General features: G+C 43.8%; 1 protein-coding gene across 16 annotated transcripts; it reads right to left on the bottom strand.

The window, feature by feature from the left end:
* Positions 1-6394: 6394 nt before the first annotated feature.
* C2cd5 (C2 calcium dependent domain containing 5) lies at positions 6395-88335 on the bottom strand. Of its 16 annotated transcripts, XM_051173396.1 has the most exons (30): positions 88229-88335; positions 87962-88084; positions 81167-81253; positions 77355-77526; positions 74755-74850; positions 73343-73498; positions 71250-71448; positions 66115-66266; positions 62356-62541; positions 60609-60694; positions 59969-60001; positions 53915-54023; positions 51593-51658; positions 42206-42320; positions 39596-39691; positions 35916-36107; positions 35031-35217; positions 30678-30842; positions 26979-27119; positions 25775-25838; positions 25510-25571; positions 25203-25301; positions 24556-24645; positions 24005-24092; positions 23800-23886; positions 15532-15582; positions 14560-14661; positions 13093-13283; positions 10405-10551; positions 6395-7584 (listed from the first exon to the last, which is right to left on the bottom strand). In XM_051173396.1, exons 2-30 carry the CDS (start codon positions 88049-88051, stop codon positions 7456-7458), a joined length of 3438 nt encoding a protein of 1145 aa, XP_051029353.1. In that variant the 5' UTR covers positions 88052-88084; positions 88229-88335; the 3' UTR covers positions 6395-7455. The 16 variants fall into 16 exon arrangements, with proteins under 16 accessions (XP_051029353.1, XP_051029358.1, XP_051029354.1 ...); XM_051173401.1 differs by lacking the exon at positions 62356-62541 and having other exon boundaries at positions 88229-88311; XM_051173397.1 differs by lacking the exon at positions 59969-60001 and having other exon boundaries at positions 88229-88311.
* Positions 88336-143663: the final 55328 nt, after the last annotated feature.

The following is a 143663-nucleotide window of genomic DNA, read 5'->3' on the forward strand; positions in this document are numbered from 1 at the left end:
ACAGTGGTCATCTAGGTCAAGCTAGTCACACCATTCCTTCCCTTCCTTCAACCACAGCCCAAGCACAGCAGAGCACCCCCTCTTCAGCTCTTAGGGAGAGGAGAGGCAGGAGACAGGGAAGACGTGGAAGGTGTTTACAGGATTAAGGAAAGAAGCCATCCCATCGATGCCCGCTTCCCCCTTTGATGGAGTCCAGAATCTCAGCCCATAGGCGAGTCCTTCTACAAGTAATGGTTTATATTGATGGCCAACTTGACACTCTGGAATAACCTTGAAGAAAAATCTCTGGGTGTGTCTGTGAATGATCTTTCTAGATCGTCGTCACGGAGTTGAACCGCATCACTCCATTCCCTGGGTCCTGGCCTGAGAGGCAGCGAGTGAGCAGGCTGAGTGTTGTCACTGTTCATGTTTCCTGAGTTCCTACCTCAAGCTTGTGATGCCAGGGTTTCCCCACCATTGTGGATTACATCCTCAGGCATGCGCCAGAGCAAACCTCTCACCTGTAAGCTGATTCTTCTGGTGTGTTTTATTGTAGCAACAAGAAAGATAATATACCCCACCAATGAACTGAATTAGAACATTCCTCACAGACACTTGTCCCTTTCAGTGACTCCAGAGCCAGTCATGTTCACAGGTAACACCAAGCAGATTCAGCGATATAACGACACTCTGGATTTTATAGATACGTGAAAAAAAAATAAAGAAAGAAAGATAGAAAGAGGGCATAGGGAGAGGGGATGTGGCACATGGCAAACGAACAATCCATTTCCCCACACACACTTGAATAGTTACACTGAATAAGCAACCAGGAAATAAATCTTCAACAATTTCCAAATAACTTGTCATTTATATCAAAGTATTCTATCATTATGCAAATTAATCAGATAAAAGAAAACAAAGTGAATGAAAAATAAAAGTATCTTTGAAGGCTATAAATATGTTTCTAAATAATTACTAAGTTCAGAAGTCAAAATGGTCATTTGTAATGTTCAGGATTAAAGGAAATAAGAGCACTATATAAAACTTGTGGGATTTTTAAGAAAACCACAGGGGAGTTATAAGTATACAAACACAGTAAAAGCTAGAAAGAGTGACAATACATCATCTGCGCACTGAACTTAGGAAATCAGAATTAGAGGCAGTGAGAACAGCCAGAGGAAGAACAGGAAAAATAGTAAGGTTGACTGAAATCATCCAGGATATTTCAGAGATAATTCCTCTCACGCATTTGATCTATTTTGTAGTGTAATCTATAAGAAAGTGGATTATACACACTAAAAAGCCTACAGCGACTATGAAAACTCTCTTAAGAGGGCTCATAACTTATATGCCAATAGTGGAGGGAAAATAAGATAGAAAATGTATGTATATGTGTATGTATATGTGCTCCCAATATATCTGAGATATAAACGAGATATATTGAGAACACATGGAACAAATAGAAAAAAGGCAAGATGGTAGATTTTACTAGAATTGTATCAATAATTACATTGAAATGGCCTTAATACTCACTTTAAAAAGCAAAGACTATCCAATTAGACAAACCAAACAGATTAAGTACATAGGATTTACATAAAACTCAAATTAAAGTGTAATTAAAAGAAGAAAGATGCAAAGGTATCAACCACCCAAAGCCAACTCAAGTAAGAAAACAGCTGTTGGGGCTGAGGTACAAATCGGCAGTCGTGTGCGGAAAGACCTGGGCATACGACTGCTTAGTTCCGTAGGTCTGAAACAGCTGTTCAACTCTCAGACAGAGTAGGCTTCAGAAAAAGGACACGACCAGACACAAAGTGGACACTGAGCCATAATAAATGTCTCAGTAATGTACATGGCCCTTGAAATGAAACTTCGAAAATCAACGAAGCAAAATAAATAAATAAACAAACAAACAAACAAATAAATAAATAAATAAAACCCATCAGAGTGAAATGTGAAAGCAGAGCCAGGATGACCCTTTAACTTTTGACCCTTTAACTTTTGACTCTCCTGTCAATAACCAATAGAACACAAGTCAAATTAGTGAAGCCAGCGAAGACTTTAAACACGCATGGCTGGGGCTGGAGAGATGCTCAGAGGCTAAGAGCATGGCCTGCTCTTGCTGAGGACCCAGGCTCAACTTCCAGCGCCCACTTGGTGGCTTTGGGCCACGTGTAACTCCAGTTCCGGGGAATCTGATGCCCTCTTCAGGCCTCCCTCCATCAGCTCCATAGACACATGGTCCACAGGCAAAATAAGTGACCTAACACATAGAATAATATTTATTAACTAAGTAATAAACAGCTCCAGATTGTTGATCTAATTATCACTGACATAACAGGCCATCACCCAACAGAAGGAGGTATAAACATCTTAACAACGCATATAGAAAGTGTAATATAAAGGGTCACATTCTGACATAAACCATCGACTGCAGGTATAGCTCAGTGGCAATGCACTTATCAAGGAAGTGTAAGGGCCTGGGTTCAGTATCGGCACTGAAAGAAAAAGCCTCAGTAAATGGCAGGAATCATCCCCCATCATTACTCATTGAGGCTAGATCTCTCAGTCAAGCCCATAGCTCACCGATACATCCAGTCTTGTTAGCTAACTTGACCTGGGGGAATCCTGGCCTACAGGCTAAGGAGGTTGGGAGTACAGGCAGGCAGCCATTCATAACAGGCGTTTGCGTGGGTTCCAGGGGTCCAAACTCTAGTCATCCAGCTTGCAGGGCAAATGCTTGATCCACTGATCCATCTCCCTAGGCAGGGCAGCACTATTTCTAATAGTGAAAAACTAAATGATGCCTTCCTCTATGGCTGTACTCTACTCAGGGTAGCCAATAGTTCAATAAAGCAATAATGAGTAAGAAACAGGAGGGAAATATAAATACAAACCATACATATTGAGACAAAGAAATAAAACCGCAGGCAGGAAGCGGCAGTGCACACCTTTAATCCCAGCACTTGGGAAGCAGAGGCAGGCAGATCTCTGAGTTTGGTCTACAGAGTTCCCAGATGGCCAGGGCTACACAAAGACACTCTGTCCTGAAAAACGAACAAACGAACGAACGAACGAATGAATGAATGAAGCTATCATTGTTATGACACTGATATCTGCATAGGAAATTCCTATGGATGAAGAATACATATTGGTATTAAATCAATTATAGCTAGCAAGATGAACAACTTTTGAATATTAGAATGCAAACAAAAACAATACTGTTTACCATAGGACTCCCCTCTCCCCATTTCTGAAAACTTAGGCTCTTATACTAGCAAAACTGTGCAGCCCTTGTGTACTGAAAACTACAAAATACTGCAAAGGGAATTAAGTTCTCAATAGTCAGAGAACATTGTGACTTGGAAGCCTAGATATTATTAAGCTGTCAATGCTCTTCAAAATTGTCTATAGAGTCTGTACAAGCCAAATCTAATCCCCTCATGTGATTAGAGTCCAGAATCCGCCCAGATTATTTCTCCATATTAAGGTTAACTTGATCATATGCACAAAGTCCTTTCTGCCTTGTCATTTAATGCAATTCACAGGGAAATGAGCCTTGAACATTTTTGAGGTAATTTTTTTCCCACCAAGGATACTTTGACAGTCTTTAACATTTAAAAAAAATTTTTTTTAACTTTAGTGAATAAATACCTGCTAAAAATGACATGTACAGGCCTAATACTCCTACTTCAAAGAGAAGCAGAATCAGTTTATATTTTAATTAATTTTTAAATATAGGTTTGGTTGGAAAGGATGGGAGGGGGGAAGAGCCTTGCACACTGTTGGTAGGAATGTAAATTAACTCAGCCATTATGGAAAACAGTAGAGATTCCTCAAAGAATTAAAAATAAAACTTCCATATGATCCAGCAATCTCACTAGTGTATACATCCAAGGAAAGAAAATCATCATGTTGGGCCCGGGCAATGGTGGCTCACACCTTTAATTCTGGCGCTCGGGAGGCAGAGGCAAGAGGGTCTCTGGGAGTTCGAGGCCAGCCTGGTCTACACAGTGAGTTCCAGGACAGCCAGGGTCACACACACACACACACACACACACACACACACACACACACACACACACACACACACAAAACCGTTAAAAAAAAATTCAGCATGTTGAAGAGATAGCTGAAACTCTGAAAGTCTCGTGTTCAATCTGGTATTATTCACCATAGCCAATAGCCAAGACAGTGAATCAGATAGTGTCCATCAGGGACTGAGTGAATAAAGTATTGTCTATTTATACAGAGTAATATTATCCAGGCTTGTAAAGGAATATCCTGACAATATGCATGTCTCAGGACAGAATCACATATACCTTAAACATAGAGTATTTATATTAACTCATTTTCAAATTCCAAATACATAATTTTAAGACATCCATTCATTACATATAATACAGTTTTTAATGTCTTGGAATTAACTTGTTAGGCTAGCATTTTTCTGGTCATTCCTGCCATTTTCTTCAGCCCAACTTCTTCATTCAAATGATAGTCAATTGAAATGGTTTTAATAAACCTCTTGAGACAGAATACAAAATGTCATGTATACAGTTAATTTTACAATAGTGAAAAGGTCAGGTCTAGAGCTTGAATTAGTAAAGATAACCAGATACCGCATAATATTCTGGTCACTGACAAAGCTCACAGATAATGGTGGTCCCATAGGTTGTGATTGGATCCCCAAAGTCCTCTTGTAGCCATCCTAAAGTCACAGATGAACATGTTACTCAAGTGTCCTTGACAATGATGATGTATGATACCTATTGCACTGGCAAATGTGTAAAAATATAGCACCAAACCACATATGGTACAGAGTCACAGATGATAAATGTATTGGTCATTTTCTTATTGCCCAGACAGAACACCCAACAAAACAACTTAGGTGATGATGGATTAGCCCAGGCTCATGGTTTGAGGACACATCCGCTGTGGCAGAGAAGGAAGGCTGGCTGGGCTCCCTATGTGGTAGTGGTAGCCTGCTTCACAGCTTGCTACTCACTGCTGAGACTGGTTGGAATGGGCCTAGCCTACAACCCTCAAGCTGTGTCTCTACAGCCCTGCCTCTGCCATGTCCTGAAGGTCCCACAACCTCCCGAAGAGCACCACTGGCGGCGGACCATGCGAGGAAACACGTGCACCTGTGAGGTCATCTCACATTCAAACCATAACAGCTACATGCCTGGTGTAAGAGCTCGGTACACCATTCTCTGTATTTTAGAGGGTTCTCTTCCTAACGGCTCAGTCTACAGTGAAACAGCATGGCGTGGCTGGCTGTGGCACCCTCGAACATCTCTTCACTGCCTGCCTTGCTTGGCCTACACCGCACAGGGCCAGAGTCTGACAGGTTAGGTGGCAGAAGGAAGACACTGGGGCAGACTGACAGGGAGCCACGCACACCTGACGGGACGCGGTTGTGTGCCTGCATAGGAGCAGTTTTGGCAAAGTGAAGGAACTTCACAATCCGCACTCAGAAACCAGGTTTCTTCCTCTGTGGACTGCAGACACTGAAATCAAGGGAAGGCAAGGGCAGCTGGCCTGCTCAGCTACTGTGAGGGTGGTGACCCTGATCTGACTAGCACCCCTTGGATGCCCTGAAGGGCAAGGAAAAAAGACCAGACCTTTCAAAATACAGAATCTGGGCCCAGAAGCACACTATGACTCCATTTACACAAATGTTCAGAATGAAAAGTCATAGCAACACAAAGGTTAGTGTCAGAAAGACCTGTACGGGTTTGGGGTTGAGAAATGGAAACTGCTCCTAGGTGCAGTGCTGATCTGTGTGAAGAGAATGATCTGTGACAACGCACGGTGGTGGCCATGCAATCTGCCACACCCATCAGCAAGGAACTGCACAAAAGGGTTGCAGAACTTATGGCATGAGAATTCTATTTCAACCAAGCTGTGATAGGTTAAAAAAGGGTTAAACCAAACTGTTTATCAGAGTGCCTGGTATAGAGTATTAAGGCACTACACAGCATGTTTCACAGATGCTCCGCTGTACAGGCCACTGAACTGCAAGCCTGATGCACTCGAGGACTTACATGGGTTTGTTCACGACCTACAGCTGTGCCTGTAACCTAAGAGACATTCGGTAGCTGGTGTTGAAGATCTAACTGCTAACTGAAGATCTAAGGACAGCAGGAGAGCCATGAACACACACACACACACACACACACACACACACACACACACACACACACACCACAAACACACACACACCACAAACACACACACACCACAAACACACACACACCACAAACACACAACACACACAGACAATGAAGATGAGGATACACCATACAGTAGGTACTCACAGATACTCACTGACTTCAGAAATGAGTGGGTGGAGATTAAATGATGGTAATGACTCATAAATATGTATCACATCAAAAGGGCAAAGAATTAGGACTACTGTTTATAAATTTTTTATTTAAAAAATAAAATTATAAACAAAATACAGAAAAATATTGACACCTGTGTAACAATAAGATGACTTTTTTCATCTTTAGGATAATTTGTTGTTCTGAGAGAATAAAATCCTAAGTTTAATAAGTAAATTTTCTTGGTCTAAGAAGGAATTTGATATTTTATTAGCAGTGGGTACTTGGCATATGTAAGACTTAATACATACATTCCATACTTTACAGCATATTCAAGTCTCATCTCCAAGTTCTATACCAAACAATGTACCTCACCAACGTCCCTAAGATTAGTAAGAATGCAATATAGTATTATTAGAAAATAATCTCGCTCTTCCTAGGTCACCTGTATTTCCACTACTTGAATACATTTCACAATGGTCTCTCCCCAGTTGAAGCCAAGACTCTTCTAGACTTAAATAGAAAACAGCAGCCAGTCGTGAGGCAACCCTCCTTCCCTGATGTGACAGCCAGCTGTGAGGAGTCTTCTCCCCATTCCTTGATGTGGATCCCTCCCTACAAAGCTCCTCAGAGCAGGTGGTCAACACTGCAGATGTACACCATGGAATCTCCCTTTGAAAAGACGGCTGAAACACATTACCTGTCTGACTAACAAATTCTTCATTTCAAGCAAAAGATATGAGAACCCCACATGACAACTTTCTGAAAATACATAGTAGTTTCCTCCATTTTTCAAATCAATCATAGACTCATTAGCAATCTGGATTCCCTCTTACTTTCTAAGTTATAGAAGCTACTTATCCTAGCTTCTTGATAATCTTCCCATCTCATCTTTAATTATAATTTTATTAAAATCAACATAAATTACAAATAACTTCCATAACTGAAGTTTCTAGATTCCATGGGGCCTGTCTATGTAAACAGGGCAAAATGAAATGTCTACAAAGTCTTAGATCTCAAAGAGGTCCACACAAACCAAACCGACTCATACCCATTGCTCCTACTTATCCCAGGCTGAGGTTTTTGGTTTGTGAAGACGATGAAAAATAATGGAGACAGGTGAATTTCATTCAGTTGAGCTCCTCTGTCTTCAGGTTGTAACTTCTCCAGTACAAGTTGGCTGGCAGTTGACAGCCGGCTGCTGAGTTGACATGACCTCTAAGTCAGATTCGCGAACAAAAACCACCGCATCACCACTGACATTTATGAGACACTGCGCCTGTAAAAACAGCAGACAGATACCCAGGTGTGTGCAGCCACAGTGGTCATATGCCTACTGTGCAAGGGCTCTGGTAGAAAACCAAAGCCAGCACAGGCCAATCAACCACTAGACAAAACAATCCAGCAGAAGATGAAGAAAGAATAAGTTCACAAGAAAAGAAATCCAGAAAGCGTGGGCACGATGGACAAACTATTCAAGCCTGCTATAAATCAGGATTTATAAAATAACAGTAAAGACAATGTCACACATACTGAGGAGATGGTGAAAGCTGGGTTACTAGGTACTAACAAATGCACAGGGCAAACACACACAGGGACTGGACAAGCAACCACTCCGTCAGTCCCTCACAGGGCAGAAAAAGTGTGCACTCTGCAATCACCATTATCACCATTCCAGACTTTTCCTTGTATTTTCCTCTAGAGAAAAATCTTGATGGAACTTTTTACTGTAACATGTTTATAAGAGGAAAGTATTAAAAATAATGTAAATAGTGAAAATACAGACCAGTTATGCCAGACATACCAACATAAGTGAAAATTACATAAAACTTTCAATATAGCTAAGTGTCTAAATATGATAAATTAGTGAAAGTAATTAGAATGTGTGAAATAGTCTCAATGGAGGCAAATTCTGCCACTGTATGAAAACTACAAAAGTGAGGGGCCTTCCCTAGCTCGCTTGCTAGCCCCTTATGTCCAGGTTAGTTCCTACAGCACTGGAAACGTCAGAGACCTAGTCAACAGATACTATTACCTCCTCCCTTCAGCCGGAACAGCTGAGGATTCTGAGTGACCTACACTATGGAGTGTTGAGTGGCTGAAGGCACAATGAACACAATCTTTTGGCCCAGAACTGAGAAAGTCACCAAGAAAAATAAGGCGAAAAAAGCTACAAAACCATGTGCATGGCAGCACTGTCAAAAGTGTGCCGAAACGGAGTGAAATGTGTGCTTGCTGTGTGCAGCTAAGGCTCTCTCTGGGACAGAAGTATCCTCAGGGACAGAAGTGACATTAAAATACAGAAGAAGAGAAAGGCACTAATGACTTTAGCTGTATATAGTAAAGAAACATTGGTTTCAACACAGAACAGGGAGAAACCTTTCTACAAGTTATTTTTAATGTTTTGAAACAGGTTCTCACTACGTAACCCTGGTGTGGTGGTTTGGAAGATAATGGCCCCCCAAAGGGAGGGGCAACATTAGGAGGTGTGACCTTGCTGGATTAAGTGTGGTCTTATTGGAGGCAGGCTTTGAGGTCTCATATATGCTCAAGCCACGTCCTGTGAGTCCAGACCACTTCCTGTTGCCTGTGTCAAGATGTAGGACACTCAGCTACTTCACGGCACCATGTTGCATCATGATGATAATGGACTAAACCTCTGGAAACACAAGTCACCGCAATTAAATGTTCTTTCTTTATAAAATCTGTCATGGTCATAGTGTTTCTTCACAGCAACAGAAACCCTGAGACACCTGGGTAGTTTGGAGCTGTGGGGACCAGGCTGGCCTCAAAGACAGCTCTGCCTGCTTCATCTGCCTCCATTTATTTTTTAATGGAATTTTTGAAGTTTGAATCAGGTACAACTCCTCCAAAACATGTATTAAAAATTCATATTATAAAAAAGACTACATATATGTACATGAAGATATAAAAAGCAACAAGGTGAGGATGGTTCCCTCAGTGGGAAGAACATATAGGCCCACAAAGGCTTCCAGAGTGTGGGGTCGGGGTGGGGCCGCAGGCACTCTAAGCTGCTGCATGTGTAGAGACCAGAGGCCAACGGGGGTGTCTGCCTCAACTGTCCAGCTGACTACCAGGTCCCTTCGGGGTGTGTGACAAGAGTCACACTTCAACCTGCTTCACCAAACATCAGAAAACGGTCTTCTCGTTTCAGAATAAGACTATTCTTTAACTCTATTAATGTAGTAGAACAAACTAGTGAAAATTTTTAGGTTAAGAGAAGAGCAGAAAGGACTGAGAATCAGTAAATCGGGCCTGAAATGGGGCTAACACTGTGCCCAAGCTGACTCTCTTCTCACACTGCTGACACATTTATGTCATGGCAGAGGCTCACTGTGAAGTCCATGCCCACATAGACACACACCTACCCTTCTCACCCCTGCGGAATGTACACCAGGTCTCCTGAACGCAGTATCTGCCTGCATATCTGCCGTGCTCAGGGCACAAGTACGTCTATCCATTTATCATGCATGCCACACAAAAATATGATTTCTGATGTGTGCCAAGTGCAGTAGGATGGAGCATGCTGCCTTTAAGACACTTTGTTTCTTATATAATTATTTAATTTTAGAAGAAACCTTAAAACTTTTGAGCTATTTAGTTAAATTAATAAAAGAATGATATTCTAAGGTTTAGTCTAGTGAGACCTTTTCTTAGTCTATACCCCATTTACAAAGTGACATTTAGAGTCTGTCCCCATTGTATGATCTTCACCATCAAGGCAGGTAAAACTAGATACCCCAGTACACAGGGTGAGGGGGCCTCAGATCTGAGAGGAGGTACAGCCACATCCAAATTCCAAAAGAGCACCGGAACAGAAACTTGGTGCAATTCCTTGGCGGGCAGTAACTTGGTGCAGAAGTTTCAGCAATGATTAATTAAGGGTGACAGCTCGTCATGTGACATGTGGGACAGAGCCTGAGTGATGATGACTTCGTGATCAATAAAGACATTCAAGTACACTTTAAGCATCTAGAATCAAAATTCTAAAGAGCAATTCTTCTAGAAGGAACAGATGTGGACAGGCCAGAGGGGCATTCTCAGATGTCCTGACATCATAGATGTTTAGTCATCTCACCTGGTTCTTACTTGGATTCTCCATGAAGACGCACTGCTTCATAATGTAGGAAACAACAGCATTCCCGCCCAGAGCAGCGACGTGAGCTCTCACCATGGCAAACACTTCAGCAATGAAAGTATGGAGGAAACCGCTGACTCCTCCTTCCTGCAGACAACATATGACACCACGCAACCCATACAGGGTCAGAACACACGTAAGCATCAAAAGCACACAGTACACATTCCAAACTGCCTTAATGTAAATGACAATCATTACATTTTCCTCATCACAAGGGGATTTTTTTTTGTGTGTGTTAATAAACACACTTTTAATAAAGGCACATCTGATTAAAGATTTTAAAGTACTTTCGTTAAAGCTCAGATAAATTGTAATTTGCCCATGACCAGCTATTATTATATACATTGTATGCTTTATGAACATACTTGCTGGGGAACAATCCTAGGCTTTGTGCTGCCTGGCAAGTACTCTGCTCTCCTCATCTAACCCTATTATCAGCACCAGCACCATCACTTTACAGACACTCAGACTCCCAAACTTCTGGCCTCTGCCTGGCTGAGTCTACACCTGTGCACTCCGATGCAGCTCACAGGCAGTTCCTCTACACCTGTTTCCTACATCCTGTGCTAATACACAATGCAGCAGGACAAGAATGGCATTCCACACACATTGCTAGGGAAAGCAAAGAGTAGTATGGTCAACCTTTTCTTTAAAGCCAAACAAAACAGGAATTAAGAGACAGTCAATAGCTTAAACGCCTTTCAACTTATGTTTCCCATCAACTCCACTGGAGAAGAGGTTAAGGACAATCAAGGAAATTTCTGAATTAAACTGGAGTTAAGGAACAGCAGTGTCTACTATTAGGAATTATATTATTTTCTTAAGTTCATCTTTTTTTAAAAAAAAGTTTAGATGTGTAGGCGCTTTACCTGCATGTATGCCTATGAACCAGGAATATGACTGGCATCCAGAGAGGACAGAAAGGGGCACTGGATACCCTGGAACTGGGGTTACAGATGGTAGTGAGCCCCCATATAGGCACTAGAAACTGAACCTGGGTCCTCTAGTAGAACAGCCAGTGTTCTATCCCTGAGCCATCTCTGTAGCCCTGAGCACACCTTTTTAAAAGCTAAGGAGATCACCCAGATTGTAAGCGTGTGAAGAGATCTCCTTTTAAAATTCTGAAATGAAATCAGCTATTTCAGCCTCCACTCAGGTCTTTACCAGTTGCCTCTGCTTGTGAAGTCAGGACATTATGTAGCAGAATATGTGCGTAACTGTAAGGAGGGTCTCACCAGGTACATGAGGGATGCTGTACTCAGGTGAATGGTGCAGGCATGATGCAGGTCTCTACTGCAGTGATGCTGACCAGGTAATGACACTTGAGGGATGCTGTGCTCGGGTTAACGGTGCAGGTCTCCGCTGCAGTGAGACTGACCACGCAGGGATGCTATACTGCAGCGGGGAAAGCTTCCACAACAGCAAAGACTAAGGAAATGAAAACATGTGGACTAGTGTGGCCAGCAGCTTGTGCGAAAGCTGCTATCTAGGAGGCTGAGACAACAGGATCCTGAGTGCCAAGGGTTCAAGACAACCTGGGCAATACAACTTACAGGCTCAAAGCTGTATAACCATATACTACTAGGAGCAACGAGAAAAAAAAAAAAAATTGAAACAAATCTATTTTGTCAAACTTAAGTGGACTTGAATTCTCTATTAAGAGGTTCTGAGACTACACATGGTTTCTTCTCCACATAAACATAATTAGAGTATAATTAGGATAACCTGTCAGACATTATTCATTCACTTGCACAAAGACACACTGTCCTTGCTCTATGCCAGGCAGGCCCCATGCTGGGAGGAGTGTGGCCTATGGCATCCAGACAGCTGTTCCAAGAGCACAGGCACACAGCACTTCCCGCCACACAGGGAAAGCTCAGCTCTTTCCACAGCATAAACTGCCGTGACAGCCACAGATGATGGGGTTTAGCACCTCAATAACTTAAAGGGTTCCTAATTCATAATACTAATTTGTTCAGTAGCCCGGACTCATATATAAGATACAATATAATTTCATTTTCTATTAGGTTAAATTTCTGTGTTACAAATGACACAACAGAGTAACCCTGACTTTGAATTGTGATCATATCACAGAACATTTTATGAGCGCTATATAACAGTTCCCCATGTGTACTGAGAATGGGGAGAAACAGCATTCATATACACTGTCAAGACAGAGAACCGGCAGGCTCTCTCCTTTTCAGAGGGAAGGAAGCATGAAGGTAAAGTAAATTTCCTCTGCAATAAAGTTCCTCTGTACACACGTCTACTACAAGACCCACCATTCCTAAATGTGGCTCCTTAAAAACTGCCACTTAAACATATCTAAGGAAAATACCTATAGAAAACTTAGAATGTCCTGTCAGGGCAGTTTTAAATCTTGAATCAAATATAAGAGGAAGTTATTTACAATAAGGGTCTAGAACTTCTGCAAACAACTGAGCTTCAAGCAGATACAACTCTTATAAAATGGGTTACTGTACGAAATGTAAGTCTTATACAAAAATCCGTCTGGATAGCTGACAAATAAGTAAAATATAAGTGTCTGTGTTATTTAGAAGAAAACATAACATAAAGCTTGGTTTTATTACTTTCAAGAGAAAACAATTGAAAGTTTTGTTACTTTACCTCCCGCAGAGAAGTAGTTTCTCTAATAAAAAACATGTTAATGATGCCGAGATACTTTGTTATCTTTGCTCCAGGGATGAAAGAAAGAGGTGTCATCTTAACAACCCCAACTGTGGAACCTGCACAAGGTGGAGCAGAGCGGTTCCGGAAATTTCCATCACCCATGGGACTTGCTTTCTCAACCGTCACAGCTAAAATTGGAGAAATAATGGAAACATTAAGAACAGAAACTGGAAACTGGATAATCCCCTCAGGTTTCCAAATAAGTGGTGACAACATTCAGCAGTCTGTGAGACTAAGCCATGTCATGAAAGAAAAGAAATTATCATGCACCACATGCAATTTAGAGAGAGAGAGAGAGAGAGAGAGAGAGAGAGAGAGAGAGAGGAAGAAAGTGAGAGAGAGAAGAACATGAGGAGATGCTGGAATGGAATTCTTTGGGAAGGAAAATGGCATTCCTGCAAAGGAAAATGTTGATGCAGTGTAGCTAGACACACAATGATCGTTACACAGTGGAGAAAGGAAAGCGCCAGAGGTAAGGCAGCTGCTGTAGAAACAAAATTATCCAAGGAGAGTGTGAAAGTTGTTACATCCCCAGCGCATTTCCCACCTGTTTCCACTACTCCATCACTGGTGGCTTGTAGGCAGCCTATGTAACACTAGGTGTGATACATTTGTACAATTCTTTCCCAGACTTTTTTGATTAAACAGCCATGTAGCTTTAAGCTTTAACAAGCAATCTTGGCTGTCTAAAAGACTTCTGGGAAATAACAGGTAAAATAGTTACCACCACTTATGCAGTAAGTGCAATTAGCCAGTCCTCTTAGTAGTCACCACTTTCTAAAACTGCAACAAACACACGTCCCTGTGGTTTTCTAACCTCACACAGCCACAGGGTCACCGTCATGCCCGTTTCCACAGGAGGAAACCAAGGTCGCCTAGTTGTTAACTTAGCACCTCTAGGGCTAAAAATATGATTCTCACTGATCTATTTCTTCTATCGTCCTCTTTAAAATGTAGTTCTTTCCCTTTAAATGTAAATTCACTCAAGTACTGTTTTCTCAAAATCTGCTGAAAGCCAGGATGTAAAACTGTCTCTCTCAAGTGTAGCAGTAAGACAAGCTGTCTGCTTTGTGGACACACTTGATCCTTGCAGGGCCTGTCACTCACACAGGGTCGTGGAGGAAAGCTGGCCACACTCTCCCGGACAGCAATGGAATATGCATCCACATACTTGCAGAAAGTTTCACAAATAGTAAAACTTAAAAGACAGTTATACAGCTACAAGTAACCACTGAGAGGCTCCGTAATAACTTCTCACAAATGACCACTCGTCTGCAGCTTTCACACTCAAATACATGACTGATTGGCAATGTTGTTGCTAGGCAGTAAGGTCTAGCCTTCACCACTGGGAAATCAGGGATATGCTTCTCAGGTCATCAGAACGTGGTAGAAACATCCGCCTACTTGTCTTAATTGATCCGCGCCTTATGGTCTGAGCTTTCAGTTTAATGAGCTCTATCCAGCTGCTGCATCTGTCTGCAAAGGAACTGTAATCAACTGACGTTGCTGAAAACACAGACAGAAAACAAAAGAAAACACAAAGAAAAAATATGGATGACGTGTCTTACTCGCCATAATCCTCCTCGATGGTGTAACTTAACTTCGCTGTGGCTTAGGGAAAGAGTGACCCTGTCAGGTCAGACAGCAGAGGGAGCGGAGCTTAGACATCCAAGTGTCCAAACCCAGGGAGGCTGGCGATGGGCTGTGTGCATGACTGTGTGGTCTCAGGGGGACAAGCGCAGTCCACCTGACGCATGAGCAGAGGACAGACTGCTTAGTTGTCCCACTCTCCTCCTTGTAAGAGGTCAGTTGCTTCTATTTGACTTTGATTTATAATCCAATTTATAATCAACCCATTATGGACAATCCCCTTCCCCACTTTAGCAAAATTCAAACCTAAAAAAGAATTGAGTGCTGAAAATACTTTCAGGGGAAAACAAAACAAACAACAACAAAAGCCCGCCACCTCATTAGCTGACCTGCTCCTTACTGAAACATCTTCTTCCCACCATCAGTAGCACAGCTAGGAAACCGGCAAGAAAACCAAAGGGATGTTGCTGCCAATGTTCTATCTCCAGGTCTGATTTCTGGCTGCAGGGCCTCTGGCAGGATTGGGGGTAGGGAACAGCTAGCATCCCTTCTACGAACAGTAACGTTTACACTGCTACCATTTATAAAAGCTTACAGAGCTAAAACTTTAGAAACTAGAAAAACTATTAAAAAACTAAAAAATAATAACGACAAAGTAAATAACCAATGAATTTTTGAAACATTCTAAATCCAATGAAGCTATATCTGGGGTCTGTCCACTGTCCAGCGCACTCCTATGCCTGTGATTTGCGTGGTGGGTGACTGTGCTTAGTTAGGAGAACTCACCTCTCTGTGCAGCTGGTGTACCTGAGTTAGAACTCGCACTCTCCGGGTGTTCTAGTAAGACAATACGAACAGCATTAGCTTGAATGCCAAGCTCAGCCAGCACTCCTTCCCTGCTGATACTCAATGTCTTCTGTGAGCCCAAACAACAGAATAAGTAAATCCTCACGGCTTCATTACAAAGGCAAAAACCAAACACAAGTATTCGGATTTAAAATGCAGTTCCTTTATGTGAGAAGTAGCCCCATTAATAAACACCATGCTAAGACGGTTGCTTGCTGTGACAGAGGGAGTTTCTGGAGAAAATACAAACAGTAGCATGCTAGTAGAATGATGGCACAAGGTAAGAAGATTGGACAGAAGAAAGGGTCAGCATGCTGGGGAGGGCTCAGAAGAGGGAAACTGAAGGCAATGATGCTTTAGGGGAGGGTGAGAGCCAGTACCATGAAAATCCACACACCACGTAACCAACCACTCATGCCCCACACATCAACCCCAGCCATGGCCCTCCTCACCTCCAACCTCCCATCTGACTTTGTCCACAACCCCTCTGGTGCTAGTGAGACTTTGTGGTACTAAAGGGGGACTGACAGACCTCCAGAGATGGCTAGGAATCCCACAATCTCCCAAACAGAATCACACCCTTCCTAGCAGCCTGGGGGTAGCATCCAGACAGGTACTTGTGTACATGTAAGATACTGTGCAAATGTAAAAGGACTATATATAAAATGTATACATATATAAATATATTTAAAGTCAATATATTTTTGCTATTCATGCTATCTCTGTACTAGAATATTTACATTTTTGTTTCAAGGAATTATAAAGCTGAAAAAATAGCTCATTAAGAATTATTTGGGACATCAATTTTTTTGACGTTATCAACTAAGTAAATACATTTTCTATCTCTAATGTATTGATCTTTTGGTAATATTTCAAATTAGCAAAATTTAACTACTCAAAATATGATTTGTACAGAATGTTCTCCTAAATGGAGTAGCCCTCTCATCTGGTAAATACTGAAGAGCATGTAGAAGCTGGCAGTCCTTTGAATGTGGAGTTGATTGACAAATGGGACCGCTGGTGCAGGCCACAGATGACTGAGAAGGTACCATGCTGCAGACATGTCTGAACATCAACCATCACGTCCACAGGCTGCACACCTAACTGGTACAGTCCTCCTGATTCAGGACACTGAGGAACTCAGCAAGTCCAGAAGGATGGGGTTACAGATAGAGGCAGGAAGGCCCCAACATGTACCCAGAGGCTTAACGGTCTCTGGAGACCACAGAACGGGAAGGGCTCCCGGTGTATATGGAGAACAACCAGGCTGCCCCAGGCTTAGAGGCTTCCAGGGTTCTCTGAGGGTCACAACTGGGCAGGATAGACTCCGTGAGTATACTTTACAGAAAGCACAGTTGAGCTGGGTGTGGTGACAAACACCTTCCTACCAACTTGAGGGGTAGAGGGAGGAGTTCAAGGCTGCCTAAAAAACCAAAAGTTAGAGTACTATAGCTTCATGGCAGACTGCCTGCCTAGCATGTGCAGGCTCTGGAACTTGATCTCTACCAACTGACAAAAGAAAGAGAGAGAGAGAGAGAGAGAGAGAGAGAGAGAGAGAGAGAGAGAGAGAGAGAGAGAATGTAGTTCAGGTTAGGCATTCTATGAATTTTTTTTCCAGGAGCAAGAAGGAATAACTAAAATCATTTCAGAACCTATTAAAATGAATAAATTCTCTTCTGTAATTCAGTATTGCTATATATGATCTAATGGCAACACTGAACTGTGCCAAGTGGAGAGGACATGGTATAAAGCAATATGAAAATGGTTCTTGTATAAAATGCAATACTGAGCCAAGCATTTGGGTGCAACTTGTAAACCAGGATTTTTGGAAGAGGGGTGAGCAGATCAGTTTGAAGTCATCCTCAGCTATGCAGTGAGTACAATCAGTCTGGGCTACATGAAATCCTATCTCAAAAAAATATAAATAAAAATTATATGTTTTCTACAGAGAATAAGCTAATAAGAAGAGTACAAGCTTTTGGGAAGGGAAATAAAAGAAATCTTTATTTTAGACTACATGGTTTTATAGTGTATACATTTCTCTCTGAAATTAATAGTCTTCCCCTAAACACTTACAACGGGGGTCTTTATTCCTTAACTTCAATAGTTTTGAATCACAGACATTTTTCAATGTTCATGGAGCTTTTTTAGCACACTTGGAAGAAAACAGTAATCACTAACATACTTGCTGTGATCTTAACTCTTCTGTTGCACAAATGCTCAAGGCCAGCGGGTTTGGGGACAAATGCACTTGGGCACCTCAGTCCAATTTGCACATCTTAGACACTTGGCCCCTTCTAAATACAGTCTGGCTTCCCAGGTAACAGATTCCCAAACAAGAAGGCACTACAACTGTGTGTAGTCCGGCTCAGCGACACACTAGTACTCTAGTTAACAATCAGCACGCAATCTCCAGGCCATTTCTAGATGAAGGACAGCAGACTCTATTCCTTCTCGTTGAGCATCATTCAGATGAGCTGGGGAGCTAGCACTAAATTCTACACGGAGGAGTGAGAGAAGCAGTTCTCATGTGACAGCCCAAGTCCATCTGCAAAGAGCTGCTATCCAACACACGGCGGCACTCCATGCTTTCACACTTTCTCCCCACCTCACCCCCCCCGTGTGTGTGTGTGTGTGTGTGTGTGTGTGTGTGTGTGTGTGTGTGTGTGTGCATCGTGCACATGCCCATGTGAACAGTTAAGGGACAGCCTGCAGAGGGCATGCTTCCTCCTTCAATCATGAGAACTGGGGGGTGGTAAGCACCCTGCTTCCGATTCTTTAAAAGAGTCATCAACACTGGGCATGGTGCTGCATGCCTATTATCCCAGGAGTCTGGGTCAGGACTACTGGGGATTTACAGCCTGTCTGAGCCATATAAAAAGTACCAGATCAGCCAGGCCTACACAGCACAGCGAGATCGTGTTAGCAAATAAATCTAACCAGGCAAAGCAAACAAGGTTACAGATTATTACTCTTAGCTTATTCTAACAGCATTTAGCAAGCCCTATGTCCACAAATTTGGAGACTAAAACAAACACAGGGTAAAGAATGGGCTAGCTAGCAGAAATAAATATATTAATGACCAAACTAACAGCAGAAATGGCAAAGATTCTTCTGTCCTTTCCTATGCTTCTAAAGTTCTTCTCAGCAGTCTGTCATAGCCAGTGACAAAAGCTTCTGTCAACTGTGTTCCTCCGAAGTGCATGCTGACATTCTTGTTACCATGAGAACAGCGTCACAGCTGGCTATGCCAGACGGCTCCATCCTCCAGTGAAATTGGTACCACTGAAAAGGGTCAGTTTTGTCTTTCCTCCATACTCCAATGCAGCGAGAAAATCCTTCTAAGTTGCCAGAACCCGATGTAGGCCTTCTCAGCCTCCAGAGCCCACAGTCAGTAAGTGTCTAGTCTTTCTAAATCACCTTGTGTTCCGGGAGCAACACACACTGGACTGATGTGGGATAATAGACTGTACACTGTAAAGATTTGTCACTCATTAGTTTAATAAAATGCTGATTGTCCAGTAGCCAGGCAGGAAATACAGGCGGGGCTACAGACCAGGAGAATCCTGGGAAGGGGAGAGGAGAGACAGCCACCAGCCAGATGCACAGGAAGCGAGATGAGAACGCCTCACTGAGAAAAGGGACCAAGCCATGTAGCTACACATAGAGAACTATGGGTTAATTTAAGTTGTAAGAGTTTGCTAGTAATAAGCCTGAGCAACAGGCCAAATAGCTTACAATTACTATAAGTCCCTATTGTGTTTATTCAGGACTGAACGGCTCTAGGACCAGGCAGGACAGAAACTTCTGTCAATATGTGGCACCCAAACATTTGTCAAGGATTTTTCATGTAAAACCTGGCAAAAGCTTAAAAGAGATTCTAAACACAAAGGAACAGAATCAAGCACAGCTTCTTGGCAGCAGCATTTATTCAGGTGGACTCTGTTTGCTAGAGGCAAGCAGAGGCTTGGCTCCTTTAAGAGAGGCTTCCTGATAGTGTTAGCGGCAAAAACTGCAAGGCTCTTTTAAGAGGCCCTGCTACCAAACAATTAAATGGTGTTTATGAGCAGCCAGTGGCATGCTTCTTGGTGGTGGTATGGACCTAGAAACTCTGCAGAGTTAGCAATAAACATATCTCCCACCAGTATCTCTGCCACAAAGCTAGACTCTTAGGAAGCCAAGGAATGGAGCAGGGCCAGCAGCTACTTTAATCTTATAGATGCAATTTAGCAGATTAAAGACTCACGTGGTCAGAAAAAGATATATACAGTAAAGACTGATTCAGAGGAAAACAACCCCTAAATGGTATACAGTGTGCTTACAAATATACATAGGCTTGGAAGAGAAAAGAAAAGGGGTAGAGAAAGTCCTTAAAGAAGAAACAGAGTAGCTGGGTGTGGTGGCACAAGCCTTTAATCCCAGCACTCCAGAAGCACTCCCACCATCCCACCATTTCAAGGCCAGCCTGCTCTACAGACTGACTTTCAGGATAGCCAAAGACACACAGAGAAAGCCTGTCTCAAGAAACGAAGGGGAGGGAAAGGAAGGAGAGAGGGAGGGGAGGTGGGAGGGAGGGAGGAATAGAGTAATAAAAGCCACATAAAGATAAAAATACAGAATCTGTTATTATGTTGTCCTTACATTGTCTGACTGCTGAGGAAGGAGCAAGAGCTGCCAACAGATGTTTGATTATAAATGCTGCTGGATTCATTCAACATACATACTTTCAAAATGTCTTTACTGCAAAATCTAAGTCAAAAGGTATGTTACTTTGGAGAAGAAGAGGGTTTGCTTTTGTTTCCACAGGAAATGAGAGGCTGTGGATTCATTCTGCATTAAGAAAAATAAGGTTTTATTGACGAAGACCGCTGAAAAATCTCCAATGGGAACAGATGGCCCAGATGATCCAACATTTGTCACTCATATTGGTTTATTAAAACACTGATTGTCCAGTAGCCAGGCAGGAAGAATAGGCTGGGCTACTAGACTAGGAGAATTCTGGGAAGAGGAGAGGAGAGACACAGCCAACAGAGGAAGCAGGATGAGCCCGCCTCACTGAGAAAAGGGACCAAGCCACGTGGCTAAACACAGATATGAATCATGGGCTAATTTAAGTTGTAAGAGTTTGCTAGTAATAAGCCTGAGCAATAGGCCAAATACTTTATAATTAATATTAAGCCTTAGAGTGGTTATTTGGGAACTGGTAGGTGGGATGCAAAACTTCCATCTACAGTGGACAAAGTCCACTATAACACAAATCACTAACTCTAGTGACTGTTTACTTCTCATCATTACAATTCATCAATCATCCTTGCTATAAATATTTTCAGAGTGAACACTTTAAAAATTATTGTCTTAAAATTTCCCACAAATAATATTCTCTTGTAGAGTAAAAGGTATGCAGCCTAAAGTCTTTAATTTTTCCTATTTTCCCATTTAAACATTCAAAGTTTTAAGTTACTATGATCACAACTGAGATTTTAGTCTTTCAGGCATTTTTAATCAATATAATAAATGACTGATTATAGTTTATACATTAAAAAGTTGGCTTGATGACTACGTTAACGATGAATATAAAGGTAGATAGAAACTTAATCCATAATGCTACTTAGATCTGATAAACTGCCATGTAACAGTTGTAAATTATTAAAGCATAAAGATAGAAATAACAGCTTCAATTTGAATAGTTTACAATGGGAAACCAAAAGTATTACTATACACAAATTCGATATCATCAATGAACTGCCATGCGGGCCACACACCGCAACTAAAGACAAACACCCTACCCTAGTTTCTTCCTTCTGGATTCCCTGTCACAGTCCTGCACCCACTTGTGGGTGTCCATTCCTCTTAGGACTATGCGTTACGGCTTCCTTCTCTCCTTAGCTTAAGTCGAGGTCTTTGTCTTGCTCTGCACCCCCTGCCTCTTCTGCATCCCTCTGACCCCACCCTGCCTGAAGACAGCTAGAGGGAGGGAAAGCTACCCCATCCCCACTCTCACTGGTTAACCTACACACTTGGACCTACCTTTAGACTGTGTTCCATCCACTTACTCGTCTGTTTTTGAGAAAGGGTCTCACACTCTAACATCCCAGGCGGGCCTGCCTCAGCCCCAAGCGCTGGGGTTCCTCCTGGTTTTCCTATTCCTCGTTCTCTGCCCCAATAGCATCACTCTCCTGCCCCTGCTTTGGCCATTCAACTATATGAAGATTATTTATAGATTCTTTTTTATTGTGATCTCCATTTTGATCATAATGTCAAATATACAGTTTTTTAAAGCAGGCACAGCAGATATGCAAAAGACTATCTATATAAAGGTATTTGTAGTAGTATAAAGACCTCACTGCACAGCCTCTTGTCAGCACCCCATCCCAAGGCTGCTCTGGAAGACCAGAGAACTTGCTGGCTGCAGTTTCTTGGAAACACTGATAATTATGGGAGCTCTCTGGCCTTGGGCATGAATTCAGCATTTGATTTACTCCCCCTGCCCCCACTGGGCAGGGTTTCTCTGTGTAGCCCTGGTTGTCCTGTAGACCAGGCTTGACTCAGACTCAAGAGATTAAAGACGTGTGCCACTCCAATACAAACATGGTAACAATTATAGAACCACAAAATACTGAATCTAAAGGAATTTTAAAAACTTAATTTCAAGGCTAAAAGGAAGTAGAAAACTTTTCAGATTTCCAACACGAGAAGCCAAGGCTGACGGAAGCCTGTAGTCAGTTGACTTGCACACCTGCTCGGTGGCAGCACTGAGCACAGGCATCCCTGCCTCTTTCCTTCACCTCAGGCCCTCATGCAGCCTTTCCAAAGGAGCTGTAAAGACTTGGGGCAGTTCACAAAAGAGACATTCTATTCAAACGTTTCTTCCTTTTTTCTTTAGTTCAGAAAATATCATTTCATAATACCAACCACATAAGCAGTAATTGTAACTGACCCTACAACACTCTGGAAGACATCAGTATGGATAAGGCAAACTTACAGACTCACCCTAATCTTCTGCAGCATCCAGTCAGCAATGACAACATGCTAGATTAGCAACAGAGTAAGTAAGCCTTTACTAAGTAGGTTTTAGGGGTGGTTCCTCATTGCAGAAGTTTCTCTTTCCATCCCCGAAAAGAGTGCCACCTAAGGAGCTCACCATTTTTTTTTAAGACTCTTAACCTCTGAGCCATTTCATCCCGTCCCTCAAAAAGATTGTTAACAATATTCTTCTCCAGAAACCATGTTTACTCAGAAATCTGAACTCAGACACCACTGAACTGGTTCTTTATTCTCCTAAGGAAATTAAGGGAAATGCGAAGACTTTCTGTACAAGTCCTAAATTAAATTGGAATTTAGCTAGTGATACAAGAAAGGTAACCAAAGTTACCAGGTGAGGGAGTTTGGAATCTGAACATAGCTTATCTCTTCAAGTCTATGGACAATGAGGTAAACATATATTCCTACATAGAGAGACAGTCCTTGCACTGACTGATTTAGTGAACACACACACACACACACAGAGAGAGTTTTATACGCTTTGTTACTGAATAAAAGTATTCATAGATGGAAACAATTTCAAATATTGTGATTACAGTAACTAAATCAATCATTTCTCAATTAAAAACTGTAAGAAAAAAATATAACCTATGTTTACTGAATATGTGCTATAAGATTAGATACAACTGTTTTGAGAAGTTAAAATAAAAAGTATACTAAAGCCAAAAGAGAAACAAAGGAAGAAGCAATGCTCCCATTATTTTTCTACAGATTGTAGAAATCAAAAGAGTTTTCCCTCTACAGGGAATTATTTTGTATTTGAAAAACTGTCAGTTCCTTATAACAACAATGTTATTCATTACATTGTTCAATTACAGACATTGTGTAAAAGATGGAAACATTCATGATTAATCAAGAGTATCCCCTGGAGAGTACAGGAAAATCCAGAAATGTTTAAAAATTTGATTAGAAGAAAACTTACCAGATAAAATACCAAATACACTATATGTAAATATTTACACTGGGAAATTCAAATCTTCACAAATAAAACTTTAGGAGAACTGAGGTAGAAGATTGGAGCAGAACATAAATGACCTTCCCAGTTTACGATCTCTCCACAAAGTAAAGAAAGAGCACTATTTCCCCCAAGTATGCGTATGGAAAACACACAGAGATAGACGCGGGCCAGACTCCTCGGCTGACTACAGCGTCTGCTATGTGACCAACCTTTAGCTGCTGGGAAGGCGTGAGAAGGCACGGAGTCTGAGCAGAGCTCCAGCGGAAACTGCAGCAGCTCTTCGTTATCCGTGGATGCTTGAGAGGCAAGCACACACCAGTTACTTCGAAGCCATCCTCCGTTCCCGTTTTAACCCCAAGGACCAACCACAGAGCTCTAACACACACACTTCACCTCCTAGACAGGAAAACTTACCTCTCTGGAGTGACTTTTCAGCATGGGCTTTTGTGGTCTGTAAGGCCTGGTTTTTATCAAAAGTTATTGCAACTGCTGTGACTGTAACCTAGAATTATAGCGACAATCCTGATTAGTGACACAATCACTAATGGAGTTACTTACGCTTTGTTAGAGTACCATGGACAACCTGTACCAACTGACTAGTGAGCCCTTCCTGATGAAGACTCTCAACCAGAGTTCTATGTAAACTCGGATGAGCAACGTGTAGAGCTAAACCTAGACATTTCCCACCTAGCCGCCTCTGAAAGACAGGGACTGCTAAAGTCATGGACAATGAGCCCCGTTGTCTGCTGCATCCTCAGAGGGAGGACATATGTGAATCCCCTGCAGATAACCAGCGGTAAGAAAACTTGAATACACAGCCTGATGCAGCTAACACACAACCTCCGATAGCCTGAGTTACAACACTGTGCGAAGTTACTTAATTAGGGTCCATTAAACTCAAACAGATCGCAAAGGGCTGGAAGACTCTTGCACAATCAAAGGCCGCTTCCCCCCTTCCGTGTTACCTGGATTAACTCGTCTTCCGGCAGAGACACCGTAAAGTTCACGTGGCAGAGGCAGCAGGGGGTCATGGAGCGGAGTTTGAAGTATAAGCTCTGCAGGAGACAGGACGGGTGTGAGCGCTGTACTTCACGCTATGACCTCGTGGGGTTAGTTCTGTCCAGGGGCATTACAGCCCAAGGGATGAACCATGGAAGGGACGCGACAGTGGCCCTGCTCTTTGAGAGCAGTGTCAGCCAGTAAGGCTTACGTCTTACGGTCTATGGGCATGTCAACACAGAGGACATGAAGTGACAGGCAGGGTACCTTGGAAGGAAGGGGACTGAGGGAGCCCAGTCACAGCATTCACTGCAATGAGTAACACAGCTTTATGAGAGCCACCACTCTGCAGGGAACATGCACCAATAAAGTTTTAATGTTTGACAACAACTCGGGCTCTTACAACCATCTACGGATGTATAGACTGTTATGACAGTGAAGCTACTGAACTGAATACTGTCTCTTAGGACAGCGAGGACAAGCCAGTGCCTCGCGGTGGCGGTGGCGCAGGTGAGACTGATAGGTCCCAGAAACAGCACATCCCTGGTATGTGAGGCACTACGGACAAAGGACCCTGGTCCAGTCAGCCTGGGCCCTGAGTGCAGGCTCCTACCTTGAGCAAGTTCTCACACAGGCCATTGAAGTTCTTATTGAGAGCTTGGTTAGTCAGGTTGAGGCTGCTCAGTCTGACCACTCTTACCGACGTGAACATCTAGGGGCAGGGGAGAGAACAGCATAACATCCAGCTATTTTTTTCCTAAGAAACTAGTAATTGGTAAAAGTGGCAAATAATGAATAAGTCATGAAATTAAAAAGGATAGTGTTTGTAACTGCTACTAAGGGTCAAAAAGTAGGCGATATTAAAATAGAACTTCTTTATAATATATATGGCATTTGTTTCAAATTAATAAGAAATTTACCTGTATTTCTGATGTCCAATTATTTATGCCAGGCATAATTTCAGTATTACAACTATAAAAACCTGCCAAAATATTAAAATTAAATTGTGATATTTTACTGATTATGGTTTTAGAAATGACAGTTCTCAGAAAAAAAAAAAAACCTAAATATAAAACTTTCATTGCTTTTGACTACCTACTGACTGAGTCCAATGCCAGCCTGAAATGTTAGGAGTCAGAGCCCTGAGGCACACAGGCTCTAAGTCAGTGCTAGCTTGCTGCGTACCTGAGGGCGGGGGGACGTCAGTGAGGAGGGAGTGCACATCTTCCATGGCGTCAGTGTCATCGATCTGGAAACACAAAGATAAGACTACCTTATAGCCCTGAGCACGGAAGCTGTCCTGATTGTTTAACGTTACCTTCATTGTCTGAAAAGCAGAAGATGTAAGAACTAAGAAAATAAAATGCACAGCCATCGCCCCTGCCGATGCATTAAACATGGGGGCTCGAGATATGGCTCAGAGTCAAGAGCGCTTGTTGCTCTTCCCAGGACCAAACTGAGACTCACAGCAGCAGCCTGACATGGCGGCCTCAGCAGACCCGAGGCCCCTGCAGTAGTTTGAATGAAGACAGCCCTCACAGGCTCAGCTTTCCGAATACTTGCTTCCAAACGGTGGAACTGCTTGGGCAGGGTTATCAGGTGTGGCCTTGTTGGAGGAGGTGTGCCATGTGGGGTAGGCTTTGAGGTTTCCAAAGCCCATGGCATTCCTAGTCAGCTCTCTTTGCCTCCTACTCAGAGATAATGGTGAAAACTCCCAGCTACTGCTCCACCACCACACCAAGCTGCCTTCTGCCGCGCTCCCTGTCCTATGGCCATGGCTCTTAACCTCTCAACTACAGCCTCAATAAACTCTTTTCTTCTAGAAGTTGCCTTGGCCATGGTGTCTCTTCACAGTAATAGAAAAGTAACTAAGACAATAAATAAAAATGTAACATAAAACAAAAATTCCAGCATCAGCAAATTTCCCCACAGCAACAACTTCAAATACTTCTAAGTGAAACCTTTCACATATTTAAATACTGAAGTTTTGTTTAAGTACTTTTCAAGTGCTTATTTAAAAACACACCATATGTAATATAGACAAGCCTAAATAAAACACAATGCCCGTACATCACTACATCGCACAGCCATGCTCAGCTCCACTTCAGCTCAGCTGCCCAGTCGGGGCCACACCGCAAGTGACGATTCCCCAGACACTGCACAGGCAGGACCACAGGCATTCCCCACCTCTCCCTTCTCTCCCTGAACCTGTACCTCAGCCTCGTCTGCCCACCTTGGAAGCACTGTTTCTTATGTCTCTGCCCAGTCAGGGTCCCAGCACCTGAAATATCAGTTGTACTCTGGTACAGGTTGTCACATCAGTTTAGAATTCAGTTATAAAGTATTTATCCTCTCAGACTTTTGGAACATTATTCCAACAAAGCATTACCTCTAAAACAAACGCGTCTTTTTTCCCATGTGAAAGGTCTAATTCTGTAACTTCATCAGAACTTTCTGATTGCGATCTTAAAAGTCTTGAGCGCTGTCTAGGTTCTGGGATGGGTGATCCTATAATCTCTTCAGATACCTCCTGAAAAACATGCAATTATGGAGGCTGAGACTTTCTGCTTGGTTTTAAAATTTTATATTAATAGGTCGCTTCCCAAGGAGAAAAAAAAAAATCCACATGATACATTCAGTGCACTCTGTCTTTAAGTTTAACCTTCCAGATTATAGAAGACACAGATATTTCCTTTCACCTACGAAAGCAGGTTAACTCTCAAGGGCATGACAAGGTCAAGCTGACATCTAGTGTGCAGTTAGGGAACTACAGTGAGTGCGGAACTTTCCCACTCCAGGCTGAAGGTGTTTTCATATACTCTACATTTTCTAGGAAGAGTTTTAAAGTATAATGACTATATAAAGACTTAACACTTGCCAGGAAAGGGCCTCCTTAACCAGCAGCAATCTTTTGAAGCTCTCCCACAGTTAAATGTGAAGAATAAGAAATGCATGTGTAGATGACAAGATAATACATACATATACAAATGCACATACAAGCTATACAATTTATCATGCTAAATAATCTTCAACAGCAACAAAACTGATTTTCTACAATCAGTGCATGATGTCATCCTGCAGAGATGTGTGCTGTAAACAGCCAATAACCTGGGCCGCATCGTGTGAGCACAAAAGGCAAAGCCTGATAGTGATATAACAGAATCCTCCTTATCAAAACAGAGGGTTAAAATAGAGGTTTTTCCAAAATATGGTGTTAAATGTTCACTGCTGGTGTGTGTCTAAGAAAAAGGACAATGTGTCGTTGGAAGCCACTTGTGGAGTACTGTTGCACACGTTCATATTATATATAAAACCTACCTGGTGCACATCTGAAAGGGTGGGCACTATAATGAACAAACAATGAGAAAGAATGCAATTCTAAGCTAGAACCCATGTAAGGCAGCGGCTCTGGTGGTGGTTTGGTTTGGTTTTGGATTTTTTTGTTTGTTTGTTTGCCTCTCATTAAATACAATACTTCCTTTTGTGATTTTGTTTTGAATTCTGTGACTGCCTCTGTTTCTACTAAATGGTTAACACTTTGGTATTTGAGATATTCAAGTCTCGTAAGTTAGGTTTACCACTAGTAGTATTATTTTTAAAGTTTCTCTTATTTGATACCATGTATTAATTATCTTAATAAAAAATGAACATCAAAATATTTTCAATTTATTGTGGAAAATTATCCGGTAAGAAGAGTGAGCTGGGGCTATCTTCCTGAGAAGGACACTGACCCACATTTCTAGTTTAATAATTGTATTATTAAGTGGCTGGATATTGCTCTGGCGGTCACGGGCACACACTTCTCTTGTAAAGGGGCTCTCACCTCTGTCAGGTAGCTTATAGCCACCTGTAACTGCAGCTCCCGGGAATCTGGGAATCCAACACCCTCCCTGGCCTCTGCAAGCTCTACTGCCCCCCATATACACATAATTAAAACAAAATCTATAGTTTAATATTAATATAGTGAAAGGTGGCTACAGACAGACTGCTATACAAAATTTAAAACAGAAAAGTGTAATGTTAACAGTGTCCTGGTAATCATCCCTGGGTACCGACTTTGTCAAGCATTTCTAAAAATAAAGACAATTAATATATTTAGTGTTTGAAGTCAGGAAAGACATACTGGAATAAAACCCATTCCTGTTGAAATTTTTAAACAACAGATTTTCTTCTTCCTCAAAAACCTAAGTTGTGTGAAAGGAAAGGCAACTCAGTTTGTATTCTTTGTAAGTATCTGTGTTCTAGGTGCTCTTACAGCCAACCCTCAGTATTCATAAGGTACTGGTTCTAGGACCCCATGGATATTAAAATATGTGGGTGATCACTCAGGCTTCACAAAATGACACAGAATCTGTACATAACTTACATGCAATTCGCTGTGTGTTCTACACTGAACTACCTGGCCAGGCTAGACTACATGAGTTGAAGCTGTCCAGACAATTGCTACACTGTTGTTTAAGGATTAATGGCAAGACACATAGCATGAACCTGCTCAGTAATTTTAAGTATTTTCTGTCTGACTGACTGAATGTAGATGGCAGTGGCAGTGTACAAGTCTGACTACATAATAATAGTGGAAGACAAACGTGTGAATGAATTTCAGCAGCTCTTGGCAAGCAGGCCGGCTGCAGCACACGAGGGGAGGCCTCCCTAGGGGCGATCAGGGCGGAGTCACACAGGCCGCAGACATGTAGCGAAAGCAGCTGACAGCCCCACAGGCAGCAGAGCTCAGTGCAGCCTCCTTGAGCCCAAAAGGCTCAGACACTGTCAGCGCACTGTACAGTCATGGAGGGAAAGCAATCCATGCAAACATTTATTTAGCAAGGGCTACGAGAGCTTTTTAAAAGACTATTTTTCAGATATTAATATAGTAACACAGCAGCATTTCATTGTTTTTAAGTTTCAAATCACTGTCCAACAGTGACACAAGGCAAGCGACACTAGGTAATAAAGAAAATACAGAACTAATTTTAATGACAATTTTGCTCATTTCATTACATGTAATTAAAATAAAAATACTGATGAGACATTTTACACTATTTGCACTATTTTTATACTGTTTTACAAATGTATTTTACAATTAAAGCAAATCCCAATTCAAGCTAGTGGGTACCAAGGGCTGAGCTTCCCAGTCCCCATCAAATCCGTGAGCCCTCGGTCAGCTTCACCACTTTGCTCCAAGAACAGGACAAAAGCTAAGGTGAAGTGAGTTCTGAGGCAGTATTTATTTTAAAGGAGCAGCCCAAACTACAACTGCATGTAAAATTATTAAAACATTACTCGACAGCACCCCTGTGGAAGCAGTACCATCTGAGACTCATAAAAAGCTATTTAATTGCAACTGCAGCATGTCTCCTTTAATTCAGGCTGTGGTAGAGGCACCTGTCGTGTGCAAATTCTGTGTTGGAGCTGCAGGCTCGCTGAGCTTGACTACTGCAAGGATGGCGAGCAACCTGGAAGAGGGAGCAGTCACGACACACCCCTGCCTTGTACTGGCACCATTAAGCAGTCTGTTTTTACTAAAAAGGATCTTTCCTTTCCCTTTCAAAAAAGGGTCTCACTCTGCAGCCCAGGCTGGTCTCGAACACAGCAATTGCTCTGCCTCAGTTTCCCAAGTGCTGGGATTACAGATGTAACTCAATATGCCAGCCAAAAAAAGAACATTTTAAACCACTTACATAACAACCACTGAACAAATATTTATGAAGAGGCTAGTCATTGTAAGAAGGCATTCCTAAGTCAGCTGTAATGGAATTTTATTCTACAGGTCACAGAGGCAAGAGAAAAAAGGTTTAAAACATGTGGGTGTGTATAAGAGCCAGGTGTGTGAACATGTGCACGCACACACACACACACACACACACACACACACACACACACACACACAGGGGTATCACAGGAAACAGAGGAAGTGACGAGAGGAAAAACCTGGAAGGCAGCTGCACTTTATATACCTGACATCAGCGCCATCACATTCAAATGGAGATGTTTCAGACAGACAGCAGGGGAGGTGGAGAATTTTGTGTCCAATATAAGACACCTCCCTCCCACACCCTGCCTCAGACCGGGAACTGGAACATTCGCTTACCGGAGGGTTGATCTCGTACAGCTCCTTGTTTTTGGCAATCGTGTCATTTATCTTCTTCTGCATGTGGGAGATGTGCTGCTCATAGGAGCCGTCACTAGGGGTCTTCCCAGCAATCTGGATGCCTCCAGGCATCGGTAACGCTGCTAAGTAGACCCCTGTGGCAGACTTGTGAAAGTAACAGGGGATAATCAGACCGACCATCAAATGACAGTGGCGTAAGCTTCCTATCTAGGAAGGACACTTCACTCCGCACAAAAAGACATACGGGCAGGCCACGTCTATAAGAGCATACAAAAACCTGGGAAGCAGCTGTGAAAGGAGCTCCTTCAGTAACCAACTATACCTTTTTAAAAACTTTTACCCCGTTACATTTTTTTTTTTTTAAGTTGAAATCTGAGCAGTTTGAACAAGAGCATATGATGTTCTAGGTAAGCCTGAGCATCATCATGAATTGCAGGCAGTCTGGGCTAATAGTGTGAGATCACATCTCAAAATATCTGAAATACATACATAAAAATAACTTGAAATCAACTATACCTTAGCAAAAGCAAAAGTTACAGCACAGCTTTACCAGCACTGAGTAGACAGTCTGCCCTTAGAAGGGCAGCAGTAGAGAACAATGGCAATCACACAGAGAAGGGATGAGGTAAGAAAATGGCAGCAGCCTCATCCCTGAATCCATTCTCCCGCCTTACTCCACAGCCACCAACAGAGACAATTTATTTTACTATTTAACACATTCACCCATTCTACAGCAGTCACTGTATATTATCAGTATTGGAAAACTATGAGAACTATAAAGCAAGCTAAAATCTACATGTGTTTAAGCTACCACAAGCACAGCAACATGTAAAGAAATCTAAACACTAATGTGGGTAGAGAGGCACATGCCTGAAATCCCAGCTCTCGAAGGTAGGGCCAAGAGGATCAGGAACTCAAGACCAGCCTGGCATGAAACCCTATCCCCAAAAGAGCAAAAACAGGGCTGGAAAGACATGGAGAAAGGCACCCACGGAACCCACAAGGTGGCAGGGAGAAGTGACTTGCACAGGTTATCCGTTGGTCCCAGCATGCACACCATGGTGTGCAGAAACACACAAATCAATGCGAAACAACAACCAAGAGAAGCATTAAAGTGGAGGCATGGAAATAGTGGAGGCAGCCCTCTCAGCTCTGGCTATTTGTGTATTTAATATGAAGTCCATCACGTGTCATCTTTTTGACGTTCTATGGCATCTACACATCATCTGACACTGGCCCTACACAGTACTCTTCCAGAACTTAGCATAGCCATAACTCAGCTCCTCATGGCCAGCACAAAGGAGCCCTGCCAAGCCTTAACACCTACATACTTCTGCCCCACTCACTGACAGACGCAGTGACAGCACACATGGCCCCGTCACTCTGGAGTGCCAACCTGTGGCGTCACTGTCTTTGGTACACGGAGTGTAGCAGCAGCACAGAGAATGCAGACGGCTGTAAACAGCAGAGACACAAAAGCTTTACCTGGAGCAGGCCTTAGGTCACATCAGTGCCAAAAACTAATCAACTCGCCACAACCATAACCACTTCCTACATACAAGCGCAGCTGAGGACGGCGGTGTAACCCTGCAAATCCAGCTCTCAGAGGCTGAAGCACACGGATCATGATTTTGAGGCCAGCGTGTGTTTACTAGCAGTAACCCTCTCTCAAACTTTAAATAATTAAATAACACTTTCATACTTGCTCCACTAAAAATAGGAAGTGAAACAGGAAATAATTTTACATTTTAACTACAAATTTACATAGAGAAAAGGACTAGAACTGTCCATAGATTTTATAAGTTAAATACTTCTTCATGGCTTGAAAAGATGGCATTAAGAATTAAAATTTCCAAAATCCCAGCAAAATTTTTCACTGACCTTAAAATGACAATAATCAACTTCATATGGAAAAACAAAAGACCCCATATAGCCAAAACAACCCTGTACAATAAAGGATCATCTAGAGACATCACTATCCTTGACTTCAAACTCTACTATAAAGCTAAAGTAATGAAAACAGCTTGGTATTGGCATAAAAAACAGACAGGTGAGCAAATGGAATCGAATTGAAGACCCTGATATCAACCCATACACTGATGAACACCTTATTTTTGACAAAGAAGGTAAAATTATAAAACAGAAAAAAGAAAGCATTTTCAACAAATGATGCTGGCAAAACTGGCTGTCAACATGAAGAAAAATGCAGATAGATTCCTATCTATCACTATGCACAAAACTCAAGTCCAAGTGGATCAAAGACCTCAGGATAAATCCAGTTACACTGAACCTAACAGAAGGAAAGTGGGAAGTAGCCTTGAACACATTTGCACAGGAGATCACTTCCTAAATATAACACCAACAGCACAGACACTCAGAGCAACAATCAATAAATGGGGCCTCCTGAAACTGAGAAGCTTCTGTAAGGCAAAGGACATTGTCAATAAGACAAAACAGCAGCCCACAGAATGGGAAAAGATCTTCACTAGCCCCACATTTGACAGAGGACTGATCTTCAAAATATACAAAGAACTCAAGAATCTAGACATCAAAATACCAAATAATCCAATTAAAAATGGGGTACAGATCTAAACAGAGAATTCTCAACAGAAGAAATCTCCAATGACCAAAAGACATTTAAGGAATCATTAACATCCTTAGCCATCAGGAAAATGCAAATCAAAAGGACTCTGACATATTACACCTGTCAAAATGGCCAAGAACAAAAACTCTGATGACAGCTTGTGTTATAGAGGATGTAGAGAAAGGGAAACACTCCTCCACTCCTGGTGGGAGTGCAAACTTGTACAGCCATTCTGGAAATCAGTATGGTGGTTTCTCAGAAAATTGGGACTCAGGCTGCCTCAAGACCCAGCAATACCACTCTTGGGTATTTACCCAAAGAATGTACATTCACACCACAAGAACATTTGCTCAACTATGTTCATAGCAACATTATTTGTAATAGCAAGAACCTGGAAGCAACCTAGATGCCCCTTAACTGAAGAATGGATGGAGAAGATGTGGTTCATGTACACAATGGAGTACTACTCAGCGGGGGGGGGGGGGGGGGTCTTGAAATTCACAGGCAAATGGATGGAACTAGAAGAAAGCATCCCAAGTGAGGTAACCCAGTCACAAAAAGACAAACATGGTGTGTACTTGCTCATATATGGAGTTTAGACATAGAGCAAAGGATCACCAGCCTACCATCCACACCGCCAGAGAAGCTAGGAAACAAGGAGAACCCTAACAGAGACATACATGGATCCACCTAGGAAGGTGCAAAAGACAAGATTTCCTGAGTAAATTGGGAGCATGAGGAGTTAGAGGAGGGAGTTGGAAGAGGAGAGGGAAGGAAGAGAGGAGGGAAGGGGACTGGGGAAAAATGCATGCTCAATAAAAAAAATAGTATGTTAAAAATAAGTAAATGATGACACAGGGTATAAGGAACAAAAGGAATTAAAATTTGAAAGTTGCCAACACACAGATGAAAATCCTGTAAATGTCAACAGTTCAAAATATGAAAATATAGTAACAGAGTTCAGATCAGTGGTTTCATCTCAATAACCCAGGCATGGTAATGTGTAGACTGACCACAGTCCCCTAAAGCTGTGTAAAAGCCAGCCACCAGACTCACTCCTACAATGTCTCCGATCAGTAAGGCTTGCCATCTGCTTCATCAGCTAAGTCTACTTTTGTTTGCTTATTCTTTTGAGTCAGGTTCCTGCTGTGTGGCCTAAGCGGGCTTTGATCTAATCCTCTGCCTCAGATGCCTACGTGCTGGGATTATGGGATGCACCACCACATCTGCCTAGGCTATGTCTTGGATTATGAGGACACACTACTGACGGGGATGTCCTTCAGTATTATGTTTCCCTTATTGGTTGGTGAATACAACACTCTTTGGCCAATAGCCAGGCAGGAGGGACAGGTGGGGCATCCAGACCAGGAGAGGGCTGGGGAAAGGAAGGAAAGGGAGAGCACGGAAAGAGACGGACGCCATGTAGAGACCAGGAAGATAGGATGTGCCAGCCATTCCCTGGTAAGATAAGGCCATGTAGAAATACATAGATTAGTAGTTATGGGTTAATAATTAAGAGAGAGCTAGCCAGTAAAAAACCATAGCAACTGGCTAACAGTTTAGTTAATGAATATGTCTCTGTGTGCTTATTTAGGGCTAAAGGGCCGTGGGACCTGGCGGGACAGAAACCTCCATCTTCACATTACCACATGTGGCTATGCGATTTCTTATGTAACTCTCTGAACCCTACACAATAGACTCTAAAGCTACAGAAATGACAAAAAACATAGAAATGCTTCTCGACTCACCGCTAAACCCATCAACATGTTTTCACCCACTGTGATCTGAATTCGTAGTCCAAACAAAGCATTCATTCCTTTGAGTTTGAGCTTGTTCATCAGCTGAGTGTGGACTTCATATTCCATAAATGGCAGGAGATTACTGATAGCTGTGGCATTGGCTTCTGCCTGCGCTTTCTTTTTTAAGCGACATAACCTACAAAGGAGAGTAATTCTGTCTCAGTGTACAGTATTCCTGGTACCATCCTAAGAAACGTCCAGAAACGTTTGGTGGAAGACTTAAGATGAGTCAACAGACTGAAGGTCATTCAACACGATAAGATAAAGAAAGACTCAGTGTGACACTCTGAGTCAAAGAAGTCTCAAGGAGAAAAGGACCAAGTGTCTTACTACTGCTAAAGTTTCAAGGTGAAGGCAGAAACACCCAAGGGACCAGGGAGTCTGGCAGCTGCTGGTGACCTAGACACTTAAAGACTTAAAGGTCTTTGCTGCATGTGTGTGGCACTGTAGCATGCACCACTCTAATACTAAACAGCCCAGTGCTGCATGAAAGAAACATTACAGAAAACAGTCCTAAAACAATTCAAGCACCTAGTTCCAAAATATATGGGAGGTCTCCAAACAGTTGATGCTCAGCCACACTCCACGCTGAGCTTATTACATGCACACATGTAACAAGACATTTGTACAAAAGAATAGAAATATTAAAAAATTCTTGAGTACTACACAGTGTTGTTTTCTGTCAGCTGTATAGGGGATAAATATAAAATTCAAAGAATTGCCTACTTGGTTCAGGATCAAACATGAGAGAAACAATAGGCATTGCACAACAGGTTTATGACTCTGCACCTCCTGGTTTTCCAGGGACACCCCACACAGTTCTCACAAACATACCTTGCCTGAATGAGACAACCTTTCCCGATGACCACTGCATCGGTGGGCAGGTCTATGGTTGTAAAGAGAACATCGGGCACTTTTTGTTTCCTGCAGTTGTAACAGTGTGTGAGGTGAGCTGGGAATGGCATGTTCAGTTCATCGTACGGTATATGGCAGAATCCGCAGCCCACAGGCAAGTTTTCCTCAACCCTATGCAAACAGATTTAAAAAATAATATGGCACTCTACTCAAGATCCAATACCTACTCATTTCCCAAAACAGAAAAACAGCAAACAAGTGTCACAGAGCATTTCTAAAACACCTGGCATTTAAACAATATACACTGCATACACAGCATCTGTGTATAAACCCATACAACTTATTATCAGAGACGTGGAAATGCAGCTGTGACTAATAAGTTGCTACTCTAGTTACCTACACAAGATCTGCACAAAATAGGGACCACTAACAACCTACACAAGATCTGCACAAAATAGGGACCACGAACATCCCATCGTGCATGAGGAAGGCCCCACTGTAGTGAGATATCTACTCCACCCACGCCTGTTGTACTGACCATGCCCATTAGGGCACAGGGACAGGTGTGGGCATGACCAGTGGAGTATAGGTCTGGTCCCGGTCCGGATGCTCTCTGATGCCCTCTCTCTTACTGCCGGGTTGGAGACAGAGGAGATGGAGGACATCCCTGGAGCAGGAACCTGCAGCGGTCGTCTGTTTCTTGTGTAAGTGAAGTCTTCCCGAATAAACCTCAATCAGCCTGTATTATGTCCCAGAATCTTACTACCTGCTTTACCCCACTCCTGCTTGAGAGGCCACTGACACACTGTCAGTTAATGGCTGCTGAGGGAGGGATAAGAATTTTCTTCAGCGGAGTGGTCAGTTATGTAGTCCATGCTCCAGTAAATAACTTCCAACCCATGTCCCTAGAAGCAACCCTAATTAAATTCAGCAGGTCTCAAAACAAACAGAAAAGCAAAAAAAAAAAAAAAAAAAAAAAAAAAAAAGACAGGAGAGCAGAAGCCTGTTAGGGAGACGTGTTTCAGTGGGAGATGTGAGAGACGGCAATGGAGGAAAAGCCACCAAGACACACTAAATACATGAGAGAGATTACCAAAGAACTAAAAGTAAGGAATTATGGGAAATTTTTAACAACAAAAAAGTATTTGAAAAGAAAAAAACAAGTGTTAGAAAAGGTATACTCTAAGATTCCTTGTTTCTAGTAACTATTTTTAACATTCCTGGAAAACTAAAAGGCCTACTTCATATGAATACATATTACAAATAATCCAACAAGGAACACCCACAACCACTCTGTTCACTACAAGCGGTTCATACACGGTGTGTCTCCACGCCAATCATTTAACCTACATAGTGTGAGTCCACACCAATCATTTAACCTACACAGTGTGACTCCGCACCAATCATTTAACTTACCTCAGCCTCTTCCATCTATAAAACTGGGGTGACTACTTAGAAATGTTTATGGGGTTTTCTAGGAAAATCAAGAAAGCTACAGCTAAATATACCTATCCTGCAAAGGTAATGTCTGCCTGACAGATACAAATGCAAGTCCATTCAGTCTGACCCAGCCTAGGATACCACACCAGCCTGCTAAGGCACAAACTGACCTCCTCTTTGAGTTCTCATTAATCTAAACTCAGTGGGGTGACTTAAATGGAACCATTTTTAATTAAGCACTCTGCACACATTTGAGCATCTGCAGCAACATCACCAGGCACAAAAATCACAGCAGTACACTCCATAAAACATTTGAAACATAACAAAGTAGAAAGAACTTTCCTGAATACTGAGATTAAGGGAATCATTTTCCCTTATTCCAATATTCTCTAATATTCTCCAAATTATGTCTAGCATTCACTAATAATTCCATTCCATGGGTGTGAAGGGGATCTAGCTCGAGTAGTCAGAAAGTAGAGGCAGTTGCCACCAGGTCTGTCCCCTGAGTTTGGTCCCTGGAACCCACATGGGGGAAGGAAAGAGCTCACACCTACAATTGTCCTCTCACTACCAACCACATGTCACAGTACGTATGCCATGTGCTACACACACACACACACACACACACACACACACACCCCACATGTCACAGTATGTATGCCACCACGTTTTGCTACCTACCTACACACACACACACACACACACACACACACACACACACACACTAGATGTTTTAAAAATATCTTAGCAGAATTTGCTATACCCATCTACACCATAAAAGAAATACCCAGGACATTTGGGAAAACATTAAATAGTTTTCTAAGACAGTGGGGATGTGGCTCAGTGGCAAACCACTTGCCTAACATAATAAAACCCTACATTCAACTAACAGTGACCTTCTACCTCACTCAAGAATGCAATCAGATGGAGACATCCCTCAGGCATAGCTGACTGTAGCCTACCCAGCAAGCATATGCCCTGGCTCACTCTTCAGCCCAGGTGCTACATTATGCATCGGACAAATCACGCAATTGTACAGTCCAATTCTTAGACAACGTCCCCTACTTTGAAGGCTCTAGAATATAGATTGGGCAATATCCATTGAAAAGAAGCTAAGATCCTCTTCTTTTTTTTTTTAATTTATTTTATATAACAAAGTCCATGTAAATGAAAACAAACATTTACAGACAATATTTGGGTAAGATCCTCTTCTTTATGAATGCTAGCATATCAATCTACATTATATTCTCTTACAAAGTTATACTTAATTGGAAAAGAGAAGACTTTTATACTTTCTTCCTTAATTTGTATAATTGTTATTATCACAGTAGATGCCAATATTAAGCTAATAGTCCTAAAATACTTAAGTATATTTATTTACATATACATTGGACAGTTTCATCTGTTGATGAAAACATGTTTTATATTCATGTAAGCTAACAGTTTAAAGGTTAAAGAAACCAATAATTAGCAAGTTAAAAGCTAGTCTTACCTAACACTTTTATTTTCTATTTCACATGTATTAAAGTCATTTTTCATGAGGTTTTTAAGCAGTTTAGTCCAATACAGTAAGTGCTTTGATTGTTTAATGAAAGAGGAATTTATGAAAATAAGTTGTTTGTGGGGATGAGGCAAGAAGAGGAAAAGTAAAGTAAAAGAAATTAAAAGGATATCCTTGAAGTTCTTCTGTTAGTCCTACATGGCACTTTTAAAAGACACTGAAGATAAGATATAAGACAAAATGTTGTTGAAATATTCTTACACTGTGTGAAAATGTACTGCTGTGATGGTGTAATAAAGAGCTGAACAGCCAATAGCTACAAAGAGGCTAGGGGGACCTCCAGGGTCAGAGAGGACTCTGGGAAAAAGAAGGGAAGCGACATCAGAAGACATGGGGAGGAAACAGGAGGTGCAAGACAGGCGAGGCAATGTCATGATGGGACACACAGTAATACAAGTGGGCTAATTAATTTACAGGAGCGGACGAGGAACAAGCCGAAGCTATATAGGGCAAGCTTTCAAAATTAGAAAGAAGTCTCATGTAGTTACTTGCAGGCTTGCTACAAGAGTAGAATCCTGCACATCTGTTACCAAGTATCTGGTTACTGGCTGTGATGCTACCCAACTATCAGCCAATGACACAGAAAAACCCCCTGAGCTCTGAGATTTTAAAAAGTCAACCTCTCCATTCTCTGTTTAGGAAAGCAAGCAATGCCAACCTCTGTTCCAAAGAGCCATCCACAGTGCCTTCCTGCAGAAACCGAGGGCTCAATACAGCTGCCGTACCAGAGGCTGATAAAATACAGACTTCTTCACTAGAAGGGAAGAAAGAGAGAAAACACAGGTTAGTATTCCCAACAATAAACCTCCAGAAAACACTAAATAGCAAGAGTGACAAACTGAGTTCAAGTCAGACAGTCCTATATGTTAGATAATATTCAAAGACTATGCTCCTAACCCTAGGGCAGAAACAAGCAGAGTGCATTATCAAATGCATAGGGCAAAAGCTGCTGCAAACTAAAAAGTGAAAAAGATAAATTATTAGTAATAGTTTCCTGGGAGATTAAATAGTTAAAACTATAAATTCAGTAGCAAGCTACCAAACTGTATTACTCTAAATGTCTATAAATCTTTATTAAAATTATTCTAAAAGTACAACTATCAAAGTTATTTATAGTGCTATAGTTTAATCTGAATTAAAATCACTATACATACATATAATATATGTGACAGAAAACTTATTTTAAAAGGAATTCTTTTAAATTCTTCATTACAAACTGCCTGTCTTAAAAGCAAAAATAATTAGACAATAATAGATGTAACTGCAGAGTGGTGTCCCCCACAGCAAATGAGACAAGTAGCAGATTAGGGCCACGAAGGGAGAATGAGAAGTGAGTGTACAGAAGCTGGAGGGCAAGACAAAGATCAGCCACATGGTGTCGGAGCACAGGGCGCAGGCTGACGGCAGGCAGCCGGGCTCAGAGTGCCTGAGGAACCAGCAGAGTTCAGCACAGCAGTGTGCTTCAAAGAATTCCATCACTAACAGTAGGAAGGAGGGGTCGGGACAGGAAGAAAAAATATAAAGATGAGACTTAAATGCAAGGATGTTTGAGAGAAGTAGCTTCTGGCACATGAATCCAGACCCTGAAGTAAATTCGATGGACTAGAGGTCCTTGTGCAGTGACCCATCTTCAGCTATACTGAACCTTCCCTCCAGGACTCTCCACATGGGCATGAGCTCCGCAGAACCCACACGCCTTTTCTCTGCATCTGTGTCCCTCATGTTCACTCTCCAATACATCACGGACACTGAGTGGCAGTGTACTCACATCCCATTCCCAGCAACATATAAGCATATGGCAGTGAACAAGGCAGGGCTTGCCGGGAGCAACGTGAAGTAGTTACAGAGTCAGCAGTTACCAGGGGCTGGAGAGATGGCTTAGTACCACTTACTGCCCTTGCAAGGGACCCAGGCAAAGTGCGTCTAACAACTAACAGTGTCTAACAGTTTCAGGGTATCCAACAGGCGCACACATATACACGCATGCATGCAGACAAAAATATTCCTACACATAAAGTAAAAGAAATAAATCTTAAAAATAGAAAAAAAATCTATTCTATGGTAATAGAAAGGTTTGAAGGTAAATATGTGGCCTGAACACAAAATAATAAATAACACAGCTCAGTAATATTCATATTTACCGCAAGTTAATGACTTTTCTTTGACAGTAATGATCAACACATGAGCAGAGAATCTGCTAGTAAGAATTATGCAAAATAGAGCAGAAAAGTAAGACAGCACAAACAACTCTTTAATTACCACAATTACCAAGATGGGGTTCAAAGATGATTATACATATATATATATATGTATATATATGTATGTATGTATGTATGTATGTATACACACACACACACACACACACACACAAGCACACATGCGCCTAAGATAACAGTCTAAACTGGGTATAAAGGACCAAGTGGTAATGGTGGGAAAACATTAGGTTCTAATCTGAGAGTAAAATTTCATAATTTCACATTTTTCAACGGACCAACAAGTCTAACACATACTAAAAAGTCGAGTGGCAATAGAGGACTTCATAACAAGAAAGTCTGATTCTAGCTGTGAAGAGGGCACAGCTGACGAGTGACCAGGGCAGGACACGTGGAGGCAGGAAGCCGTCAGCAGACAGCACGGCTCTGGGCAGAGAGACGGTGCGGGTGAAAGGCAGGAGGAAAAGAACCCAAAATACGAAAGCCTCTCCCTAACTTAGCAGGTAGAATGCTTTGCTAGCAAGAAAAAGTTCCATCCCAGCTTATAAATGCAAGTACAGCGGCTTTGCTTTTTTTAAATAGGAGGTCTATGTAGCTCCTGGCTGGCCTGGAATTCAGTATGTTGCCCAGGCTGGCCTCACACTCACTGAGAGGCATCCGCGTCCCAAGGGCAGGGATTGAGGCTGCCTGAAGACTAACCAGAGACAGTTGGCAATTCATTTACAAAACACTGAGCGCTCCCTCCCAATGTCCCACTGGAAGGCCGCAGCAACTCCAGTGCTACAGGCCAAGGGCTACTAAGTTGGTGTGCCGGTTATTATACTCATTTGACCTTCAACGCCCAGAGCACAGTTTGCTTTCCCACCACTTTAAGAGATAAGCCAGGGCTCTCAAGTTCACAGAGACCAAGCGGGCGGGAGGCAGCTTGACCCTGCCTGGATGCACTCAAGGCCCAGCTGGCCTCCCTCTGCGCTCCTCTTCTCAGATGCACACCTCATCTCTCCCAGCTCACAAGACAAGGCAATCAGTGTCAGGAAATCCAAGCAGCCATTTACCAGATGCTGGTTGACTCGCTGTAGCCCACTACAGCATGGCAGCCTAAGGCTTTAGCATGTGACTTTATCTCTTGTCTGATTTCTGCCCACCATGCATCTCGAGTTTCGGGTTCATCTGAAAAATAAAGTTTCAGTCAGTTGACCACGCACCAGCACACGACACATTGACAGGGAGTCTCTGCAGTGAGCCTGACCCTGGGACATGAAGCACTGACCACGCTTTACTCTTCCTGCTTTCCACAAGAATCAAGACTGAACCCTGAAACCCCACTGTTAGGACAGACCACTCTGCTCTAGTAGCTTTAGTTCTTCAAGGGACACTTGCAAGGCATGTACTCCAGCATAGCAGCAGACATCTTAATAACTATGGTTTCCAGACTCCGATCTGGTTTGTTGACTGATCTTGGGGACAGGATCTCATATACAGTTCAGGCTGGATTCAAACTCTCCAGGTAGCTGAGGATAACCTTGGCCTGATCCTTCTGCCTCCACCATCTAAATGCTAGCTAGGGTCCCAGGCGCGTGCCATCACACCCAGCTCAGATTCTAAACTGAGAGGGCACACTGTGTCTCAGCTCACTGAGTGAATACCTTACATGTCCTATCCACAAATTTGATTTAAATTCTGTTTTCATATTGTCACCTACTTTTATAATCCACTACATTCTGAGTTCTTCCCAAGGTAAAAATTCACAAATATTCAAAAAATGGTATATAAAAAACTTTCATTTGCCATTCATAAGTTTATTTAGAACTTTAGATGTAAGTTCTAGGGCAGAATAATAGGGTATAAAAGGGCAAGCTAATCTAAAAAAAAAATGGGAGGGGTTAGAAAAAGAAAAAGGTATATTTAAAAGGTTAACACAAATAATTTGGTTAATAAAGAAGGGAAAATTTTAACAATTATAAACTCCATACGTGGCCTATAACTTCAAAAGTAGATCACAGGCATGGGGACCTGTGTCTTAAGTCCTGGCTACTTGGGTTTAAACCTAGCCTGGTCAACAAACTGAAGCTCCTGTCTCTACCATAACAAAGATGGCTCAAGGCCTAGGGATAAACTAAGTGGGAGAGGCCCTGGGTTCACTGCAGTCACAGGGAGCTCTAACATCCCTTGTCATGGGGCACTGTGGATAGAGGGGTGGCCGTGGGGTGGAGGGGTGGCCGTGGGGATGGAGGGGTGGCCGTGGGGATGGAGGGGTGGCCGTGGGGATGGAGGGGTGGCCGTGGGGATGGAGGGGTGGCCGTGGGGTGGGGGGGGGCCGTGGGGGGATGGAGGGGTGGCCGTGGGGATGGAGGGGTGGCCGGGGGATGAGGGGTGGCCGTGGGGATGGAGGGGTGGCCGTGGGGTGGAGGGGTGGCCGTGGGGATGGAGGGGTGGCCGTGGGGTGGAGGGGGTGGCCGTGGGGATGGAGGGGGTGGCCGTGGGGATGAGGGGTGGCCGTGGGGGATGGAGGGGGTGGCCGTGGGGTGGAGGGGTGGCCGTGGGGATGGAGGGGTGGCCGTGGGGTGGAGGGGTGGCCGTGGGGATGGAGGGGTGGCCGTGGGGATGGAGGGGTGGCCGTGGGGATGGAGGGGTGGCCGTGGGGATGGAGGGGTGGCCGTGGGGATGGAGGGGTGGCCGTGGGGTGGAGGGGTGGCCGTGGGGATGGAGGGGTGGCCGTGGGGATGGAGGGGTGGCCGTGGGGATGAGGGGTGGCCGTGGGGATGGAGGGGTGGCCGTGGGGTGGAGGGGTGGCCGTGGGGATGGAGGGGTGGCCGTGGGGTGGAGGGGTGGCCGTGGGGATGGAGGGGTGGCCGTGGGGATGAGGGGTGGCCGTGGGGATGGAGGGGTGGCCGTGGGGTGGAGGGGTGGCCGTGGGGATGGAGGGGTGGCCGTGGGGTGGAGGGGTGGCCGTGGGGATGGAGGGGTGGCCGTGGGGTGGAGGGGTGGCCGTACACTTCTTAACCACCTGCATTTTGGGAGTGAGCAACCACTGCAAGGGAAACTCACTCTCCATGGCAAGGGTGCTAGCAACAAAGGTGGACTGTAACAACGAGGGCACCTGACTTTTCCCTTCTTGTGGTCACCAGCCGTTTGGAAGGACTGAAACTCTAGAGTACAACACTAAGCTCTTACTGTACATGTTTTACACAAAAGGTATTTCTAGTACAGAAAACCAAGTAAATACCACTTTATGCTTACAGCACAGCTCTATCAAATTCTCAGCAGAGGCTTTGACAGCAAAGGAAGTGAGAGTATGCTCACTAGTGAGTCAGTGAGGGGGAAGGAAGGAAAGGCTAAGAAGCACACCAGAGCTCACATCCCCGCGATGGGCGTCTCCTCTGCAAGGAGGGGACGGCGAGGGGACGGATGGGGAGGTGGGTGTCAGCCGCTCTTGAGCTGTCTGGGGTTTGAGACAGAGCTACCCTAGCACTTCCTTCAGAGGGAAGGGAAGGAAGAAGGGGCAGACTTGAGGAGACTGGGAAAGATGGAAGTACAAGGGAAGGGGAAGGAGGGAGGGCAGGACAGGCTGCCCTGCCCCGTACTGAGAACGGAGAGACACATAAGCATCCACAGCCCGCTACAACCGTGTTCTCACACTCAGGGCACAGATGTTTACACCGAGAGCATAAAGCACTTCAGAGTTCAAAATCACTGCTGCTAGCAACACACACATGCCTTTTTGGACTTTTCTTTGTTTGAGATAGGCCTTGCCCGAGTAGCCTCAAACTCACTACACAGACCAAGCTGCTGGAGCGTGCTGCAACCCTCCTGGCTCTGCCTCCCCAGTGCTAGGATTACAAGCATGAGCCATCACGCTTGGCTGGACATGCGTGCTTGTGTGTCAATTTAAACATCCATGTAGCCTCATCCTTTCCCAAAAGGAAATTATAGCAGAGGACAAACTATGACCTATGTAGTGTTCTCATCTGTCAAATCATTTATAGTTCTAAGAAAATAACTTTGTCTAGAGAATAATTGTTTCGCTAAAACACTGTACCAAATAAGTCAAACTTTTCTCAAACTCATTAATGGAATTTGCTATTTACTTTCTGACTCACTCTAGAAGTTTAGACTACTTTCTAAGGCAATCACTGTTAAAACAGTTTTCTCACAGTAGACTCACCTTACTTGTAACAAGTTAAAACATGGTAGAATCCCTGTTTTTAAAAAAAGGGGGTTTATAGGCAGAAATAATTCAAAAATAATGAAGAAATGGAGGGAGATAGTTGTTTTAAGCTTGAAATGCATTTATTTAGAAATGCCCAGCATGGTCAAATGCAGAAGGGTCAACAGCTCCCTTGAGGTATGTGTTGTAAGCACGTAGAATACAGTTACTCCACACCAGACTTACCTTGGTATAACATAAAACAACAACAGATAGTTAAACCAAAGCCATGGAAGAAAAAGTGGCTGATTTGGAGAGCAAGAGCGAGAGCGAGCTGACTGAGCGCAAGTGCAGCATTCACACCCTCAGGCATGCTCACAAGCAGCCTCCACTCTGACACAGCCACACGTGCATGAGATGCCAGTACTACCCTTAGCAAAGTATTGACGGATGTAAAATGCTAGCTATATGACATGGGCGCCGAGGAAGAAATGGCATGGTCCACACTCTGCAAATGTTAAATTCGGTTTGGGCTAAAGCAAAAGCTAAGGAGCAAAGGGTTTGCGAAGCAGATTTGGCAAACAGGAGCCAGGACGGGTGATGTTTTGGCACATGCTTGGGTCAGGTGACAGCATGGACTGAAAACTATGGCAGCTCACTGAAATGGTCACAGAAAGGAATGGCCCTAGACTCTAGGTGAGAGCGAGGCAAGCGCACAGGAGGAGCACTCTGTCAGTAGTCACTCTGGCCGCCATGGCCACTATACTGTAAGCGAGAGCGAGGGGTGAGGGTTACTGGGCTACAGAAAGTTCAGGCTAGTCAGTATTTTAGCACTGAGAGAGATTCTATTTATCTTTAAAGCCTACACTACAATCATGGCAAAAATGAGCCACAGGTTCAGAGTATTTATAATTAGTATATCTTATTATCAATTAAAAAATCAGCTATCTCACATTATTTAATTTCTATAATGAACTTTTTAAAGATTTAATAACTGCTAACTAAATTTTAATAGGAAACAGACTATTGAACCTATTTATTTCATTCACTGTACCAAAGCATAAATGTGTCATTCTATCATACTTTTATAAAAAGCAAAACAGAGTCTGGCTTAAAAGTGTCTAGCAATTATCCATATAGTACATGGGTGCTATTAGTCATTTTAGGAAAATACAGCTGAGATGTGAACTCACTTAACAAGCATTCCGAAGGCAATAAGAAAATGATTTCCACATTAAATACCATAGTCCTAGGATTTATACAATTATTTCTAATTTTTAAAATTTTAGGGAAAATCAAATGTTAATTATTACACAAACTGTATTTCACACTATTTTTAAGTCTTACCATCTCCTCTCAGCAGCACACATGCACCAGGGTTCGCTCACACTGCTCATTGGTGGGGTGCCCCCACTACTGCTGGCTAGAGCACATTCTTTCCTCCTGGTGCCTTTCTAGAACATGGTCACAGCTTGATATCTTGCCATCTTTTTGTTTCATAAGTGAGGGTGGATTTACTAAAGATTTTTGAATGCCAATGTGTATCTCAGGAAGACCAGGATCAGCTCAACAGAAAATGCCTTTACCAAGCCCAACTCTTCAGTGAGTGATTTTAGGCAATTACACATTTGTAACTAAGAATGTTAAAAATCAGTTCTGTTTAGAGTTACTCAACATAGTTTTTGTGCGTTTTTTTTTTTTTTTTTTTTTTTTGCTGAAATAGGGCTCAGCATATAGACACAACTAGCCTCAAACTCACAGTCCTGCTCAACTTCACATGTCCCACAATTACGAGTAGGAGCCATCACATCCAGCTCAACCTAACGTTAAAAATGAACAGAAGGAGATAAAGATGTTGGGCTGGATCGAGCAAAGGCTGAATAGGCTCATCTAGGTGCTGAGCAATGTAGGGAAGCTACATTCCCAAACACTGGGAAGTCACCTCCCCTGGAGTAACAGAAATTAAAATGTTCAGGTTCAACAGAGTTCAGCGTCAAACTGGGTAGGGATTAGAACCAGACTGAGAAAAAGACCCTCACTGCACTGGAAATGACATGCAGGGGGTTAGAGAACGTCAAAGCTTAGATGTCAGTGTGGTAGCTGGCATACAAGCCAAACACACTGCATCTAACTGAATGCTGCTCCTTTTTTAAGACATACACAGTTCACGCCAACCAAAACTTCACTGGCTACGCATCATGTGACAGGACAGCCTTATGCAAATCACTGGTGCACACAGCAAGCCCTGCAGGCGGCTGCCAGGGCCTGTGAAAACAGACTACAGCTGAGAAGCAGAGGCTGTCTGTATCTACCTTACTTCTACCTGGGCAACAGTACCCAGAAAAGAACAGCTGAGAGCCCAGCAGGGTCCACATTCCCAGGGAGCCTGCAGGACTTCTAACAATCTAGTTAGCCTTCCACATCTAACTAACCCGGCTGGGAACAGGAGGCCGACCTGGCTTAATGATGTCCCCATGTGCCAACACAGTGCCCAGCTCACATGAGCAAGCCACAAGCCACTCAGTCACAGACAGCTGTGACAGTGTTTAAGTTTTGTTAAAGCGAATGAACAAATTCAGATGTTATTTCCTTACACATCTGGCTGCCTCACACTCATTTTTTGCTTTTAGATTAAGCCTCTCTATATAACCCTAGCTGTCCTAGAAATCCAGTCACTCTGTAGACTGGAACGGCCTCAAACTCAGAGATCTGCCTGCCTCTACCCCCCAAGTGCTGGAATCAAGGGTGTGTGCCACTATACCAGGCTAGTCACATTTTCTTACAACGTAATATTTTGTAAAGTAATAAACTTATTTTTCAAGTTTTTAACTGAATTTTTGCTCCCAAAATGAGCTTTCTAAAAAAAATAAAAATGACTGTGATTAACAAAAAAGCATTTTCTTATTTCAAACTACTACAGCTTACCTTATAACTCAAGTCTATTATGACTGAAAACAAAACAAAACAAAAACAGGCATATATCCTATGTCCTAAAATTCATGAATCATCCAAAAATATCCTTAAAACTCAAAAATATTCTCAAAACCAAAACCAGCAATCTCCTTTTAAACATTTTTCTGGACATAGAAGATCAAATCAAAAATACTGTGTGAAGATAGCACCCTCCCCTTGCTTGAGAGCTGACAGACAGCTGTTCTGCATGCCACATATACAAGCACATCCTGCTGGCTCCACACTCCCAGTCCATCACCATGGTAAAGAGGAGAGGTGGAAGCCAGTCACTTCAGCTGCACCTGCACCTCTGCTGTATTCCTCAGATTGCTTAAGGAAGCTACTGTTGCCAAAGATCTCTTAAGACTCAAAAATAACCTGCTATTGTAAAGCATTCAGATGGGGTCTGGCATGCAGTAATATGCTCAAGCCTCTCTAACTTGTCTCCAGCCAGATCTGTGGAGAGGCCGTGTCCGCCAGGATGACCAAAGGGCACATTATCGTTACCACATTCTCCTTACTGTGAACTCATGGCCGCCCCGAGGGCCACGCGAAGAGCGGTGACCTCTCAGCTGGCTTTCCAGCTGCTAACATCCTCCCCACCCCACTCCTGCCCCGCTTTTCTCAAATTCTGTCTGCAGAACAGAAAAAAATCGGGAAACAAAAGGTATCACAGTAAGCTCTCAGATTCATGGGGGGGGGGGGGGATTTGCTTCTTCCTAGTACATAAAAATGCCCATCAGTGTGGTTAAGAACTCTAAGACGAAGCACAGGGCAGGAGGCTAAGCCGGAAGGAGCCCTGGTACTCTGCAAAGTAACTAGACTAGCACACCACCAGAGGAGCCCTGGCTCCCAGTGACTCAAATGCTGGAGGGTTAGAACAGCACAGAGTATGCATCCCTATGGGGCTGATGAGTTACAGGTTATAACTATAGGTTATAGAAATCTATGAAAACCTGACAGATAGCCTTCAAATGTGAGCCTTCAATCAGCACAGCCAACAGTTAGCCATGCCTGCTTCCACTCTGTACCACACAACACAGTATCATGTGTAATACTTTTCTGTCATCTAAGAGCACAGATTACATAAAGACAGGTGACTGGCAATCTTTGTCCTCTAGTGTCTAACTGCTACAAAATAAATAACAATTCAGTCATGCATCACTCAGTGATAGAGACATGTGTTCTGAGAAATGCCACACTAGTCGGTGGTCACCACTGTGAAAACAACATAGCATGCGATGGATGACACACGTGAAGCAGCCAAACCCAAGGTAACAGGAGCTGATGGGACATCCATGATGCATGATTACGGTGTCAAAAATACTCAAAAAATAAAGTATGAGCAACTTTAGAGTTAAAAACAGTATCAATAATTATCATTCTTACTAATGGGGATCAATTGTTTGGGTTTTTATTTGTTAGTTGTTTTTTAACTTTGGTGTATGGGTATTTGCCTGCATTTACGGCTGTACCATGTACATGCATACAGTACCCCGGTGGAGGCCAGAAGAGGGGGCTGGGTCCCCTGGAAGTAGAGTTAGAGACAGCTGTGAGCGGCCATGTGAGTGCTGGGAAGAGCCTGTGGAAGAGCAGCCAGTGCTCTCAACTACTGAGTCATCCCTCCAGGCCTACATGTGGACAATTCCTGACATTTTGAAATTATGGGACAGTGCTGGCAAAAATACTTCCAAATTTCAGGATATATAAAAATTATTTGAATGTATTTACCAAACATACCCCATTTTCTTCATATTTATCAAATTAAGTGTCATAATCAGCCTTATTTCCAAAGGTAACTGCGCTATGGCCTGGACCGTAGGATGGCACTATGGACACGCCACACTAAAGCACTCGCTGCCTTTCCGTAGTCTGCTGGGTCCATTCTTCTGAGCAGTCTCACATCATAGCTTGGGCTGGCCTGGTCTCCCACGCCTCGCCCGCCCCACACGTGGCTCCATACCCACTTCTCTTTTGCACACGCCCCATCAACATAACATTCAGTGATGGCAAGATATACTGCTTCCTCAACCATGTTTGTCCTTGCCAAACAGCTGCTCTGCGTCTCAGAGTCCCTGCCCTTGCCTTACAATCCACTTCTGTCATCTGACTAGTAACTACCACCCTAAACATGGCTCATCTGACAAGACCTCACTTTCTCTAAGTTGCTAATAATCGCTACCATTCTTAGGCACAACCTGCTTTTCTAATTGCTCTAAGCAAACCATGTATTGGAATATACTCTTACTTTGTAAAACAAATCTAATAGGGTATATTTCATTTTCTCACTAAAAAGAAATCATAAAACAATCCTTTTTATTTCAATGAATGTCAGCACCATGGTTCAACCCTGCCTAGAAAATAGAGGTAACTTCCTTAAAGAGTCAGAAAGTGGCACACCTCTCCAATTGCACAGGCTGACGAAGCCAGATCATGAATATGACTCACTCATAGTCAGACAATAACCATCAGCTTTTATCTTTGACTCCTGCGTACACAGAACACCAGAAGGAAAGCATTGCCTAAAATGCTGAGCCCTTTGGTGCTTTTTCTTCACTATAAAATACACTGACACAAAGAACTGAAAAAGATCCTTAAATATCAGCTTTAGAGTTTTATTAAAATAGTCCCAAATTTTAATTCCAAAAATAATTTTAGATATTTATATTAGTAAAAAAAGTGTTTTTTTTCAAAAAGAAAATAATTGGCATTACTAAAACACATCATCAGCTGTAAGTTTTCTTGTTTCTTTTTTAATTGCTATGGATTATATTCAAATTACTTATAAAGAAAAATTGGAATCTCACGTGGAAGGAGAAAAGCTTATATATGTTGTTAATCTCCCTGCAAAATCTAACCTGCTATGAAATTTTGGAACACTTCTAGCATTATAAATAAAAATGCCAAGAGTCACATTTCCTAGTAATTTACAAAGCAGTAAACATATTCTATTAAATCTGATGGTGAAGTTTAAACATGCTTTATGGTTTATCACGCTGGTTGTTTAATGTATTTAACAAATGCTGATTGATGATAAAGCTAATGCCTGTATCACTTACCAGATATGAAAACACTGGCCAAAATGCATAAATAGAATTTAATAATATTCTGAAAGTTAGTCACATAAGAAAAGTCATTCATAATTTATGGTATGGTTTTGATTCACTTTAGCTCATATGTTTTTATACTTGCATTTCTATGCAAATTAGAAGTTGTGACATAACTATTACAGAATGCATTCATGTAACTGAATTCATCTATTTAATCTAGAACATCTCTAAAACCTCACTGAGCTGCCATAATTTCTGTCAGCATATGTAATACTGAATGACCAGTAAAATACCTGAATTGAAACTATTCCAGTCTAGCAGTTTGTAAGATCTTGTGTTACCCATAATTCCGACAAAGGCTGAGTTCAAAACAGCAAATTAGTTGATCAGTTTTATGTGCAGAATAGTAGGAATTAAAAAAAAAAAAAAAACTACAAACAAGAACACATTTGACAACAGCATTTGACAGGAACTGGAAGACAGACAGCAGAGTTAATAAGGAATAGAGACAGGAAAGGCAGGAGAGGCAAGCTACAGTAACCTAGAAGGAACTGTCTCGTCCCTTGTCGCCCAGTGCTCGGAAACCACCCATCTTTCTCTGTTTATGCTTCACCTTGCCTGGTATTTAACAAAGGAAGGAGCGCTAAGAACATGGAAATCATCACCAAGAGAAAAAGTGGTCATTTTGTTTTGGTGTGTGTGTGTGTGTGTGTGTGTGTGTGTGTGTGTGTGTGTGTGCGTGTGCGTGCGTGTGCGTGTGTGTGTGTGCGTGTGTGTGTGTGTAGCTCTGGCTGTGCTAGAACTCACTCTGTAGACCGGGCTGGCCTCAAATTCATAGAGATGATCTGTCTATGCCTCCCAAGTGCTGGAATTAAAGGAGTGTGCCACCACCATCCAGCTGGGGCAATGATTTAAACCAAGATTTTTTCCCTTTTCCACTGAAAATGAAATTAAAATGTCGCAAGGAAACACTGCACGTGTATCCCCAGCGACGCTCAGTCTCTCGCAGCACAGCATCAGTGCTCATCCCCCTACAGCATCACCTGATGGGTCCAAGCCAGGGTTGCTGGGTTCACAGACTGTTAACCATCAAGATTTTCTCAAGTAATGATATCTTTTTTCCATATATTTACTCAAGGGGCTTAGAGAAAGTGTTAGGTAAATGTTCCATTTCAGTGCATAATATATACATAAAAGAATTCAAAGAGAGTTTACTTTAAATCAAAATAAGATATTGGGACCATTAGAATAAGTAGTTGACAGGTATTATACTGAAAACAAGGCAAACTAAAAATGTAACTATACCATTTCATAGTATTTACATATATATATGTATATGTACATATATATATGCACTTGAACTTCTGAGAATAATCCATTAATAATAACTGAGGCTTCCCATGCATGATGGACAGCTATTCTGAGAGGGGGGGAAAACGGGTTCTCAGGTTTCTTGTATGGGCTGGAATCAACTGGTGGGAATGATGAACTCTTGAAGAGTACAATAAGTAACATTTGTAGATAATTATCTCCATTAAAAGCCATCAAACCTCAGCAATCGTCCATGGGAGCACAGTGACCATCAGGCCTCTTCGCCTGGTCTTTCCTTACACTCCTCCTAACTGAATTCCTACAGGAAGCAAGAAGTTGGCATCATCTGCACAAATTTCATGTGCTACATGGCAGCAGAGAGACCACCCTCTGAGTGCTACAGAGTGTGCAAATACCCTAAGGAAAAGGAGATCTTACACTGACCAGAAAAATGAGAAATGGGGAAAATAACCCAAACTAAACTAATACTGGAGCTGAGGTGATGTATTTGCTCACTAGAGCTAAACAAGCATGGCTAGCATCACCTTTCTGAAGTCTCATTTGCAGCTCAGGTGAAATCAAATCACAGAGCACCGATCAAACTTAATTGTAAAGAGCAGTAACCCTCTGTTAGTCTCAAAAGCACTATCTGCAATGTTTTCACCCAATAATTACAGAGCATTCTTTTCTTCTTTTCCTACATGTCACAAAGAAGTATCTGGAAGTGGTGAATTAAAGTCTTCTGAGCCAACATCGCTTCATGTTATGGTGCTTCAGCAAATGTCTGGGCATGAAATACGACTACCACTGATGATGCTTGCTGGGTGAGAAAACTCACCCAGCTATTTCTAATTCAAGGCCCTCAAAGTGCCAGGCCTCTGCTGCCTGCCGTCTGGGTCATTTCCATGCTTGCTTTAAAGACATGAGCTACTGCTCCTCCTTGTTTGTTCACACCGGCAAGTGAAGAACATTAACAACGTAATGTAATGGCCATGAAGGCCAAACAGTAAAAACCTTTATCTTCAAAAAGCAAATATAAAGCTAACCCAAATGTTAATTAATGATCCCCTCAAAATGACACCCCAGGCAGAAATAAATCAGAATGTGTTCACTTGCTGTCCACTAAAACTAACTAATGTATACTTCTTAGCTTATCTTTAATTGCAATTACTGAAAATATTTCAAAATTACATGTGCCAGTTTATAATCTGTTTTCATCTCTCAGATTAAATTTGCTTCTCTTCAGGTTAAATCAATTTTTCCAATCACACCTTAAGTAAAAGCAGATTTATTAGAAAACATACCAGGATTGTGGATCCGATCTAAAAGTTTCACAGAGCGTGCACTAACAACACCCCCGACATGCACGAGGAGTCCAGGGGGGAAGGCGGTCAGGGTGAGGAAGGGGAATTCCTGCAGAAGACAAGGAAAAGGACAGGCGTGACCAACCGGGCAGTAAAGGCTCTGCTCAAGCAGACCCTAGCACGTGAAATGCATGGCCTGAAATAAACACATCACACCTGCTTTTTTCATTAAAACTTCCCGTACACTCACGGCTTCAAGTCTGTCCTCTACATCCGAGGTGACACTAAGAATCCAGCTGCTTTATCAGTTCTGACTGAGGGGAAATGTTCAATCCCCAGCTGAGCTACTTAGAACACACTCTTCTCAAACTCCTACTCGAACACCATTTTCCAATGACTCAGCGCTGGACAGTGGGACAGCCCATGTGCATTTCTCAGTAATGATGTCTCTCACATACAGGCAACACAGCCTATTGGCTACTGCCCTGCACGTAACAAGAGACATAGGAAAGGGGAGTATCCGGCATGGAGTAAAGGGTGGGCTGTGTGAAGAGTGAGAGAGCGAGAAAGAGAAAGGTAAACAGGTAGTTGAAGTGAGAGCCAATCACTGCGCGGCCAGAAGCAAACAGAACCATGTACGGTATTAGAAAAAGAAACAAGTGCATGGTAACAGTCAGGGAAGCAGCAATCCTGCATGTGGCTCCTTCTGCCATAGGATGCCAAGCAGAACTCAAAAGAAAAATGAAAGTCTAGGGAACTTACCGAAAGAGCACAGCAGGGGATGGGAACGTCTGTGGTTGTCCAAACATGGGCCATGGAAAAAGTGATGCAAGGAAAGGGGATTGCTACCTGACCTGTCTGTCTGTGAGGTGAATGCAGCTCTCTCAACTGGAAGTCACTTACCAACAGCCCTGACCACTTCAACATAGTAAGAGCTGGGAAACATCCCAACAGAGCCCTGCAAGGGTTCAGGATTGGGGATCATGCACTGTATTCCCAAGGCATCGCCACAGGGGGTGATCACACTGGCAGAAAGGAACTACAGACACTAAAATACTCATCATCTTAAACGTCATCATTATCGAATTTTCTAGGCCACGGCATACTAAATACGACAAATAAAAGAGCTACTACTAAAAGCAGGCGCGTATAAAAGCAGCAAGATGGCCAACTGGCTGCTGGAAGCATGCAGTGAGTATACACGGTTACTGAAGGACAATGCACACAGCAGATCGAACAGCATATCAGCACAGAGCACAGAGGACAGTCCCCACAGCACAGAGCACAGAGGACAGACCCCTCAGCACAGAGGACAGAGGACAGTCCCCTCAGCACAGAGGACAGTCCCCTCAGCACAGAGCACAGAGGACAGTACCCTCAGCACAGAGGACAGTCCCCACAGCACAGAGGACAGTCCCCACAGCACAGAGGACAGTCCCCTCAGCACAGAGGACAGTCCCCACAGCACAGAGGACAGTCCCCACAGCACAGAGGACAGTCCCCTCAGCACAGAGGACAGTCCCCACAGCACAGAGCACAGAGGACAGTCCCCTCAGCACAGAGGACAGTCCCCTCAGCACAGAGGACAGTCCCCACAGCACAGAGGACAGTCCCCTCAGCACAGAGGACAGTCCCCACAGCACAGAGCACAGAGGACAGTCCCCTCAGCACAGAGGACAGTCCCCTCAGCACAGAGCACAGAGGACAGTCCCCACAGCACAGAGGACAGTCCCCTCAGCACACCTCGCAATCCACGAACACATGGGTGGGCACACACATTGCACATTAAAGTCCAGTCAAACTTACAAGTGATTTTCACTTTAATAAGGCAAGAGCTGCTACCCTGTATGAGAAGTGTAAAAAGCAGAGCATAGAACTGTGCATGTCTGACCCAGACTGAAACGTGGAAGAGAACAGTAGGAAACACATAGCTAAAGGCACAGAATACATTTTGTCAAAAATGTATCCTTATTTCTACCTGAACTTTTGTACTTTAAATTTTAAATTAGACACATATAGGTTGTTAATGTTATTAAAATGTAGTAAGTTGGGTCCATAGAATTTTCCAGGGTTTTTTTTTTTTTTCCAATTTTAGGAAAAATTACATTTTAAAAGTCCCTTAAAATATCAAAGTTATATGATGATCCCAAAGAATAAAATGTTACTTTGTACTTATCCTTTATACATCTATCTTTTAAATATTAAGACAAGAACCACTATATACAAAATGTTCACACGCTAAAGGGGAACCGGACTCCTAGCCCTGGGGACAGTAACTTAGTGTAGAGTCTGCCTTGCTTTGTACAGAGTCCGAGGTGTGATCATCTAAAGAGATGGAGAGATAGTGGGAGGGAGGGGAGGGGAGAGGAGGTGAGTGAGATGGGGAGGGGAGACCTGATAAAGAGTGAACCAGAAGATTCCATACTAACAACACAAGCAGCCATGCTGCTTCAGGAGGGGTGGCTTGCTCTGCTGACGGGGTGCCCTCTTAACACAGCTCCAGTCCATCAAGCCAGCACACTCTTTCACTTTTAAATACAAGATTTAATAGACAATAAGCAAAAACTGTTTCACTTATTTGGGACAAAGTCCATGCACAATTAAAGAAGTTACTGCTGCAGTAACAGCAGTGCACTCGGCCATCTCCACACCACTGAGACCTGAGACTGTTAGCACGTGCTGATCCACGCCAGGTCACGGTAACCCAGAAAATGACTTTCAAATCTTCCCCAACTACTGTAACTCCATGCTACTGTAACTCCATGTTTTAGAAAGCGGGGCCTTCTATTCCTGTATCCCTTAGCAATAAACATTATCACCTATATTTGTTCTTATTTCTCATCAAGTATCATTCAGAGCTTGCTTTAATTCAGTCTGTGCATTTCACCTGCTGAATTTATAGCCTTGCTCTTTGCTTCCCCACACTGACAAAGGAAGCTTCCCCGACATCGGTTCAAGCATTCTCTGCTCTCAATATCTGACTGTCAGTTTGAGAAACTGTAACAGACACATTCCCCAGAACGTCCATCAGTATCTAACGCAGCCTTCCTGTTGTCTCCAGGTGAATTTTACTTGTTGATGCTTTGATATAAGCCAAGAGTACAAATTATAAAAATATTTGATAGTGTGTGATTAAAGAAAGGCAGTTGGAAAAAAATCAATAAAACATAGCAGAAGTATTATTTTCAAGAGATTTACATGGGGTTTTTCTTCAAAGATAATATTTTGTTATCTCCAGAGAACACAGTAAATTTCTAGATAAAAACCCCATGTATACCTACAGAGATGGCTCAGCAGCTAAGAGCAACCCCTGCTCCCAAGGATCCAGATCTGGTTCCCAGCACCCATGCCAAGCAGCTTACACCACCTATAACTCCATGTCCAGGGGACCCAATGCCTTCTGCTGGCCTCCACACACATGCAAACACATACAAGCACACACAGAGACAATTTCATCACATTTCTAAGGAGATCTTCATTCGATATAAATCTACTCTTTGTCCATGTTTCCCAAAAGTGTGTTCCTTGGGAATAGGTAAGCTACTGTGTGTACTAGGCTTCTTCCCTTTACCTTTTGTCTCGTTTCCTTTTCTTTCCTCTTTTCCCCATGGAGTCTGGGGCTGATTTTGAACTCAGAATCCACAAGCCTCAGATTGTGAGCACTAAGACTACAGGTTTGTGTGCCTCAGCATCCTGCTCCAGCTTTCTTTACTGAGGAAAGACACACAGCTGAAGAGTTGTGTGAATACTTTTAAAGCAACGACTTCCAATGCCCTGAGTCCGTCCTCACACGGATGTGTTCACGCACACTAAAGCAAGGACTCTCAATGCCTTTGCCTATGAAGTGCTGGGATTCTAGATGAGTGCCACAGCACTTAGCACATTTCTTTTACCTGCACTATGCCTCCACGGTACCAGAAAATACTATGCAAGCTGCCAAGAGAGGGGTGTAATTAAACAACCCTACCCAGATGCAACACCTGTGAACCATGACAACGAACAACAGGCAAGATGTCCTAAAGATGAAACAGACACTCACATGTTCATGGTAACCACAGCTGTCTAAGTGGACTAAAAGCCCATTCAACCGGAAGGAAATCACACCTGAATCATAGCTCCCTAGTTAGTGAGGTCGTGGACATTAGAAAAGACACTGCCACATTACTAAAGCAGCATAATTCCTCATGACATTATAAATCTTATTCTTATACACACAGAGAAGTATATAAGGGTACACTACCACTCTTGAGCAATGAAACCTCTCTTGACAGCAAATGGAGACCACCACAGAAAACTACAAGTGGACACAATGAAGGGATCAATGGGTCATGGGAATCTCAGCCCCAACAGAAACAGGTACACCACACAGCTCCTGAATCTATGGCTCAGAGAAGCTCTGGGGAGGGGAGGGGCAGACAGACTTTAAGAGGCAGAGCACCAGGAAGTCTGCTGCAAGACAGTCTCTCCTAGAAATGGCTGCATAAACAAGACAGAACAATGGCAATATCAAGGGACTTGCTGATGCAAAAGGGGTAAAATTTCATGGAGTCCCACCCCTAGACAAAGAACTACAAGCAACTAATGACTATTAGGAGAAGAATTAGCTTCTCTCAGGGATGAGGCCACTATTGGCTGTTCAACGCAGAGCAGTCAGCCCTGAAACCATATATATACAAACAACAAAAACAGATTTAGCAGGTTGTACTTATTTTTGCATATAAATATATATATATATGTATGTATGCAATAATTTTTAAAAAAGGAGGCTATCAACTTGAGAATAGGCGTACATGAGAGGAGCTAGAGAGAGGAAAGGCTGGAAGAAAAGTGATGAAATTCTATTTTAATTTAAAACATTTTAAAGAAACACACACACATACACACACATACATACACACACACACACACACACACATACACACACACACACACACACACACACACACACACACACACACGATTTTTACTTAGGCATTGTAATCACAGCATTTGCAAAGTTAAGTAGTGAGATCCATGTGGGCCTGGGCTACAGATCAGATACCATCTCAAAAAACAAAAACAGGAACAAAATTTTAAAAGCCCACAAATTTTATCACAACCCAATCCAAAATGACTTGAATGTTTCCCACGAAATAGTTATACAAGTCTGTGGCCCAGACAGGAAAGTCATTTCCAGTACACCATCTCACACACCATGTCCTCAATCAAGCTTTTCTGTTGATGTGAATTCTAAAATGGCAATTGGGAGAAGGCAAAGACAAAACCATTCTGGCCTAAAACGTGGTAAACAGACCCCCACACCTCCACTCTGACCCTGTCCTCCATACTCCTAATCTTTGGCTCTGAGTCAGTCCATGACATGACTACTTTAGGTGCGCCTTTGGTGGTAGTGGTTGGTGTGCTGCCAAGGCAGGCGTAGCTGAAGAGCAAGTGCAATTTAATGGAGTACAAAACAAAGAGCTGGGGGCTGAGGACACAGCTCAGTGAGAAGGTGCTTGCCTAGCATGTACAGGGCCCTGGGTTCAATCTCAAGTACTGCAAGAAAACAGAGGCCTGGGTAGAGCTCACCTCATTACTACACCAGCCCTGCTCTCTGCACCCTTGTCTAAAAGATGCACAGGACATATACAGCTACTTGCAGCAAAAGAAAAACAACGCTACAGAATAAACTTAATGTCTGCAGTCTCAGAGCCAGGAACACACACTGGTCTCAGAGGCAGGCTGCAGAAAGGAGGTGTGCCTTTTATGGTGTTCCCCGTGTCTCCCCTTTGCCCTCCCACAAGTGCTGACATCAAATGAACACACACAGTAAGATTCTCTATGAGCTTATAGCTTCCAAAGCAGACAGAAGGAAAGTTGTAGCTATCTGAGCACAGGACAGGACATACGGAACCATGCACTGCATTCACAGAAAAGAGCAGGAGCCCCCATACTAAGTTCAGGAAAAGCCAGCAACATGTGTTACAAACTTAAATAAAACTTAAGTGAACGAGATTAAAAGTAAAAAAGCTTCTAACACAAGGAGCAGGCTCTCATACCCGTTCAGAAACATACCCGCCTTCTACAGAACCTATGAGGCGATCCTCCCTTAGCAATGTTTATAGGAGAGAGAGAGAGAAAGAATCCAAAAACTAGACTCAGTTTCCCACTTAACAAATGAACTAAACAGTAAGCATAATTTAAATAAAAACATTATACTAAACAACCACTATATTAATTTTAATCTATAGAGATATAGAATGTGTGTCTTATCTCTAATGAACAAGCCAGCGACAAACATATTAGCAGATAAATAGGTTAACACACTAGAGCTATTTTAATGTAATGTTAAGATGCTTCTCTACAAAAATATTAGCCATTTTCTTTTCTATATTGTAACTGTAATGGAAAAATAGAAATGACCTCAGCATTCAATGGTTTTTTTTGTTTTTTTTTTTTTTTTGTTTTTGTTGTTTTTTTTTTTTTTTTTTCCAGGAGAAATAGTTTAAAGATTGAAACACAAAACAAAAAACTTACAGAATTTTTCCAACTAAAAGTATTGGTAAATAAATTACTCTGATTAAATACATTTGATCATTAGGCCTGCATCGTCACAGATATGCTAAAATTAACTCTGGAAGCTTATGGTCACCCAGGAGCACAGAAACACAAGCCACGATAGTGCAAGGGTAGAGAAAGGTTGAGTGACACTCACCCGCTGCTCCAGTGCTGACTGCGTCTGCTGTCGCAGAAGGGCTTTAAAGGGCCCCCCTTCTTTTCCAGCACTGCCACTTCCCATTCCTACAGGACATCAGGACATAAATAACAACCAAGCAACAACTGTACGACAGTAAATTCAATCGCAATCAACTTTAGAAGCACTATGTCAAAATACACGAAAATGACCTACACATTTCACATATTTTGAGATGACAACTCATGCATATATTTTACTCTACTAAGACTTTCTTTAAAGCAAGATATCAAACGTCTGGTCATAGCTAGTCTTAGAATCAACTTATGCTAGTAAGAATGTTAAAGGTAATAAATCTTTGATAATATTCAATATTTAAAATAAGATTTTTAATAAAAATAATCAAAAGAATAACTATTACTATGATAACAATTTAAGCACACCAAAATATCTGATCAACTATAGAAGAGAAACATACTAACTGCTCATTTAAAATACCACAAGAGAGCTAAAGAAAATGGAATCAGCATTCAGAACGAAGTTTACTCTCTGCTGAGGCCCACACTACAACAGTGTGCTCATTCACAAAGATAACACAATTTTTTGAGGAAAAAGAAATCATATACAGGAAAATACATCTCAAATGTGCATCATCAGGGATGGAAGAGTTCATTCCCTTACTCCCAGACGTATTTTTGAGGCTGACTTTACATCTCCTTCCCTGGCATTTGTTGGTGCTGTTGTGTTTGTAGTGCCACAAGGACAATGTGACCCAAGGCTGGCACGGGAATGGAACGGGTGGGCAGCTAGTGCTGCCTGACTCGGGTGAGCCCCGCCCTCCTAAAACTAAGCCGCACACCGTCAAGCTCACTGCAGTGCCTAAAAAAGGAACGCATTCCTGTCTACATTTTTAGCTGTTCTTGGATAAGGAAACAAAGGTTAGCATGTGTGTAGTCCCATTCTGCTCTTTTAAAAATAAATTGTTTTCGTATAGTAGTCTAAACATTTTTAGAGACTATACAATGCTAACTCGAAATAAAACTAAGATCTTTATATGAAGCGCATTAAAAGTCACAAAATAAAAGGTAAGTTTGCAGTGATAAATAAATTACCAGAAAACATAGCAGAATAACTTGATTAATGTAGTGGATAGAAAAAAAATGTATAATAAAAGAATATCACCACAATGAGACTTAAACTGGTTCAAACAGAATAATTTTTTCCTGTTGCCTTATGGGTTAGCAGCCAAAGGCCACCACAGGTGTGATGTGGGTGGGGCAGGCATGGAGCGAAGGCAGCCAGCGAAGCGTCAACCACAGTGCCTGAGTGAGAACCCAGGCACTGACAAGTCACAGTAAACTACAGGAAACATCCACACCCACGTTCTGACACGTAATGCCTTTTTTTTTTTTTTTTGGAGACAGGGTTTCTCTGTAGCTTTGGAGGGTGTCCTGGAACTTGCTCTGAAGACCAGGCTGGCCTCGAACTCACAGAGATCCACCTGCCTCTGCCTCCCGAGTGCTGGGATAAAAGGCGTGAGCCACCAATGCCCAGCAAGACATAATGTCTTAAGTATAGAGTTTAGTGTATACTCATGACTATCCATCAAATACCAACCTCCAATGACATCTTTGTAATTCTGACCAACTGATAGTAAAATAACTTATAGACATATAAAGCACACAATCATTCTTTATGGTATAAGATAATGTTTTCAAAGATGATTTAAAATAAAGGGATTAAAAAAGCTGACATAATGTGATCCTACCAGAAGCAGCCAGGAACAGCTCTTCACTGAAAGAAACACTTTTCCTCAGAACGGGGCTGACAAGGCTAGAGTGATGAGGGGTAAGGCTAGATTCCGAGAGGAGGCGGGACTTAAGGTGAAGGGAACCACAAGAGAGGGGGGTGGAGCTGGGGCACAGGTAGATCCCAGGCCCCTGTGGGTAAGGTGCTGTGGAGGAAAGTAGCAGAGATGCAGATTCAGAGAATCGGAAAATGCAGGAGAAGGAAAGCAATGATGAAGCAAAACACAACAGTCAAATGGGTTTCAAATGCAGACAAATTAACACTAGCCTAAGGACGCCCACCCACCAGAGCCCTCTTGCCAACACAATGCAAACCAAAGATACCTGCTAAATTAACAGAGCCCTTTCAAACTCTAAAGTCATTAAAACATTTTTAAATAACTAGCAAGATTTTTATGCCATTTACCTCACATTTAACTGACTTCTTCAAACACTTAAATTGCCCATCAAATTTTGTTGGCTGATTGTATGTCTAAGAACTTTGTATGGTTGAAAATACCACTTGTTAGTTTTATGATGAGAAACTTATTGCTTTGACCATAAATATGTAAAGTGGTAAAGTTTGGTACCCTCAAATGTTACTAGCTGAGATACTGAAAATTGTTGTTAATGGAATACCCATTAAAAAGTAAAGGGTAAGACATTATTAATGCAAAATGGTTTTTTCTCTATATTTTTGAGATATCAACTAATCCTTTTACTTTTCCTCTAAAAATTTTCAAAACTTAACCTGATCATAGGCAAATTTACAGAGATTTACATACAGACATTAAAAACCCTGTGGACAGTAAGAAACATAGACAGCAACAGACTATCTAAGACCCTAAAATTAACCCCAGATCAAGTGTGTAAGTCCTTGTCATACACCAGTATTCAAAATTTTCACTGCTACTGAGACCTGGGGACATTTTTAAAGTCTCATTCTTCAAAATGTCATCAATTAGATTCTAATAAGGAAAAACTTACAAAATCTAACAGAAAAACAGCATTCATTATAAACAGAAAAATAACTTTCTCGGGCTACCTTTATTACCTCTGCTCTATTTTTGACTTCATGGTTTATAAATAATAAATGAATCCACTATTTATTCCACTATTCCTCAGAAGACTGATTCTAGAATGTAGGAAATTGGAAAGCAGAGAAAGAATGCTATTCTGTCATTTCCTAACTGGTAAGTGGAGTGCCCGTCTGGACCCCTGAAAGGTGGTGAGGGGCTCTCAACAAGGCCAGGAGCCTGCAGGTGCTGATGCACTATAAGCCACTGAGGCCAACGGACACAGGGAAGCACTCAGAGTCAATTACACATAGTACACTGGAACAGCGCTGTTTGTAAATGAGCTTTTAAAAACCAGCACACCAAAGGTCAAGGCTAGTACAGATGATGCCAGTCAGAAAGCTTGAGAGATCTGGTTCTATCACTTGTCTGCAATCTTTCTGTTTGGCCTTTTGCATAAATTAAGAAAAAAAGGCCAAGAAAACACTTTCAAAACTTTATCTATGGTATGAGAAAAAAATAATCCGTAAGTGTACTGAAAAGTAGCCTAGAACACACAGTGAGTAGCCAAAGCCTTACATCTATTGTTAGGAGATCTTACTGTCCATAAGGACACACACCCAGAGTCACAGCTACACTGAACAGCCAGTGAGTGACTGTTTCAGCTCACAAGGCAGAGACCAGCCTCAGCAACCTAACAAACGCATCTAGGGGCTAGGGATGAAGCAGAGGGGAGGGATGCTGGCCCAGAATGCATGGTGTGCTGGGTTTTATCTCCAGTGCCAATAAAGGGCAATAAGAGGAGACAATACTATCCCATCTCTATCTTGTTCTGACATAATGAACATTAAGGCCAGTCTCTTATTCCTTTTTTTTTTTTTTTTTTTTTTTTTTTTTGGCTTTCATTATAATTTGAATGGTTCAATTTTTATGGCACAATGACAGCTAAAATGCCACATTCCAAACCATTCATCACTATGAAATACCTCTGTATTTTCAACTGTTATTCATAATTATATACAGTAAGCCTTCAGCATCTGTAGGGATTGGTGCTAGGACCACCATTATTACAGTTCCTTACACAATGTGGGGTATTATGGGCAAATACCTATGCATGTCTTCCTGTCTACACTGAATCATCTTCACATTGCTTGTGATACCCAATGCAAGAATGGTGCATCATCTGGACAATAATGAAAAGTCTGCCTGCACTGGGGGCAGGTGAAATCTTCTCAAGGATTTCAGACCTGCAGTTGGTTTAATATGGTAAGACTAAGTGTATACTTAGAAATAAAGTAGCTGTCAAAAAAAAAAAAGTGTTGGGGAGGCGTGGTGGGAATGGTAATAAAAACAAAGAAATAGGTGGTTATATTCTGTGACCATAAAAAAAGAAGACAGAAATGAAGTCTGTAATAAATATTGCTTTGGAAGTAAGATTTTGTTTTGATTGTTTTCACAAGATCTGGATCCATTTTTATATTCTTCTACACTAAAATAAAACATTAAAGGTTATTAAAGATAATAAATAAAAAATAATATAAATAAAAACTATTTTAATCAATCTGATAGGAAAACTGCCAGAAATAGTACTTAAAATACTAGAAATAGTAAGTCTGCAAATTTTCAACCTTTCTTTAAAAATTATTCAGATAATTTAATTCTATATTAGAAGGAAGCTAATTTAATCTTTTATCAACTTTTTAATCAAAAAAAACATAAACAAAATCCACAAACCATTCATAATACAAACAGGAGAGGGAAAATTATAAATTTACTAAATTAAAAAATAATGCAGGCTGAGGAAATTTAAAATGCAGTTCCAACCTGGAGAGCAATCCTAGAAAAGCTAAGCACCCTGATTCATGGACTCGGTAACAACAATGATTAAATAGCTAAATGTCACTCACCAAACAAAATAATTCCTCTAAAAATTAATTCTAATAATTGAAAAGACCAGTATTTACACTGTCTTTTTTGGTTGGTTGTTTGGTTGGTTGGTTGGTTTGGTTTTTCCAGACAGGGCTTCTCTGTGTAGCCCTGGCTGTCCCGGAACTCACTCTCCCACCTCTGCCTCCCAAGTGCTGGGATTAAAGGCGTGACCACCACTGACCGGCTACATTATCTTTTATGTTAACACATAAACATGTTACATAGATGTGACCAATGTCATCTATTCCTCTTTTCTTTTTGCTTTCTCTTTTTTCTGCTTTTTTTCAGGTAAACTCAGGACAATACTTTACACTGACCTAACCTGAAGCCAATAAGCAGATGGACAGACATCTTATCTGTACTGCTATATAACCATTCCAGTTCTGAAATGTTTCCATAATAAAAACACAAAACTAAATTCTGAAATAAGAATAAATAAGGAATTAATTAATCATATGCTCAAGAATTGTTTCCAAAAGGCAATTTGATTGCAAACCACTAGGGTGACTACTCAAATGCCTTACGATGGCACTCCTCTGGCCTTGCCTATAAAATGAAGACTGTCAACATCCAAAAATCAATTCGGGACTTGATATCAACAATGATTAAATTAGCTAAAATGTCACTCTCCAAACAATGTCTCTATAAAAACTTAGTTTTAATAACAGAAATGATCAGCATTCATTCACATTCGCGTTTAACTTAAATGCAGAAATAGGAGGAAAGGTTTGTATGGGAAGCTAGTAAACAGAAACCAGTTTAAAGGAAACACGAAGGTGGGTGGAAGTGCCTTACCCGTCTTGGGTGTCAAGCTCAAATCTGTGTCAGAAGAAGAGGACTGTCGGCTGTAGGACTTGGAAGGTGAAAAGGAATAAGTTTGGTTTTTCAGAGGGGTTGAGGGTCCTGATGAGTGAGGATTGGGGTTGGGATCTTCATTGAAGGGACTCCTGCCAGAAGAAGGTGGAGACATATTAAGCAGTCATGTGCCAAAGGGCTTGACAGCTGGCAGCATGATCCAAACGTGAGGAAGGAGCTGGGGTGGGGCCCGCAGCCGTTTCTTAAGTGTGGAGCTGGGAATGAGGCCAGAGGTAATGGACTGCCGTTTCCCCATTCACCATCTCCAGATAAATATTATCTGCATTGAAACAGTTAATAAGCCAAGTGGAAAAGCAAAGAAGCATGAAATGAGAGACTAATGGTGACTAAAATATATATTAAATTAAATGGAAAAAATAAAAAGAGTAAATAAATGACAAAATATTCAAATAAATGTTTTATAAGTTACAAAGAAAATTATGGTCACAAATGGTGTGTGGAAATATCCTTAACTGTCTTCATATTTACACACACAGGCGTCTCCAAAAGAAAAAGCTGTTTCCTTATCCTACGGCATCAGAGTGCCACAGCTAAAAACACAGCAAAGAGGGCAGTAGCTAGAGCCACACAGAGACACTGCGTTTGATGCAAACAGTTGCTTACCTGTTTTCCAATAGCTCTCTTCCACAGAGTGAAACAGACCCTATCGTTTCAAAACCCTACAGACTTTGTACATAAAGAAAATAAGCAAATCAAAGTGTCAAATGTCTGCTTCATTAGAAGCATTATCAATTTCAGTTCTAAACAAACACAGAAATATTCACAGGAATACAATTGGAGGAGTCTCAGAATGCAATCCACAAAATCACAGGGCTCTGAAGAGATCTGTGGAAGAGACTTTGGAAGCTGGAGAAACACCTTTGCTTCCATAGTCAGAGCCTTTGTGTCAACTAAACAGAAGTCCTTTATTGAAGCTAGATTTGGAGTAAGAAAGGGAAGAAGCCAAGCTCTGTGGTACCTGCCTATGCTACCTGCCTGCCTGCCTCTGCAGCCACTCTGCCCGTGGCATGCCTCTCCCCAGCTCTGGAGTCTGAGCAGTCTCGTACCAGTGTAGATGAGAGTGGGAACAGACACAGAGAAGCTCTGAGTAAGTCGTGAGCCAGTAGCAGTGTGAATTGGGCTGTTGTGAGTCGAGCGGCATCCATGGCTTGGAGGATGAACCAGCGGAGACCTGAAGGAATTTGTGGTCAAAGCGGAAGAAAAGAAAACAATACATACAACAGATTGCAAAAGTTATGTTAAGATTATTTTGAAGGAGCTTTTGTTAAGGGAGAAAACTAATCTGTTTAATCCCTAGCATGCAAAAAGTTGAAATTAAAAAAGAACAGCCAATAATTAATGTGTTAGTATAAAAGTATACCTTTAAAGGATCAGATTAATAAATCAAGAACTGTAAATAAGAAAAACAGCAAGTATAATTGTCAATGGAACTAAGAAAGACTACTAAGACTTCAATATTAAGGTTTTTTTAAACGTATTTGTTTTTGTTTTTATCAAAAAAAAAAAAAAAAGGACTTGCTATTATGTTTATGGGAGGAAAACACCCATAAAATTGAAAGTGTCATGTTCTTTTAAACTAAGATATGATACCTTTCTATGAAGAAAGTTACTTAAGAACACATAAGAACTGTCAGTCGGAAGAGAAAATGAGGGAAGGGACTACATTTGAATAGGCACAGGTCAGCTTTTAACATACAACATGCACTGAATAAAAACAGGGTAATCTAGGACAGCAAGGGAACAGGGCTTTCAAACTCAGACTATGACTAACATAAAGTCTAAAATGTGCTTAGTATGACTGTCACATTAACCCTCTTAGAGGTGGTCTGTTTTTATATACACATCTGAGTTCTTTTCTCCCCTAAAGTGAAAAAGGGCCTTAGAATTCTTCAACTTGGAAAGTCTATCTACAACACATTTCTGTGCACACAAGAAATCACATGTAAGGCCCTTAGATAGCTTTCTAGTATACTGTTAAACCAAAGTTCAAACATACCGGAGCACTACCAAGATGTATTCTCAGAGTTCTACCAGCCTCATTGTGTGAAAGTTTGCCCCAAAATTACACATTTCCACTGTGAAGTCCATTCCATCCATTCTAATCTTTCACTCATTTAGGTAACCTATTAAATCCAATCTGTTTCCTTTTTACCAAATTCCAATCTAAAACTATCAGTGTTATATAATAACCAAAGACTAGTAATACTAATCTAAATCATAACATCTTTTAAAATATCACCCAAACTGATGCCTTAATTCAAATACAGTATAGCCAGTTGAAACACAGCAGCCTACATCCCAAGGGGCTTTCTAAACATGGCCTACATTGTAAGATCCCTTCCAAAGACCCTAATAATGCATAGTATAACAAGTCACTCTAGTGTCACAATTTAAAGTAAATGGCTGTGAGAGAAAAGAAAGAGAAACAACTCTTCTCCGGTTTACTGAGGTCTCTTCATGAACGCACATAAAACATGGCCCTGTGGTTTCCCTTTCCAAGACTCCACCAAGTAAAACACTTTTTTCACTCAAAACCCCAGTGCACATATGACTTCAGAGATGTACCTGCAGAAGCCAGGGCTTATGAGGTGTAGATAAAACTACATGGTGGCAATGGACAGACTCAGGGTATGTAGGTAGGTAGGTAGGTAGGCAGGCAGGCAGGTATGTATGTATGTATGTATGTATGTATGTATGTATGTATGTATGTATTTTGAGGCAGAATCTTACCAAGTAGCCCAGACTGGCCTCCAACTTGAGAGCCTCCTGCCTCAACCTTCTAAACATTGAGATTACTGGCCTGTATCACGGTAAGTGGCTTCAAGAAGCAAGCCTTTAATTAAATTTGGTGTGGAGGGGGACAGGGTCTGAATCTATGTGCATCTAACTCTACCTGTATCAGCTAAGTTCACACTCTCATTTTTATTATAGTATCGTAAACACATCCAGGGTCTCATGCTTGTTAAGCAAACACTCTACATACTACTGAGCAACATTCCCAGCCTTAGGACACATTTTTAATGGAATATAAAGCAAACTGAGGTTACAACTTTTTAAATAATTTCATTTGTAAATACGTTCCCAAATAAAATTTGTTACTACTGTGCTAAATCTTGTGATCAGAATTTAATCCAAATCACTAAAGATCATCAAAGGAGGGGACTAAAAAAGTATATGCTCAAGATAAAGAAAAATTCATTTCTCAAAAAGATCATAGGAAAGAAACTTCTTTGAGGAGTGGGATTGTTTCCATTTACCTTCAGTGGACTAATGCTGAACGAGGAAATGGGTTAGATTCTCCATCTATAGAGTTTGACCCCTCATGATCTAAACTGGGAAGAAGTCAGCAGAGTACAGCCTGCCATCTGTTTTGTAAAGGAAGCATTACAGGAACACAGAAGCACTGCTAGTTCATATGCTGCTGGAGCTACATCAGTAGAGTAATACATAGTAGCATCAGCAAAAGGTAAATTATCCACTGTCCTACCTAGGCACATAGTTTCCCAACCCTTAAGGTAGATTTATCTCTACATCACTGGTCCTTGCGGAATTACTAATGGCTCCAGCATGGAACAAGTGTTACTTCACTTCTATGGAGTTGTTCCAATTACATGTTCACAGCATCTTTGGTCCCCAACAATACTTCCAACATAATCATTACAACAGAAAAAGAAATCGCCATTCAAACATTCTCCATTGACAATTCAGAATAGCATATATGTGAAGTACTTGAAAACATGGGCATCTCAGATTATAGAATATTTAAGAGACTTCACCAGGAGCACTTCTAACCTAAAAACCTTCCAATTGAAATGCTCCAAATCCCAAAGCTGTTGAGGAATGATATCTAAAGTATTTCCTATTTCATACTTTCAGATTAAGGATACCCAAGCTACCCAGCCCCCAGCCATGCTCAAAAATCTTCCTTTGATACAAGTGAAAAAACACAGGCCAAGTAGAGATGAGCTTTGCAAGGTGTGCTGACTAGTTTTATGTTGACACAAACTATGGTCATTTGAGAGAAGGGGCCTCAACTGAGAAAATGCCTCCATAAGACCGGGCTGTAGGCAAGCCAATAGATCATTTTCTTAGTGATTTATGAGGGACAGCCCAGCCCACTGTGGCCCTAGGTTCTACAAGAAAACAGGCCTAAGAAGCCATGAGGAACAAGCCAGCAAGCAGCTCTCCTCCATGTCCCTGCCCTGTTAGAGCTTTTGTCCTGACTTCCTTCAGTAATGACCAGTGATGTGGGAGTGTCAACAAAATAATCCTTTCTTCACCAAGTGGCTTTGGTCATAGTGTTTCATCACAGCCAAGGTAAGCCTGACCAGGGCACTAGGCACAGCGCTTCCAAGCAATGTGTAAGTCTAAATTCCTTTAGATCACAGACTGGGATTTCTTATGGTTCTGGTGGTTATTGTTGTGGTTTTTCTTTTTTCTGGTACTGAGCAGGAGAGTGCATTATGTTTTTGTTGTATTTTATAAAGACAGTCTACACTGTCAGTGTCTAAAATTTACTACCTGGCCTTTCAAACAAGTTTGCTTAAGGGGGAACAGCACTGGGCACCTCCATCCATCCCAGCTCTTACAAAGCTAAAGATAGCTTGAACCCAAGAATTTTGGGTCAGCCTGGGCAACAAAGTGAGAACTGATCTCAAAAGCAGGAAGAGAGAGAGCGAGAGAGAGGGAGAGGGAGGGAAGAAGGAAGGAGAGGAGGATGGTGCACCTTGCCTGGACCACTATACAATGAGGCCTGCCGGCTATAGACACCAGAGCCTGAGAACCTCATACAAGACCGTCTGTAGTCGTCTTTACACACTGCAAACAGTGTAGCCTCATTTAAGCATCTCCTAGAAAGGAAAGCAAATTCCACACAGGACATGAATACTCGTTTTATGCTTTAGATAGACATATAAGGATCTTGAGTAGTTTAAGAAAAATCACACAAGTAAAAACTGTATGTTGAACACTGCTACCAAAATATGAGAACAAATGAAACTTCCAGGTAAAGGATGAAAACCTCCATGAGGACGGTTTCACTGATTCATACTTACTCCTTCATTTCTTTGGATGGGGAATTACATGCAGGAAGAAATGTGGCTGGGCTACTTAATTTGTCCAGAGTACACGCTGTTCCTATGGCTCGTACCACTAACCCAGACTCGCCTTCCAGGTCAAAACACTGCAGGTACCCAACAACTGCATTCCCTCTCATCTCAAGTACTTTCAAGCCAATCTTCCTCTGCAGCTCACCTACGGAAACAAAGAAGCTCACGTTTAGCTTCATATCTCTGTATTATATACTGGTTTGGGGTTTGGGGGTTTTTTGAGGCAGGGTTTCTCTCTGTAGCTTTTAGAGCCTATCCTGGAACTTACTCTGCAGACCAGGTAGACCTAGAATTCATAGAGATCCCGCTTACCTCTTCTTCCCGGGTACTGGGGTTAAAGGTGTATGCCACCACTGCCCAGCATAGTATATCCTTCTTCTTAAAAGAAAGATATAAGAACAGCAATATGAAAACAAAGCAAACAAAAGCTTAAAAATCATGGATTCTCAGAATTTGAGGGGAATGAAAGGGTTATCTGGCCCAGGCTCACTTTTAGGAGGTAAGATGCTACTGGTCAGAAGACAAGGCATGTTAAGTAAATGCTCACTCGCTCATTCATGTGCCTGACTGAAAACACAGTCTTAGGTTCTGAACTGTGCTGGCATTCTTTTCCTCTCCAAGGTATTACACACTTGGATGAGCAAGAAAGATGTACTCCAAATCTAGGGGACGGAGAGGAAATTCAATGACTCAAGTCAAGCTGTGCAAACACCAGGACCTGAGTTCAGATATGGTAGGAGAGAAATGCTCCTAAGAGCTGTCTTCTGACATTCATAGTATGGCACATGCGCACGCGCGTGTGCGTGCACGTGCACGCGCACACACACACACACACACACACACACATGAAAATATTTTTTTTAAAATCTCAAATATAACAGCACCCTGCTGTCATCCAAACAGTGTGAAGTGCTGGCTGGAGAGTGCCTGGGACTTGCTGGCCAGTCACTCTAGACAACTGGTGAGCTCCAGGTTCAGTGAGAGACCCTGCCTCAAAAAACATAAGGTGAGAGCAGGGTGTTGGCGGCTCACGCCCTTTAGTCCCAGCATTCAGGAGACAGAGGCAGGCGGATCTCTGTGAGTTCCAGGCCAACCTGGTCTACAGAGCGAGTCCAGGATAGGCTCTAAAGCAATACAGAGATACCCCGTCTCAAAAAACAAAAAACAAACAAACAACCAAAGCATAACATGGAGAGCAATCAAAGAAAAAACCCAGATGTCAACCTCTGACCCACACATGCACATACATATATAGGCAGCCACACACACACATGCACATATACACTCACACAAACACAGAAACAAGCTCCAGATCTACTCCAGACAAGAGGAGGGCAAGAGGGCTTGCACACTGGGTTTTCTAGAAAGGACTGTGCAGGAAACATTGAACAGACAAAGACAGCAGAACTGAAGGGTGTGTGTCTCCAGATGATGCTCTCTCGTCAAAGCTCCTTCCAGAGCCTGCCATCTGCCCCTTTACATTCACCACTGACACAGTGTCCTCTGCTACCTAGTTAAGAGGGATTCTAGGGTCCAGAGAAACAGCTGGATCAGTAAAGAATTTATACTGCAATAATGAGGACCTGAGTTCAATCCCCAGAAGCCACATTAAAAAGAAGAGGAAGACAAGGAGGTGGCTTATATTTGTAATCAGAACACTGAGGAAGTTGATTCCTGGAGATCAACTAGTCTGCCAAACTAGCCTGTGAGCTCCAGACCAATGCAAGACCCAGACTCAAGAAACTTTTTCCTTTTAAATAGACAGTGCCTGAGGAAAACCTGAAGTTGTTCTCTGGCTTCCAGAGCCATGCACACACCGCATGCCCACATGTTTACATGCATACACACACACATAGGGAACTCACACACCCGATTCAGATCTCCACTTGTTAAAAGGGCTCAGTGGGATGGCATCTGGGATAAGGAATCAACACTTAACAATTCACAGCCTTTGTTGTGAAATTTCATGCACCATGTGAAAGGAAAGTGAAAATGTTAAGACTAAGTCAATCAACAGTAATACTGCTTTTCCAGCATACCTGACATCAAAGAAATAAGTCTCTGTCTGGCCTCATTTGATGCCCTTGGTGTGCGAATGCGATCGATCCATTGATATTCCGGGTCTTCATTGACCACAAGTTCTTCTACAAATCCGTGGATTACCACAGCTCTGTAGCACTTTGGAATAGATGTTGCTGTTAACACAAATTCCTTATTATCCTTCTATTAACCACAAAGACAAAGTTAACTTTAAAATGTATACACCTCTAAACAAAAGGAGAAATAAAAAATAAAAAGTATCTATGCAGACTTTGTGTTTTAGATACACAACGCAAGATTACCCACTACATAACTTCAGTGCACTCGTAAGAGCTCTCAAACACCTTTTAAAATCTGCTTCGCCCTGAAAAGGGTCTGTCATGAGGCCTCTCACTTTTCTCACATTAACAGTAGCAAATACACTGGGGCTGAAGAGATGGCTCAGCAGTTAAAAGTACTGGCTGATCAGGTTCAGTTCCCGGCACCCACATGGCAGCTCACAACTGTCTGTAACTCCAGTTCCTGGGAATCTGACACCCTCACACCAATGTACATGAAATAAAATTAAATAAATTATTTTTTAAAAACTGAATAGCAAATATAAACTGTACTTTTATGTCCAGAGAATAGCTATAGACATTAAATTGCTGCTCAATACAAAGGCTAACAAAATCAAAATATCACAGAGTACCATATAAATCTGTGCTGTTAAAAATGAATTAAGTCTAGAAAAAAGGCCAGCTGATGCTGACTAACAGGCAGAGCGTTCTTTCCATCTCACATACAGCCACTCAACAGCAGTCCTGCGGCCCTGCTGCTCCTGCCAGAATCCACAGCCACACAACCATCTGCGGAGCAGTCACGATCCTAATTAACAGACCCTCTGCACACGCTTACATCAGTGTATCATTGGATTTAAGTAAAATCTAGGCAGATTCAAAAGGGTAAACATCCACACCTAACCATTCTCTCAGGAAATGAACTCCTGCACTGAGGATGACCACTCGGGGGTGCTCTGACCACTAACAGGGGCTGGCACGGGCTTCCAGAGTAGCCGTCCAGGCCACAGGCTGCTCCGTCCAGGCCACAGGCTGCTCCGTAGAACCCACCATCCACAGTCCTCCCCTCAGTCAGCACTCTCTACCATAGCAAAATACTCTCTACCACAGCAAAATGCCTCTACATCTTTTAACAAAAATTAACAAGAACTTGTAAAACTTAGACACCATTTACTCTAAAAACCAAATAAATAGTCACAGAGCTATAGTGATTGTTTCCAGAAATTGAACATTTTTCTCTCTGGTATCAAAACCAAATTAATACTTTTTCCATTAATCCATCCAAGTATTAGTTTTCCATATTGAAAACTTATTCAAGTTTTCCTGTTAAACAAGACAATGCATTTACTTACTGCAGAAGAATTTGACTCCACACGATGACTGTCTAAATCTGTTTAAATCATTGAAGAGGTCTACTTTGACAACAACATTGATTTCTCCGCGGATGCCTACAGATTTAAAAAGAAAATCAAGTTTCTGTGTTGAGAAAACAACATACAATAAAACCCTGATGCACACAGATGCAATTACTGACCTTCAAGTAATGTACTGTCATACTACTAGGGTCAGCCTCACCTCCTAGATGCTCTCACCCCCGCGAGTCACTTGGTACATGAAGCTAAGTGTGACAACCTGAGAGAAGCCCAGTTTAAACGATGATGGCAGTGGGGAAGACTTGCTAAGTCCGAGGAGGTGACCCACTAAACACTCAGTGTGCTCACATCAGCTCAGTGAGGTCAGTCCTACAGCACTAACATTCCCATTTTAAAGAAGAAATGAGTATTTAATTAAGTCTACCAATTTACATAGCTTTGGTAACTAACAAAGGCAAGAATGAACAGTCAGTTCTTTACGACAGCAAGGACAGACTCTGATTTAATGTGACACGTTTCCCGCCTGGGGCCTTCGGAACATGCTGCAATAAAAAGGGATGACCTGGCCCTGACTGCTAACCATTCATTACACACCTTTACTTGACTGCCTCGGCCTCTTGTAAACTCAGTGCTGGTGAAGGAGAACCTTCTAAGAAAAGCCCTTACTAATTTACTAAGAAGAGATATTCAAACATGGCCATATTGAGCCAATCGGAAACAGCCTTTAATGTTAAATGTCGGGAAACTATTTCATGCACATAGCTATGTACTGCCTTTAATCCAAGCCTGTACTTACCTCTTTAGCATCACTGACTGACCAGTGAGCCCCAGGGAGTTGTCTGTCTCTACCTCTCGAGCTCTGGGTTTACAGAGGTTTTCATGGGTTAGGGGTCAGAACTCAGCCTCTTGTTCTTACACAGCAGTCACTTTAATGACTGAGCCATCTCCCCACTCTCCCCTTTGAGACGGGTCTCTCTCTAACCCTCAGCCTGCCAGCCAGAGGGTCTCCCTGCTACCCCCAGTTCCCGGTGTGCCCTGTTTGCGTAGCTGCTGAGGTTCAGCAGGCAGCTGACGGCTCAGCCATCCCCCGCTGCTTTAGAGCACATCTTTTTAACTGCAATAGCATTTGACTATATTTAATTCCTCACTATGAAGATAAAATGTAATAAATACGCACACTGTAGAAAACAGGGTGAGGGGAAGAGAGGACATCATTTATAATCCAGAAATGGAACTATGCAAGCATAAGTATTATATCATGTCACGATAAATAAATAACCCCAGAGATAGATACTGGAGTTAAAACTTCAAGCTGAATATCAGAGAAGCAAGCCACTAGCTCTCTCCTCTAGCTCAGGCTGAAAGGGCTAATCCTGTCTCCACGAGCTCTCACCAAGGCTCGGACTGATACCTCTCCTCAATGTGGCTGGAGAACCCTGAGACCTCAATATCTTCCTTGAGGAAAGTGGCTGGAGAATGAATGCCAGCTCTGAGAGCCCATTCCTGTCTTAAATGCCTCTCATGAGTCCTGGGATTAATTAAAGGCATGTGATCCCAAGTGCTAAGATCGTCCTTGTGTAAGCTGTTTCTCTTTAGGACCTTGAACTAAGACATCCATCTACCTCTACTTCCCCAGTGATGAGATTAAAGGTGTGTACCACCACTGTGAAGCTTCTATAGCTAACTAGTGTGGCTTTAATAAATCATAAACAATGTATCACCACATACATTCTACCAAATAGTCTAATATTCTTACATATTAAAATTCTTTTATTTTAACAACTTTGAGACCATCATGTTTTGTAACATGAATTTTACAACTCATATAACACATTGTTATACCTATTTCAATGTTTTCTGAAAACATATTCATCTGACTATAAAACAGGACCTATCTATTATTTTATCGTTTTGAATGTTAGTAAATAATAGGGTCTAGGTAAAGTCATAATGAATTTATACACAAATATCTTGCTTTATTGCAAACATCTCACTTCCTCGTTGCTATCCCTGTCAGTGAAAAGATGCAGCAAAGGAGCAAGGCAGGGACCCCTGTCAGTCAGGAGGCTCAAGCCCTCAAATACAACTACAGTTAGAACACAAGTCTCTGATTTTTTGGTAGAACCCATTTACAATCTAAAAATCATTGAGAATTTCAAGGAGTTTTTGTAAAGGTAATTATCTATCAATATGTACTATAATAAAATTAAGATTACCCTTTTTTGTTTGTTTATTTTAGCCTTTTTTTTTTTTTTTGGAGACAGGGTTTCTCTGTGTAACTTTGTAGACCTCAAACTCACAGAGATCCACCTGCCTCTGCCTCCCAAGTGCTGGAATCAGAAGCATGCACCACCACCACTTGGCTCCTCAAGACAACTTTTAAATAACATATTTACTTCCTATGTCACATGGAATGAACAGGCATTTTAACTGTGTTCTGAGAAATGGAGATTTCTACATTTGGCTACTTGTCTATAGTTTCAAGGCATCTTTTAGAAATATCTTAAAAAACAGTGTAGTACAAAAGGCAAACAGAAAAGACTGAGACACATTTCTTTTTCTTCAATGCTGCTCCTCACCGTGTATGGTGTCATAAATTGGGAACCACCCTGAGATGACTGTGGCAGCCTCACTATACAGTAGAGGGTCGATGTCAATGTACACCTTGCCAATAGCATCATTTGCACTGTAAGTATCGTGGTCAAGAACGGTGATCTGCAGAGGTTCATCTTGTAAATCTTCATCATCCACCTAAAAGTACACACCCTGCAATTAAACCTTACACTTTGCAATCTTAAGTATCACAAAGCCACACGTTACTAACCCATAAAGGATCATTAGGGATTTATCTGCAAGGCAGAGGTGCAGAGATCAGCATACATGTGTGGTAACTAGGACAGAGCACCATAAATCAGTAGTAGAGCATCTGCCTAGCAGACACACCACAAGGCCTTTAAATGCAATTCCAGAACTACAAAAGAAAAAATTAAATAAAGAAGTAGACACACACACACACACACACACACACACACACACACACACACGAGAGACAGGGTCTTTCAACGTAATCCTGGCTGTCCTGGAACTCAATAGGCAGACCATGCTGGTCTCAACTCAGAGATCTGTCTGCCTCAGCCTCCCCCAGTGATGGGATTAAAGATGTGTGCCTCCAAGCCTGGCTTCCCAGAAATACTTTAAATGTTTCACCTGAGTAACTTTTTGCTCATAAAAGACTACATTTCCCAGGCTGTCTTGAAAATGGTAAGTTATAAGCACAACTAGTACCCAGAGCATGGTAAGGGAGGGAAACCTCTTAAAGGAATCAATCTACCTCATGGAAACCTTCAGGGAAAGGCAACTTCAAGGAAGAACGGTGCCTACAACTGAGTCCCTTGGTAGAAACCTCAGACACAGCCCCGCTGAAAGGAACTGGAGATCTGAAAAGTGCTTTGATATCATAAATGGAAATGTACAGTCTGGAGTTTGTCCTACTGATTTTAGGTGTTGCTTTTGTCTAGTACTTCTCCACTATGTTCCCTTAGCCTTCTTTTGGACTGGCAATACATATTACATGCCATTGAATGTTGGAAGTATGTGATCTGCATTTTTTACTTTGATTTTACCAGAAGTTACAGTTACAAAATGAACATGAATCTCAGCAAAGACTTCAAACTTTGGACTTTTAAACGCCATTGAGACTGCGATAGACTATGGGGACTTTTGAAGTTGCACAGAATGCATTTTTGCATTATGATATGATTACTAGCCTATGGGGGCCAGGGAGTAGAATTTAGAGTTTTAAATTAGAATGGCTCCCACAGTTTATATATGCGGGTGCTTAGTCACCAGGGAGTAGCACGAAGTTCAATCTCTCTGCCTGTGGATCAGGATGTAGCTCTCAGCCAGTCCCCCACGAGGTTAGTGGGCTAACCCTCTGAAAAATAAGCAAGCCCCCAAATAAATAATTTCTCTTACAAGTGTTGCCTTGGTCATGGTGTCTCCTCACAGCAGTAGAAGAGTGACTAAGACAGCAAACCCATACTACTTACACCTCTGTATTATCTAAAGGAGGCAAGTGTCTCAGAATGTGAATATTCAAACCAACTTTATGCCTAATTCATTAAAGAATTCCATCCAGTTTCACTGATGCCAGTTCATACTAACATACATATAACTCCCTTGTATGAACACATAGTTACAGCCACTGTCTGAAAGGATACACATTGAGGAAAATGGAAGCTTGAAATGGGCAGCATGTGTGCAGACATGTGTAAATTAAAAAGTACCAAGAATAGGACTTCCATTTTCTCTGTCTGGGCCTCAGTATTTCACAGCAGGCAGTTAGCCAGCATCCCAACTCTCGCAGAAGAAGCTCTCTGGCACTAAAGGAGAGAGAGATCACAATCCTGCCATTGGCCAGGAGCAAAGCAGTGTGATTTCCTTCCTTCTCTGGCAGGTTGAAAGGCTCACAGCAAAACCAAAGCAACCTTCAGATCGGCCAACACTCTGTTGCCCCTCATTCTCTTTCCTCAGAGGACAAGGGACATTTTGACTAGGCTTACGAACATGACTAAAAAGAAGGCCAGAAAAGACAACACAGGAGTCATTGCCTGCACTCCATAGGACCATGGTGGAGGCAGGTACAGAGACGGGAAAGCAAACTAGTGCATTTTAAGTGAAAGCTCCTCCAATGCTTCATCACCCTGTCCCCAAAACAGACGACAGTGGAGTTGGACCTGTCAGAAACTTCGACAATGCATTTAAAAATGAATGGATACACAAACGGACAAGGCAGACACTACCAGGAGATGGCTGGGCACAACATGAAACAGATGTTTTTGCAGAGAGCACCCAGAAAGAAGGCAGCTTATCACAGGCAGAAGGAAAGAGTGATTGGGATAGGGTAGAGAACACTCCAGACAGTCATCAGGCACCCATGATGCCTAGAGAGGGTCACTATTGGACAGGTGGGAAGCGCGGAAGGGGAAAACAGAGGAGATCAGGAGAGGGAAGCGCCTCCTCCAAACCTTAGAAAATATCTCCAGGTGTAGGTGCACTTGGACAAGAGAGCTCCCCAACCCCGTCCACCCTCTCCTCCCACCCCAGAACTGCCAGAGCCTCAGCTTCTGCCCCGCCTTCATTCACCCTTAACCCTTTGTCAGCCAACAAACTGCACAGACTCATAACTACTTCCAACAATCCACACCCACCACAGCCAATGAGAAGTAACCCTCGCCTGGTACACATCTCACATATAACCCTTCTGGAGACTTTTTTTTTTTTAATTTTTATTCCTTTTGCATACCAACCACAGATCCCCCTCCCTCCTGTCCCCCTCCTCCCTACCTCCCCCAACCCCCACTCACCCTCCCCTCAGAAAGTCTAAGGCCTCACATGGGGAGTCAACATTAAGTTGAGGCAGGACCAAGCCCCTCCTCTGGTGACTTTGTAAAAAGAAGGGGGAGAGAGAGAGTTTATAGTGCCCATGGAGGTGAGAAACAGCACTGGTTCCTCAGGAGCTCTCCAGACACTTGTGAGTGCTCACATGAATGCCAGGGTATCCAGCTCAGGTCCTCCAGAAAAGCAGTCAGTGCTCTTGACCACTAAGCCATCTCTCCAGATGAGGGTAGACTTGTGAAGGGTGCTAAGGCTTTTCAATGGAGAATGTCTTAACACATGGCAATTAAACATACAGAAAGAAGAATAGCTAGACACCTCATACTGTTAAAGAAGGCCACTGAAAATTAATCAATGACCTATAGATAAGATCTAGCCCATGAATTCTTAAAAGGAAACATAGGGAGTAGGTTTTAATACCAAAAGTGCAAACAGCAACATTAATCCCTATGTACTGGACTATATCAAAACAATCTGTACATCAAAAAGAAAAAAAAAATGTCAGGAAAGGAAAAAAAAGCCTATTGAATAGCAGAAGGTAGCTGCAAAATATATATAACATAAAGCCCTAAGCACAGGTAGCTGCAAAATATATATAACATAAAGCCCTAAGCACAATCCTCAGCACAGATATACATATAATATATATACATATACAGAAAGAACTTCTACAATTCAATAATAAAAAGATCAACAATTAAATTAAAAATAAACTGAGTGGTGGTGGTGCATGCCTTTAATCTCATCACTTGGAAGGCATAGGCAGGTGGATCTGTGTAAGTTCCAGGATAGTCTGCTCTACAGAACAGCCAGGGAGGTTACACAGAGAAACCCTGTCTCAAAAAACAAACAAACAACAGTTCAATATTCCCAATGAACAGAAAAAAAAAAAAATACTTCTCAGATATAAAAACTAGTATAGTTAAAGTAGAAAGTCTTTATCATTCCCAGGACAAAAGGGATACACCCAAACAAGAGATATCCAACAGCTTACCTCAAATTTAAACCACTCCGAGTTCCACTGCGGATTGAGTGACTTGAGGTACACATCTGTCTTAAAGGTTGTGTTACCAAATTTTACCTTTAAAAGAAGAAGAAGAAGCTATTCAAATACAAATATCAACAGCACAAGCCAATGCTAGGCTTGGAGTGATGGCACATGGCTTCAATCCCATTACAAGACAGTAGAGGGTCAGACCTCTAAATCCGACGCCAGTCTAGTCCACATAGAGAGAGGTCATCTAGTAACTGGGGAGCAGGGATTTCAGGGAGGCTAGCAAATGTTAGGAGCAGCTAAGCAACAAAATGAAGGAAAAAGACAAACATCCTAAAAGAGAGAAGAAGGCTGATCTTCTAGGCCCTTACCTTTGCCAACAAGGACACTGACTGATCTTGAGAGAAATTAAAGGCTATCATTTTATCTTGTTTGGGTGTATCCCTTTTGTCCTGGGAATGATAAAGACTTTCTACTTTAAGTATACTAGTTTTTATATCTGAGAAGTATTTCCTTTTCTGTTCATTGGGAATATTGAACTGCTGAGCCTGAAGCAAAAGATCTGCTAGAATTACATAACCACTCAAATGCCAAGTATATTTAAGGGCTCTGGCTCAGTGGCAAAGAGTGCACATGTTTTAAGTTCTAGGTTCCCAGCCCTCTTTTTAGCCACAACAGTAGCTGTGCTGGCATTCTATTTTCTTTTTACCAACTGTCCATTCAAGATAACTTAAAAAATCTACAACCCCCATTTTTCAATAGATAAAAAGGGGGAAAAAATTAGACCACATGTTGCCATTGTGTGATGGCCTTCTAGTGAGATCCACACTTCCTCCTGCTTTTGTTGTTCACTTCAAAGGAGATTTTTATTACTCAGCAATTAAAGGAACATCTTACAACTTCCTTCAGAACAGCAGCGATTCTGAGTTCTACAGTGAAGTTGAGCATTTTCTCCTGAAGTTATTTAATCTGTTCAAATCTGCTTTTTCCTCTAAAGAGGGGAGTTGCAAGGACACTGTGTGATTACATATTACCCATGAAATACCTGGGATGATCAGAAATACTGATTAAATGTTTCTTTTCCTCTCCTTGCTCCCTTAGACTCTTGGATGAACACAAAGTGACTGGTTTAGCCAACTTGTACACGGACATCTATTTATTACAATTTCCTCTGTTTAAAAAAAAAAAACAAAAAAGACCAGCTGGGCATTTGTGATACATGCCTTTAGTCCCAGCGGGAGGCAGAGGCAGGCGGATCTCTGTGAGTTTGGGTCCAGCCTGGTCTACAGAGTGAGTTCCAGGAAGGCTCCAAAGCAATACAGAGAAACCCTGCCTTGAAAAACCAAAACAACAAAAACCTTATCTTATTCACCCTAGATATTCCTGCGGAAAGAACAGTTTGGTTCTGTCCCTTAGTGGGATTTACATACATTACAACAATAAATACAGTAGACACAAGCACACCTGAGAATAAACAGCACCCCTAAAGCCCAGCAGACAGCGGTGGGAGACTGCGGGCACAGGGAAGCAGTGTGCGGGCTGGGCAGCCCGAGGAGCACTAGGGCTCAGTGCGTCAGTGGAAACTGGTGGGTAGGGCTACCAAATAGATAGATGCCTTGACCTAACTCAAGACTGCTTGGCAACCTGAGCCCCCTTTACCAAGCGGGACTTATTTCCCAATCTACTCAACACCAGCTCTCCTTCCAATTATACATGTTCTATACCTGGCTTTGCCTTCACTAAGTTTGTCCTTGTCACTCAAAAAATGCTTTTCTATGTATGTATGGAGAGTTAATTATCCCTCCAGATACAGCTGCAAAAATTCTCACAATCTGCCAAGTAGCAGTGCAGGTCTATAGCCTGATGCTGGCGAAGGCAGGAAGGAATGGAGGAGGAAGAGACCTAGGCTCCACTGTCTCCCTCTCCTATGAGCTTATTAGTTACAGCCTCGTCACATCAGTGTTCCTTTAACTGTGACCCTTCATTATCCTCCCGCTGCTCTGATCTGCTCCTCCCTGCTGCATAACGCCTATCACACAAATATGCCTGGATTCTTATTTCCTTCGCTGCTAAAAGCTATAAACACCTGAGGGACCATGGGTTCCTACCCTCTCTTCACACCCATGTTTCTTGCAACAGTTGCCAACTCAGAACGTGCTGCTTCCTCACCCCAAACATCCTAATAATTCTCGGGAAGTCTTAGAGTGACTTATGTATGTGCGTGTGCATGTTTGTGTGTGACCATGCACCTGTGAAGTCAGAGGACACCTCCAGGAAGTTGTTCTCTCCTTCCACCATCTAGGTTTGAGGACCGAACTCAATTGCCAGGCTTGGGTGATTTGAAAGAAAATGGCCCTCAAAGGGGGTGGCACTGTTAGGAGGTGTGGCCTTGTGGGAGGAAGTGTGTCACTGTGGGGTGGGCTTTGAGGACTCTTTCCTCAATCCACTTCCTACTGCCTGAAGGGGGAGCACTCTCAGCTCCAGCACATCTGCCTGCTCGCCTCCGTGCTCCCCACCCACCGTGATCCACCGTGGACTGAGCCACCCCAATTAAAAGTTTCCTTCATGAGAGCTGCCGTGGTCATGCTGTCTCTTCACAGCAATGGAACCCTGAGGTGGCTGCAAGCACCTGCTGAACCATCTCAAGGCTTCAAGTCTGAGGGTGTCTAACTTTGCTCTGAGACAACTGAGATAGTACATAAGCAGACCCAGAAACACTACGTGTGCTGCAAAGCAAGACTCCCAACAGTAATGCCCCTTGTCATGTTTCTGAATAGCCCAACAGATAGTCACATGACTAAAAATCCAAAGTCATGCAAGGCAGCTGTAATCCCAGCACTTGGAGGTCTGGAGAGTCAAAGTCAGCCTGGGCTACACAGTAAGACTCTGCCTCAAAGAAAATCTACCTGGACTCTAAGTTAGTTTTACAGGTCAAGGTTTTGTGGTAAGGTTTTGTTTGGGGGTGTTTTGTTTTGAGACAGGGTTTCTCTGTATAGCTGTGTAGGCCAGTAGATCTACCTGCCTCTGCCTCCCAAGTGCTAGGATCAAAGGTGTGTGCCACCACCACCTGGCTTCAGGTTTTGTTTAATTTTTATTTATATGTATGGGTATTTTGTCTGCTTAGATATCTGTGTACCACATGCATTTCTGGTGTCTGCGGAGGCCAGAGAGACTGTCAAATTCCCTGAAACTGGAGTTACAGACCATGGTGCATGGCCATATGGGTCCTGGGAACTGAACCAGGGTCTTCTGAAAGATCATTCAGTACTCTTAACCACTAAGACATCTCTCCAGCCCCTACAACTGTCTTTCTATGTGACATTCTTATTCATGTGATTTTACCCATAAGAGACATTCCCTATAGGCCTAGACAAATTGTCTTACCTTCTAGAACACTATTTAATTATATTGTGCATAAATTATTTCTCCTCCTACCAAAAGGTGCACTCTATAACTAAAGAAATTCTTGTTGCATTCATCTATATATCCCTGACATCCACTACAGTGTCTGATATACATCAGAGTTCAATAACTAGCCAATCACACAATATGATTAGGTTCCCATTTTTCACTGCATTTATAAGCAAGTACTTCAATACTGAAATGACAAACACACACACACAAGAAAACCTTGTCAAACTATTTGAATTCAGTGCTCCTTTTATCATGAGTACAGATAAACTATATTTCTATGAGTATCTTTTAAGATAGACTTCAAAATATGTGATATAGGGTCAGCTAGATAGCTCAGCAGGTAAAGAACTTGTCACACAACCTAACAACTTAAATTTGATTCCTGAAATGGACAGGAGAAAATTGATTGCCCAAAATCAACTTCTGACATCTATACTCATGCTATAGCATGTACACGCCACCCCCCACCACACACACACACACACACACACACACACACACACACACACACCACATACACACATAATATTTTTTAAAAGCCAAGTGTGGCTCACACCTTTAATCCCAGCACTTGGGAGGCAGAAGCAGGTGAATCTCAAAGTTCCAGGTCAGTGATCTACAGTGGGAGTTCCAGGACAGCCAGGCTATACAAAGAAACCTGTCCCAAATAAATAAATAAATACAAAATAGATTTTATTAAACGGGGTGTGGCTGACATGAGTTGGAGCACTTTTATCCACAACTCAACCAAGGTAATGATAAAGGAGTGCTTGATCTCACAGGACTGAGCAATGCCTCTTCTAACTCCAACTGCTCTTTGGAACATCACAGCTACAAATCTGATTTCCCTTTTGATGAATGCAATTAAGACACCTCAAACCTAACATGCCCAGATGGAAACTGTCTCCTTAGCCCATCCCCATCACCCTGCAGAGTTCCAGAAAATGACTCGTCTACTCCTGAAAGCTAGAACTGCATTAGTTCTCCTTTGCTTGATCCCTGGCTCCAATCTACCAACAAATGCTCTAATCTCCTTTCAAAATAGATCTGGAATTCATCCACTTCTTTCCATTACCAAATCCACTGTGTGGGCCTGTTATTCGAACTCCAATAGACTCTCCATTGGATACGACACATTGCAAATAAAATGCCATTTAATAAGAGTTACCTACTGAATTTATAAAATTCAAGTCTTAACCTCAGCCTTGCACCATCAGCCACTTGACCATTTCCCCAAATGTGCCTCTCACTGTTCCCTTCTCTTCACCAAGAGATCGCTCCCTACATTCTCCTTTGTTCCCACAACACGCCAGTCTTATCGAGCTTCTCTTCTATCTCCTCACTCACCCTTTTACAGAAAGGCAAGCTATAGTCTCTCAGTAGCTGATGCTGCTCATCCAACAGGTGTCTGCTTGGTTGATGCTAATCAGTCAACCTAAAATAGATGTTCCTTATCATTCTCTATTGTATTCTCTCGTGAACTCATAACTTGTATTATATACTTAGTAAGTTCTTTACTTTCTAAATGTGTCTTAGTCACCTACACAAAAGTTCCATAAATCAGAAACCAAATACTTCTTGAAAAATCATCATACATAATCAGCAAGACACCCAAAATAGCAGAGAGCCTGGCAGACAACAATCAGGGTTGGGTTTGATGACACACATCTGTGATTCCAGCTACCAGAGGGCTGAGGGAGATTTGATTTTTTTTTATGTTTTCATTTATTTATGTATTTATTTATTTACTTATTTACTTTTGAGGTAGTGTCTAAATATATATCCCTCTGGCCTTGGAATGATGTAGACCACACTGATTTCAAACTCAGAGATCCACCTGTCTCTGCCTCCTGACCCCCAGAATTCAGAGTGAGCAATATCATGCCTGGCTTGAGACAGGATTTTAATATCAAGGTAAGCATGGGTAATCTAGTGAAACTCTAAATAAAATATTATGTCCATTCAGGCCATCCTGTGGATAATTTTTTTAAAAATCTTACTTCTGCTGAAACCCCTCCCCTGGTTTAGTCTCACTTACAAAAAGGGAATAGAATAAAAAGTGAGGATTGAGTTAACAGGTCAACCCACCCTTCCTGCTCCATCCCCACATCTCACTCCAAGTGCACCTCACACTAATGTGGCTTCCTGAACAGGGCAGGTTCCACGTTCTGTGCCTTTGCTGTTCTTTTTGCCTGAAAAAATCCTGGGTGTTCCTCAAGACTCAGGTCAACTGTGACTTTCTTAGGAAGTCTTCTTAACACTAGCTCCCTCATTCAAATATAACTTTCATCATCTTGCTTGCAGAGGCAGGAATCACACACTAGAACAGACTGCCCCTAGGCTGTGGAGATTTACAAGGTAAGTAATTCTAGGCACATTATTACCACCCATAGGCCTCTTGCTGCCTAACCTCTAACAAGGAGTAACATTCCTAGCAGGACTGCTGTAAGGACTAAGAACCTATCTGTACACAGCACAAACACGGCACTAATGAAGCTCAATACGCATTAGCTGTTAATATCAGCTGTGTGGGTCATTCTGCCCAAGTCCAGTTATCTGTAGATCTGTTAACCCAGACCCAAGAGCAAACACTTCATTTCAATGAAAAAGATGTTAAGCTTAACAACTGTCATAAAATGGGTAGAATGAACTGCAGTTAATTATGTCCTAGAGCCTTTAATAATATTTTATATTGAGTGACGTATACTATCATACATATCTTTGAACCCTAAGCATTACTAGCCCGAATTACTGCTGTAATGGTCTGCCTCATCGTGCCAACTTTTACTACAACTCCTCCTTGGCTTCTTTCCGGTTCTGAGTTAATAATTTCCAGGCCGTAGGCCTGCGCTAATTTGCATGACTTTTAAACCAATCATTATATTTTTTAAAAAAATGCAATTTTGCAATTGAAATCCATGGCACTTAACTGACTTCCCACCTCCAGGCAACAAATTACCCCGAGACAGCGCATCTCCCTGCCGGTCCACACAAGAGCGGATAAAGTGTCACTGTTGTGTGTGACCTGCACTGATGATTCAGACAGTGTTGGCGGGGAAAGGGCTGGAAGTCGTCGCACCGTGGGGCGGGGGTGGGCTGCAGGTGGCACCGGAGAGTTGGCTGCTTGGACTCGGCTGCAGCAATGCGTCCCTCCCCAACCTCCGGGATCATAAAGGAGGCCACGCCTCGGCCTGGCAGGTGGCGGCGGTGGCCTGGGGGTGGGGAGGGGACACGTGTCCCTGCCCGAGCGGAGGGGAGGGCCGCATCCCGCGGGGCTGGGGACCGGTGGGCATCTCTGCTCCACCGGGCGCCGCGGCCAGGGCGGGGCGGGGCGGGGCGGGGCGGGGCCCGGCGTTCGACCCCGCAGGCCCCGGCACCCACCTCCACGAAGGCATCCGTCAGGTCGCTGGCGCGGTCCATCACCGGCAAATGGCGACCCGCCACGATCTTCACCTTCAGCTTCCCCGGCATCGCGGCCGGCGGCTTCGGCCTCTGCTAGGATCCCTGCAGAAACAAACAAGCCGAGTCTGCGCCGAGCCGGCGGCGGGGGCGCGCGCGGGGGGACGCGGCGGCGGGGGCGCGCGCGGGGGGACGCGGCGGCGGGGGCGCGCGCCAACTGACAGCGGAGGACGCGCGCGCCGCACTCACGCTCTGACGAGTCCCCGAGTCGTCCCGCGCCGGCGCCGAGGCCTCATTCCGGAGGGGCCCCCGGAGGATGGGCGCCTGCCTCTCCGCCCGCCCGCCCGCCCCGGCCCCGGCCCCGGCCCCGGCCCCGGCGTGCGGCTCTAGCCGCCAAGGCCAGCCAGCATCCCGCGGAGCCCGCGCCGCGCCTCCCCGCCTTTCTCCTCCCACCCGTCCAAAAATGGCGGCCGGAGGGCGGGGCGGGGCGGGGGCGATCGATCACTCGGGGCTCGGACCCGCTGGCGGGGCTCGTTTGGATTCGCCGGGACCGGGCGAGAGGGGCGGGGCCGGGCGAGAGGGGCGGGGCCGGGCTGGGGGGCAGGGGAGCAGGTCGAGCCCCGCATCATCCACCCAGCCGCCCTTCGGGTGGGTTGCTGGACTCCCAGGCCGGTGATCGAGCCGCGCCGCGCTTTGCAGGGCCCTGGGCGCTCTGCCCTGGGCGCTCTGCTGCGGCCCAGCCTGCTGGAGGACTGTGCCGGTGCTGTTTTCCTAAGACGGGCAAGGGCACAAGTGCGCTTGGTGGTTTTCTGTAAATCTTCAGGTTAGAGCCGCGTGTGCGCATGCACACCTGTCAACCCAGAGCGCGGAAGGCTGGGGCCAGAGCAGTACCTCGAGTTCTTAGCCGGCCCGGGCAACACACTAAAACCCTGGCTTAAAATAAAAATAAAGGACAGTCATTACTACCAGAGAAATCCTGTCTCTGTCTCAAAAAAGAAAAAAAATTACACAATGCAACTCAGATAGTAAATATTTTAATGAAAAACGTGTTTCAGTCATAGGCATCTGTACCTTGTCCTGGGTCACAGATGTCGCTAGCCTTCCTTACTAACACCCTTTACTAGCCTTAGTATGAACTTGCGGTGTTTTGGTTTTTGTTTGTTTGGTTGGTTTTGGTTTTGATTTTGGTTTTGGTTTTTGAGACAAGGTCTTGCCTGTGGTATTTAATCCTGGCTGGCCTCTTCCTTGGTGTGCAGCCCAGGCTGGCTTTGAACTCGTTACATTCTTCCTGCGGCATCGTCCCAGGTACTGGGATGATGAACTCACACAGCTCTCTAATTATTAAGCATTTACAAGCCTAAAGGGAGGGTCTGCAGTGCCGGCTGGAAGTCTGCAAGTAATGAACCTGCAGCAGTAAACAGTGTGAAAAATGAGCCCAAAGAGCATCAGCCCCACGCCCTGTACTGTGTGAGTCGCCCGGTGGAGTATCATATACAGCTTAAGACGATCAGAAAAAGATTGACGTTGAGGTGCACACACACAGGATGTAACAAGATCACTCCATACCACGTGTCAAACCCAGTACATTGGTAAATGTACTCCATAGCAAATACCAAAATCAACATTTAAAATGCCAGTGGAAAAATTAATGCGCTGAATTTATTAGGAATGGAAAATTCCTAAATGAAGATATCAGCATGATCTTTTTAGCTTTAAAAAAAAAAAAAAAAAAAAAAATTGCTCCAAGCAGTAACGAACCAGAAATGCCTTTTCAAAGAAAAAGTCCTCCTGAAAAAGGAATTTTGGCTCATGTGAGAGGATGAATTCTTTCAAAGAAAAAGAAAATGGCCTGCTCAAAAGAAAGGAAAACAATCTAAAATACATATTGTTGCAGAGCTTTTGGACTAGAAAATGTCTATCTGTAGAGACAGATAGTGAGGTTCAAGCTTAAGATCAGATAAGCAAAGCAGCCAAGCCTCCAGAGAACGCTTACCTCTAGCATGGCTGGGACAATCCTGGCCTCAGTGTGGCTGGAGACTGAATTGCCTAAGGTCGAGTACTCAATGCCCTGCTCCTATCTTGTGTACCTCTCTAGTGCTGGGACTGAAGGCATGAACTCTGGTTCTCTTTTAGACTGATTCATTCTCAATGTGGTCCAGGGTGGCCTTGACCTCACAGAGACCCATCTGCCTCTCTCTCCTGAGTCCTGGGATTAAAGATGTGTGCCACCACTGCCCAGCTTCTATGACTCTGGCTGGCTTTGCATTCTGATCTTCAGTGACTTTATTACATCATAAAAACAACATATCACCACAACATTTAGACTATAACAAAAAAGAACACATTCTCACATAATTACCTTGGAACCACTGGTAACTTTTTCTAAACTGATTTTCTTAAAATATCCTTGCCAGGGGCTGGATAGACGGCTCAGCAGTTAAGAGCAAAGGTCCAGAGTTCAATTCCTAGCAACCACGTGGTGGCTTTCAACCATCTATCTGGTGCCCTCTTCTGGCTTTGGAGGCTTACATGCAGGCAGAACACTGCATACAAACAAATCTTAAAAACTAAATAAATAAAAATAAAGAAAAAAATCCTTGCCAAATTCAAAGTTCCAACATGTGTAACAAGTGTTCTATATGTTGTTGTTTTCCTTCTTTGAACCAGTTTTTAATTAAATCTATGTGTAAGATTGCACTTACTGGATTGTCCTGGTTGTTTCTTCCCCACCCCACGTTGCCCCCGCCCCCTCCCCCTTGGTGAGATTTGGCTTTCTGCTCCACAGCCTTCTGGCAGTGTTTGTCCAGTTTTCAGTCTGGTGATAAACACCTTGATGGGGTAAATGCCAGCATGGATGTTTGTACCATTGGCTTTTTCTGTCGTCCCTGTTCGTTGTGGATGACATTTCGTACAAAGCAGGACTGCTTTGCCAATTAGCTGACCTTTTTAGTGTCCTCGAACAACCTGAACTCCGTCCTCTTGGATACACAGAGATCAAACGTCTTTCTCAGTCTTTGGAAAGCAGTGTGGGTACACTAGCACTCCTTTTACCTTCCTCCAGTTAGGAAGAGCTAAGAATTCTGGCTCATGTCTTTAATCCCAACACTGGGGAGGGAGAGGAAAGCAGATCTCTGTGAGTTCAAATCCAACCTGGTCTACTGAGTGAGTTCCAAGCCAGTCAGAGCTACATAGTGAGACATTACCTAGCCTGCCTCCAGCTCCCTCCCCTCAAGAAAAAAAATTCACAAATGTCCCTCAGTTTGACAGTTGCCTGCCAGCAATGGTGGCCAAAGACTAGAACCTTTGAGTTGTTTGGATGGTGTAGCTGAGATGGCTTTTCTAATGAAAAGATACTGCCTTGTAGCTCAATGTCCAAGCACTTGCCTTACACAGGGTTCAAGCAGCAAACAACAAGTCAGATACACAGGAAAACACAAGAAAACTGAGGTTTAGCAATAGTTTTTTAATAGGATGGAATTCAAGATGTTATAATGTAGAGGATATTTGCAAATTGCACAATTAGAGGTTAGCAGGCTCAGCCTCCTAATTAGTGCACTACAATGTGCTTTGCTACCTGCTGCCTGGGGCATCATCAACAGGAGATTATAATTAAGATGCTTCCTGAGACTTTTTTTTTTTTAGTGGAATTAAGCCGGGATTCAGCTTAACCGGTTCCTAGTAATTGTGCTCGTTTGTTTTAATTAATGGTGGGATGGAGCTTACTCTCCTGACAAATGAATCATGAGATGACCTCTGATTAACATTGTCAGCTTCATAGGCTGCCTTCTTCCTGCAGATTAGTTTTTAAATACAAGCTGGTGTGTATGGAGTGCTCCCCACCTATTAGACACCAAATTTGGAACTTGACAGCTTTTCAGTTTCACTAAAATCCTGTAAGGATTATCAGAATTTGATTTTGGTTTTGTTTTTCTGAACTTCTGGGAATAGACCCTTCATTAAGGAAAAAAATGCACACTTGTGTATACATGTGGCCACGTGCCAACTGTGGAAGCCAGGGACCAACTTTGGAAGTCAAGTTTCTTCTGCCACCACGTGCATCCCAGGGACAGAATTTGAGTCGTTAGTCTTGACCACAGGCGCTGTCACCAGCCAGACCATCTTGCAAACCGAGAGCCTGCATGTTGTAATTTTTGTTTTGTGTTTTGAGGCAGAGTCTCTCTCACACTAGTTCGAGGTGGCCTAGAATTCACTATTTAACACGGGCTAGCCTAAAATACACGGCAGTCCCTCCAGCTCTGCCCCCCGGTGCAGAAGTCACAGGTGTGTACCACGATGCCAGGCTAGTACTGGCTTTGCAAATGGAAAGTGATCATCCATCCAGGGCCTCGGAGCTGATAAAGAGGGAGGCAGTCCTGTTGTGTGTGACTCCAGGTCTCTCACACGTCTTCCATCATTGGCTTGTAGTGGAATAATCTTTGGGTACACCGCGAAGATGTGTCACTCTGACGGTTTAATAAAATCTGAGCAGCCAATAACTAGGCAGGACTTCTGAGCAGAGAGGATCCTGGGAAGAAGGCAGCAAGAGACACAGAGCAAGCAGGATGGGCAGTGTGGAGATGAGGTAGTAAAGCCACGAGGCAGAGAGTAAACTAATAGAAATGGGTTGCTATAAGAGCTAGTTAGGAACAAACCTCAGCTAAGGCTGAGCTTTCATAATCAGAAATCTCCATGTCCTTTCATGTGGGCCAGTGGCCCGAAGCAAAGCCCCACTACATTAACTGTCCCGTAGGAGGCCACATCCACTAGTCTCTGTCCTCCAATCCACTCACTGCAAAAAACAGCACAAGTAATGTATTAGTTGAGATAAAGTTTCTTTGTGTAGCTCAGGCTGTATTCAAACTCAAAGCCTCATGCCTCAGCCTCATGTTTCCCAGAATGCTCTTGAATCACCTATGTAGCCAAGGATGACTCCCAAGGTCTGCTTTTCCTCTTTCTTGAGAGTTCTGGGATTACAGGGCTGTACCACCGTGCCCAACGTGTGCAGTGCTAAGGCAAGTGATCCCCGTGTCCAGTTTATGCAGCGTTAGTGTAGTGTAAGGACACTACTAGTTGTGCTACTTCCCCAGCCCCCCTTGCAGAGAGAGAGACAGAGACGAAGAGACTGTTTTAAAACGCACTTTTTAATTTTGAGACAGGGCCATGCATTGTAACTCTGGCTCACCAGAATAGTCCACGCTGGCTTCGGCTTACTTCCTAGGAGCCCAACTGCCAACTGCTAGGATTACGGGTATGCGCCAGTACACCAAGAGCGCGCTGCTCATCTTTGATAGTGACACAGAAGCAGCTCAGTTTCGCCAGTGTCTGGTACGAGTGGTCAGCGGTCAGCCACAGTAAATCAGTCACGGTCAGACACCCCACAGCAGCTGCAGCTCGGCTGCTACAGTGCTTGCCTCGGGCTCATGAAGAGGGAACCCTGGGTTGCATTTGCCAGCACCTCAAAGAACAAGCGCACTGGCACACACTTATAACCCCATCGCGCTTGAGGCAGAGGCAGGAGGGTCACAAGTTGAAGGTCTTCTTTTACACAAGGATTGGAAAACAGCCTGGGATAATTGAGACATTTTTCTCAAAAAAAAAAAAAAACTAAAAGGAAATATCCAGTCCCGCCTACCTAAGAAAATCAGAAAATGCTGTCTTTTCTGATCATTTCTTTATGAGAAATTTTGGGAAAAAAATACTTGTAACTTCAAGAACAAATAACAGTCAAAAGTGGATTCTGGCCCAGCAGTGGTGGCGGACGCCTTTAATCCCAGCACTCGGGAGGCAGAGGCTGGCGGATCTTTGTGAGTTTGAGGCCAGCCTGGTCTACAAAGCTACACAGAGAAACCCTGACTGGAAAACACAAAAAAACAAAACAAAACAAAAAAAAGTGGACTCTTTTCACTTTTTGTAGCACAAAAAATAAATAAATATTGGGGTTCAAGCTTCAAGCTGAAGATCAGAAAAGCAAAGCAGCCAGCCACTGGTTCGGACTGTCCTGTCTCCAGCCAACGTCAGACTGTATGCTCTCCTCAGTGTGGCTGGAGAGTGAATGTCAGCTCTGAGACCCCGTTCCTGTCTTAAAAGCCTCTCATGAGTCCAGGGATTAAAGCCATGTGATCCCAAGAGCTGAGGTCATCTTTGTGTGAGCTGTTTCTCTTGTGGATGTATTTCTTGTAGCTCAGTGTGACCTTGAACTAAGAGACCCTTCTACCTCTCCCTCCCAAGTCATGGGACTGAAGGCGTGTACCACCACCACCTGGCTTCTATAGTTTGTGGCTGACTTCAGTTTCTGGATCTTCAGGCAAGCTTTAATAAATCATCTATCAAAAAACCAAAAGAAGAAATATTAACCCCGCCTCCCTAAAAAAAAAAAATCAGACTTTTGTGATCATTCTTTTCCTTTTTAAGAAATGTTGAATAACATTATTTTAGAACTTCAGGGACAAATAGCAGTCAAAGGGAGATTCTTTTCACTTTTCACTTCTTGGCTTAACAGTTCGCTGATTTGCCACTCTGTTTCATTTCATCTTAACATTTTTTTCTGGAAACTGAACTGGGCCCAAGTCAGCGCAGTTCACCAAACCCAAGCCAGAGCTCGACAGCTTGGGATCTTCGTCCAACACTGCATTTCCCTTTATGCTCAACTTTTTTTTTTTTTTTTGCCTTTGCCAGTCAACTGTCACTAACAATTAGGTTTTATAGTCTCTTTGGCCATTATCTTTTCAGAGGCACTGGCTTTACTTAGATTAATTAAATTGACACATCATTCTCAACTCACTTGCTAACTTCCTACATCTCTTCATTGTTAGAGGAACGCTCTAATGATGCGTCATCTGTACCTTGGAAAGAAAACTAGAGATTGTAGATATACCGGGGAAGTGCATAATGGGCACAGAGCCCAAGCAGAGCTCACTGTGGACTGGCATTGGTTAGCCGGGGAGCACTGACTGGGGCCAAGCACAAATCACCGCAGCTGATAGAAAGAATAAAAGTGAGCTTATTCCATCACTAGTTGTCCCTGTCCGCACGCCACACAAGAGATGGGACCCAGTCTGCTGGCTCTCCACAGCTTCACGTGGCCCTGGAGCTCCACGTGGTACCTTTCAAAAGCAACACTCACTCCTCACCCTTGAGCCAACCCTGCAACCCCGTATACCCTTCATCTAAGAAATGGAAGCAATATTTAAAAAAAAAAAAAGTATGCACACATGTATTTTTTTTTTTTGAGGGCCACACAAAATTAATAAAAACGCATATTAGAGAAAGTATGTGGACAGCGTGTTGTTTTGCAGCAGCTGCTGTGGGCGATGAAACAAGAACCACAGAACTCAACAAACCCACGAGGAGTTTATTGGGGAAGGGAGCAGAGGGAGGGGCGGAAAGAGATGAGCAGAAAGACCTCTGTCTGTCTGTCTCCCTCCCTTCCTCCCTCTCAGATTTATTTATTATATATACAGTGATCTGCCTGCAGGCCAGAAGAGGGCACCAGATCTCATTACAGATGGTTGTGAGCCACCCTGTGGGTGCTGGGAATTGAACTCATGTCCTCTGGAAGAGCAGCCAGTGCTCTTAACTACTGAGCCATTGCTCCAGCTCTGTGGGTGTGGGTGTGGGTGTGGGTGTGGGTGTGGGTGTGGGTGTGGGCTTCTCTTAAAGGGGATCTTTGCATCTCCATGGAACCCTGGACTGACCAGGGTACAGCCTGAGTGCTTCTGCCAGGGGACAGGGGCAGGCCAGCATAATGCCCGAGTCCTTACATTCCCACCTTTATTTATTATTTAAAAGGTGAGGAGTTCGGTGTGGCAGGACAGGGAATAAGGGCGTTGGGTTCTCAAGACTGCTTCCTGCTGACCTGGGGCGTCGACCATCTTTGTGGGGGGAAAAGAAAAAGCTGGGTTGCTGCCACACCCTGGGGTCGCTGGCTGTTTCACTGCAGTCCAGGCTGTGTGGAACTCCCTAGAACCTCTTAGACCTTTACCTTCACTCAGGAGGCACAGATGGTTGGTTTGAGGGCACCTGGACATGCTTGACGGTCCTTGGTCTCCAGATCCGTGGCTACTGGCTGGCATTCCTGTAACAACAGCTAATTGACTGGATTAGGAGGTTTGAATGAGTAATTGGGGGGGGGAGTACATAGAGAGGAAATTGATGAGCAGGTTGTAATTAGTTGAAGGAGAGCTCAGATCAGCCTGAGGGGAGGTAGAGAGGCCAGGAAGGAAAGAATATGGGGTTCCAAGTCCGGCAGAGTGTGGGTGTAGGGGTGATGCCTCAGTCTTCTGAAATTGGGGACAAGGCAGTTGACCTTGGTGTCCTCCGAAGCCTAAGGGAACAGGTTCCTGTTGCACTTGCTGTGTATGAGGGGTGAGCTTCAGGTGGAGAAGTAAAGGCTTTGAGGTGGGATAAGTCAATCCAATGGGGAAGGATCAAGCTTAGCAGCTGTTGGAGTTACAAGAATCACCTTGAAGGAGCTCTGCCATTTAGGGGAAAGAGGTGAGGGGTGCTGGTCTGGAGTGGGGTAAGGACCTGGTCCTCGATGTTACTTGGGGATGCACAAGGGTTTGTACATGGTCGAGGTAGGGAGTGGTCAGTAAAGTTCCATAGGATGATGAAGTAAGGGTGTTAAGCAGGTGGTCCGGGAGAGGTGAGGGATTAAGTGAGGGGCCAGGTGTTGGAACTGGCTGCCCTAAGCCTGCAAAGAGCCAGAGGCAAGAGCTTTATACCCAGTCAAGGTGAAGTTCCGGTGACATTTTAACAAGAATTTTTTTAAGAATGGTTAGTTCGCGCTACCTTCCCTGAGGACTGGGGTGGTATGGAATATGAAAATACCAAGGGAGGTTGAGAGCTTTAGATAGGGTTTGGGAGATCTGAGAAGAGAAGCTGGAATTCCAAACTGCGGAATAATTTCTCTAAAGAAGGGTGTCCGAGACTGCCTGGGCTTTTTTGTTAGTGATTGGAAACGCTTCCACCCACCCTGAGAAGGTATCAACTAATACCGGGAGGTATTTGACTCATCTGACTGTGGGCATGTGGGTAAAGCCAAGTTGCCAGTCAATCCCTGGGAGACAGCCCCTGGCCTGGTGGGTAGGAAAATGGGAACTATGATACCTGGAGTGAGGGTCTGACATGTGACAGGTTTTACAAGGAGCAGTGATAGTTTTCAAGAAATGAAGGTTCTCAGAAGTGGGCTGGAGGTGAGCCTTGACAGAATGAGGCAGAGCCTGACTGTTAGGATGAAAGAGCTGGTGTAAATAGGACAGAATTTGTCGAGTGTCAGGAGGTGACTGTGAGGATGAGGGTTGTAGTGTAAGGACTCCCTATGGTGGGTGAGGCGAGTCTGGGTCTCAGAGGACTGCAGCCCTAGCTGCTTCATCAGCCTGGTTGTTTCCCTTGGAGATAATGGAGCTGTCAGTCTGATGAGACCGGCAGTGAATAATCCCTATAGCTTTGGGGAGGTAGGAGGCCTTTAGCATGGCCATAATATAACCTGAGTTAGTTATGGATCCTCCTTTTGTAGTAAGCAGCCCCCGCTCTTTCCAGATAGCAGCATGGGACAGGAGGATGTGAAAGGCGTATTTGGAGTCTGTGTAAACATTGAGGGTTTGTCCCTGTGCTAGTTGGAAGGCATGGGTGAGGGCTATTAATTCAGCCTGCTGGTCAGTAGTGTGGGCAGGCGGTGCCCATGCCCCCGCCACCCTGGTATCTGACACTATGCCATAGCCTGCTCTACGGGTCTCCTCATGCTAAAAGGAGCTGCCATCTGTGTACCAGGTATAGGTGGCCTAGGCAGTGTGCCCTCCCGTATGTGTGAAGGACGGGGCAATAGTTCCTCTAGGGCTTCAATGCAGGAATGAGATGGGGAATAGTTAGCATTAGGTTGAGGTAGAAGGTTTGAGATATTGAGGGGTGGGCAGGTTTGGAAAGTAAGTGTGGCATCTTCTACTGGTGCCACCTGGAGGAAAAGAGACAGGTTGTGGTGAGAGAAGACAGTGATAGGTGCCCCGAAGGTTAGTTTCTTTGATTCACCAACGAGGAGCTGCCCATCCTTGGGCAGTTAGGTCTAGTTTCTTTGACAGGTATGCTACGGTGCAAAGGAAGGTCCTAGCTGGAGGCCTAGAACTCCAAGGGCATATCCCTCCTTTTCTGCTACATAGAGGGAGAAAGGATGAGTTAGGTCTGAATTATGAAGATCTGGGGCCTGGAGAAGAGCCTGTTTGAGTTTCTGGAAAGGCTTTGTAACAGGGTTAAGGAAAGGTTCGAAGGGAGCCAAGAGCTGCCTCGTGTAGAGGGCGAGCAAGGAGAGTAAGGGGGGATCTGGGCGCGTAAGAAGCCAGCGATTCCTAGAAAAGATAAACATTTCCTCTTTAGTAGAAGGAACTGTAAGAGACCGGATTAGGTTTTTCCTGTCTAAGGAAATAGCTTTGTGAGTTGGGGTGATGGTTAGTCCCTGAGGAGTGGACAGTTGGACCTTGGAAGGTGTGACTATAATCCCTGCTGGACAGGAAATTTAGGAGAGTGGGGGTATCAGTTAGGCTAACTTTCAAGGATGAGCTGCAAAGTAAAATATCATCTACATATTGTATGTGTTTAAACCTGAGGAGAGACAGAGAGAGCAGGTCAGAAGCCAGAGCCTGGCCGAGTAGATATGGGCTGTCCTGGAATCCCTGAGGTAGGATTCCAGGTGAGCTGTGTGGAGGCTTGGGTGTCAGGGTCAGTCCAGGCGAAAGCAAAGATATTTAGAGACTGAATGTCCCGAGAGGGATAGAGAAAAAGGCATCCGTAAGATCCAAAACTGAGACGTGAGAGGTCCCGGGGGGGGGGGGGGGGGCAGAAGTGTGTAAGGGTTAGGAAGCACGGGATGGAGGGGACCACTGCAGAGTTAGTGAGCAGGAGGTCTCGAACCAGGCGGTAGGGCCCATTAACCGCCAGTGTAGGGTGTTAAAGGGAGAGGACATAGGACAGCAGGATTTTTCTTAGGAGGGCAGAGATGACAGGTTTAAGTCCCCTACGGCTCTGGAGTGGGAGTGGGTCCTGGGCTTGGGTGATGTACCATGAGGGGTCCTGTAACTGAATGACAGTGGGGGAATGGTGTCTAGCCACAGAAGGGTTTCGGGTGTTCCAGACTTGGGGATCCACCTGAGAGGCTGGCAGAGGAAACGGCTCATTGGAGCCGGTAAGGTGAACGGCTAGGAGGAGGAGAGGAGCCTCTGACAAGTCTGGGGTTAGGCGAATGGGGGGGGGCAGAAGAAATAGATGCTCCTTCTCCCACCTTAGCTAAAAGATCCCTTCCCAGTGAGGGCACAGGACAGGGAGGTATAACCAGACATGAGTCAGGGGGTTCCCCTGAAAATGCATCTGAGTGGTGGGGTCTGGTGAGTGGGTCAGGCTGTCCCCTACCCCGACAACAGGGAGGCGAGGAGAGGTGGGTCCCCAAAACTCCCTCAGGCCTGAGTATGTGGCACCAGTGTCCAAGAGGAAGGAGATGGATCGCCCTGATACCTTGATGTCCACCTGGGGCTCCCTGCCGGAGATGACAGTGGTTGGGTCAAGAGAGCCCGGACCCCTTCATTCATCATCATCCATGGCCAGGGCTAGGAAGTCGATAGAGGGCGGTCCGTGTCTGATGTCCTCCTGCCACGAGGGACATGGGGACAATCCACCCACCAGTGCCCCTCTTTCTGACCTTTTGGACAGGGTTTGAGTGGTGCACAGGGATTAGGGCAAGGTCGAGCTCAGTGCCCATCCTGACCACATTTAAAACATGGATGTTGTGGTCCTCGAGCCTCAGAGGGCAAGGGATCCCGGGCAGACTCTGGGGCTGGTCGGATGGCCTTGGCCAGCATTTGGCATTTGTGTTTAAGGGCTTTCTCCTTTCTCTCATGGTGCACTTTAACAGCCACCTTTAAGACTTCTGCCTGTGTGGTTAGAGGTCCTCTCTCCAGTCACCTAAGCTTAGCCCGGGGGGGGGGGGGTGTCATAAGGAGTTGTCTTCCCTCTGGGTTTTCAGGGTCTAGGTTTGTATACTGTAAGGAGGACTTTGAGAGGAAATCTAGGAACTGAGAGGGATTTTCCTCTTTGTCCTGAACTATCTCCAGAAGTTTATCATAGCTTACTGGCTAGAGGGGAGCCTTACAGAGACCAGCCATGAGGCAGGTCATAAACTGGTCTCTAGCTAGAATTCCCCTGGGCATTGTACTCCCCAATGGGGCTCCTGATCTGGAACAGCCTCTGCCCAGCAGGGGGAGCTGCATTAGTCTGGTGAACTAGCAGGGGGAGCTGCATTAGTCTGGTGACTTCGTCTGCATGGGCTCTAGCCTGCTCCCAAACTGGTCTGCGTCCCTCAGGTAGTAGGTTGTTGGTCAGAATCATTCATGTATATACCATGAAAGGGGCGGCTATGCTGGAACTCTTTCATGAAGGCAATGGAGTCAGAGCTATAGGGAGCCAGTTTCTGTTTGAGAAAGCTCTGACAGTGAGATGGGGGCATGTACTTTAACCACACCGTCCACTCCGGCCACTTTTCCAAAGGGCAGAACTGTAGCAGGGTTGGTTTTGGTAGTTGGGGAGCCCATAGCGGCATGAGAGCGGGTGACGGGTTAGAGTAGGCGCCAAGAGTTGGGCAGCTGGGGCAGCCCAGAGAGAGAAAGAAGCTGAGGGGGAAGGGCAGGAGGAGGAGCAGGAGCAGGAGGAGCAGGAGGAGGAGCAGCAGGAGCAGGGGGTGTTGAGGTTGAGGAGGAAATGGTGGCGGTTCCTCAGCAGGATCCAAACCAGTTGTTGTTTCCTCTGGTTCAGCTTTCTTATCTAGAAGGACATGAGATGGAGAAGAGAAAGAGGAAACAGAATGTTTAGCAGAGAGGTAGAAGAAGGCTTGGATATATGGTAACTCCTTCCGTGTCTGCTGGTAGTAATTGGAAAGGTCCTGGACAATATCGGGGTCCAAAGAGCCAGTAGGTAGTCAATTTGACTCATTATCTCAGGGGTGTTTGGGCCATTTCTTTGTGCAGAGGTGAGTGAGTCTGGGTGCCTTCACAGAGGACATTAAGTGAAGAGGTTTTCGGTTTCCTAACAGGCATCCCAGTGGGGTGGAGTGGATGGTTTACTTTTCACAGAGAGGCAAAGAGCAAAACAGTCCACAGTCATTCTTGCAACTCGTCAGTCCAAGAACGACGGCCAAGGGCTAAGCCAGGTAGGACACTGTTGTCCAAGAAAAGGCAGTAATCCGTAAAGGCCTACGGCTTGAAGCCGAAAGTCAAGTGCGCTGCTCTGCCTCGCCTGTGAGAAGTATACCAGAGGCGATTGTCAGCGGGAGGGATCAGCCCTGGCTTTGAAGACTGTGGCTGGGGGTGCCCCTGCTTCCAAGAACACTACTAGGGTGTGGGACAATCAACGGTCCAAGGAAACGTTGTGCTGACAGGGAGGCGGGTAGCCTTACCACATTGTAGCTGGTGTTGTGCAGAATCCCAGCAGATGGGTAGATGGAAAGCGGACTGTTAGTTCCGGATCAGGATCCCCGAGTGTCTCCGATGGGAGAAATCACAGAGAGAGAGAGAGAGCCCGAGCGAGTCCCATGGCACCAAAAAATAATGTTTTGCTGCAACTGCTTTGGGCGACGACGAAACAGAACCACAAAACTCAACAAACCCACATAGGGTTTATCAGGGAGGGAGCTGCAGGTGTTGGCCAAACAGTAACAAAGAAGGCAGGGGGAGGGAAGAGAAGAGAGAGGGGGGGGGGACAGGAAAGAAGGAGACAGGAAAAGTCAGGTCTGCCCCAGGGGAGCAGCAGGAAAGAGAGAGTGGAAAGCGAGGAGAGCAGAAACAGATGAGCAGGCAGAAAGACCGTTAAGTGGTGGGCTCTTTCTCTTAAAGGGGTCCATAGAACCCTGGGCTGACCAGGGTCCTGCCTGAGTGCACTCTGCCAGGTGACAGGGGCCGGCATAATGCCTGAGTCCTTACAAAGTATCCTTAAGTTAGGAATGAAAGAAGACATTTCTGAATATACTTTTTCTTAAGGTTTATGTTTGAGTTTTGTGCATGTGTATAGGGCAGGAGATATGTGTGCATGAGTGTAGGGATGTGTGGAAGCTAAGTTCCCAAATCCCCAGGTGTCAGATGCCCTGGAACTGGCAGTTGTGACTTGCCAGACATGGGTGCTACGAACCAAACCCAAGTCCTCTGGAAAAACAAAAACAAAAACAAAAACAAAAACAAAAACAAAAACAAAAACAAACCTCTGTAGTGCTCTTAATTGCCATCAGCCCCATCTGAATATATGTTGTTGCAGCATTGACTTTGAAACCATGTAACTTGTATAAAGTATCACTTGAAAGTAAAGTGAAATAAATAAACCTAATTTGTAAAAAGATAGAAAAGTAATCACAGAAAATAATAAAGTTCTTCAATAGCATGAGAATTTATATGTTTCCAACTGAAAATACCCTAAGAACAAAAGCAACTTCTAAGAAATCTTAAATATTTTATAACAATGTAACTAATAATGATATTGATGTATATATAACATCTGGAATTATATACTTGTAGATGCATATATGCATATAAGAAGGCAGGAAGATTACAGCTAGTTTAGGCCATCATGGGCTACATAGTGAACACCAAGCCAGCCAGGCCTACATAGCCAACACCCAGTCCTAAAAAGAAAGATGGAAAAATATGTATCTAATCAAGCTAGGGGGTTAGCAAATAGACATTAGCCCTGGTTTAAAACCTTGCCTTTGTCAGTTACTAATCATGAAACTGAGTGAGTTATTTACCCCTTCCTGTAAAATACAGGATGTCTAGGAGATGTATATTTATAGTTTCTAGCATGAGGAAGTCAAAAAAAAAAAAAAAACTTAACTGTTGCTTATTTATCCATTTGTGCATCAAACATATGACTACTGCAGAAACTGTCAGAATGTGTGGTGACTCAGATAATTTTCCTGTCCCCATGGGATGCATTTTACAGGCAAATTTCACTCAATGTGTATGCACTTGTGTCCTATGAAGAATAAAGGGAGACACTATTGTAACGTAGGAGTGGGGAGATGGCCCTGGGGTTAAAAGCACTTATTGTTCTTGCAGAGGACTTGGGTTGGGTTCCCAGCACACGCGGTGGCTTGCAACCATGTATAGCTTTATGTTCTGGCGCCCTCTTCTGGTTTCTGATGGCACTGCATGCAAGTGGTGCACATACATGCATGCCAGCAAAATACTCTACACAAAATAAAACTAAAAAAACTACATTTTAACTTAAAAATAACCCCCAAGAGTTAGAGCAAAGGAGGGGAGCAATGCAAAAAAAAAAAAACACACAGGTAAAAGAGGTGTTTTCAGCTATGGTCTGAAAGGATCCCCCGTCATCCCCCAAGCTCAGGCATCCATCGCAAACTCCTGCGCTAAATGCTTGGTGGCAACACGGTGTCAGGAATAACAGCTTGTCAGGAATGGAGCACAATGGGAGGAGGAAGAAGTAAGAGGGGGCATGCTTTTGAAGAGCACGTGTGGTCCCCATCCCTTCCTCTTCCTCCTCCACCCCTGTCAGCCATGAGATAATGGGGCCCCTCCACCATGGGCCCCCCCCTGGCAGGACGTTCAGCCCAAGTGGATGGGGCCCACAGACCACGAACTAAAACCATGAACCAAAGCAAAGTTTGTCCCCTTAAGTTGTTTGTGAAAGATGTTCTGTCACAATGACACACAAATCTAGCATGCTTCTCCATAATGGCCTATTATAATTGTGGGTTTACTTGTTCACTGTAGTAAGTTTATTACTATGTATTTGTATGTACTAGGCTGTTACTCCGAGCCCACAGAAACAAAATAGGTTCATCTTCCAGAAACTGGACTTTTTGTTATTATAATGTAAACCAATAGGCTTTTTGAAATACCCAAAATTGTACTTTTTTCAAGATTTGATTTTTATTCTTGTTTATCTATCTCCCTACCTACTTATCTGGCTATCTAGCTATTTATTTGTTTTGAGACAAGGTCTGTCTATGTAGTCTTAGTTGTCCTGGAATCCACTATGTAGAACAAGTTGGCATCAAACCTACCGAGATCCAACTGCCTCTGCCTCCAGAACTGACATTAAAGGCGTGTGCCACCTTGCCTGGCCCCTTATTTTTTCATTTTTTTTTTTTTTTTTTTTTTTAGCTATGTGTATATCTGCGTGGGAATGGGTGCACACACGGCGCTGACAGAGGCCAGAAGACAGTGTTGGATGCTCTGGAGCTAGAGTGTCAGATGGTTCTGAGTCATCCTATGGATGCTAAGGAGCAAACTCCTGTCCTGTGCAAGAGCAGAAAGTGCCCTTAACTACCCATTGTTTCTCCAGCCCACGAGGTCTGTTTCACCTGTATTAACACAGCTCGGTCAACTTCCCTTAGGAAAGTACTCTAGTGGTATATTTCTTTTGATCAACTCTGATGCTTACAAATCTTGTTTATTGTGAGCAGTGTCATCAAATAAATGAATCTGAAAAAGAAGTCCCCATCCAAATGGTTGTTTCTCAACATGCTGTTTGACGGCCTTTGACCCTTTCAAATATATTCATCTTGTCTTCTTTTTGTTTCATTTCTTTCAAGATAGGGTCTTAGTAGGTGGCTCGCAATGGCTCTCTACTTATGATGTGTCCAACACCAGTTTAAACTCGTGATCTTCCTGCCTCAGCCTCCCAAGCGCTGAGATCACTGGTATATGCTACCATGCCCAGGCCAGTCACCCCTTTTCAAGACATTTTAGGACCTTCCGACCTTAGGGCGCCACCTTCCCCTCACACCTCTGGTTGCCCTGAGAGGTTTCCTCCCTTCCAACCACAGGGCAACTCCAGCTGAAGAGTTGCGAGTACAAAAATAGGCCCTTCGGTTTTGTATTTTAAGAAACTGGGGTAACATGGGAATTTGTCTATGTTTTGTGAACACCCCCTCTTTCCTTCCTGAACTATATAAACAATGTCTAATTTTAACATTCTGTTTCAGTGATCATATTTTCTGCAAGCACAAAAATCTGGAGGAAAAAAAAGAAAAAGAAAAACATGATTGTATCTTGAAGGAAAACACACAAGAAAAATACCGGTGGCCAACACCACTACTGTTCTTACTGTTGCCAAAAAAACTAACTGGGCTCGGGATCTGATCTTATCTTTCTCTAGAAACACACACACACACACACACACACAGGTACACACACGTACACACATACACATACACACACACGTACACACACACCACACACACGTACACACACACCACACACATACACACATACACACACCACACACACATACACATTCACACATACACACACTCACACACACACCACATACACATATACACACACATACACACACATACACACACACACATACACACACCACACACACATACACACACACCACACACACATACACACACATACACACACACACATACACATACACACACACTCACTCACACACCACACACACACACACATACACCACACACACACACACACACACATTTTTCTCTCTGTTGATCTTGTCTCCCCTATCTTAGGGTGACCCTATTCAACTCTGACCCAAATTTTACTGCCCATCAATATTTGATAACAAACCCATTGTACAAGGCAGAAGACCTTGTACAATGTGAGTTATACCCTAGAAGGATGCTAAGGTTTATCTGTTTCACCTGCTCTGGTCTGGAAATCATATTCTAGCCCAGCTTACTCTAAAACTCAAAGCAATCTTCCTGCCTCAGTCTCCCTAGTGCTGGGACTAGAGATGTGAGCCTGCATGCCTGATTGTTTTTCTTTTAGATAATGGCTCATGTAGCCCAGACTGACCTCAGTCTCACTAAATAGCCAAGGCTGGCCTTAAATTTACTCCTGTCTCAGTATCCTAAGTGCTCAGTTTCCCAGCCATGCAACCATACCCAACCATCATATGGTATATGCACAACAATATGAATGAAAAGTATAACTATAATAACTTACATCAAAGTGTCAACTGAATAATTTGAAAAATAAATACTAAATGGACTAAAATGATATAATAGTCTGGGAGTAATTGTGGCAGAGCCTTCGTGTGAAAGGTAGAATGTAATGGAAAGCCAAGGGTTCAGGTGTATGACTGTATCACCAGCACTCAGAAGGCTGAGGCAGGGGTGTGTTGATATCTAGGATCTTGAGAAGAGAACAGAATTTTAGGTGGACTTTTTGAAAATGTTTTATTTACCTGTACCTTGTGCATGTGTGCTTCTGTGTGTTTGTGTGTGCGTTTGTGTGTGTGTGTGTGTGTGTGTGTGTGTGTGTGTGTGTGTGTGTTTGGTTCCTACACACACTTATGATTGCATACCATGTGCATGCAGTACCCATGGAGACCACAAGAGAGCATCAGATGCTCTGGAACTGGAGTCACAGATGATTGTGAGCCACCGTGAGGGTGCTGAGAATCAAAGCGGAATGTTGTCAAATATTTGTTTAACTGTGCGAAGATATGTTGTGTTTGCTTTTAACTGTGTAAAGATGTGTTACATTTATTTATGTTGTAGAATATCTGTTTTCGTATGTAAAGATGTGTTGCATTTGTTTAATTTTGTAAAGAAGTGTGGCTGTTACCTTACCTGCCTGAGATGCCCGATTGGTCTAATCAAAAGCTTAATGGCCAGTGGTAAGAGAGCGGGGTAGAGATGGGACTTCTGGGCAGGGAGGGTAAGTAGGAGAAGGAATTTAGGGTTGAAAAAGAGAAAGAGAAAAGATGCCAGGTGCCAAACAGACGGATACAGAGGAAGTAGGAAGTAGGGCATACAGAAAGAATGAAAGGAAGGTGAAAAGCCCCGGGGGAAAACTGTAGGTGAATAGAAACGGGTTAGAGGAAGTTATAAGAGCTAGTGGATGAGCATATGCTAAGGCCAAGCATTCATAATTACTAATAAGCCTGTGTCTTTATTTAGAAGCTGGTTGTGGACCCAAAATATTCCACCTGCACCCAGGTCCTCTAGAAGAGCAACCAGTGCTCTTCCAAGCCACCCCTCCAGCCTTCCATGTTGACTTTTGGGACACACACACGCACACACACACACACACACACACACACACACACACACACACCGAGAGGGAGGGAGGGAGGGAGCACTTGATATTACAGGTCCCTGCTTCCAGGCCTGGTTTTTCCCGTGCTCCCAGGGGTCTCAGGTCTTCGAGCTGAAGCAGACACTTTACCTACTGAGCCATCTCCTCACCCCCATGGCTTCCGTGTTTTTAACAACTGCAACTTCCTTGTTTGCAGCATGCTCCCTTCAAGGCCAAACTGGATGCTTTTCAAATCATTCTGACGCGCTCTTGGTTTCTGGTTTCCATTGCAAACTTGTCTAAAAGGAGCCAACACTACCCATGCCAGACCCAGGACGCTATGCTGTCTGTCAGTTTAATTTATCTGTCACCTTTAAACTCAGAGTCCTAAAAGGCATGAACAGAATGCAGACGGTTTTGTTTCCACAAGCTAATGTGAACGGCCTGTAGCCGGATTCCCCGCGCAGTCCCTGTTTCCATGTGAAAGTTCATGAGCGTGGCGCCCCTTGACTGCTCTCTCCTTAGCATTTCTGCTTTCTGCGCTCCTGCCAGAATCAGTCATTAAGCTGATCTTACAACATATAAGGCATCACTAGCTCACGGCTCCAAACCTTTTCAAATACTTCTCACAAACCAGTTACGCAGACCTAAGAGCCACATGCTCGTTTAGCCTCAGCATTTCTCAACGCTAATGACTTTTGCATCATGATGTCCCGATTCCTAAGAGAAACAACTTCAGGGTAGAAACATTTAACTGGGCTCATGGTTTGACTCCGCTGTCTTCGGTTCACTGACCCGGGGTCCATGTTGAGACAATATATTACTGCAAAGATGTGGAGAAGGAAATTCTGGTATGTGGGAAGCAGAAACTCAAAAGGGCCTAAGACAAGATACAACCCTCAAGCACATGCTCCTAAGAGACCCCTTTCTTCTGGTTAGACTGTACCTTTAAGGTTTATAGAACCCCCCAGCATACTGAGTTGGAAACCAAATGCTCAACACACACAACTAAGAACTTAAGAGGTCAATTCATATTTAACCCTCAACTCCCAGTTTCCAAATGCTCATGGCTCAAATGCATTCTCTCTCACACACACACAGACACACACACAGGCTTACACTTCCAAACCACTACTCATAATAATAAATAAAGTGGAAAGCGACCAAGAAATGCACCTGACATCTGGCTCTCCTCTCTATAACGGCTACAAGATCATGGGAAACAAGATTTGCAGTCTTGGGAGTTGAGAATTTAGGAGACAAAGATTCTTTTTCTATTATATATTGTATGTATTTGTGTGTGTGTGTGTGTGTGTGTGTGTGTGTGTGTGTGTGTGTGTGTGTGGGTAGACACATAGCAGGGTTTGCAGGTGAAGGTCAGAGGATAGGTTTCTGGAGTTGGTCTCCCCATCCACCTGAGAACTGAACTCGAGCCATCAGCCTTGAGTACAGTTCTTTTACCCACTGGTAAGAACCAGCCCAGATGTGGATTCTAAAACCTCTGACTCATTGTTTCCAGAGAAAGAAAAAGACGTGAGAGCTGTCCAACAAAGATGAGGAGTGGGTGGAGAGGGCTGCAGAGCTGGCTCAAACAGCTAGAAGCTCTCGTAGGATTCAGATCCTAGCACCATACTAGGCAGCTCACAAATGGCTGGGCAGCTGTAACTCCACATTCAAGGGGTTTCCAAATCCTTTCTGGCCTCTATGTGCACACACACACATGTGCACACATACACATGCACACACACGTGCACACACATGTACACACATGCACACATGCATACACATGCACATGCACATATGTGCACACACACGTGCGCACACACACCTTTTTGAAAGGATGCATACAGATAATGAAAGTGTTAAGCAGGAGATAAACAAGTGCATGGACCTAAGGGAAAGAGGTTCAGAAAGAGAGTGCAAACCCTGTCCATGTTTGTACAACCTGACAAGCCATTGTGTTGTTGGGGTTTCTGTCTTGTTTGTTTGTTCTGGGTTTGTTGTTTGTTTGTCTTTTGGTTTTTTCATGGCTGTCCTGGAACTCGCTCTGTAGACCAGGCCGGCTTTGAACTCAGAAACCCACCTGCCTCTGCCTCCCCAGTGCTGAGATCAACTGCAGTAGTTCTCAACCTGTGTGTTGTGACCCCCCTGCCCCGATATCATATATTTACATTACAATTCATAACAATAGCAAAATTATAGTTATGAAGTAGCAACAAAATAATTTCATGGTTGGAGCTGAGTACAGCATGAGAAATTAAAGGGCCACAGCATTAAGAAGGTTGAGAATCCCTGGATTAAAGGCAAATGCCATGACTGTCCGGCTCTGAAAAGCTGTGTAAATGTGCCCCAGCCTACATAACTAAGACTTAGTTTTCTTTATCAATGGCCCTGAGGTCAGTCATGGACCTTGAGCAGTTTCAAACGAGTTAGTGAGAAAATTACAGGGTGTCTTGGTAACCAAGTCTCCTGGTGGTCAAATGCCCCTTTATGTCCTCCAGGTTGCAGATAGTCTGTTCCTGGTAGATCAAACATAGATCAAACACTGAAATAACAGCAACTTTTCCCACACGAATGCCCTGACAAAGGACCTGCATTCTCAAGGAGACCCAACTTCCCTAGAATATGATAATAGGATCAACATTGCGGGTTTGATTTCTGTTGTGATGAGTGCACACTGCTCTTGAAAAGGACTGAGTTTGATTCCCAGCACCTGAATCTGGTGGCTCACAACGACCTGTCATGCCAGCGCCACAGGGTTTTGACACCTCTGACCTCTGTGGGCATGGCATTCATGTACCCATACCAACACAAAGGCATGTGCATAATTAAAAATAAAAACAAATCTTGAAATTTGCCCCCTCTCTTTAGGGACAGCCCACTCTGATCTTTTTGTTTCTTTGTTGTTTGTTTGTTTGTTTTTGGTTTCTTTTTAGAGACACGGTTTCTCTGTGTGACAGCCCTAGATGTCTTGGAACTTGCTCTGTAGACCATGCTGGCCTCGAACTCACAGATATGAAGCCCACTCTGATCTTGGCTTTGGAGTGCTTCACTTTATTCTGCTAAATAAACTTCTGCCTAAACTGTCTGTACCTTTCCTCTGAATTCTTTCCGTTGGGAAGACGTGAGCAAAGGGATCACTTCAATAGCACGGGAGACCAATGGCCTCCTGGCGCGTACCTTGAGCCTCCAGCAGAGGACATCCTCCCAGATGCTGTCACTAAAGCACAGAGGTGGCCAGAGTTCACATTCCATCCACACGGCAGCTGGAACAGACACAGACCCTTTTTCCTACTTACCTTTCACCTACACCTTGAAAAGTTTTCAACCTTGCTGTCATCATGATTGTCCTGTTCCTTCAAATCCCTAATGGGAGCATCTTGCTAAATGATAGTAGAATCACACAACTGTTCTTCATAGTTTTAGCTTTTTTTTTTTTAAAAAAAAAAAGTGCTATTGCTTGTCTACTAATCAGATAACCATGTGACTCCATCAGCCCCTGGGCTGATCTGCCCAGGCTAATTGCCACGATGCTTAACTTGGATTCATCATCTTAATCACGTGCAGAACATCAGCGTTCCGAGTTTACAGAGGCTTGCACAGAGGTTTGGAGAAAAGCATTGACCCCCCCATTCAGTATTTAGAGAGAAGGAAGACAACAATACCCCCTTGGATAGGACTATGAGATTCACACATGGAGTGTAAGGGAAAGCCCACATTGTAGAGACTCCAAAATGCTGGAACTGCCTGGAACATGGGATGTCTGCTGGGAAAACCTCACGTACAAAGTGAGTAGAACCGAGGGAGGCCACTATGGACTTGGTGCCTTCATACCTGAAGAGTATATAAGTTGCTTTTTGCTTTAAGGAGATGATAGTGAAGAGTTTGCCTTGATCCTCAAAAGATACTTTGGACTTTTGAACAGTCCTGAGCCTAAGACTATGGGGAGATGTCCAAAGTTGCGCTGAGAGCATTGGAGTACCAGGACCAGGGGTAGCACGTTAATATTTAAATAAGAAATGCCCAGCGCAGGCTCAAGCGTTTGAACACGTGGCCCCCAGCTGGGAGCCACTCACTAGGCCCCTTGCCATGTCTGCTCCGCTGCCAGGTACTTGGTCAACATAATGTAATCAGACAAGAAACGAGATCAAAGGACATAGAGTGAAGCTGTGTCCTGGGAACAAGAAACATGAACATTGAAGACAACAGCCTGTGACACTAATAGGTTAAGACGGCCATGGTAATAAACATTGGAGGAAGAATTACCAGCCCAAGAAAGAGGCTAATGTGGGGACTTGAAAATGACCGGCTCCGGGGCTGGAAAGGAGCTTTCCTGCTTGTCTTAGTCACTGTTCTATTGTGTGCGGAGATACCATGACCAAGGCAACTTGTATTTTTTACAAAGTGTTTAACTGTTGGCTTGATTACAGTTTCGGAGGTTTAGTGCACTATGTAGTGGGAGTGTTGGCTGCACTCATGGTGGTGGAGCCGTAGCTGAGAGCTACATCGTCATCGTCATGGGCATCGTCATCCGCATCGGCATCCGCATCCTCATCGAAAGCCAAGGGAGTAAGGACTGAGCCGAGCACTGGCTTTTGAAACCTCAAATTCCATCCCTCTCACCCCACCAACCCTGTGAAAAACTTCCTCCAACAAGGTCACACTTGCTAACCCTTCCCACATAGTGCCACTCCATGATGACTACGCATTCAAATACATGAGCTCATGGGGGCTGTTGTGATTCAAACTATCACTGCTCTTCCAGAGGACCCTGATTCAATTCCTAGCACCTGTATCAGGCAGCTCACAACAGCCCCTAACTCCCGCTTCAAAGGCTATGGCACCATCTTCTGGACTCCAAGGGCAAATGTGCACCACACCCAAACACACATGCACACGTACACACACATACACACACACGTACACACGAAGAAGGAAAGAGCCAGGCAGTGGTGGTGCACATCTTATATCCCAGCAGGCAGATCTCTGAGTTGGAGGCCAGCCTGGTCTCCAGAGCAAGATCCAGGACAGCCAGGGCTGCACAGAGAAACCCTGTCTCGAACAAAACAAGAAAACAAAAAGAAATAAAGATGACTGATCTTACTGAGTTCTCCTTTTAGCGAGCACCATTGAACACGCACCAATGAAGTGGATTTTGTTGTTTGTTTTGAGATTTTTGTCTTGTTTTTTTAAATACAGTCTTAGTATATATCCCTCAACATCCATCAGGCTCCCTATGTAGCCCAGTCTGGCTTCCAACTGCCTCAGCCTCACAAGTACTTGGGTGTCAAGTGTGTACCACCACGCCCACATTATGCTGAGGAATTTTTGCGCATTGTCATAGCACAGTCACGTATGTGTTTTAGTCGACTATCCCTTATGGGAAACCGATCGAGATAGACCAGAATGGAAGTATGGCTCAGAAAGCATAGGATGAGGTGCTTCGTGTCGAATACGTACAACCCGGGAGGGATGTTATTTTAGTACGTGCTTTAGAAGGTGAAATTAAGGCCAGGGAAATGTACGATGAGTGACATGAAGACTTGGGAAGAAGATGCCGCTATGAGGGATGAGGCTAGAGATGGCACAGGCTCGATGTAGGGGGGAGGCGGTACCTTCGAGGCAGTTGGATAAACTGAGGAAAATTACAATTCATTTGCGTGCTTGGGTGGTGAGGAGGGACCTTTGGTTATGTCACTTACCAAAGCATGTAGAAATTAACAGAAGGAAATAGTGGTGTGTCCCGGGAGAAAATGGAGTTCTGTTTCGGAAATGCAGAGCTTAAGAAGCCTCTGAAACATCCCCCTTGGAGAGTCCACTGGGTGGCTGAATAGAATGAAGGGGCTGTAGGAGTGGCTCGGCAGATAAAACTTGCTGTTTGGGGAGGCTCCTCAAGGCTGTAACTTCAGGGATTCCACACCCTCCTTGGGTATCTGAGCCTTTGTGTCCCTTACCTTTTAGGCTTTAGTTTCTCACTGGTTTTTGTTTTGTTTTTTCTTGCCAGAAGGACAGCGCTGTTTTGAAACCCTGTAGTCCCTGGAGGAAGCGATCATATGGGGCGAGCCTTGAGGTGTCCCAGCCTGACCCCTACTTCCGTTCAACCCTCTGCTTCCTGCAGATGCAGTATGAGCAGCCAGCTTCTTCCTCCTGCTGCGACGTCGCAGTGAGTTTGATGGACTTCATCCCCACATAAAGCCTCCCTCACCTAAACGTCTTCTCTGACATCTAGGCACAGGAAGAGGAAAGTAAAGCTGGAGGCGACAGAAGATGACAGATGCCAGCACCTGTGTGAGACCCTGTCCTGGACCATGCATGGGCTCCACACTTCCGTTCTCAGTGTTCTATTCTGGTTTATGAATCAAACTCCAGTCTCATCTCTCCGTTGCTGACAGCTTGGACGTTGCTTCTTTCTTGGCCGACTTTGACCTGCACATAAACCACACACTGCCTCTCCTCATGCCGAGAACTCTTCCCCGGTGTCTGAAGTTCACTCTTCCCACGCCTCTAAACTCAGTAGGGCTCCGTGGCCCTCAACCCCTCTTCAGGAAGTCCATCAGTCGCCCTTTACCTTCCTTCCACCCTGCCCAGACTGTCACGAGGCTGTGTCACTTCTGACACACCGTATCCCTTCTCCCTTCCCATGTTTATCCAGTTATCACTTTGTTTGTGTGGGCATGCTTGTGTGCGCCTGTAACTGTGCACGTGTCCATGATGCTTCTGTGTGTGTGTGTGTGTGTGTGTGAGAGAGAGAGAGAGAGAGAGAGAGAGAGAGAGAGAGAGAGAGAGAGAGAGCGGGCGCGCACACACAAAACTCAGAGAACAGCTTGTAGGAGGTTTTCTCTTTCCACGGTATGGGCTCCTGGGGCAGAACTCGGGTTATCAGGTTTGAGAACAAGCATCATTTACTTTCTAAGCCATCATCCGGTAGATCACCATGGTGACCACCACAAACACAATGCCTGGTTTTATGCCAGAGCACCCTGCAATAGAAACCAAGTTTTGCTTAGTGACCTGGGCACATTTTTCTAACCTACCACATGACCCAAACTAGAGGTTGCCACACTAGCCAAATTTATCCTATTTGTGTATGACCCACAAGATAAGAACTGTTTGCATATCTTCGTTTGTTGCTGTTTCTTTGTTTGTTTGAGACAGGGTTTCACTATGTTGCTCTGGCTGTCCTAGAACTCACAGAGATCCACCTGCCTCTGCCTCTGCTTTCCCAGTGCTGGGATTAAAGGCATGCATCACCACACCTGGTGTTTTTGATATTTTCAAACACTTGAAAAACATCGAAGGAAAAAACATTTTGTGAAAAATGAAAATTACATTGAATTTAGATTTCGATACCTACAGTGAAAGTCTGACATGGTTGTGCTGTACAAACCCATGTCAGTATGGGTGTTTCCTACGGTGGATGCCATACCAGACAGACAGCTGAGCAACTGTGGTAGTGACTGCACAGATGCATACGACAACATCCTACCTGCCACATGCAGCTGAGGATAGCTGTGAACACAGCCCAACACAAAAACCTCAAACTCACTTAAAACCCTGATTCCCGTGCCCCCCCCCATTTATTTATTTATTTATTTATTTATTTTTCTTGTATCTCAACTGCATGGTTCTGGAATATGAATTATGTAGAGGATATCGTGTTTCCATGGCAAAAATCAGACAGGGCTGTAAAGCTTGCAAATCTTCAAATATGAACTCACAGCTGACAGAGTGATCAAACAACCAGGGACTGTCAACACACAGGAGGCCAGGACCGGGAAGAGGCAGTGAGTGGACTGGCAAGCTGGGAAGGAGACCCCTGTCCCCGGAGTACAATGTTGAGTGCTGCAAGTAGATCAAAGCGGCTGTCTGGTCTCTCCATCCCGGACAGAGACGGCAAACGCTCCACGACGATGTTCTCTGGTCTTCAGGGCAGTACGCTGCAGTTTTAGTCATTTTTATGATCAACAGTTCGTAGGAATATGGCCTGAAAGGGCCGAGAATCATCGCCTGCAGACTTTGTTGTTCGAACTTCAGGTGTCCAGCTGGTGGCGCTGTGCTGGGAAGTTGCGGAGCACTTGGGAGATGGCGCCTAGCCAGAGGAAGCGTGTCTTGCATGGGAGGGCAAGCTTTCAGGGTGTTGTTGTGGTTCTGCATTCAGTCAAAGCCGCCTCTGATCCCTGCTCATCACCATACATGAAGAAGTTTCTGCAAGGTCCCATTGACATGTGTCAAGCCCGCGGCCATGCCTTCTGTACTGGCTGGTTTTGTGTGCCAACTTGACACAAGCTAGAGTAGTCTGAGAGGAAGGAGCCTCGGCTGAGGAAACAGCTGGATGAGATCCAGCTGTAAGGTATTTTCTCATCTGGTGATTATTGAGGGAGGGACCAGCCCATGGTGAGTGCTGCCATCTCTGGACAGGTGGTCCTGGATTCTGTAAGAAGGTGGGCCGAGCAAGCCAGGGGAAACAAGCCAGTAAGCAGCACCCTCCATGGCCTCTGCATCAGCTCCTGCCTCCATGTTCCTGCCCTCTTTGAGTTCCGGCCTGACTTCCTTCAGTGATGAACAGCAATGCTGAAGTATAAGCCAAATAGACCCTTTCCTCCCCAAAGTGCTTTTTAGTCGCGGTGTTTTGTCGAAGCAATAGAAATCCCAACTAAGATCCCTCCCCACGTGTTTCTTGTAAAGTATAAGCAGCAGCAGCAAAAGAAGAAGAGGAGGAGAAAGATAAGGAAGGAAAAGAAAAGGTAGGAAAAGGGGAAAGAGACAGAGAGAAAAGGAAAGAAATCCTCCCTCTCCGAGGCTGGTTCTGGCCGGTATTTATTTTGTCACAGTAATACTATAGTGATTGTGCAGCCACATCCAACTACAACCTCGGCCACACACAGCCTAGGGTAGCTATGAGCACAGCCCAACCAAAACCTTAACCCACTTACAACACTGGACATTTTGCGTGTTTTCCTCATAGCTCAACTGCACCGTTCTGGAACATGAATTATACGGAGGATGCAGCGTTTCCGTGTTAAGAAGCTGGACGCTCTACAAGGGCTCGCAGATCTTCCAATGTAGCTGTCACCTAGGAGTGGCCACAAGCCAGGACTCCAAGCACTTGAGAGGCTGACGTAGGACCCTTCTGAGTTAGGGGCCTGACTCAGCCACACAGTGTTCCAGGCCAGCCTGCACTGCACAAGGAGTAAGATCTTGTCTTTAAAAAAATTTTTTTTTGTTTTTGTTTTTAAGGCACAATATGAATTATCTGGCTCGTTACAGAAAACGTCTGCCCTTATTCTAACCTCCTGTTCTCCGCCCTCTCTGTGCCAACCTCTGGGCCATTCAATATTTGCTGAAGAAAAATCCATCAGTTATGTACATTGTACCTCAATTAGTTCATGAATCTGACCACCTGGAAGGTCAACATGACCTGGAATGCTCTAATTTCCCTAGTCACCTCGCTCTGCCTGTCTCTCTCTCTCTCTCTCTCTCTCTCTCTCTGCCTCTCACTTACATACTCTCTGAACCTCTACACACACGCACACGCACGCACGCACGCACGCACGCACTCACACGCTCCCCATCTGCCCAGATGCTTCTCTCCTGCTTCAATGTGAAAATAGAAAATAGAAGCCCTCAGATTGGCAGGCCCCACAGTTTCCCGCTGCTGTGGCCTCCTACACATTTGCCTACAACTGGCTCCTTCCTTTTGTTTGTTTACTACAGGTTGCTTCAGCGCTGGGGCCTCTCAGTCGAGAAAAGTCAGTTCTTTGGCCAGTGCTGCCATGGTTAATTTTGTGTGCCAGTTTGTCTGGGTGCTGGGGGTGTTTCTTTGAGGGTACTTCTGGGAACATTAGCATAAGAATGTTCAGTCTACTGACTGAACAAAGGAGACCCACCCTGCCAGTGTGGGCAGGAGGGTGCCAGCCAATTCTTTGAGGGCAGGAAAGGAACTAAAGAGCAGAGGAAAGTGAGTTAATTAACTCTCTTTTGAAACACAGTATCCCCTTTCTGTCCGAGCTGCCCAGGCCTCCAGACTGCTACCAACTTGTTGATTGGCGAAGTACAAATCAGAGAGACAAGAGTCAGTCACAGTTCGGCAGCAATGACACTTGGTGGACAAACCCGAGGGCCTGAGTATGATCTGCAGAGCTCAAATCAAGGTGGACAGAGGGGCTGGGGGAGTCCCGCTCCACAAGGCTGCCCTTGGACCTCCACATGTGGCCTCTACATGTGCACTCTGGCACACGCATGCCCCTTCCCCTCCATACGAATGCCGGCTTTTATTCTAAGCTAGACAGAAAGATGGGATGTCTGCATGCATTCAAAACTAACACTCCCAACAGAATTCCTCATGTTGCCCTCTTCCCTCAACTTGCCATCTCTGCATTAACGGCCTCATTTAACGGACTCACCTGTCTAGTTGTTCAGGACAGAAAACAAAACAAGACAAAACAAGCCCTCTGAACCGTTCTTTTGTTTTAAACCGCCACTGGTGTGTGCGTGTGCGTGTATGTGCGCGTGTGCGTGTCCCGCTAATGTTTCCCACCTTGCTTAGACTCTCTTTCATTTGTATGTCACTGTGTTGGTTGACTTGTCGTGGCTGTGACAGATATCTGAGCTGTGTATGTCTGCCCACGGTTTCGGAGGTTGTACCGTCATCACAGGAAGGTGAGACAGCTCTCATTACTCACCTGTGCTCGCTGGCTTGCTCTTTCTCTCTTTTCTTCCCACCCAGGCCCTCACTGAGCAGCTGCTGCCACCGCACTTCAGATGGGGCTCCCCCTCTGTTAATTCTCTCTCTCCAGATATGTGACATGCTTATCTCCCAGGGACACCTCCAGCCGCCAATCAAGGTTCACCATCGCATTGGTTTTCAAAATGTCAACATGTTATTGCAGATTCCAAACCCAGGTTGGGACCGTTTCTCATTTTGCTAACTTGCAGTGTTGTGAGCACCTGCATGTCTTAGCTGGCTTACTGTGGTCCCTTCCTGATAGGTGACCCAATGCTTGTCCCCTCTCTGGCTGTTTTTCAGTGAAGCAATCAGAGCAATGGCTTTGAAAGGTCAGGGCATGTCACTTCTTGGCACACAACTTTCTTTTTTGTTTCCTGTTTTCTTTCGTAACCTTTCCAACTCACTTGGGATAAAAGCCAAAACGAATATCACGCTGTGTTAATTATATATTGCTGTATTTTTTTAAAAAAAAAATCAAACTTCACAGAACATTGCTTTCAGACAGCATCTCTGTTGTTTGCTCATAATGCCATGGATCTGGGAATCTGGGTTGGGCTCCAGTTGGAGATTCCTGTACTGTTCTTGCCTGGAGCTCTGCTTGTGCCTGAAGTCCTGGTTGCTTATTTGGAGCTACATTGTTTATTTAGTGGTGCCATGGCCATCTCATAAACAAAAACAGTAAAATGGGCTAGGGAGGTAGATGACTCAGCAGTTATGAACACTGCAGGGGCCAGGTAGCTTACAATTGCCTGTAACTCCAACGTCAGATCTGCCCTCCAGACACCTGCATCTTTCACACATGCTCGAGTGTGTGCGCGCGCATGCGCACGCGCGCGTGTACACACACACACACACACACCACAGTATTTCTTTAAATGGCAAACAGGGGGCCAAGTCAAGAGTCAGCATGGATCAGCAATGTCACAACACTAGACAACACAACACTCGGTCCTGCCAACACACACTTATAGGATTCAGCATTCACTGAGAATTTTCAGACAATCCTAAAAGCTCCTGAGAGATGAGCAGACTTTTTATTTGTACCTTGATGTACATTCAGAATAATCCTGAGTAATGACACTGACTGACAGCATACTGCTTTCTGATTCTTTTGTTGGCTCAAGTTCTAACACTTGTTATAGGTGTGGTTACATTTTATTAAAATTTCATCTAGGAAAATGTATGTGTGCTAGAGTGTGGGCATACCTGTGTGTGTGTGTGTGTGTGTGTGTCTGTAGAAGCCTGAGGCAGCAGATCCTGGAGCTACATTTACAGGGGGCTGAGTGCCCCTGATATGTTTAGCAGGCATTAGTCCACGAGTTCAATCCCTGACTCAAAAGAGGAGAAGTAAAGACTTGGGTTTGTTTTTTTTTTTGTTTTTTTTTTTTTTTTGCTTTACATATAAAAACAGGTTGAGAAAATTAAATGTTACATAAGTAGTATTATTTAGTAGTTGTCTAAATTACTCCCATTAGAGACATTTTCTTTTAGCAATATTCATAGTCATTAAGCAATTAGTTATATCACACCATACAAAAGATCAAAGTTCAAACTGTTGTGTGGCCATTAAAGTCATTGAGTAAATAAGCATGCTTTATGCCTTTCCTGGGTAGCAATATTTACCTTTTATTTTCTTTTATACCCTGCTAGCACAATTGTATAGAGGTTCAATACAAGACCATTTTCCACAGGGTTTCTTCCTAGCTATTTTGGTGACAGAGTTTTCTTTTCTGGCAGTTACTCTTGAAAGTCATTTGTCATCTGAGAAAAATGCGTAACCGTGATTGGAGCCGAACACAGGGTGTGCAGCCCTCATCCCTGCTACCTGAAAGCGATCACTTGAGCCCAGGAGTTCGAAGCCAAGGTAACAAAATAGGGAGCCCAGTCACAAAAATAATTAAGAAATTAAAGTCCAGATATCCACCGCAGTCTACAAATGAGTTCACATAGCAAAGAAACACTGCAGCCTGGTGTGGTAGCGCATGTCTGTGACCCCAACGCCCCCCCCCCCCCCCCCCCGCTACTGAGCCAGGAAGATCACCAGTTCAAGGCCAGCCTGGCCTGTATAGCCAGACTTGGACTTTGTTTCAAACAACACAACAAAAGCTCGGGGCACCCAGCTGTCTCATGTATCTTGTTTTATTTTATAAGGTTCCCAGTTGGCCACCATTGTGATACAATGAATGCTATTTGAAGACAGTGTTTCTTTTGCAGAAGGATGCAGCTCTTTATCTTGGGCCCTTAGGGCTGGGGTCAGGGTCACCATGCACAGGAGAAACCAGTGTCCCGGAAGATCTGAAATACTGAGTCTGCACTCTGTAAGCTGAACCTCAAGCAGCCCGTGACTCAGCCAGCTTCACCCAAAAGACACACCCAGGGACAGAGGTCCCGAATCTCAACTCAGGTTCGTGACCTCGGCTGAGAAAATCTTGCATCCTCATTTTAGAATACTTCCAGCTATCTATGGCGTGCAGGGATGGCTCACTGGTTAAGAACACACACTGCTCTTGCAGTTCACATGCGTTCACATGGAGGTGGGGGAGTTGCCTGTTCACAACAACCTGCAACTACAGCTCTGAAGGATCTCATACCATTTTCTGGCCCCTGCAGGCACTGTGCACACACACACACACACACACACACACACACACACACACACACACACGAGAGAGAGAGAGAGAGAGAGAGAGGAGAGAATTTAAAATAATGAAAATAAATTAAAGAGTAGCGTGGTGGTTCACATCTGTAACTAGCACTTGGGAGAGATACACCGGAGAACCTCTGTGAGTTTGAGACCAGCCTTGTCTACATAGTGAATGCCAGACCAGTCAAGACTGCACAGTGAGACCTTGTCTCAAAATTAATTAATTAATTAATTAATTAATTAACACATTAATAAATCAATAAATTAAAAAGAAACCACTAGCAAAAACAAAAATACTTTTTTTTCATAGCAAACTGAAATGTAGGTGTTGTTACCACTCTGTCTGGTGGTGTGACCCCCAGGAGAGTGGAGCCTAAGCATGAGGCAGACCAAAGTCTCACGCAATAGCCAGCTTTATTCAGAGCATCAGACAATTTACATTCTGAGGATATTGTGTGGCTTAGACAGGGTCACGTGAGCAAAGTTCACCCGAGTTCAAGGTGTACACAGTCACACGAGTTTAGGCTGATATAGTCAGAAGGACAACTCTTGCTCGGGGACATCATTCTGGATAATAACGTGTAGGATGACACCCGGGAGGAGCTGGAGAGTACTCTGTAAGAACAACCCACGTTACGGAGGAGCAGAGCTTACAAGACTCTTGCCTTGTGTACGTGGAGTTTTCTCACAGGCTCTCAGAAATCTGCTTTCACGGCTTCATCCGTGGACCACGTTCTAACATGGTATAGTGTTAGCGGTGTGCATGAATTTCCTACCCAGAGAGTGTTTTCCTGAAATACTTAATTTGTTCAAACATTATTTGTGACCGATCCTTCTTCAAGAGGAAGGTAGTTATTAGACTGCTGCACTAAACTGTTTAATGGATTGAGAAATCTCTTCAGCCGGGTATGGTTGCTCACATATGTCATCTCAGCACTTGGGAGACTGAGGCAGGTGGGTCACTGTGGCTCTAAGCCTGCTTGAGTTATGGAGAAAAACCCTTCCACAAAAAAGCGTGGGTGTGGGAGGAGGGAGGAGGTAAGAAGGGGTAGGGGAGAAGGGGGGTACAACGGGGTGGGGGCAGGAGGTGGGGTAGGAATCTAATTTCCTTATGGGTCGAAGTTCTTTTGGTCTTGGCTATACACTATAGTTTTCGATTTGTGATCCTCTAACAGATATTTCTGGAATATTCTACGTACACCTCTTCTTGTTGATGAAGGTGACCGCGGAGAGCATGGTATTGAGCACATGCAATCCCAGCACCCTTTGGTCATCCCCTCTGCCTGGGAGTTTCCTTTTGACCTAACATTCCAGCCTGTTGGGGGACAAGGGGCAATGTGCTCTCTCCTGTAACTTCTTCCTCCTGAAACTAGGGCATCCTTCCTTGTCAGGGCCCAGGAGGGCTGGAATGCTGGTGATGGGGGGCAGGGGGAGGGATTCAGGCAGTAGACATGCGTCAGAACCCGGCTGACCCGGCTGAAGAGATAGGGAGTGAGCGGCAGCTGGCCTGGTCCACACCTGCTTTTAGCAAATCCAGGGCTCACAGTTGTCTGCAGCAAGTTGTAGTGAGCAGCTGTCTCCTGGACGGTGTCCGTCAGCCAAGTGGAAATGCACTGACACAGATGCAGATCGGGGACAGAAGTTACAATTTAGGAACTTAAGGGAAAGGCTTACATTTAGAAAGAACCCCCAGGCCCATTGTTGTGGTACCTGGAGCAAGGGAGGAGTCCCAAGACCAGAAGGAGGAGGGAGCCGGGTGATTATTGTTATGATAAAGCAAGTGGTGAACCTTGGTAGATCTCATGACAGATGAGGGTGACTGAGGTGGAGGACAAACACTCCTGGCAGATAGAGCTTAGTGAGAAGTTTTATTAGAAAGGGGAGGGGCGGGGAAGGAAAGAGAAGAGAGGTAAAGAGACACAGAGACGGAGAGAGAGGACAGAAGAGAAGAGGGAGACAGGAAAAGTGCTGTCTGCTCCAGGAGAACCGTGGGGGAAAGAGAGAGGGGAAAGAAAGAGGGCAAGTCTTTCTTTTAAAGGGTCCTTTGCACCTCGGCTGACCAGGGTACTGCCTGAGTGCATTCTGCCAGGTGACAGGGGCAGCCAGTGTAATGCCTGAGTCCTTACAAGCATCCTTAGGGATAGAAGGTGGGTAAACTTAGGCTGTACTTATCTGGAGTCCATTTGACCTGTGAGAGACTGAGTCAAGTCTTACAACTCCCTTGACTCCCTGAAATTTACATAAATTTTTAGTTTACAAAAAGAGGTAAACGTTTTAAATATTTTAGCATTATCACTGTTCGTAACCTATACTGAAATCCACATTGTAGAAAAAGCAGCTAAAGGTATCTGTAAAACAGATGGAGTAGATTCATGCCTTTGAGTCCTAACAGAAGGTATATCTTTGGATTTAAAAAGCGTAGACATTTTTTCCTCTGTCCAGAGAACTAGACATACAGATTGGATAGAAATATTTTTAGCTTGATGAGAAGCACCTTTAAGACAATCAAAGGAAATTTAGAATCTTGAGCTTGTGACTTACAATAGATATCAATCAGAACTCAATTGAGCAATGCTAAAACTCTGAACTTTTGAAATCTTAGCAGAGAAGCGGAAAGAGGTCTGAAACATTTCCCATTTTTCTAATACCTTTACATATCGAATTTACACACCTTAAGTAATTTTCTTAGACTTAATCTTTCATTTCCCCAGACCTTTATGCATTTTAGAGCACTTTCTTGGACCCTCAGAACTTGCATAGACTTTAAACCTTTTTCTTTCTATCTAATTGTTTACCAGAGACAGGAGTAGTTATCTCTAAAAACAGTCATTGCAACATAAATTATTTTTTTTAAAGATACAGTAAAAAGTTACACTTCAAACCTGCTTTACCTTTAATATGAAGCCTGTTAGTAAGACAAGCTTGTCTGTCTTTCTCAGCAGGAGACCTAGTAGACTAGAAAAAGCAAGACCTGATTTTTACATATGAAATGAACTAACCAGGGGGTTGCAGCCTTGGGGGAAGAACCTGGTTGCTTATTGCCTTCAGGGTTGTCCCTGAATGGAGGCCTAGTAAGGCATAAAATTATGCGAAACAGAATCTTGGATTGCCTTAGAGAACTCAAGATGTTAGAGATGCTAGGTGTTAGGGTCCACAGATCACCCCACAAAGACAACTACTCAGATATGCAATCTGTAAGAGCATTTATTTCTTGAAAAGAATTCCAGCATGCTGGGGGTTAGCCACTCAACAAAATAGCAACAACCCTGAGATAAGCTCACAGGCTCCTTTTACACACAGCCAGGGGAATTCTAGGGTCATCTCTGACAAATCTGATTGGCTAAGCAAGCACCATCTTTGGACAATCCCAGGCATGTCTTAAGAGGGGATAAGCCTGTAGCTCTTCCTATTCCATGACCCAGTCATGGCCCCTGTGAAGCTGTGCATGGGATGGCCCCCTCAGCCATCCCAGAGCCAGGACAGGGAAGGCTGGGAAGAAGGCCACTGCAGTGGGGTGACCCAGAGGGGACACTGGAGGAGCATGCTGAAGGTTGGGGCTCAGGCAAGCAGAGGTGGCCACCCAGGTTTGGGTCCCTGATGGGGGATGTCTTCTGTATGCTGTGAATACATGTTTCTCTTATTGTTTGATGAACAAATGCTGATTGGCCAGTAGCCAGGCAGGAAGTATAAACTGGGCTACCAGAGAATGCTAGGAAGGGGAAAGGCAGGGAAAGAGATGTCATGTAGCCGCCAAAGGAGTAACATTCTAGAGCATTACACGTAAACCACAACCTCGTGGCCATACATAGTTTAATAGAAATGGGTTAATAATTAAGAGAGAGCTAGGCAATAAGCTCGAGCCATTGGCCAAACAGTTTATAATTATTATAAACCTCTATGTATTTATTAGGGACTAAATGGCTGCAGGACCTGGATGGAAAGAAAATCTTCAGGTCCCTGCAGCCATGATCTGATAGGAAGCCCAGAACACCGCTGGCCACCTCACCAGAGCCCTGGGATACCTGCTGAGGAGAGCTGCTAACAGGGAATGAAAACAGCCCAAGAGAGAGAAGTGTTTTGCAGTCAACAAATCTGAACGGAGTTGGAGATCTGAAGAGAGTTTTGACATCAGACACGGAGCTGAGGGGTTTGGACTTTGCCCAGCTGATTTTTGGTCTCGCTTTTTTCCAGTATTTCCCTGCTATGCTCCCTTCCTTGAATTTTGCAATGGTGATGTATGCCCTGTGCTATCATGTGTTGGAAGTATGTTTTGGTTGTGAGCCTAGACTTTAACAGCTGAGCCATCTCTCCAGTCCCATGCTGGAAGTATGTGATCTGCTTTTTGATTTTGATTTTTTACAGGGAGATTATGGTTAAGAGACTGTCATGTGTCTCAGAAGAAACTTTGAAACCAATTTGGGACTGCAATAGACTATGGGAACTTTTAAAATTGTACTGGATGCGTTTGCTTGTTTGCTTTTTTGTTTTTGGTTTTTGAGACAGAGTTTCTTGCTTTGGAGCCTGCCCTGGGACTTGCTGGCTTTGAATTCACAGAGATCCTCCTGCTTCTGCCTCTCCAGTGCTGGAATCAAAGGCATGCGCCATATACGCCCGGCTGCTAGATGCGTTTTGTTTTTTGTTTTGTTTTGTTTTGCATGATGATATGGCTGTAAGCCTTTGAGGGTCAGGGAGTAGAATGTGGCGGTTTGAAAGAGAATGACTCTGAGGAAGTGGCACTATTAGGAGGTATGGCCTTGTTGCAGGAAGCGTGTCACTGTGGGGGCGGGCTTTGAGGTCTCCTCTGCTCAAGTGTCCCTCAGTGTGACTTTCAGTCAACTTCCTGTTGCCTGCAAGATATAGGATCCTCAGCTACCTCTCCACCATGTCTACCTGTGTGTTGCCTGTGTAGTCCCTGTCATGATGATAATAGACGGAACCTTGGAAAATGTAAGCGAGCCACCCCAATTAAATGTTTTCTTTGTAAGAGTTGTGGTGGTCACAGTGCCTCCTCACAGCAATAGAAACCCTAACTAAGACACCTGCCCATAAAATAAGCCATGGCAGTGATGGTGGCTGGCAGCATCAGCAGAGACAGCAAGAAACACAGATCACAGAAAGCTCACTCCTCAAAGAAGAGCAGTTAGAAACCAAACACGAGATAGCCAGCATATACTGATGCATTCATCTTAACCTGACCAATTTCTGTCTCAGTTCCATGTTTGCAAGAAAACGTACCAGAAAACACACACACACACAAACACACAAAGACACATAAAACTTTCCAACCAACCAGAAGCAGGCAGGCAGGCAGGCAGTGTCTCACAACTGCCCAAATGGGAATATTGGGGTACTATGTATGGAACCTCCTCCACATCCCAGATGGGGATCCCACAGAACAGACTATGACTCACCAGGAGTCCTCCATATTTGTCTGCTACATTTTTCAGCGCCATAGTTCACCTTGATGGTGCCAGAACTTAAGGCAGACTTGGTGTCTTGGAACACCTCAAGGTACGTGCCTCCTAAAGCATCCCCTCAACACCAGAGTTCCAAATTGAATCTAAGGCTTCAAATTTTGGGTAGGCAGTCTGAACCTTGCTGAAGCTCCCAGAAAGTGTTAATCCCATTGGTGGAGAATAAGACCACTACCACAATTTAAAGCCAGATTTGAAGCAAGCTTTGATTAAATACTGGCCAGGTTGATGGACGCTGGCCAGGTCCATCTCTGGGTTTCCAGAAAATGGTCACAAGTCATACCTTGCAGGGGCCTAAAAAAGCAAAGGGCATAATTCACCACATTTCCCATTAGGTACAATCAGGGGCAAGCATAGAGCCTGACATATTTCCTGCCTGTGAACCTCCTGCCCACATGTGATCAAACACATCTGGTGTAGTCTAGTCAAACAAACATGTAGTTTATTGTCTCCCATAAACAATTGCCCCCAGCATCTCAGGAGGTATCCATCCTTAAGCAAGGGGCTTACAGGTTAGAGGGATTTTTTGTTTTTGTTTTTGTTTCATGAATCTTTTAGGAACAGTAATTAAGACTTAAAATGTAACTTTGGCTCTGACAGATCTTAAGTTTCCCAGGAAGATTACTTTTGTGTGTCCCCACACCAAGCTCTTTGAAGACTTACTTTTAAATTCTATTTATTATTACTGTGAATATGTGTGATGTGTGTAAGTATGGCATATGAGTGCCATGATGGAGGTCAGATGGCAACTTTTAAAGCTGGTTTCCTCCTCCCAGGAGTCGAACCCACATGGTCTGCTGAGCCAACTCTATATCCTGTAGGGTTTTTTTTTTTTTTTTATGGTAGTTTCACTGTGTGGAAATGGTCATGGCTATTGGTGTGTAACTCAGTCTCTAACCCTTGTCTCCTTCTGGGAGGTTGAGGATGGCACTGGACATTTCAAATTTCTGACTAAGGCCTGGCCATGCCCCATTCTGAGACTCTAGGTGCTGGGACAAGAGTGGCCTCATTAAGAACAAGAGACACGCTAAGACTCCCAAATACTTATAGTTTTATTTTTCTTCTAGGAACCAGGGACAGAGACAAAATGTCCTATCTCATCCTAGGTGGAGAAGGGAATGTTCTCTTTTACTGTAGAACTTCAATGAGTAAGTGTAGAAGGAAGCCACGCATGGGAGACTTGTCCTGGAGTCCCCACTCAGGTGGCTGAGCAGAAAGAGCTGTGAGTTTTAGGTTAAGCTTGAGCTACATAGCAAGTTTGAGATCAGGCAGGGCTACACAGCAAGACGTTTCATCAAAAGTAAATAACCAATACATAAGACGGATCAATTAGTTTAATTAAAAATTGGGAGCTTATCTAATTTTCATGGAATTTTAATTTTAAAAGTGTAACACATTTGTTTACCATTTGTAGAATTTCAGAATAATATCATGCAATGCTATTGTGTGTAGCAAAAAATAGGCAAAAGTGTTAATAAAAAGCACCCACATGCCAAGTTTAGGGCCTCAGTTTTCCTTGGGAAGGGAGGGTTGATGAACAAAGGGGGAGGGTTAAGTGGGAAGTATTTCGTTTCACAGGGAAAATGACGGAGGAGGTCAGACCGAAAGCACCGGCTCATGTGTGCCTGCTGGGTTTTATGTGGTTCTTGGCAATCGTCCATGTGCCTTGGTTGCTTCATGTTTAAAATGTTAGAGATGAGGCAGGAGAGACGTCTCCGCAGTGGCTAATACGGACACTTAGAGGCAGTTTGATTCCCAGCAGCCACAAGTGGGGGCTGGCAACTACCTTTAACTCCAACTCCAACAGCTCTGGTCTCCATGGGCACCTGAACAGATACAGACACACACACACACACACACACACACACACACACACACACCCATAATTTAAGATAAAAGTGACGAAAGCTGCCAGTGACTCTTGCCGATACCAGGAAGCCTTGTTTACTCACACAGCTCCCCATGTTGGCATGTGACTATAAAGTCCATTTGTGTACCTCGGGGCACCTGGTGTTGACATGAGTGCAGCTCATTGGCATATCAAAGGGCGTCTCTTCGGAGGTTGCTTCCTCTCGGTGGCCAGGTAGAACAGTAACAACCCGAGATTCATGGTCAATTGTCCATGACTGTTGCCAAGCAAAAAAAAAAAAAAAAAAAAAAAAAAGTGCCAAAGAAAGGCAAGGAAAGCATGCACGCACGTGTGTCCTGATGAGACTGCCCGTCTAAAGTTCCACCTGCTGTAAACCAAGGTGTTAACCCCTTCCGACAGTGCCCTCAGGTCAGTTTTGTTTTCATTTTGTGTACTTTGAATGTAATAGCAGAGTGAAGTATGGAAGCAAGTGCCGGCTAATATGGACACTTAGAGGCAGAAACACATCCCTGTGGAGTGAGATTTCAAGAATGAAACAGACAGACAGACACGCACCTTGATTTGATCACATAGACACACAGAGATAAGTACTCACAGTTACAGACAGACAGACACACAGGCACACGGATACATACAGTCACAGACGGACAGAAAGACAGACACACAGTCACACACGCACGCACACGCGCACACACGCGCGCGCACACGCGCACACCTTGATTTGATTTGGGAGGACAATCGTGAAAATTAGTGAGGCAAATGAGTGAGGGGGACAAAGTCAGGGTTTAAGACGTGCAAATCTGGGACCACAATGTTGGACTACTGACTGCTCGGTCCATTTCAATCCACTCCAAATTACTTTCATTTAATTTTGAAGTGAATGTAATCACAGCAGCAAATTCAATGAGAGATAAATGTTTTTGTCTTATTAAAGAGGATCTGTCTGAATGCGAGTGAGTTCTTTTCATATAACCGGCCGGGGCTGTGGAGCAGAACCCAGGTATGTGTGCATGGGTGCATGTGTGTGTGTACACACACGTGAATGTGTGTGTGTGCACATGCTATGATTAAATTAGAAAGAGGACCATGAGAGGTAAAAGGAGACCTTAGGGAAGGGGAAAGTGGTGGGTACAGAAAGGTAAAAAGCGGTAGGTTAAAAAAAAACAATGTGAGGTTAAGGACTAGAGAGATGGCTAAGAGGTTAAGAGCACTGGCAAGCTCTTCCAGAGGTCATGAGTTCAATTCCCAGCAACTACATGGTGGCTTACAGCCATCTGCAATGAGATCTGGTGCCCTCTTCTGGCCTGCAGGCATGCATGCGGGCAGAACACTGTATACATAATACATAAAATTTTTAAAAAATGTGAGGTTAAAGGGTGGTTTGGGAGATGGAAGCCAACAAGAAATGGGCAGGATGGGCAGTCGGAAGGGTGATGGATGTTGGGTCCCAAACCCTGGGACCATGGCTGAGGCGCCTATTTACCTATTTAAGGTATCTTAAGTAGACCTGGCCGCCAGGTTTTCCTGGCACCTCAGTCCCTACCTGTTACAGCGTATGGCTGGCGTGCCCCACCCCTCCACCCTAGACTCCTCCAGCCCAGGAGGAGCTGGGCTGCCCTTCCCCACTGTACAATACAATATGCCTGTCTCTCGGCTCAGCCTGCCCATCTTGGTTGGCAGCTCCTCCCTCCTCTCCTCTCCGCCATCTTCTCACACAGCCCAGGGTCACATCCGCTCTGCACCCTCCCAAATGTCCTGTCTCTGCCTATGTTCTCCTCTTACCTACAATAAACCTTCTCCTCCATGCCGAGGAACACTCATGGCTTTTTTTTTTTTTTCCCCATTCAAAGACTAAGAGCAAAGTATGGATGAAAATGCCATAATGAGACAGTCTACTTTGTATGTTGTCTTAAAACATTAATTTTTTAAAAAGAAAAATCAATTTAATCATTTCCCTCTCATTATGAAAATTTTCAGACATCCACAAAAGTATAATGGATTGTTCAGATTTTAAAAATTATTTCATCACTCTGGTTTCATTTTATTAGCATTTTCCTTGACTAAAAAAAAAAAAAAATTCTAAATCTAAGACCCTTTCAGACGTTATCTTGCATATTTAGAAATCTGATTTTTAATTGAGCTGATGGATTCCTGGCTAACAAAGCACAGGGTATCTCAGGAAATATCTTGTGAGGTGAGAAGCACCGTAATTAATCTTTTCTTTCTAATCAAAGAAAGCGGCAGGGTTTCAGTTAGATCAATTATGCTCAGAAATGGGAAACTTTTTTAAATCAAAAAACATGGATGCAATTTTGATTCCTTCAAGCCCCAACTTCTCTTTCCCTTCCTCCTGACTCCCCATGAGGCACTGACTTCACCTCAACAGTCCTTTACCCTTGGTGTGACCTGTCAGAAGGCAGCTTATACTTGCTAACTCTGCAAGGAGCTGGCGGCTCCGGAACTTAATTAACGGGAACATTCCACCTTGCGGGCTCCAGACCTGTTTGTCTGTCTCAGGAACTTTTCTATTCCTTCACATGTTACCATGCCCACGTCCAGTAATATATTGTGACTGAATTTCCCGTTTTTAAAAATAAATTTGGAGTCGGGCATGGTGTCCGGTGCCTCTAAACACGGCTTGAGAGCATGGGGCAGGAGGATGTCCTAGATGCAATTTGAGGCTTTATAGTGTGGCCTGCTGATCTGGGTCCTCAGGAGGCACAGCATCAATCTCTTTTATAGCAAGGGGTCTCCAAGGTGCACATACTCATCGGTAATAATCACATCTGTGAGTGTGCATTCCAATACACACACACACACACACACACCACATTTGGGTAGGGCTTCGTAGTACGTGGCTTTAGTCCCAGCACTAGGGAGACAGAGACAGAGGCAGGTGGATCTCTGTAAGCCAGCCTAGTCTACACAGTGAGGTTTTTTTTAAAGTCATAACAATGTTGTTGCTGTCCTTTGTTTCTTTGAGACAGGGTCTCACTTACGTAACCCAGGCTGGCTCACAGGGTAGTTGAGATAGCCTGGCTCTGTGAGACTATGCCTCAAACAAAGCCAAAACCAAACCAAACCAAGCCAAAACTTTACCAGGTGATTCACCTTGAGGCCTTGGAGTTTTGAAATTTCTTTTAAAAAGTGATTTTGTGATTGGAGTTCCATTCCTGTGAAACTGTTTCCAGTTATCCACAAGCATGCACATTCTTTGAAAATATCTTTTTGACGCCAACATAGTTTCTGTTAATCAAGCACTGTACTTGACGTACCATTTTCTTATAATTAGATTTATATTATTCCCAACTTCTTTATGTAAGACTCTTGCTAAGATGAATTCACAAATACAGAATTTAACTGTTAAAATTTTAAACATCTTATACTATCAAAAAATGTTGGCTTTAGTGTATGAATTTATGCAGCTCCTGTTAAATATCTACAGGAGACTCACTATACTTTAATCAACACTGAACCTGGGTAAGCTCAGCACCCCGGAGGATTAAGAGCTGGAGGTTTTTGAAAAAAAAAAAAAAAAAAAAAAAAAAAAAGAGCTGGAGGTTAGCCCAGTCTGCACGCCAAAACCAGAACAACCTGGATTACCTAGAGTAACCCTGTTTAACAACAACAACAACAACAAGACAAAACCGAATACAGAACAAGATAAAACAAAGCACTGGGCCAGGCTTTGGAGGTGCATGTCTTTAGTCCCAGCACTCAGGAGGCAGAGGCAAGTGGATCTCTGTGAGTTCGAGGCCAGCCTGGTCTACAGAGCAAGAGTTCCAGGACAGCCAGGGCTACACAGAGCAGCCCTGAGTCAAAGGAAGGAAGGGAGGACGCATGCACCCAATGCACTGGGCATCATATTCCCTAGGATTGTCTCTCTAGGGTTGTTTAGTAACTTTAGACATGTTTACCAGCTCACACTCTGAATAAATTTTCCTATTCTCACGAGGAACTAGAGACCGTCAAGATAAATCACATTTACCTATGAGAAAACAACTTTAATGTTCCTCAGCCTTTTCTTCCCCCTTCTTTCCTTCCTGCCTGCCTGCCAGCTTGGCTGACCTTCCTTCCTCCTGATTTGGCTGTCTCCTCTCTCTCTGTTTTTTTTTTTTTTTTTAAGTAAAAAAATGTTTCATGTCTATTTTGGAAAAATGTTAAAGAGAACAAAAACAAAGCCTTCTCCTGGAAGCGATAACCCAGAGTGTGTCTCACAGTGTGAAGAGAACTCAGAGATGGAAAAGTAAGACCGAATCTCTTCTGGAAAGTTCTACAATAAAGAGCCCACAGTGACCCTAGCCTGTCCATAGTGACATATTCCTGAGGGTGTCTCTAACCTGTGGGCTTTCTCTGGACAACTGTTTTCTCCCAGAAGTCACCACATTTTTGGGGGGCAGCATTATATGCCTTCTAGACACACAGGACTGGAAATACTTGTGCATTGTGCTGGAGCTGTCCTCTGGGAATGGAGTGACATGGTTAGTTGGTACTGCTCAGACCTGCCCCAAAATGTTTTCTCTCCTAGAACAACACAGTGCAGCATGGTGTTTGGTAGTAACCGTTGTTCTTGCAGTGGTTTTAAATTAATGTTAATGTGTATTAGTAGTTAACTGTTATGTTCTGGAACACTCAGATAACAGTGTATATTTTCTGGTTATATTTATCCACAACATCATCAAGAAAGTCTTATTCTTTTTTAATTATTTAAATGACATTTTAAATTAATGGTAGTCATGCAGAAGTCTGATGTGAGCTAAATTTAAATAGAATAGTACTTTTTCTTGGGATTTCTCTGTAGCTTTGGAGCCTGTCCTGGGACTCGCTTTGTAAACCAAGCTGGCTTCAAACTCTCAGAGATCTGCCTGTCTCTGCCTCCCGAGTGCTGGGATCAACGGCATGTGCCACCACCTCCTGGCTGGTTCTGTTCTTAAAGCAGAGCCCAGGCTGTCTAGGAACTCACTGTGTAGCTCAGGCTGTCCTCAAACTCACTGCAGTTCTCCAGCCGTAGACTCCCCAGTGCAGGGATTACAGGAATGAGCTACCATGCGGCTACTTTTCTTTTATTGTAGATTACAATCACTAATTTGATTTACAGGAAGCAGGGGCCCAGGCACTGGTGGCACACACATTTAGTCCCAGCATTCCAGAAGCAGACGTAGGCATATCTGTGAGTTCCAGACCACCCTGGTCTACATACAGAACAAGTTCCAGGACAGCCAGGACTACACAGAGAAACCCTGTCTTGAGAAACAAACAAAATTAAAAGAAGGGTATCTTTTTATGAAAAAACAAATCTGTCACCCATAGCTAGGAAACAGTTAAGTAAGTAAAGAAAACCAGGGCTGGTGATGCACTCCTTTAATCTCAGAGCTCAGGAGGCAGAGGCAGTCAGAGCTCTGTGAGTTCAAGACCAACCTGGTCAGGCCAGCCAGGGTAGCCAAGTGACACTCTGTTGTTCTTTAATTGTATTCAATTTAAGTATTCTTAGATTAAAAGGTAATTTTGTCTTTATTTTTTGCTGGATGTATTCATGTGCTAGTGAATAAAATATATACTGAAACAAATGCCCCCCCCACACACACACCTTCTGTTTTTGTTGATTTTGAGACAGGATCTCTTGGAGCCTGGACTAGCTCTCAACTCCTGATCCTCAGGCATCCACACTAGCTCCTCAAGCATTCACCTTCCTATGTGCTTGAGCCAGAAGGCCCAGCTCAAACTGAGTCTTCTGTGTTAAAGAACTTAGGAAAATGCCTCCTGTTTCTTTGAAGAAATTGTATCTAGACATTAGACGCCGTACTCAAGTCAATGAACCTGTCACTCCAAGGCAACAACCACCTCAATCCCAATATTGTTCCTTGGAGCCAAAAGTACACACTCTGGTGTGAGTGCATGTGTGCACACACATACACTCACTCACATGCATTCATCACACACACACTCACTCACATGCATTCATCACACACACACTCACTCACATGCATTCATCACACACACACACACACACACACACAGCACAGCAGTATAAACAAAACAGTACTACATTTGCCTTTTGAATAGACGTTTAGAATTCAGCATCACTGTTTGCATGTGCATATTTGAATGGGGGCCAAGTAGTTATGAGAAATGAATCACAAGACAAAGCTCAGTCGGAAGCTTTTGCATGAATTTGAAGTCCAGAGTTTGCACTCCAAGCCAAACACTGGAGGCACCGTCTCGGTGAATGCAAGATGCCACCAGTAGGGAGGGTGGGTGGCATCTCTTGGGCTGAGGGGGCAAAAGAGTTCCCAACTCCAAACACACTTGAGAGTCTGTGCATTTATTTCGGGAGTGCCATACACGAGCGCATGTGATCGAGACTTGAAGAATGCAAACAGTTAATGAGTTACTGGAAGAAGTTAAACAGCCGTGTAGAATGGCCAGCCTCCGGTCATGTTCCACAGTCCACCTCAGCAAAACACTGCTGGGAAATGGAGGTGGACTTGCATGTGCTATCCATGGACTTTTCAACAATAGATGCACCACAGCCTGCTGCAAACAGTGTGACCTTTAAAGAGAACTGTGGTGCTTCTTAAGTTACAGCATCTGTGTTTGTGGAGGCAGTTTGGTGCACAGCAAAGCCAATTATTAGTTTGGTAACTCCGTAACCTTCCTGAAAAACGACTCTGTCGCCCAGCATGTTCAGCCAGTGTCTTTACCAACATCAGTTAGGATGCTAACTAGCCCCACTGACTTTCAGCTTTTCTGTTAGGGGAAAGACGGGATGCCCTGAATTCACAAACACTCTACAACCAAACTATCCCTACACCTCCATCACATCCCTATCATACTTAAAATGCCTATGTGTCAAGCATCTTGTTAGGCAGGAGGGATTAAAAAAGATAACAGACATTCACCATTATTCTTAAGCACAACAGTGTTCACTTTGATAGCGCCTCGACTAGGACATCTCATTTTGTATTTTTATTTGTTTACCTCGTTTTTACAACACTGGGAACTGAACCCAGGCCTTCTTACCCCCTAAGCCAGAGCCTGACCACTGCACTACGCCAGCAACCTTCTTTTCCAGGCCTCATGAAACAGCCCTGTCCGGCCTTGAACTCACTCTGAGCCCAGATTGGGCTTGACATTTTCATCCTTTGCCTCAACCCCATGCTCCAGACACAGCTAGATACCTTAGATGTAGCGTTAGTCCATAGCTATCAGGGCTGCATACAAACACACAAACAAGCAAACACAAAGGCTCAAGGTTTTTCTGCCAGAAAAGCACACATAACTGGTTCCATAAGCAGCATTTGCTCCAACGAACAGAGACAGAAAATGTCTTTTCCTAATGCAAACTCTGCTCTACCTAATCTCCCTGGACCACTTTTTAAGGGCATCTTGGACAAATCCCATGGATTTCCAATCATACTGAGTTATTTAAAATTCAGCCTAGTGTGACCTACTTCTCTGCCCACACTGCCCCCACAGGATGTTAGCAGGCTTGGTGGCCCCAGGGACTGCAGAGGAGTAGGAAAAGGGTTCTTTCCCTCCCTCCTGGTCAGAGATCTGGCCAGAAAAGTACCAAGAGATCTTCCAGAGCAGGAGGAGAATGGGATAGTGTTGACCATGGACTCCTTGATAGTCTCCAGGAAGTCATTAAGATTTTATTATCTGCCCGTTTGTCAGCCAGACTCTCAATGGCAAAGCTCTTGAGTGCACTCACAATAAACATTTCGCAATGTGTAGCAAGTGGCAGCCTGTTTATAACCCCGTAACATTATTCACTTAAGAAAAACCCAGGGGCTGAGGGTGTGGCTGGGTGCAAGCTGTGCTCTCAGTATACAAAGTCCAGGAGTCAATCTGAGCATCAAATACAAAATAAAAAAGGTTTTATGGATTACCTAGATTGCACCAGACATTGGTATTGTACAGGCAGAAATGGTTAATGTTGGGCTGTTGAGATGGCTCAAAGAATAAAGGCTCTCGACACTAAGAGACCCGGAGTCCAGGCTCCAGAACCCACACAGTAGAAGGTGAGCCCTGTTTCTTATAGCGTGTCCTCTGACAATTACATGCACACTCTGGCAAGTACACAAGTGTGTGTGCAGGTGCACACATTAAATACCTTGATGGAGCTTGCCTTGAGCTTCTGGCTTCAAACAATCGCTACATAGTTGCACCTCCAGATACAGCCTGCTGACGGCATCTTTTAAAGTTAAAACATGAGGAGGTAGTACAAACATTATTTTCTTCTTATTGATGGAGAAACAACCTAATAGCAAACATGTATTGGGTAGAGACTGTTTGTTACTGAGAACCTGTAAAGGGAGTTACATGTTCTATTTCATTTAGTAGCTGCTCTGATGCAAATGGGTCATGATGTGACTCTGCTTTATGTCCCTGTTGAGCCTATCTCCGGTTCTGATTCAGAAGGTCAATGAGTGTGCCAGCTGGGGGCTCTGAGGTACCATGTGCATGGGGTCAATAACACTCACTGTCGCTTACCAAGTGGTTAAGAGAAGCTGGGCCTGGTGCCAGCACCTGGGAGGTGGCAGCTGGAATTTCAGAAACTCAAGGGGACTCCTTGAATCCTGTAAACCAGCAGTTAAAATTTGTCCTGGAAAAAGGGGTGGTTGGTTGGTGGAAATGGCTTAAGAAGCTTTTTCAGCCCAAAGAACTTAACTGACATGTACAGTGTCCGACAATGAGAGAATTGCTTTCTTCAGTGCACACACAAAACATCTTGCAAGAGAGATCTAATGTTCAGTGACAATACTGTAATGTTCAGCGACAATACTGGACAATTTTCTTCAGATGACTGAAACCATGCCCAGTAACTCCCTTCATCACAGCAGCAGAGAACTGGTGCACTCTAGAAAATTCCCAAGTGTTTGGAAATTAACTATCCTGTTAAGGAACAAACAACCAGAGAAGAAATCAAGCGAGCTGGGCGTTGGTGGTGCACGCACGCCTTTAATCCCAGCATTTGCGAGACAGAGTCATCAGTTCAAATCTACAGAGCTAGTTCCAGGACAGGCTCCGAAACAATACAGAGAAACCCTGTCTCGAAAAACCAACCAACCAACCAACCAAACAACCCACACACACACACACACACACACACACACACACACACACACACACACACACATACAAAGAAATCAAGCGAGCGATAAAGTGCAGAAACACATCTACTGTAGTGCAGGGGACACAGCATGGATGGAGGCATGACCACAGTGCCTCTGTTAATCAAACAGAGAAGCATCTCAAGCTGGTGCTGTTATGAAAACGCACATGGGGGATCTGGGCGGAGAGGTCGACTCAGGCCTGGTGCAAACATGCGAGGCAGACAGAGCTAAAGTGAGAAGTTTTATTAGAAAGGGAAGGGGTTTGGGGGGGAGGAGAAAAGAGGTAAAGAGGCACAGAGAGAGGACAGGAGAGAAGAGAGAGGCAGGAAAAGCCCTGTCTGCCCCAGAGGAACCTGGGAAGGAGAACAGGAAAGAGAGAAAGAGAGTGTAAATGGCGGGGTCTGTCTTTTAAAGCGGTCCTTTGCACCTGGGTGCAGACTATGCAACCTGGGCTGACCAGGGTCCTGCCTGAGTGCATTCTGCCAGGTGACCAGCAGGCCAGCATAATGCCTGAGTCCTTAGAAACGTTACACTGCAAAGAACTAGGAGAAAACAAAACAAAACGAACTAAGGTTAGACTGTGAAGAAGGAAACAACAACGATGAGCAAAGTTGTAAATGAAATAGAGGCGGGGGCGTGACTCAGCGATTAAGAGCGTGCACTGCTCTTTCAGAGGCCCTGAGTTCGTTCCCAGCATCCACACCCGACAACTCACCTCTAACACTCAAACACGTCTCTCTCTCTCTCTCTCTCTCTCTCTCTCTCTCTCTCTCTCTCTCTCTCTCTCTCTCTTGTGCAAAGTAAATAAGTAAAACAGAAAACAGCCATCCAGTAGCTTGTCAGGTAAAAGCGTTAGCTAGCTGTGCAAGCCTGATGACATGAGTTCAATCCCCAGAACCCACAGTGTAAGGACTCAGGCACTATGCTGCCTGCCCCTGTCACCTGGCAGAATGCACTCAGGCAGTACCCTGGTCAGCCCAGGGTTCCATGACTACTAGTCTGCACGCGGGTGCAAAGGACCCTTTAAAAGTCAGACCCCTGCCCACTTATGCTTTCTCTTTTGCCTTCCAGCTCCCCCCCCCACTCTCTCTCTGCTGCTTTCAGTTGGCCACCAGCTCCCCCCCCCCCCCGCCTTGTCTCCACCAATAAACTCCACGTGGGCGCGTGGAGTCTCATGTTCGTGTTTCATTGGCAATAGCTGATATCCAAGCTTTCCTCTACCTCTCTGCTAAACAATCTCTTTTTCACTTGTCTCTTTCCATTCTCTTCCCAGCCCGCTAAAAACTCTCCTGCCTGCCACAGCTGCAACCCATCTCAGGGTGGGAACCTCCCTCCACCTAAAACTGTCCTGTTCCCCTAGGCATCTTATGCTCCTGTTCAAATGTCTCGCTCTCGTTTGTCCTCTCTGCTGCCTTTCTACATTGTTCCTTCTCTGTGCAGATGCCATTGGCTCACAGTGGGCTGGCCTGAGGCAGCATCTGCTCAAGATACTCTGAGAGGTTTTCATTCTTCCCCACGAATGACGTTTTCGGATTTTGCGCCCTAGCGCCACTCATGCTGATGGGTGCATTCGTTTCTCAGACCCACGAGGGTCTCTGGGGGTTTATACCCTAGCACTGCCCTTAGACTGGTACATTCACTTCTCAGACCTATGGTCGTCGTTTTTGGGTGTTGTACCCCTTGGACTCCGGTGTCCTGTTAGTTTCACAAATCCTTCTGCCTCACTCGTGGAGAGAAAAAAACCAACAAAATTATATCTCAAAGTTTTCTGATTTCTGCCAGCAGTTGGGAGCATGATGTTTATGGCAGTTGCCATCTTGACCATGTGGCTTAGCCTCCCTCTGCTGCACCAGCCGCCTAGGCAGAGGGACATTCTAGCCAGCTTCTGCTACCGACAAAACCTGTAATTCATTTACTTTTTGATTTTATTCATTGTCTCGAATTTAATTTTTACCGACTCTTTTGCACATGGCTTGTTTGTGGAATGGTGTGTCTCTCCGGGGCCCAGTAGGGCACACATTTCATGCAAAAATCTTGCATCGGATTTCCTTTCTTGTCACCGATAGTTTTAAGTCTTCTCTGTATCTTTAGATGTCTGTTTACTACAACATACAAATCAGAGATCACACTCTGGTTTTTCTTATTTTTATCCATTCCTGTTTGACATATCTGTGTATATCTGTACATGTGATTTAAATTTAACTTTATAAAATGTGAATGTAAGCTAACTCTATATACAACTTAAATTCAACTGTATGAAGTCTCAAATATTTCTAAATTGTTATGTATCATTAAATAATGCTAAACATTTAAGGTTATAAAAGTCTATTTCAAATTAACAAAATATTTATGTCACCCAGTCCTTCCTGTAAGCTGTTTATGAAGGTTAAGCTTCTATTACAAAAGGAATTTTTCTCTACTTCTTTGACCTTTACAACCTACTAAGTTAAAAACAATTATAGTCAGGCTGGAGGGCTCTGAGTAAAACATCCCTTCACAGCCTCTCAGGTTGGATCCAGTTCTCCAGACAGATTAATTAATTATAGGGATAAAGCCTTACGTAGCCACCTATGTGCTTCAGACAAGTAACTAAAGACTAATTTTGTCTACTGAAATACACTAAACAGCTAGCCCCCAAATGCTCAGAGATCTAGAGAATACAACATTTCAAATGTTTGATTAAAAAGCTTTTATAACAGAGAGACAGGCCAGCTGCTGGTACCACCCTTTCCTCCAAGAGGAAAATCCGTCCACAAAACCACAAAAGTGGCAACGCTAGCCACTGAGCAATCCTGCCTTTCATCTCAACTGCTGCAAAGGACTCTAAGGACCGTGGACAAAAGGGCAGTGGAATGGACTTTCTCCACGTTGCTTGGGCCAACGGTAGGTAAGTCTTCCAAAAGCTCCTAATCCACAGGTCTCATGCCATCAGCAGAAGGCAGATGTCCTTGAAGCCTCTGACCTCAACAACTGTGGAGGACCTGGGGGTGGCTGTCCATGCTGCCAGCTAGTAAGTCTGTTACTCTCTAATCATTCAGGTAAAATTTTATCCTTCTCAAGAACTCTGATGCTTTTGACGACTGGTAGCTTTGTCAGCTTAAAGCAGCAGCCAAGGCTCCAACTGTTATAAAACAGATTTCACAAATGAGTATTTTAAGGTTGCTACTGTTTATACTCTTAACATTAATCAATAAAATTTTAATGAGATACTAATCCCATTCTGACAGAGTCCTAAACACCATACTATGCCACTATACGATCATAACTGTAACTATAAGCTCACAATTAAGGTGCTTTTCAATGTGCTAAAGATCTATCAGTTGTATAAGTGTTAATTCTTTCAGCCAAATCATTTCTAACATGAATATGCTTATGCTGTTAATGTGTCTAATGTTTATGTTTTCACAAACTCAAAGGATTCTTGTAAGTTCCAGGGAGCCGAATTGGACCCACCCAAACAGGTCAGATTCACTCCAAATAAATAAATATTCTACTTTTCCCTGGACCCAGGACTCCCTTCCCGCACCTCGGGAGATACTCCCTCATCTTACAATTCTCCCCTCAAGTACCTAAGAAAAAACTTTTTTTTTGAACTTAACCTTGTCCTCTGCTCTTGCCAACATCTTGCCAGGCCTCAAAGAGACGCCAGAGTTCCGTACTGTCAGAACTTCGATGAAACAACAAGATGCCCCAGGACGTGGCAGCACCCCAGCTTTCTCAGATCCCCAAAAGATGGCCAATGCCCCAGGTCAGCAAGAAGTAGTCTTGAGAACTCAATGTCCTTATTCCCTAACCTGCCATGCCTAACTCCTCACTTTTTAATGTTAAGTAAAGGTGGCAATGTAAGGATTCAGGCATTATGCTGGCCTGCCCCTGTCACCTGGCAGAATGCACTCAGGCAGTACCCTGGTCAGCCCAGGGCTCCATGACTACTAGTCTGCAGGCAGGTGCAAAGGACCCTTTAAAAGACAGACCCCTTGCTCTCTTTTGCTTTATCTTTTTCTCTCTTTCAGCTCCTCTCTCCTGCTTTCAGTTGGCCACCAGCTACCCCCCCCTCTTCTCTCCACCAATAAACTCCACGTGGGCGCGTTGAGTCTCGTGTTCGTGTTTCATTGACAATTAGCTGCAGCAAAAGAACAACACAGAGTGAAAGCAGAGAACAGACTCCTGGAAGTCGTCCTCTGACTTCCACACAAGCATGCCGAGCTACATATACAACCACACTCATACACATGTAACACACACACACATACAACTATGCACACTAAAATTTTTTTAAAAAGAAGAAAAATATAAAAATAAATCAATGATACAAAAAGACCAACCCTAGCTAGATTGAGGGAAAACAGACAGACAAAAAAAAAAAAAAAAAAAAAAAAAAAAAGAGCTGGCAGGATGGCTCAGTAGATAAAGGGGACTGTCACCAAGCAAGGCTGACCAACTCTGTTCCATTCTGAGAAGCACCTCCCAACACGTAACATATTTTTTCTCTGCTTGACAGTGCATCAGGATGCTGTGTTATTTGGCTTTTCCTGCCCCACTGTATTGTTCTCTTATCTCTTGAATCTCTTCCTTTTTTTTCCACCTGGAGATCTAAACGTTGTCTACCTTTTATAGATCTGTTTCCAATACATATGGTTTGGGGGTGAGAACATGTACAGTCTCTCTGAGTCGTATCCCAGAGAGGTAGGAATGGGTAGAAACTCCCGTATTTTTTTCTAAAATAACTAACTCGTCCTTGCTACATATATGCCGAAACCCCTCGGGCTAGTTCTTACATAATGCAGTTAAAGTGAGTCATGAGCCGTGGTCTGCTACATCTGCACGAGACCGGCAGTCAGTCTTCTAATTAATAACACTGGATATCAGGGCGGTTGGGTTAGTATACCGGCTCAGTGAAGGAATCATGTCTCACTGAAGTCCAAACTGATGAATCCAGTGTTTCCTCAGTGTGGTTAATGGCCTGACACCACCACAAAAGTTAATTAATTAGTATAGTAGGCCCTGTGCCACTCCAACTTCGTCTTGCTACAGGCTAAGCTCTCGTGAGTAGTTACTGTCGGAGTGCTTGACAGTCTGTGATGTAGTAGTTATCTAGGCACGGTGACAGTTCATATTGCAAGTCTACAACTAATAGGGTTACACTCTGCTCATCTTAACCCTTGGGTCTCTTTGAACTCCTTAGTGCTCTCCGGAGTTTGGAGTTTTCTTATGTCTGTTGGCTCTCCAAATCCACAAAGACAAAGGACCCTCCTGCAGGTACTGTAGTTTCAGGTGACATTGCAGGCTGCATGATAAGCCACCAGGCTCCTGGTTACTCCTGGTTCTTTGCTATTGTGCTCTTTTGGGTCATGTTACTGGTGGCTTTAAAACACAATGAGAAGAAAAGAAGGGTAACATGAGCGGATTTAATCCATTACAAAGGGCCAGAGAAAGTAGGCCCTTGATTTTGCCTTTACCCTTCTACCTGCAGCCTCTGCCCAGCTAGCAGCTGTAAAAGGCTGGGACTTGGGTCTGGCTTTGAGTTCCTTTCCTGAGTGAAAATGCCTTTCCCCACTGTCTGTAGTAACAGTGCAGCATTGCAGAGCCAAACACTTCAGAAAAAACTCAGCAAATTCTTAAGCGCTTCTTGGAGAGCTGGGTATGTGGCTCAGTTAGAGGCTGCCTTTCTAGCCGACCAACCCAAACTCTGGGTTCAACCTGTGACGCTGCATAATCCATGTGTGGTGGTTCACTCCTGGAATTCTAATCCGTGGGCAGTGGAGGCAGGAGGATCAGAAGTCCCCAACTACACAGCAGCAACATCCATCGATGTCCATGATACTTTGTCTACAAACAAACAGATGTGAGAGGTAGGCATGGTGGCCCATGTCTATAATCCCGGCACTTAAGGCTAAGGCAGACAGATGAAAATGGATTTCAGTTCAGTCTGGGCTACAAGACAAGTACCAGGCCAGCCTGGACCACATAACAAGGCTTTGTCTCCAAATAATAACAAAACCACAAGACCAAGATCAAACAAATTCCTAACAAAAACCAACCCCAAAGTTGTTATTTAGTCTAGTCGTTATTCTAAACATTTGACTGTGTGTGTCTCTGTGTGTGTGAGAGATGGTTTGTAGGTGTGTGACTGCGCGTGAGAGGGTATATGTGAGTGTATGTGAGGGTGTGTATGACTGTGTATGAAAGTGTGTGTGATTGTGTGCTTGTGAGTATCGATGTTAAACTGTATCTTTTCACCTGAATGGAGACTGCCATTGCTGTCTAGATATTTAAATCTTAAATTCACCTTGTCACTGCTCTGCTGGCCAGGCTTCTGTTGAGAACAGATACGTAAACCCAGTTCTACAGCAGCACAATGAGGAAGGGCCCCAACGAACAAGAGGAAGCTTTTGGGTCAAAGCAGAGCAGTGGCTGGGGCTTGAGACGGCAGCTCTATTCATGTGCTGTGCACCACGCTGGACACACAGGTATCGGGTATTCACCTCTAGTAGCAGGCACATACACACACAATTTCTCTGGAACCCTTGCTTCAAAATACCAAAGTGTTGTTGCGAGCACTTATTTTAAAGAATCAAGTAGGCACAAAAATGGAGACATTTATCGATAAGTTTGAAGTGATATATTTGCTACTGTTGTATACAGAGCTAAGATGAAAATTGATCCTTACATGAACTTTTAATTGTGATATTTTTGTTTATTGGTTTTTAAGGTTTTTTTTTTTTTTTTTTTTTTTTTTTTTTTTTAACAACTTCTCCTCCTCTTCTCCTCCTCCTCCTTCTTTTCTAAGGTACGGTCTCCTATAACC

This window comes from Phodopus roborovskii, unplaced genomic scaffold, assembly GCF_943737965.1.
Source record: "Phodopus roborovskii unplaced genomic scaffold, PHOROB, whole genome shotgun sequence".
Lineage (NCBI taxonomy): Eukaryota > Metazoa > Chordata > Mammalia > Rodentia > Cricetidae > Phodopus > Phodopus roborovskii.

Coding starts and splice junctions, on each gene's coding strand:
- C2cd5 (XM_051173396.1), bottom strand. CDS start 88,051: ATGCCGGGGAAGCTGAAGGTGAAGATCGTGGCGGGTCGCCATTTGCCG. Junction 54,024..59,968: donor ATAGGTTCTGTAGAAGGCGG/GTATGTTTCTGA, acceptor TGTCTTCTGCAG/GAATTCCCCTTCCTCACCCT. Junction 24,093..24,555: donor CGGAAGACGAGTTAATCCAG/GTAACACGGAAG, acceptor CTATAATTCTAG/GTTACAGTCACAGCAGTTGC.